This window comes from Pseudophryne corroboree, chromosome 2 (genome assembly GCF_028390025.1).
Source record: "Pseudophryne corroboree isolate aPseCor3 chromosome 2, aPseCor3.hap2, whole genome shotgun sequence".
NCBI lineage: Eukaryota > Metazoa > Chordata > Amphibia > Anura > Myobatrachidae > Pseudophryne > Pseudophryne corroboree.
The window spans coordinates 104129180-104273358 of NC_086445.1; the positions used below are offsets into that span (position 1 = coordinate 104129180).

Below are 144179 nucleotides of genomic sequence, written 5' to 3' on the forward strand. Positions count from 1 at the left end.
AACTGGGGTTGTGGAGACTAACACAGCATCTTTGTAAGCAAGGGGTGGATTGGAGACATCACCAGTGGGCATACCAGTACTATCCTAGTGCCTGCAACATTTGCATATTTTCATAGAACCGCGCCATACAGAATTCCAGTTGTGATGGGATTTGCATTTACAGTACCTCTGTCAGTGGGTGCCATGAACAACTTTGCTTGTGGATAGCAGGGGCGGATTGGCCATAGGGATAACCAGGAAGAGACTGCACCCCTATTAGGCCTGCTTCAATAAATTTCCCAGGCTGGTTTTCCATCCCAATCCACCCGTGATGGATAGCCATCATAATGAATGTCTAAAAGGAGAATTACATCCCCAGTTATGCATACTGTAATTCCCCAGTCTTTTTATCTCTGCATACAACCAATAAAACTAGATCTCTGGAGTATCTAGAATACTGGACTATTATCACACTGTGTAATTTCTGTATTTGGTCAGGTGTAGCCCCACACTGTAGGAGAAATGGAAAAGTGACAAAGCCAGTAGTTTATATACTGTATGTAGTAGAGATGTAAAGGTAGAGTATCCCATATCCAAATATTCCGAAATACAGAATATTCCGAAATTCAGAATTTTATGAGTGAGATAGTGAAACCTTTGTGTTCTGATGGCTCAATGTACACAAACTTTGTTTAATACACAAAGTTATAAAAAATATTGTATTAAATGACATTCAGGTTGTGTGTATAAGGTGTGTATGAAGCATAAATGAATTGTGTGAATGCACACACACTTTGTTTAATGCACAAAGTTATAAAAAATATTGGCTAAAATTACCTTCAGGCTGTGTGTATAAGGTGTATATGTAACATAAATACATTCTGTGCTTAGATTTAGGTCCCATCACCATGATATCTCATTATGGTATGCAATTATTCCAAAATACGGAAAAATCCGATATCCAAAATACTTCTGGTCCCAAGCATTTTGGATAAGGGATACTCAACCTGTATTTGATGCTCCAGATGGTTTACTGGTATGATTAAACTAAAGAGCACCTGTCCATATTCTTCCCCTCAACATATACAAATGTTAATTATTATTAAGAATGGATTTAACAACAGCCTACTGTAATTAATCTTTAATCATGTCACAAATATGTTCTGACAATAGACTTGAAGATACCACTGTATATTGGAATTACCAGATCATACTGTCTTATCTTAACACAATTAGACAAATGGAAAAAAGGTAAGAAATTCAGATTGAATGAGTAGATACAGTATACCACCACTATTATTCTTAGATAATGATACTGTTCTCAATGATTTTCGGGTCCAAGTAGGTATATGGAAAATACATGCTCTTATTTCGGTCAGCAATGGATTTCGAAATCTCCAGCAGCTTTTTTTGGAAATCCTCAATAGACTGTAGTGGGCTCTTCTCTGTAAAACGCACATCAGGGTAATGTCCTAGTCGTCTCTATAGAGGATTGGGAAATCTTGTTATTAGAAGTCTAATAGATGTTATCGTGATTTCGTTTACTAAGTCCATTCACCAGTTACCACATTGCACAAGCCTGTATGTACATGAATGGTGCACCAGAGAGAGCTGTATATACAGGGTCTCTATATTGTGTTCTTGGGGAATATGTAACAATGGGGCAGAGACACTTATTTCTGCAATGTCTATACTGATCCCAGGTACTCACCGAGTCTTCCGAGTCTGTACTGAGCAGCCACACTACGGATATAGCGATGCTTACAACGTTTACATCTGGCAATGCCTCTAGGATATTCTGCATTGTGCTGATGCCCTTAGCTGTTGGAGGGGGACTTTTCATGGATGTGGGACTATTGGGCATCCAAGAGTAGAAGTCAAACTGCAATGGAAGCATGGATCATCTGAAACACGTTCATATATGGAAATACAGTAGTTTACCCAGACTGCTTAATCAACATCTTCAAATGTAACTTTTTATTGCTCACTCTAATGTGTAGATATAATATATTATGTACTTGGGACCTAAGTAAGGCTACATCATCACACATGCAGCTTGATGCAGAATTTTAAATGTCAGCATTAATTGCTAATTAACTAAGGTATGGCCTGTCTCCAAAATGTATGCACTGTGGGAGTGGCACATGCCCCCCTTCCCCTATGATAGCTCCCACTGCAGTGAGTAATGGGACAGACCTTAGCCAGAGAGGGCGGAGGACCTGACAGGAATGGGGTAACTATACAGGTGTGGGAGAGAGGGGTGGATCTGAGGGGGGTGGGGGGGAAGGGCTGAGCAGGAGATGGACTGATGTAGCCCAGCATATGACAGCTCTTATTTGCTCCTCATTGGATATTCCAACTTCCATATTTATTTCACGTTATGTTGCACATGTTTATCTCAAAATATCTCCCAACCAGCCCTCTTTCCCTAATCATTATTCACTCCCATTCACGATTGCAGTACTTTCCTCGGGCTGCAACCGTCATAAGCTTTCCTATCCAATTACATCCCCTCTGTACAGTCCACACATATCCTCACATATTTTCTCTATCTTCACTTTACCATCCTCCTGACTCCAGGCCAACATCACCGTGTAGCCATACCGTGCAGCCCACTAAGAATCTTTGCAATTTAGTGCACAATTATACAATAGATAGTACTCATCCTTGTATATTAATGCCTATTTCCCTATAGACTGTAAGCTTGCGAGCAGGGCCTTCCTACTTCTATGACTGATTACCCAGTTTTGTTTTATCATTGTTGTTTCCAATTGTAAAGTGCAATGGATTTTGCTGCGCTATATAAGAAACTGTTAGGAAAATAAATAAATAAAATGTCAAAGGTTTACCAGGAGTATAAAAAAGGAATAATGCTGTACAATACATAACTCTGTTAACATTGTGTTATCTATGCTTTTGTCAGTGAAGTTTCCTATGGCATCAAGTTGCCCATGGATGAGTGTAGTAAACACTTACTACAGAAAATATTAAGGGCTAGATGCATCATCGCTTGGAAAGTGATAAAATGGAGAATTAAAAAGTGCCACCCAATCAGGTCGTAACTGCCATGTCACAGGCTGTGTTTGAAAAATGGCAGTTAGGAGCTGATTGGCTGATACTTTTTCACTCTCCATTTTATCACTTTCCAAGCGATGATGCATCTAGCCCTAAATCTATCAAGTAATTACTGTAGTATAGTGTGCAGTGTAATGGAATGATCTGTGCCACTTACTTGACCTTTGTTGACAGCTGCGTGCTGAGCAGAACATGTGAAGATCACCATTGTCAGGTACTTGATCAGAGAGGCTTTGGTCTCCAAGAAAGATGGGACCCCTATGACAGGAAGTAGGATGCTCTTCATTAAAGGTCTAGGCCTCTAGTGCACTTATCCATACTATCTAGGCTTGGATACAAACTTCAGGAATACTACATTTAAAATACAAGTGTTATACATAATATATATATATATATATATATATATTGCAGGGTGTAGGATGCTCTTTATTAGAAGTCTAGACCTTTAGTGCACTTATCCATACTATCTAGACTTGGATACAAACTATATATATATATATATATATATATATATATATATACATACATACATACACTCACACATTTATTTATTACACCATAACATACCTAAAAGTTCCGATACTGGTCAAGCAATACACTTGCACCAGATCTGGGGGGTAACCCGCACCGAGATTTGTAAATTATGGTGTCAGTCACACAGTTGGAGTGCCTATTATAATTTCTGATTATACCCTCTTATAGGGATTCACATATATAAATTACATATGAGAAAAACATTTTTTTATATAAAAGGCTCATAAAGGTGCTACCCACTGGTTTAAACAAGGATATAGAGTCAAATCCCCATAAGGAGGGGAAAAGAAAAAGAAACCAGATAAATTTAAGGTGCACTCATCCAACTACTGAATCGTTGATAAGAATATTGTTGTAGACCATATATATCCCTAGCAGCAGTAACCAATAAAGGCTTGAATACTCAATAGCCTAAAATAATATAGAGGTTTATTTTGTTGTTTACTTATATGGGACTCAATTGTCCTTTATTGAAATTAGAGCGAAATAATATTAAAATTTATAGAATAAGAGATAGAGAGTAGAAGGTGACAGAAATAGAATAATCAGTGAATAAAGATTTAAAAACAAAGCTGATGTGTCTTTCCCTGCTTATGTTTTCCTGTGTTGATTTCAATTGTGCATTCACATACCTATATTTATGCAGCACTGTATCAGTGCTATCCTTATATGAGACCTGCAGTTTTCATATTCATTGGAGCCTATTATGTTAAAATAGGGTGAAATATGTTTTCCTAATTCAAGGTTACAAATTGTTACATTAAAATGTAACCAAATTTTATTTCCCCACTCCTGCCCTTAAGGCTGTAATTGTGATAACTTGGTTCCAATTTCATACACGGGGGAGTGAAACAATGTTGCTGATTGTGTAACTTTACACCTGAAATCCTAAGACTGTCACGCAGTGCAGAGAATGCTGATATGCTATTATATAATTAGATTTAATGTTTGAGAGATCTGGTGGGGATGTAACCTCATTTGGGATATATTAAATCCATCCCACCAGCACATTTATTTATGTAATTAGGGAAAGGGATTATCCAGACCTATATAGCAAACAGCCCTTAATATAGGGTTATGAAATTATCCACCCAGTTACATCCCCACAAGATAAAATGTGAATAAAGTTGCAGTACTGTGTGGCATAATTGGAATTGGGGTTACTATTGTGTGGCCATGCCCCTTCCCAGCAAGAAGATGTCCCTTTTTGGGCTGTGCGTCAAATGTACGAACTGTTCCTATTTAAAATATAGGGGGTACAAGGACTGCTATGGGTGAGGGGTGATGGTGCTGGGAAAGAGGTGCAAGGTCAGAGGCAGAACTAGCGGTGGTGCTAGGGGGCACCAGCCAAAATCTTGCCTAGGGCATCATATTGGTTAGGGCCGGCTCTGTGTCCAAGTTGTGTATGTAGGCCCTGACGGATGCAAAAATTGGCGAGATCATTCCCTATAATAGATATGTGTGCATTTCTGAATCATTGATGACCAATCCATTGTTACCTGAAGATTCATTCTCCAAGAAACCTTCTTTAAAGATCTCTGCCACCCAGGCCTGAAGTTCGGGATCCTCACTGACTGCTTCATCATTCTTATAGTAGTAATGAATAATGTCAGACACAAAGCTGTGTGAAGACAGGATGGGATATTGAGATGAAGATGAAATAAGCAGAAATATGAGGTCTATTTACTAAGCCTTGAAGAGAGTGGACAGAAATAAAGTATCAGCTAATCATCTCCTAACTGCCATTTTACATAAATATGGAATAGTCTTGTTAAGGTGTGTGAAGCTGACTTGTATTTGTGCTCATTTGTATGTTAATATTATGTGTACTGTATGCTATATACAGGTGGGTACAAAATATACTGGCCTCTATAGGAGCCCATCTTTCTACCAAGATTTTATGGCATGTCTTCTCCTGGTATTGGACCAATCTTAGCTCTCTGAGCCCCTATGTAGACAATAAGGGGTACCACAATGGTTTTAGGTTGGGAGGAGCCAAGATATACTGTAATTTCATTTTGTAGCCCCTAAATCGCTGAGTGCCGCCCCCTCAGGGGCAACTTTAGTTACCCACAATACCACCTACCTGATTACAAAGATATAACTATCTATATATATATATATATATATATATACAGGTTGAGTCTCCCTTATCCAAAATGCTTGGGACCAGAGGTATTTTGGATATGGGATTTTTCCGTATTTTGGAATAATTGCATACCATAATGAGATATCAAGGTCATGGGACCCAAGTCTAAGCATATAATGCATTTATGTTACATATACACCTTATACACACAGCCTGAAGGTCATTTTAGCCAATATTTTTTATAACTTTGTGCATTAAACAAAGTGTGTATACATTCACACAATTCATTTATGTTTCATATACACCTTATACACACAGCCTGAAGGTCATTTAATACAATATTTTTAATAACTTTGTGTATTAAACAAAGTTTGTGTACATTGAGCCATCAGAAAACAAAGGTTTCACTATCTCAATTGTCAAAGTCAGAAAAATGTCTCAATGCACGTTGCCATATTTGCACCGCACACTGGTCCGTGCTGCGCATGCGTACGCTCTCCCGTGGAAGCGCATACCCGCAATAGCGTGCACTCGCACGCGCAGTATGCGCATTTACGGTAGAGTTTATGTGATCGTAGCGTGCGACTCATTAGTTACAAATGTTCACAATTAATGTAGTTTATAGATCATGATCCCTTTGATAGTTTCTGTAAGTTTGGTTAAAGTATAATGTCCCAGAGCTGAGGAATCCCTCTTTGCATCGTACGAAGGGTTTAACAGGAATCATACAGCAGTGTTTGGTACCCATCGGAAGAGTATTTGATTAGCAATATTCCGGTGTTGGTTTGGAGCGTATTAATCGCTCGTGCGAATAGTTATGGACATAAGAAGTTTATGTCCATTTCTATGATTTGCACATACTCAGGTATGCGGCGGGAAACCCAGTTTCCCACCCACCTGAGCTGTTGGAAATCGTCACAGCCCACCTGTATGAATCACCCTATGACCTTTTGTTATGATGCAGGGCCGAATTCCTTCGGCCAATGGACAATGGGATTGTAGGACCAGGAGATTGCATTGTGTGTGGAGCATAAATAGGCAGGCCGACCACATCCAGCTCTCACTCTCTCATCAACGGTTATCTGCTGATAATCGGGAGCTGGATATCGAGGCGCTGGCGATCATACCCTTTGTGCGTAAGTTCTCTCCATAATCATTGTCTTTCTGCGAGCCAATCTCTCTCTCTCTCTCTCTCTCTATCTCCCTCTCTCCTCTTTTTCTCTTAAATACCTTATAGTATTATAGTATTGTATCGTATTGCATTTAGGTCAGTGTAGTATTGTCTTTTTGTATTTATTGTTTAGTTCTGTGGTTAGGAAGTCTCTGTTATATTGTAGTGTATCATATGTACTGTTATCCCCTTTTACAAGTATATTAGACATAATACAGTTAATAGGCCTTGGAAACCTAAACCAGTATCTGTGTATTTCCTATAGTGATAAGTGTTCATTTGAGCGTCGGTGACGCTCATGCAGCTTTGTAGATAGTCAGGTTCCACAAGGTTGCACTTACACCCTGTACTCACATTAAGGTATTCAGTGTATTTCATCGGTATAAGGTTTAACATAAAGGTATAGTGTTGTGAGCGTCTGCATCGCTGGTGACCTCCTCGTGGTCTCTAGCGTACGCTACGTTACAGCGAATCTTTCCCCTAGACATAACCAATAACGTGTCCTGTGATCACTGGGCCGTGAGCGAACGTGACGCTTGAGCGTCTCGCCTACGGCTGAGCGATCGTTACGCAAATAGCGTATCATTACGGTATTTCTTAAATAAACAGCGTACAGTGTTCTTAGCTTCATAAGGGTTGTTTATACGACAAGGAATTTAGCATTGTCAATTGCGGGCTCGTCCGGTCCTTTTCACATCTGCACTAGGTAGATCAGCAGACGTTATCCCCCAGCAAAAGGGTGGGAGGTTGTCTCGCAGTTGCTGACGGGATAAGCGTCTGCTTCGCTTAGGTAAAGAGTGCTGAAGGAATCCGGTAACCGGAAGTAAGAACAAAACGCTTGTGTCTTTTAAAACTGTTTATTTTTCTTTTGTCTTGCGTACGCATACATTTATCTGCATTTCTGTTTCATTTTCGTATATCACTATTCCTGTTTGCCAATTTTTTATAGTTGATAGAAAGTGCTAAAAAAGAGATTTGCTGTTATTTTAGAGGTAATAGTTAAAGTATAGAACAAACACACGGTTTGTCTGAGATACAAGGCAGGCAGTGTGGATTGCGGTAGATGATCAGGGATCACCTACATTGATAAATAAATATATTGTGTTACGGTGGATCCTTTGCATTGCGTACACGTGTCGCTAACAAAGACTAGCGTACGCAATCCAAAAGGCAGACGCACGCAGCGTTCACTACGCAACGTAGCGTCTGGTTACGCCCACGTAGCCCAAGTCACGAAAAGTTGAATTAGCGCAAAGCGATAATTAGCGCAAAAGCGATAAGTAACGCACAGCGGTAGATAACGCGACGCGGTAAATAACGCAAATCTATTTTTTTGGAAAATCTGAAATTTAGTTTAACAGATCCTGCTCCTAATTGGTAACACTTTTGGCCTGAAGACAATTTCTGCGCAGAAATAGATATAGAAACAAAGTGTACATGTGTTGAGTGAGTGTGTTTTGTATACAAAAGTTTATATAACTTTAAGGTGGAACCAAAAGGAAAGTCGGGTACTCGTCAAGGAACATACGTGTAAGTGACATATACGGTGGCCAGGGAGGCATCCCTGGTTAAATAATATTTGAGCATTAGAGTATAGCGGACCATAAGGTAACAAGACCAGGAGGTCATAAGGAACAAGACCAGGAGGTCGTAAGGTAAAAGGTCCGCTATAAAAGTCCAGTGGCACAACGCCTGGGGTGTTGGTGCAGAACCCATATAGGCCATAAGCTCTTGCTGAAGGAATCGCGGCCGGAAACATCGATTCCATTGGTCTTTCAGTACATGACAAATAGTGCTCGTGTACTGAACGATTGGACCACACGTAATTGTGTGCAGTAGTTAGTAATCTGACCTAAATACCATTAGAGTAAAGTGGTCACAAACGCTATTTGTACATTCTGACGTGATTTGTGTAATTTTTTATTTTTGGAAGGGAAGTTCGCTGGTCACTCAGGAACTATCTAACAACCCCAACTTTACTGGAAAGAGTAAGTGTCCTGCGGGTAACCCTCATATGTTCCAGTAAACTGAAGGTTCCATAGGGGCCCTGTATCGAGTACGCTGGCATCATAACGGTGTTTACAGGTCGTATTGGTCGAGGTGGGCGAGTGAGTGGGGTACTCGGTAAACCGCCACCGCCGGCCTACTGTGGAGTAATTTGGTTGTCTGAAAAGGCTTGCTGAAAACCTTGATACAGAAAATCCAAGGAGGATTAAGCAACACCTACAGACTATGGGGGCCAGTTGCTCAGGTAGGGGGCGATCAACCCTGGTTCAGGTTGATTCTGTGAACCGACCAGTTGGGTCGGCACGATATGTAATGTGTGAAAAATATGGAATTCACACCGAATCTTTATGTGATGAATGGGAGAGAATGACTGTACAAGACAGGGACAAGTTCCCAAGAATAGGTAGCTTCAGTCCAGAGGTGTTACAAAATTTAAGGAGGAGGATATGTCTCGTAAAATCAGCAAAGAGACGAATTCAGCATCATGATTATTTACAGTTATGGCACCAGGAAGGTGAGATACAGAGAGGTTTGGCTCTGGCGGCGGGATCTGGGGCAGTCAGGAAGTTGATTGCCACAGCTCCTCCTCCACCATACATTGCAGGAGAGAAGTTGATTGCGGAGAGAAACGCACTGGGTTGTAAAACACAAACTCTTAGTAACACTGTAAATGTTAATGATGTTAACCAAATAACTCATGCAAGTATTAACCCGTGCAAGATGTACCCTGTTTTGAACCTTCCTCAGGAGTGTGATCAAGAAGACGATTCAGCAACAATTTCAGCTCTCTCTCTTGCAGCCACCATAGCAGAGACCACAGTAGGCACAGCGACACCCACGAGATTAGTGAAAGCCCCTAGCGGAGGGATAGGTGAGGTCGTGTCAACGGGTAAGTACGGCACCATGCACTACACTGAAACAATTGTACCACAACAAGCTGTAGAATCTACACAGGAAGAGGCTGTTAGAATTGCTCCTGTAAGGGTAATAGCAGTTCCCAATGGAAAAACAGATGTGTCTGGAGCCACTCCCATAAGGAACATTGCCATGTACACTCCATTTTCCAGAATGGAATTAAGAACAATAGTGTCCGAATTTCCTGACCCCAGGAAGGATTTAGTTGCTAGCCAAAAATACATCAGGGATTTAGGTAACACGGTAGAACCCAACAACAAGGATTGGCAGATACTGCTAAGAGCTTGTTTACCTTCCAATGTTGGTGCAACTCAGTTTTTAGCTGATTGTGCATTGGATAAAGATGTACCGCTTACAGACGTGTACAACAAGGATAATGTAAAAAGGATAAATTTACAGCTAAAAGAGTATTTCCCAGCCGTTGTTAAATGGAATAAAATATTTTCCATTAAGCAAAAGGAGTCCGAAACGGCAATAGAATATTTTCACCGGGCACTATTAGAAATGGCAAAGTACACTGGTATAGAAGACATTAAGACCAACCCAAACCATCGAGAAGTAGCAGTATCTGTACTGATGGATGGTTTGAAAGAAACATTAAAAGCTAGGGTACAGACCACGCAGCCATGTTGGCGAGGTCTGTCAGTGTCCACCTTGAGAGAGGCTGCTATTGATCACGACAGAAATATCACTAGGCACAGGGAGTCGCAAAGTGATAAGTTGATGTCCGTAAGTATACAGGCGCTGACCACAAGGCAGCCTGCGTATGTACCACCGAATCCTGTGGGTAAGGCAAGTGTAATAACATGTTTTTCTTGTAACAGACCGGGACACTATGCACGAGACTGTAGAGTAAGAAATGTACAAAGATCTTTTCAACCCCCTAGACAACAACACCACACACGACATTGGGAGCAGGGTCCACAGAGGCGGAGTTTTGAGCCACATACAGGGGAAACAAAAAGATATCCCCCACACAGAGATTGGCATGCCTCTGGTAGTTCCCAGCTAACTCCCTCACAAGTAGTTGCTGCCAGCGGGATTCAGGGAGGTCAGCATACCCAATAGGGGTGTGGCCATACCTGTAATCTGCAACCAGTTAAATTGATTGCCAGTCTTGGAAGCGAACCAGAGATTGCAATCAATGTAGCCGGTAAAACTTTAAACTTTCTTGTAGACACAGGGGCGGCCAAGTCAGTGATCAATTCGACAGTGGGCATGAGAACCACTGGTAGGACAGTTCCAGCCATAGGAGTAACAGGAGTAGTCCAGCACTACCCTGTTAGCAAACCAGCCGAGATTACAATAGGGCCTTTGCATACCAAGCATTCCTTTTTGCTGGCTGCATCGGCACCGACCAATCTCCTGGGAAGAGACTTACTATGTAAAATGGGTTGCGTCATTTATTGTACTCCTGAAGGTGTATTCTTGGACATCCCTGAGAATCACGCTCAGGAAGTACGAGACATGTTAGACTCCCCATCAAAATTAATGTCACATTCCATTATGACAAATAGGAATCCATCCCAAGTAGAAGAGATGACATCTCAGATACCAGAGTCGCTTTGGACAAAAGATGGACAGGACACTGGATTAATGGCAAATGTAGCCCCAGTAGTAGTACAAGTAAAAGATGGTAGGATAGCTCCAAAAATCCCACAGTATCCTCTGAAGCCAGAGGTGGAGTTAGGAGTTTTCCCGGTAATAGAGCGCTTGCTACAACAGGGCATTCTAGTAAGAACGTCCAGCACAGCAAATAGTCCCATCTTCCCTGTTAAAAAGAGTGGGGGGAGGCGTTACAGGCTAGTGCAGGATCTAAGGGGGATTAACAAAATAGTTGAGAGTCAGTTCCCCGTAGTGCCTAATCCAGCTGTCATCCTAATGCAAATTCCTCCCACTGCCAAATTTTTCACTGTTATTGACCTCTGCTCCGCTTTCTTTTCGGTACCTCTGCACCCTGACAGCCAATATTTGTTTGCATTCACATACAGAGGAGTCCAATATACGTGGACTCGGTTACCCCAAGGTTTCATAGATAGTCCAAGTATATTTTCTCAGGCTTTGCATGATTGTTTACAGTCTTTCCAACCGGAAAGTGGATCAGTGTTGATACAGTACGTGGATGATCTACTGCTGTGTTCTGATTCATTGGAGGCATCCCTGAAGGATACGAAACAGCTCCTGTTTCATCTTTCAGACACAGGTCACAAGGTCTCCAAAGACAAGTTGCAATTATGCCAAGCTAAGGTAAAATACTTGGGACACTGTCTAACACAAGGACTGAGACACCTGACCGCTGATAGAATCCAAGCCATTAGAGACATGACACTGCCACAAACCCAGCAACAGATCAGGACGTTTTTAGGAATGTGTGGGTATTGCCGTAATTGGATCCCAGGGTTTTCCATATTGGCGCTACCTTTGCAGGAAATGGTCTCTTCAAACAAACCTGATCGGATTTCGCATACAGACGAATCTGAAACAGCATTTGAGAGACTCAAACAGTGCCTAACGCAGGCACCAGCACTAGGTATGCCAGACTATGGGAAACCCTTTGAACTATACGGAACAGAAAGTGCTGGGTGCGCAGCAGGGGTACTAACACAAAAACACGGTGATGCCAGCAGGCCAATTGCATACTACAGCGCGCAGCTAGACACGGTAGCGCGATCCCTCCCCACATGCTTGCGTAGCGTTGCAGCGATAGCATTGCTAGTGACGAAAAGCGAAGATGTCGTGCTAGGCCACAACCTCACAATCCATACACCACATGCGGTATCGGCCTTATTGAATTCTGCCCAAACCAGACATGTCTCATCAGCAAGGTTTACGAGATGGGAATTGGCATTAATGGCCCCAGTAAACATCACCATAAGGAGATGCAGCGCATTAAACCCTGCAACATTTCTCCCAGGTGTGCCTGGACAGGCACAAAGGGTGGGAGGTGAGAGTGATGGGGAAGGAGGATTTAATGCAAAGGAAGATACACATGATTGTATGGAATATTTGACCCAAAATTTTTCCGCAAGGCCTGACATCAGTGACAATCCACTAGAAGATGCAGAACTCACGTTCTACACGGACGGTAGTTGTCACAGACAGTCAGACTCGGGAGACTTGTGTACTGGATACGCAGTCGTAGATGACCAAGACACCATAGAAGCGGAACCGCTAGGCCCACCTCACTCAGCCCAGGTTGCTGAACTGGTCGCCCTAACCAGAGCATGTGAATTGGCTAAGGGTAAGTCTGCCAATATCTACACCGATTCTAGATACGCGTTCGGGGTAGTCCATGATTTCGGAGCGCTATGGCGTCTCAGAAATTTCATGACGGCAGCTGGTACACCGATAGCGCATGCAGCTCACATAAAAAGGCTTCTAACAGCGATACAGGAACCCGACAGAGTGGCTGTTATCAAATGTAAAGCACATACATATAGTCAAGACCCAGTATCCCTTGGTAACAGCCGAGCAGACGAAGCTGCAAAGCTTGCAGCTGCTACCCCCATACGGACAGACACCACACAACTGATGGTATTTAATACCATCAACACACAAAAGTTGTGTGAAATGCAGAATTTGTGTTCCACTCAGGAGAAGGCAGTCTGGAAGGCAAAGGGATATGGCCAGGAGTCCTCAGGGCTCTGGACGGATGGACATGGTAAACCAGTGGCCCCCAGGGCATACCTTCCGTGTCTGGCTGAAGCAGCTCACGGGCTGACTCATCTAGGCAAGGAGGGGATGTGCAAATTGGTAAGAGCATACTGGTGCGCCCCAGGATTCTCCTCTCATGCTAGTAAAAGAGCAATGTCATGCCTTACCTGTCTGAGAAAGAATATTGGAAAGGCAATACCTACAGAACCCTCCCATATCCCACCTGCCGGCGGCCCTTTCCAAGTAATACAAATTGACTTCATTCAATTACCCCCATGTAGAAATTTGAAATATGTACTTGTTTGCATAGATGTTTTCTCGAATTGGGTCGAGGCTTTTCCAGCAGCTACAAATACCGCTATGTTTACAGCTAAGAAAATTGTGCAGGAATTTGTATGTAGATATGGTATCCCTAGAATCATTGAAAGTGATAGGGGTACCCATTTTACAGGTGATGTCTTTCAAGGAATGTGTAAGTTGATGGGAATCGATAGTAAGCTGCACACTCCGTACCGTCCACAGGCGAGTGCGAAGGTCGAAAGAGTGAACAGCACTATTAAAAATAAATTGAGTAAAGTAATGGCAGAGACAGGATTGACGTGGCCAGAAGCTTTACCCATTGTTTTGTATAGTATCAGAACCACTCCCAGGTCCCCTCTTAATCTGTCTCCTTTTGAAATTCTGTTTGGTCGACAACCGCATGTCATAATTAACCCTCAGGATGATTTGAAATGTAACAATGAAGTAACTGTAAAGTACTTAATTAATATGAGTAAGCAGTTGAGGAATCAAAATGATAATCTGAAGTTGGTGATTCCTGATTTACCAGATAGTAATTGTCATGACATTGAACCTGGGGATTATGTAATGATACGAAATTTTCTACGCTCAGGTTGTCTTATTGATAGATGGGAAGGACCATACCAGGTCTTATTGACTAGCACCACAGCATTGAAGGTTGCTGAGAGAGAGACTTGGGTCCATTCATCCCACTGCAAGAAGGTTGCTGATCCAGAGAAGTCCCGTGATAAGGAACAGACGGTAGAGGTTGTATCACTAGAGTGTCTGTTCCAGGAGGACTGAGGCGGCACCTGAGCCTTGAAGACCGAAAGCAGCTGTCGACTCCCCTCTCCCTTTTATTGTTTTCTCCACTTCCCATCCCCTCTCCTTTAAAATTTCTTTTTCCCCCTTCTCATTCTTCTCTATTTCCTCCTCAAAGATGGACTTGCCCCAAGAGACTGTGATCCGGATTTTGATGTTAACCATGATGTTGACCAGAGCAGTCTGTTCCGGCGAGAGTACCATAGAGGTCGAAAGGGGTTCTGGAATGGGTTCCGATTATGATGATGGAGGCGTAGTTTTCCAAGATCAACCAAGCCAACAAGCAAAGGCGAGTATCAGAAAACGATCCGATAGAAGAAATTGTGATGGATTGTTAGCTGAGGAAAATTGTATCTGTAGGCTCTGTGATAATCTGGTTGAAGATGGATGCATAAAGAAATGCCAATCTAGTTTTAATATCCATATAGACCGGCATCCATTGAGTGACTATCACTCCTTAGTGGGTAACGTGTTAAACCAAACAGATTGTTGGGTATGCTCTCAAGTACCTCAGGGTCACAGTAAATCAGGGCTAGTACCATTTCCTTTAACGTTAGGGGAGGTACTTGAGCTAAGTGGTGGGAGACCGGTGGACCGGAGGTTTAACATCTCCAGCCCTCCTAGTTTGAAGCTCCACCAATACCATGTGGATAGGTCCCTCATATGTTTTAACATCTCCAATCCCAGAAAACCGGGAAATTGGGAAGTGTCATGGAGCAACCTTACCATGACCTTTTCACACAGAGCAGATAGAATGCCTACAGATACAGAGCTCGTACGCCACATAGCCAGTAGAGGAAAATCTTTCCGGTATCGATATACCTTAGGAAATAGGATTACTAAAGTTGGAGAGGTATCACCAGGATACTGTGCACATATCGTACAAACCGATACGTGCATTAGGCAGATGGAAGAATTAGGGTCAGGAGATTTCACCTGGAAGGTTTGTAACATGGTCATGTCCTTCTCCGTCCCCTATGTTCTCCCCGATGATGCATATTTCATATGTGGGAGAAAGGCGTACAAGTGGCTTGCCCCAAACTCTGAAGGATTGTGTTATATTGGAAAAGTATTGCCTGAAGTAATGACTGTTACACATGACAAAATGAAGGACATACACCGTGGTGCCCAAACTCCTTATACTCACACTCACTACGAGCACCTTGTTAAAAGACAACTGTCAGAAAGGTTAGAGCATCCGGCCTCTGATCTTATCCATGAATCCACCGGGATTCAGGTTCTGGTAGCGTTAGATTTCACTCGCACCGCTCGAGGTGTGATGAATTATAGATACATTTCCGCACTCGCCAATTTGTTAGATAATATCACTGAAATGTATGATGACACGTTTAGATACACTGGAAGAGAACTTCAAGCTTACAAAACAGAACTAGTTCAGCATAGGATGGTTCTTAATTATCTTACAGCAGTAACAGGCGGATATTGTGTTACATTGGCAACACAGTACGGCATAAAGTGTTGCACGTATATCACAAATAGCACCGAGGATCCGATAGAGGTCATAGACCAAAAGATGGACGATATTCTGCAATTAAAGTGGGAATTTCGTCGAAAACACAATCTCACCCTTGCTGCTGTAGGTAATGAGCTGACTGGTTGGGTGTCATGGTTGAACCCGCGAAATTGGTTCTCCGGTTTAGGAGACTGGGCTCAAGGAGTCATAATGGATGTTGGAAAGTTTCTCCTATGTATTTTGGGTGTCGTTATATCGTTTGGATTGATATTTAGATGCGGGCAGGCTTTAATAAGGTGCAAACAAAGTACAAAAGTGATGAGCTTGAGGAGTGAGGAAACTGTAATTAACCTGGATTTGATTTATGACCCAATGCTAGAAACCATGACGTAATGATGTAATGAGTATACGGTCCGTCTTTCACCCATTTCTATGTTTTCCTCCGAGGTACAAAGACCCACGTAGACGAAGGATTTGATGAGCCAAGGGGCCGACAACGGAAAGATGGAAAGAAGAAGAGCAGACGACCTGATAAACAAGATTTTGATGGACAATGCCATGGGTACCCCAGTTTCCCTAGGAACTTTAAAATCACGCTAGCCCAACATTTTTTGTAAATCCATGGACGTTGTATGCTTTACTCACGATTTATGAGCAAAAGCACAAAGAAGAAGACTCCAATCAACCGACACCAATCAAGACCCCAATCGACGAACGTACATTAACCTGACATAGAATATCATTGCATTTTTCGTAAGTGTTCTTTATCTTCATCTCTGCAACCCTCAGGTAATAACACACATAGTCGATAGGGAATACAGGCACAGATAGCAGCAACCACATACCCCCCCCAATTCATGTATCATCAACTAAAATGTGCATCCCCATTGTGTTACAACCACAGCCGAAATGAGCTCGGTAGAGTTTGACAGCCCATCCACAGACCTGTACCACAGGATAAGAAGGAATTCAAATGTATACTTCGCAATACCTCGAAGCTTGATTTACCACACGTACGGCACGATGATACATGACCCTCCAAACATGGACTCATACACACATGCTTCTACTTTCTCACTAGGTCATACCCTCTTCACACCTACTCCATTCTTCTTCCTTTCCCCACCATGGAAATCAATTAACCCCTGACTTACATTTTTCTCCTTAAATATTTTGTGGCAGTTATTATTGACTGCCAAAGGGTGGACTGTCAAAGTCAGAAAAATGTCTCAATGCACGTTGCCATATTTGCACCGCACACTGGTCCGTGCTGCGCATGCGTACGCTCTCCCGTGGAAGCGCATACCCGCAATAGCGTGCACTCGCACGCGCAGTATGCGCATTTACGGTAGAGTTTATGTGATCGTAGCGTGCGACTCATTAGTTACAAATGTTCACAATTAATGTAGTTTATAGATCATGATCCCTTTGATAGTTTCTGTAAGTTTGGTTAAAGTATAATGTCCCAGAGCTGAGGAATCCCTCTTTGCATCGTACGAAGGGTTTAACAGGAATCATACAGCAGTGTTTGGTACCCATCGGAAGAGTATTTGATTAGCAATATTCCGGTGTTGGTTTGGAGCGTATTAATCGCTCGTGCGAATAGTTATGGACATAAGAAGTTTATGTCCATTTCTATGATTTGCACATACTCAGGTATGCGGCGGGAAACCCAGTTTCCCACCCACCTGAGCTGTTGGAAATCGTCACAGCCCACCTGTATGAATCACCCTATGACCTTTTGTTATGATGCAGGGCCGAATTCCTTCGGCCAATGGACAATGGGATTGTAGGACCAGGAGATTGCATTGTGTGTGGAGCATAAATAGGCAGGCCGACCACATCCAGCTCTCACTCTCTCATCAACGGTTATCTGCTGATAATCGGGAGCTGGATATCGAGGCGCTGGCGATCATACCCTTTGTGCGTAAGTTCTCTCCATAATCATTGTCTTTCTGCGAGCCAATCTCTCTCTCTCTCTCTCTCTCTATCTCCCTCTCTCCTCTTTTTCTCTTAAATACCTTATAGTATTATAGTATTGTATCGTATTGCATTTAGGTCAGTGTAGTATTGTCTTTTTGTATTTATTGTTTAGTTCTGTGGTTAGGAAGTCTCTGTTATATTGTAGTGTATCATATGTACTGTTATCCCCTTTTACAAGTATATTAGACATAATACAGTTAATAGGCCTTGGAAACCTAAACCAGTATCTGTGTATTTCCTATAGTGATAAGTGTTCATTTGAGCGTCGGTGACGCTCATGCAGCTTTGTAGATAGTCAGGTTCCACAAGGTTGCACTTACACCCTGTACTCACATTAAGGTATTCAGTGTATTTCATCGGTATAAGGTTTAACATAAAGGTATAGTGTTGTGAGCGTCTGCATCGCTGGTGACCTCCTCGTGGTCTCTAGCGTACGCTACGTTACAGCGAATCTTTCCCCTAGACATAACCAATAACGTGTCCTGTGATCACTGGGCCGTGAGCGAACGTGACGCTTGAGCGTCTCGCCTACGGCTGAGCGATCGTTACGCAAATAGCGTATCATTACGGTATTTCTTAAATAAACAGCGTACAGTGTTCTTAGCTTCATAAGGGTTGTTTATACGACAAGGAATTTAGCATTGTCACAATCTCACTCAAAAAAGTCCGTATTTCGGAATATTCCGTATTTCGGAATATTTGGATATGGGATACTCAACCTGTAAAAAAAATCTATAGTATCAGTGCCGTAGGGGAGAAGCTGGGAGTGTTTGGGTCCACGGAGGGGTGAAAGGATAAAGGGGGAGCTTATGGGGAAGAGGTGAGGAACATACTGTATGAAGTGGGAGATGAGAAGGGTTCAGGGCTGGTCTCAGAGCAGAGGCGCCAACAGTAACTAGCCAAACACTGCAGGGGCTGGGTGCAGGGGAAGGGGGGAAGGCCCAGATGGTGGGCAGAGAAGGGCTGTGGGGAGGGAGGAGTTGGTGCAGCCAGAAAGTGAGTTATCTTCATCATTTTGACACTGCCCGTGCTAACCCTAGATGGCAGCCACACTGCGCCCTGTGACCCAGTACATTGACTGGTGCCTCTCAAAAGTTTTGGGGGGGTATGTCCCCTTGTCCCCCCAGTTCCGACACCTATGTAAACAATGGAGGTCTCGTTCTGGATGAGCAAAGGCAGCATTGCAATGCTCTGCCATTATAACAGATCTCTACCTTTCCATAGCCAACCAGATCTTCATCCCATCATCCCTATACAGGTAGTTGGGAATGGACTCCATTCCCCTTTCCTGGATGTCATCGGGGAGGCAAAGTCTGCTGTAAGTGACCCCATCCATTGCATTTTTCAGAGCTAACGGAACCCCTCCATTTCCAGTTACTACAGCCTGAATAAAAGAAAAAAGGTGTTAGAGATGTGTCCTGGCACAATGATGCAGCCTGTATTTGGTTGTGATATTAAAAACAGGGGATTTGGACAGGGGGGTTCCGTATTAGTGGGATATATATATATATATATATATAAAACAATTCCTGAGTGCGCTAAAGTTCTTGTATAGATTGAACGGAAGTCCTTCCAAATGGATATATCTTATACTGTAGAAGATGGGGTTTTCTGGATACCTACAGTGGGTAACCCCTCACCAAAAATTCACCCAAACAAACAATTAGAATAAAATTATTTAATAACAAAATGAATTCATAAAAAGCCTTAAACAGAAGGTCTTATGAACTATTGTACATGAAAACAAATTATTTTATGATTCCATAAATATCCAGTAGGTGATATGGATGTACGAACTCCCTCACCTTAACAAGGTGTAAACTTGGTACAAGGGAGCGTTATCCTCAACTGGATTACGGATTTGTAGCTGATAAAACCAACGCGTTTCGTCTATTTGACTTCATCAGGGGTAGCAAAAATGTTAGGATCAAAATTTTACATCAATAGTTCTGCAGTAAAGATGTTTTAAAAACAACCTTTTTATAAAGGCAAGCTCTTCATATATAAAAGGAACATGGACCTTAAAAAGTGGCTTCCCACTTTGACTCTAAACAGAGCCTTTCCATCTTTAGTACTGGATCACCCTAAAACCATGTACTGATTCAGTGCACTGGAAAAAGATTTTTATATATATATATAGATACGGAAGCATCAAAAGGTATATCCAGAGTAAAGATAATTATTAATAAACTGGAACCTCCAAAAGGACCCACAGTTGTATCATAAAGGATCTCCTAACTTGCAACCATGGGTGTGGAAATTTCAGAATTTTTCTGTTTATGTAAGTTTGAGATTTGGCAACGGAGATCTCTTCCTTTAGGCGCAAGATAAGGATAATTTTTTGTGTTGTGTATATATATATATATATATATATATATATATATATACACTCACATACTGTACTATAGATACATGTTAAGACATGTTTACATATATATATATATATATATATATATATATATATATACACACACACACACGCGCGCACACACACACAGATATGTCTGCTTGCAACTTTGCTGCTTTATGCAGCTTATCTTGGCGCTGACGCGATGCATAGCATTACAATAGTCAGTGGGCGTGTGCATACGCACATGCCCGCTGACTCCGATGGCCCTAGCAGTGAAATCTCCGTGGGCAAGCTGTATAAGGACACATCTGTATATATGTGTATATATATATATATGTGTGTGCAAATGGGAGGCACTCCTGGGGACCTTCTACAATCGAAATAATGACAGAGACTGCGCCCTGAATTGCAGGGCGCAGTCTCTGTCATTATTTCGATTGTAGAAGGTCCCCAGGAGTGCCTCCCATTTGCACACATATTTCGGCACACAGCCAGGGAAGGCACCGGGGCAGTTGAATACTCAAGCTGAGTGCCGGTCGTGTGGAGGATTTTATATATATATATATATATATATATATATATATAGAAGCATGTGGCGGCACTCTAGACAACTGAATACAAAATGAAAGACGTCCCGTTGTAATCAACGTTTCAATGCTTCATTTATGCATTTTCATCAGTATCATTGAAAACGCATAGATAAAGCGTTGAAACATCTTTTATTTTGTATCAGGTCTTGATGAAAATGCTGTAACAGAAAACATTGAAACGCTGACGCTGCAGACGTGACTGCTGTCTTTATTTCTACTACCGTGAGTGCCGCCAACTGTCCTCTCTCTCTCTCTCTCTCTCTCTCTCTATATATATATATATACACACACACACACACACACACACACACACACACACACACACACACACACACACACACACTAACAGAATGAAAGTGTCTGACACTCACCCCATTATTGTCAATTTGCCCAGGTGCCGCCCCAAAGTGAGTATGTATCCTGAAAGTAGTAGATGGCACTAGGGTGTGCCTATATTATTGACCTGATGTGACTGTCCCGTAGTGCAATCTACAACTTTCAGAATATATATATATATATATATATATATATATAAATATGACCGAATGAGCCCTCGCAGCATGCCCCAATTGCCCCAAGCAATCACATATAAGGTTTGGGGTCTCGCAGGACCTTTGCCAATAGTGGATTCCGTCTTACCATCAGTAATTACCTGTTACTGACCCCACCCCCTGTGCAGTGGGCAGGTATTTTGCAGCCACGACCAGGCTCCTACCACATGGCAACCAATCACACTATCTCACAAAATATAGATAAATGCAGATTATATTTCAAAACAGTTAAATAACTGGATAATGCAATTTCCTGCTCTCATTCATATGTAAAACAAACCAGTTGACTTTCCCAAACACAGTCTGTTTAACCTATACCTGTCTCTTTCACAAATGTAAATATAACTTGAATTTTAACTGGATTCACCATTTTAATATCTATACTAAAACCTGTTACACCTTTTTGGGAACAATATGAATTTCTGAAAACCAACAATACTGTCTTTTCACCTGTGTGTCTCTGAGACACAAAAATGTTCCCCTGTACTGCATATCAAAGATATTGCATGTCCAGAGATTCCCTTGGTGGTGCTTGGGTCATTCACATATCACTTACTAAGTGAGAATGTCCCAAGGCAGTTTGTTCCCAAATGTCAAAGCCTATTGGAATCAAATACTTTAGACATTTGTTAGAAGTGCATGGTCTATACATTTGAAATATGCAATTCTATAATTGTGCATAGAGCACTAAATATAACACAATGAAATTATATGTTGTCTAGCGCCACTTCATCCATTTAGATAATGTCGCATGCACCACGAGTTTATCATGTGCGATTGGTTTGCGGCCACACGCATATATCTTTCATGTTCCTCACAGCAACCACACTTCACTCACCATCACACAGAGCTGGTGATGGCTGCAGGACACAAGTGGTGGTGAGGAGCCGCTTGCAGCCCCAGTCAGCCATCTGTTTATGGCAGGAAGGAAGCGGGAGCAGCAGGCAAAGACGTGCCCTATTCCTAGACAGGAATTAACCAGTGGACACAAATCCATCACTGTTCTCCTGAATGCTAGGAGTACAGATCCAAGCTTTCGGTCTAAGGAACACTTGTGCAGTGTGGGGCAACTGTGTTCGCAGATGTCCGCGGTAGCCGTCCTTTGCAAGTGTAGCGGCGGAAATCAAGCAGTCTCGGTCTAAAAAGAGATAATTTGGTCCATTGTGTGTGTGTGTGGCGGGGGGTTCTGAGTACTCAGAAAACCCCCCTGTGTGCGCCACTGGTAAATGCTTATTTCTGGGCCAAGTTAAACAGCAAACCAAACCAAAACCTGCTACTGCGGTCTGTAATATAGGGTCTCACCTGGTCAAAGTAACCCCCAGGACCAATGAGCTCCGTTCTGGCATTGACATTGATCTCAAGAGTGTAGAGAAGATGTGGAATAATTAGCTGAGAAAAAGAAAAATTGATTATAGACCTGATCTAGATATTACCATGTAACTGATGAGACACAGTGTAAACCGTTCACTGCTAAAAGGTTCTACTTTTACATGTGTCACATTGGAAACATCAGTATCACTAATACAGTATTCACACAAGTTATACCTTGTTTTTCCCATAATATACCATTAGTATTTTTTGTCCTCTTAACAAATTTTACCCAATTACTGGTCACCAACGCCGGCATTGTGACATGGGTGTATTGCTACTTTATAGAAATTTAACTATGCAGGTTTCATAGCATTAAACATGCAGGTAAGTGCCATATGTGAAGTTACTGTATAACACCAATGGCAAACGCAGGATTTTTAGAGCGGGGTTTCCAAATGTCAGTCCACAATCTCCCGCTCTACAGAACGTTTGAGGAGGTGCGGGAGTCTGGGGAGCGGCAGAAGAACCTAGTACCGACCCTGGACATTAATGTAAACAGTGGTCTTTTTATACAATGGATACTATATGGAATACATTATTATTTATCACTATAGATGGTCTCTAGTATAGACTGTATCAAACAAAGTGGTCAGGAAAAGGTTAAACATATCATAACAAACAAATAAATAAATAAATAAATAAATAAATACACAAACATAATAGAACCAGTACTGCACTTTCTAAGCACACATTCTCCCACCTCGTGGTAAGGCTCCTGTCTCTTCTTCCTGGTAGCTACTCTCTTGTCCAGAGCACTGATGGAGGACTCAGATCCACACACACAGCAAACTTGGTAGAATAAGCTACTACCACGGGGCATGTGCAGTGGTAAACGGGTGATGTGGCGCTCTAGTAATCATATTATATACCATTGCTATTGTTGCCATAATGTGAGCCACTTGCTAAGAAGAGGGGGGTTTCCGTGGAACCGGAAACCCCCCCTGCGTTTGCCTTCGAACACCCCCATGGTTAAAATCCTCTAAATAGCATTACACCTATGTTGAATTTCTAGCACCAGCATTCTTGTGTCAACGTACTCACTGTGGACATAGGGCCTAATTCAGACCTGACCGCAGCAGCAATATTGTTCTCTAATGGGCAAAACCATGAGCATTGCAGGGGGGGCGGGGGGGGGGGGGGGGTGCAGATATAACATATGCAGGGAGAGTTACATTTGGGTGAATTATTTTGTTTATCTGCAGAGTAAATACTGGCTGCTTTATTTTTACATTGCAATTTAGATTTCAGTTTGAACACACCCCACCCAAATCTAAATCTCTCTGCACATGTTACATCTGCCCCACCTGCAGTGCACATAGGGCCTAATTCAGAGTTGATTGCAGCAGCAAATCTGTTAGCAGCTAGGCAAAACCATGTGCATTGCGGGGGGGGGGGGGGGGGGGGGGCAGACATAACATGTGCAGAGAGAGTTAGATTTGGGTGGGGTGTGTTCAAACTGAAATCTAAATTGCAGTGTAAAAATAAAGCAGCCATTATTTACTCTGCACAGAAACAAAATAACCCACCCAAATCTAACTCTCTCTGCACATGTTATATCTGCCCCCCCCCCCCCACTCCGCAGTGCACATGTGGGGTCATTCCGAGTTGTTCGCTCGCTAGCAGTTTTTAGCAGCAGTGCAAACGCATTGTCGCCGCCCACTGTGGAGTGTATTTTTGCTTTGCAGAAGTGCGAATGCTTGTGCAGCAGAGCGCCTGCAAAATCCTTTTGTGCAAAACAGGATCAGCCCTGTAGTTACTCTTCGTGCGCGTTGATTCTAACGATGGAGGGACGGCTTTTGATGTCACACACCCGCCCAGCATTCGCCCAGCCACGCCTGCGTTTTCCCTGGCATGCCTGCGTTTTTGTAAGCACTCCCTGAAAACGATCAGTTGACACCCAGAAATGCCCACTTCATGTCAATCTTCCTGCATTCGGCCATGCGACTGAAAGCTTCGCTAGAACCTGTGCAAAACCACAATGCTGTTTGTACCCGTACATCGCGCGTGCGCATTGCGGTGCATACGCATGCGCAGATTAGCTATTTTTTTCACTAATCGCTATGCAACGAACAACGGCAGCTAGCGATCAACTCGGAATGACCCCCAGGGTTTTGCCCAACTGCTAACAAATTTGCTGCTGCAATCAATTCTGAATTACCCTCATGGGTTTTCCCATTAGAGAACAATTTTGCTGCTGCGATCAGGTCTGAATTAGGCCCATAATTAATGATCGACCTCATGAATGCATCCTGCCCAGTGATCACACTAATAAGACAGTAAATTATGTGGTGTTCCTAGTTGAAAAAGGGGACTCCTTTCTTTCGAACCAACTTCATAGTCACTGTGGTTGTGCAAATGTGCAACAATACTAGTTCCCGATCTGCATTGTTGAACACCCATGCTCCCCAGTAGTCATAAAGACCAACAGTGGAAAGGTCATTTCTTTTTTTTTTAATGCAGAATGTCGTGGTGCAACAAGTATCGCTCGTCTTCTGCAGCCTTAAGGTATACTGTATGTGTAAGATGTTCCTCACTCAACCTCTGAGGTGAGGGTATAAATACAGGAAATGTATAGCTTTCAAGGTCTGCTTAAAATAGTCATTTCTGCCCTAGAATGAGTGGCCACCAGTGGCTGCTCTAGAAGTGAGGCTGCAGCACAGTCCAAAGATCAAATAGGGGAGCCACGCCACCTGGCAGTGAGTCATTTTGGGATGACATTTGGTCGCAGTTGGTGTGGCTCCACTATTTGAACTATGGACTGCTCTGCAGCCCCACTTCTGGAGTCACCATAGGTGGCCACATTGAAGATAGTGAAAATAAGTCCTAATCAAAGTTCTACTTGTGTTTCCACCTCACTAGTACATACTGTACAGTATAGGAGTACATATATAAAAAGAAGGCTTATTCAAGCTGATGTAGCTACAGAGATGCACCATTTACTTTTACCCCATCAGGAGGCAGAATGACTATGTATTACTTACAATGGGCCTAATTGCAAACATACACATCTGATTGTGGGGGAACTGCACACAAGCAGGACCCATCCTGCACATTTGCAGGATAGGTCCTGCATGATTATTCACAGTCCCATCCTGAGGGTGCAGATCGGGGATAGCGCCAAGTTCAGGATCTGATTTGTTGTACACAGACTTCCAGGACCTGGCTGACAAGTACCGGCAGCTAGTCTGAGAAATCTTCACCTTATGCAGATGGCTGAGAGCTGCAACCATCGCAACTTATGGTTGTAATGGTGATGCGATGCTGTGTTTTGGACACAGATCTCAGATCTGCAATGCATACGGTAGGCATTTTTTTTCTATAGACGCCTCCTGCTGTGTTAGCATTTCAGTATGGCATTGCACATCTGCTTCTCTGTGGCTATGCAATACTGTAGGTATCAGAATCAGTCCAAATTTTACCTGACACTAAGCTTTGAAAGGTAATGAAAAGATAGCAATTTGTTTCAGGATGCTACATGCATGTTCCCATGCCCTGACAAGGAGATCTGTACAGTTGACATCCACATTCAGAAGATACTCTTCGTGGCTCCCTGACGCTGGGCGACAATGTGGGTCTTAATGTGGATGGTCTTGTATGGAGAAACTACAATGAGAGTCAAACTATCTCCATGACAATGGCTTAAACATATATCATCTCACCTTGTACACTGGGTGGCTCATTGGAAGTTGTCTGGTGGTTGCAATATTGAAGACCTCAGCAAAGAGATGAGTGCGGAGAAGGTGACTGTCCAGTTCATGCACCTGGAACTCAGAATTGCGCACCCACATCTTGGCCAGTAGCCAGTCAGCCACGGAGTCACTGGGCAGGAAGATTGGAGCATTCTCTCCTGGGGTTTGAGCCAACTGTAATAGAGACAGATGATGTCATTCTGCAGAAACTCCCAAGGGCATATTTATCATAAACAGTAAATCAGTGTACATGCTATTTTATCTGTAAAGCAGCAGAATGAGCAGTTTCACACTGTAGATGTTAGTTAAGGGAAACAGGGGGTCATTCCGAGTTGATCGCTAGCTGCCGTTGTTCGCAGCGCAGCGATCAGGCTAAAAAGTGGCATTTCTGCGCATGCGCATGGACCACAGTGCGCACGCGCGACGTACTTTCACAAAAAACTATGCAGTTTTACACAAGGTCGAGCGACTCTTTTTCATCGCTCTGTTGATCGGTGAGTGATTGACAGGAATGGGGCATTTCTGGGGGGGTAACTGTTTTGTTCATATGTTTGTAAATCCAGTCATAAGGACACAGAGACATGTGAGTTCACTGCTGTGCTGTTTATTCCATCACCAACTCCAGGCACACTGCACACTGGACCACCCACTTCCCTGCATCCCCCTGGTCGTCCTAAGGACCATCACTGAAGATTCAGGCTTACACATATTACTAAGGGAGTGTCTACAAATATTAAGCATTCTAATACACTAACATCACATCCTCTTTTCTTTAAAGATAAGCCCTGTACGCTTTAATGCAACAATTAACAACTTCATATTAAGAACATCATCTAACACGTTTCAATGAGTCTCTCAGGTCTGCATATTTCCCTTTTGGGTCTTTCATACACAGTCTGTGTTTCATCTACCATGTTGGACCTTTCTAGAATCGTGGTTTGTTCACCATTATGAGGATCATCATACATGTCAGATGAAGGGTATTCTTCAGTCATGTTGTCTTCATTATGGTTAGGTTGAGATCTTAAATCCACCCGGTTTCTTCTTACTTCCGTTCCACGCTCTGTACGTATAGTATAAGATCTTGGTGCTACTTGTGCTTGCACAATACCTTTCTGCACCCAAATACCTTTCTCATGATCTCTGAGACGGACTTGGTCACCCGATTTTAGATCAGATAAGCTTTTTGCTCGCCTGTCATGGAACAGTTTCTGTTTTGCCTGTTGACGTTCCTTACTCAGTCTGACCAACGCTGAGTTATGTGTATTAAGCAGTTCATCATGTATCGGGAGATTTGCTCTAATCCTCCTTCCCATCAGCATTTGTGCAGGAGAAAGTCCATTCTGTAAAGGTGTACTGCGGTAGATTAAAGACTTTTGTAGAAATCTTCTTTACCTTCTTGAGCTTTTTTCATGAGGCTCTTTACAGTTTTTACTGAACTTTCCACCAACCCATTTGAGCGTGGATAGTGGGTCTTGACATAGTATGGACAAATTCCCACTCATCAACAAATTGTCTAAATTCAGCACTGGAAAACTGAGGACCATTGTCCGTGAACACTTCCATAGGAACACCATGCCTTGCAAAGATTGACTTCATGCAATTGATTACGGCTTTACTAGTAGTTGTCTTCACCTCAGGGTAGTTAGAGTAATAATCAATCACAACAATGTACGTTTTCCCATTACAATCAAACAAATCTGCGCCAACTTTCTGGTACCGTCTCTCTGGCACTGCGTGAGGACTCAGTGGCTCGACTTGTTGTTTCGGTCTATATGTAAGACATAATTCACATGTAGCTGTAGTCTGTGCTATGTCTTGGTTCATTCTTGGCCAATACATAACTTCACGCGCTCTCCGCTTACATTTTACTTCTCCTAAGTGGCCTTCATGTATCTTGCACAGCATAGTTTTTCTTAGTCGTGCAGGTATGACAAACCTATTGCCTTTGTAAATAATACCATCATGGATAGACAGCAGGCACGCATGTTTTTCTGCTGGCCAACCTTTCAGAGTGATATCTTTCAACACTTTCATTGTGTCATCTGTCTCAGTTTCTTTCCTAATCTGTTCTTGTCTTGCAAGAGACACTGGTAGAGAAGCTACGATCAAATTAACATAGGCTTCTATCTCTTCATCCATCAAACTTTTGGAACCTTCACTTTTGTCCACAGCACGAGAAAGTGTATCAGCAATGTACATGTATTTGCCGGGACAGTACAGCAAGTGTACATCATATTTCTGTAGTCTGATAAGCATTCGTTGAATTCTCATTGGACAGTCATGTAATGATTTAGTCATGATAGCTACCAATGGCTTGTGGTCAGTTTCCACTGTAAATGTTTGACCATACACAAACTGATGAAATCACTCACATGCATATGTGATCGCTAGAAGTTCTTTTTCTATCTAAGCATACCTTGTTTCAGCACTTGTCAGTGCTCTTGATGCATAGATTACTGGTTGCCATGTATCCTCATGTTCTTGTAAGAGCACTGAGCCTAGGCCAAATTGCGATGCATCTGCTGAAATTCTTATTCTTTTCGCAGGATCAAAGAATTTTAGCACTGGTTGCTCTGTATTGATCTGTTTCAAGTTTTGCCAACTTTCTTCTTGTTCATGTGACCACATCCACTCGTTATCTTTGTCCAACAACCATCTAAGAGAGGCTGTTCGTTCAGAGTTGAGAAATAAACTTTCCTAAGTAAGTAATCATCCCTAGGAATTTTCTGACATCGTCTTTGTTGTTAGGATGTTCCATGTTCACTATGGCTGATATTTTCCTTGGGTCTGGTTTTACATCTTGATCCGAGACCACGTCGCCCATAAAGGTAAGTGTATTCACGCCAAATTCACATTTGTCCTTGTTTAGCTTTAGATTCACTTTCTTGACAAGTTCCATTACTTGTCTCAATCTAGAATCATGTTCTTCCTTTGTAGATCCCCAGACAATAATGTCATCCATCATTGTTTCAACACCTGGAATATGTTAAAAAATCATGTGTATCTTTTTGTGATATACTTCTGGAGCAGACAATATTCCATATGGTAGTCAAAGAAATCTGTATCTACCTTCTGGTGTATTAAATGTACAAAGCTTTGAGCTGGCCTCATCGAGCTTCATTTGCCAGAATCCTGAAGATGCGTCCAATTTACTAAACCATTTTGCTCCCGCAAATTGCGACATGATTTCATCTCTGGTTGGTAGTTTGAAATGTTCTCATTTAATAGCTTTGTTTAAGTCTCTGGGGTCTAGACATATTCTGAGTTGTCCATTTTTCTTTTCAACAATTACTAAGGAGCTTACCCATTCAGTAGGCTCATCAACTTTCTGTATCACACCCAAGGCTTCCATGTGATTTTACTCTTGTTTCAGTTTTTCTCTCAGCACAAACAGCACTTTTCTACAGGGGTGTATCACTGAAGAAACTTGCGTGTCTATATTTATTTTATGCTTTCCAGGCAAACAACCTAGACCTTCAAACAAGTGTTTGTATTCTGTAAACTTCGATTTGCAGTCATTTTCTACTTGTGATGTCACCATAAAAACTTTCTTTAGCAAGCTTAGTTTCTCACAGGAACTTAATCCTAGAATCGGTTGCACATTTTTGTCCACAATCAGTAGAGATGTTTTAAACTGTTGTCCCATATATTTCAGTGTCACTAAGCATGTACCTTTCACAGGAATTTCCTCCCCAGTGTACCCTGTAACTTTCACTTTGACTGGATGAATTTTAGGTTTTACTCTAAAAGTCTTATAGTCTTGAAATTATATTAAATTCACCTGCGTGCCAGTATCAAGCTTTAAGGGAATGACAACCTCGTTCACAGTTAAAGGGACAATCCATTCTTTCTTATCTGCACTGCAAAGTTCAATGCAATCCACAAAGAACTCCTCTGTTTGTTTAACAGCATGCACTTTGGTTGTTTTACTTTTCATTTTACAACATTTGGCAAAGTGATTTAGTCTACCACATTTCATGCAGGTTTTACCATAAGCAGGGCACATTTTAGGATTGTGAGCATTTCCACATCTACTACACATTTCCTTATTAGACTGTGGCTTAGATTGCTTCATTCTTGAGAATTGAGGTTTGCTTTGCTCTGTTTTCTGCACTACATATACAGCAGCATCAGCATCCTTGTGTAACTTTTTGGCTTGAAATCTAGTTATTTCTGCAGATCTACACATAGTCACTGCATTTTCTAGTGTTAGGTCTTGCTCTCTCAGCAGTCTCTCTCTGAGTCCATTATCAGGTATTCCACGGACAATACGATCTCTAATCAGTGAATCCTTTAAATCACCAAACTCACAGTTTTACTTAGTGATTGCAGCTCTGTAACATACTGATCAAATCCATCTCCAGACTTCTGATCACATGTGAAAAACTTATATCTTCCATATGTCACATTTTTCCTTGGTACAAAGTAATATTCAAACGTTTGCATTATAGAAGATAGCACCATATTCTGCCCCTCAGCAAACTGAAAACTATTATAAATGTCCAGCACATCCTCTCCTATCACATGGAGGAAAATGGATGCCTTCGTTTTGTCAGCCTCTGAATCAGCTCCACGTGCAGCAAGATATGTATTAAACATTTGCCTAAATCTTTTCCAGTTTTCAGACAAGTTACCAGACATCAGCATGCTGGTTGGAGGAGCTAGTTTATCCATGGTTACTCACTGTTTGAAGATAGGAGCACACGGCAGGTTTTGCAGACACAGAATATCACAGCCACAGACTTCTGCAAAATTCTTTCACACTCTGAGAGCACTAGCAGACCAAGTTAAACTTCTTCTGACACCATGTTTTGTTCATATGTTTGTAAATCCAGTCATCAGGACACAGAGACATGTGAGTTCACTGCTGTGCTGTTTATTCCATCACCAACTCCAGACACACTGCACACTGGACCACCCACTTCCCAGCATCCCCCTGGTCCCAGGGACCATCACTGAAGATTCAAGCTTACACATATTACTGAGGGAGTGTCTACAAATATTAAGCATTCTAATACACTAACATCACAGTAACTGACCGTTTTCCGGGAGTGTGCTAAAAAACGCAGGCGTGTCAGGTAAAAATGCAGGCATGGCGGGGGAAACAGGGGAGTGGCTGGCCGAACACAGGGCGTGTTTGTGACGTCAAAACAGGAACTAAACAGACTTAAGTGATTGCAAGGTAGGAGTAGGTCTGCAGCTACTCTGAAACTGCTTGAAAAAAATTCAACACTGTTCTGTTAACCTTTCGTTTGCACTTCTGCTAAGCTAAGATACACTCCCAGAGGGCAGCGGCCTAGCGTTTGCACTGCTGCTAAAAGCAGCTAGCGAGCGATCAACTCGGAATGAGGAACACAGTTAATCCAAGTAATGCTTTTCTGGCTAACTGGTGCTGCTTAGAGTTTTGTTTTTTGTTTTTTGGTCTGTTTCTCCTTGCCAAAACCACTCTTGCGTGTTTTGGATCTGTATTGGTTTTGCATCTGTATTTTTTTGAACAAATCATAAAAACAGTTAAACTCACAGAATTTTGGCCTGTTTTTGTTCCTACAGTATTATTAACCTCAATAACTTTAATGTTCACTCATTTCCAGTCAATTTTGACCCCCTCACAGCTTACAATATTGATTTCACCAAATTTAGGCGTAACGGTTGCAGCGATGTACTGTAGCTGGATGACTAAGCTAAGCGACAGCAGTGGGCAGCACAAACATGTGATGCTTAAGCTTCCAGTATGGCACATCTAGGAGTGGCACTGCAGTGGCAGACATGGTGGCAGTACAATAAACTATGCAAAAAAAAGTCAGTAATGCTCCAAACAGCGCATAATGCAAAGAAAAGATGTGCAAGATGGAATTGTCATTGGGCCCTCCCACGAACTAGGAACAGTAATTAAACACTGCGGTTTAATTTCACCAACAGTGTTGCACAATACATGTATGAGTATGAAATAAATATATTACTGTGGTGCCACCTTCACCCACAGCGTCACACAATACGTGTGTGCATCAGAAATAGTAATTGAACACTGCGGTTGACCTTCACCAACAGTGTCGCACAATACGTGCATGAGTCAGAGATGGTAGTTGAACACTGCGGTTGACCTTCACCAAAAGCATCGCACAATATGTATATGAGTCAGAAATGGTAGTCGAACACTGCAGTTGACTTTCACCAACAGTGTCGCACAATACGTGCATGAGTCAGAGATGGTAGTTGAACACTGCGGTTTACCTTCACCAAAAGCATTGCACAATATGTATATGAGTCAGAAATGGTAGTCGAACACTGCGGTTGACCTTCACCAACAGTGTCGCACAATACGTGCATAAGTACAAAATAATAATGTACTTCGGTTTGACTGGCAGTGTCACAGTATTTAAAAATATTTAAATAAAAAATTGATAGTACACTGGGGTATAGCACAAACAAAAATAATATTTTTCTTAGAATTATATTTTTATGTTTTTTTGTTTTTAGCATTTATTATTTTAATTTTACACTGGGGCCGAACCCATAGATGGATGGGCAGAGCACTCCCTCTACTGATACAGCAGAGCTGACAGAGCAACCCTGGACTGATACAGCAGAGCTCACAAAGCACCCCTGGACTGATACGGCAGAGCTGAAAGAGCACCCCTGGACTGATACAGCAGAGCTGACAGAGCACCCCGGGACTGATACAGCAGAGCTGAAAAGCACCCCTGGACTGATACAGCAGTGCTCACAGAGTACCCCTGGACTGATACATCCCACGGCAAATATACACAGTACTGACGGACACCTCCGTCCAGTACACTCTACACAGCCGGAGTGAAGATGGCGCTAATCACGGAGATCTTTATAGAATCCAAAACCCGCGAGATTTCGGCAGCAGGAAGATGACATTCGGCCTCTCTTTGGGATCCGAGTCTGGTGGGTAAACCCGAGCCAGACTCGGACCCTGGCTTGGAACTTAATGATCGGGTGGGTCCGGTTCTCGGAGAACGGGACCAGATTATCTTTGCTCTAAAAGACCATAACCTTTTGACATCTAGATAGATAGTACCACTGTGTAAAACAAGCATGATCTTCTTATTTCTAGTGTAATGGTAGGCAGTACTAAGAATAAGGGAGCTAGGGCTTAATGATTATTTACTAAGCCTTGGATGGAGATAAAGTGGACACAGATAAAGTACCAGCCAATCAGCTCCTAACTGTAATTTTTCAAACACAGCCTGTGACATGGCAGTTAGACGCTGATTGGTTGGTACTTTATCTCCGTCCACTTTTTCTCCATCCAAGCCTTAGTAAATAGACCTCTAAAGTGGGTTAATAAAGGGTTTTCTTTCTTATTAGAGTGAATGATGTACAGTAATTAGTTTTAATAGAGAAAGGGGGAGATCCCGCACAGGACATACTGTACATACAGTATATCCTCAAAGGAATTTTTTTTATTTGATTATCAAAAGAATATGTTTAGCAGTGGCGGCCCCAGAGGTGCTGCTGCAGTGCAGGGCAACATTTAAATAAGGGAGCAACACCTACTGCCACTTGAAATGCGTCCAAACATCAAAGGCCGGGACTCACTGACAGTTGGTGTGGCTCTCCTATTTGAATTTTGAACTGTGCTGCAGCCCCTCCTATGAAGCCACCCAGAGGCGTAGCGTGGATCCATGGCACCCGGAGCAAGCTTGTGTCACAGCCGCCCCCCATATATACACAAAAACATCGCCATCACCTTTCTCAGCCCCCAGACCCACCACCATCCTCAGATCCCAGTCCCTCATCTACCTCAGTCACAGTCCCCTCACCTTCCTTAGCCACAGCCCCTTCACCATCCTCAGCCCCCAGCCCCATTACCATTCTCAGCCCCCACCTAACTCAGACCCCAGCTCCATCGCCTTCCCTGCCGCAGCAACCTGAATTATGCCATAGTAGAGCCCCTTACAAACATTACACCTCAGTATAGGCCCTTAAACACATTAGGCCATGTAACTCTTTTTACACATTAGGCCATTATACACAGTGCGCCAGGTAGCCCTTTACACACATTATGAAATGTTACCCTTTATACACATTACGCCAGGTAGCCCCATATACACATTACGGCAGGTAGCCCCAAATACGCATTATGCCAGGTAGCCCCATACACATTACGCCAGGTAGCCTCATATACACATTATGCCAGGTTGCCCCATATACACATAATGTCAGGTAGGCCACTATACACAGTACGCCATGTAGCCCTTTATACACATTATGCCAGGTAGCCCCATATACACATTACACCAGATAGCCCCATATACACATTACGCCAGGTAGCCCAATATACACAGTACGCCAGGTAGCCCAATATACACATTACACCAGGTAGCCCCATATACAGAATACACCAGGTAGCCCTTATATACACATTATGCCAGGTTGCCCCATAAACACATTGCCAGGTAGTCAGAAGACAGTGACAGTGTGTGTATCTCCCACTCCCAGCATCTGCAGGATCTGTCACCCGACACTCTGCTACTCACATTCCAAGCAGCTCCGGGACTCGCTACTCCCCCCCAGCAGCAGACACACCGGCGCCCTTTGAAAATTTCGGCGCCTGGAGCTTGTGCTTCACCAGAACTGCCCTCGCTACACCCCTGGAGCCACCACTGATGTTTAGCCAACAATTGTAAGTTTATAGAGATTATCGGTGTGTTGAGTGTTCATCAGGGTTTATGGTATACTAAATCAATCATTTGCAAAAAAATCATATGTATGTATGTATGTATGTATGTCCACCTGGCTTTCTCAGTAAGCATGCAATTATCAGTTGGGAGCATTCATCTTAAATCACCACTGCATTCTCCGGAAAAAGGATGTGGTAAAAATTTTAATATATTAATTATGGCCATGATTGTGAGTGGGTACTGTGCTGGGGAGGGAATGGAGGATCCTTACCTCCGTTCCCCTCCGGCGAGCGTCGGCTCGCTGAGGGATTCGACGTGGCATCGGGTTTTCAGTACGGAGGGACTTGCATCTGGTAGGATTCAAGTCCCTCTAATCAGATCACGACCGTTTGAATGGCGTGCCAAGCGTAAGCCAATCGGGGCTCGCACCTTGGCAGCCAATAGAGACAGGCCACAACAAGCCAATCAGGGCTCGCTGCGCCATAGCTTCGCCCCCTCCCAGCATCATATAACAGATGCTGCGTAGAGGGAGAGCTCAGTCGGGCGTCGGGCACTGAAGCAAGAAGAGCTCCAGAGGAAGAAGACAGAAGAGGCAGTGACGGCGGGGCGGCGAAGACAGAAGAGGTGGCAGCAGCTGAGAAAACAGAAGAGGTGCTGGCTGAGAAGACAGAAGAGGTGGAGCAAGGAGCTCAGCGGTGGAGGACCGGCGGAGAGTGCTGCTGTGTGTGGAAAGCAAAAGAGCTAACGAAGCTCCCCACTGCAGCCTCTCCCACCGAGTCAGGTAGGTGGCCTTGGGCCCTCACATCTTACATTTAGTCCTCCCTAGGTCACCGGGTCATCAGGCATTAGGCCTGTGGGCACGTGCAGGCATTAGGCCTGAGGGGTAGTTAGGAGTAAAAGGGGCTGTATTTGTATTAGTAATCTTGGCATTAGGCCAAGATTACACTTCCTCTGCTAGGCAGGCACTAGGCCTGTGGGGCAAATACAGGCACTAGGCCTGTGGGTAAGTTAGGTGAAATAATAATAAGTTATCTGGTAGTGATCTTGGCATTAGGCCAAGATCACTGAGAATCTGGTAGGTGGGCACTAGGCCCGTGGGTGATTACAGGCATTAGGACTGAGCCTTCAATAGGGGGCACTAGGCCCTAGAGCATAAAGGGGAAAGGGAGATGGGGTATGCTCTGCACCAGCTAAATAATTGAAAAATTGAAAAAGAAAACCCCGATTAATACCTGTCAAGGAATCAATCCCTTATATCTGGATATTCGGGGGTGCAACCAGAGACAATTGAATTGTACAAAGAAAAAAGGAGAGGAAAGAATGTCTCTTTGTTGGCGCACGAGAAGTAATATTAAAATGTAACTTTTAGTAAATATATTAAGATTGTCCAAACACGAAATAAAACAGTACAGTACACTAACTATTCCAAAGTGATATACATATAACACACAGTGGGGTACATTTACTAAAATTCGTATTTTTCCGAATGAGGTTAAAGTTCAAACACGAATGACATCGAAAGTGTAAATTTGCAACTTTTTGAATTTATTACGACTAATTTACTAAGCTGTCGTATTTTGCATTTTCGTATTTACCGATGTCGATGTCATTCGTATTTTTTGGCAGTGTTTTACGGGAGTGAATTGTAAAACACTGCCGACTTTAACACAATGAATCTCGGCCGGATCTGTGAGATCCGTGCTGGGCTTCATTGTGCACCTTTCGTAAAAAATAAAACATTGTTAAAAAATTAAAAAAAAAATGCGTGGGGTCCCCCTCCTAAGCAAAACCAGCCTCGGGCTCTTTGAGCCGGTCCTGGTTGAAAAAATATGGGGAAAAAAGTGACAGGGGTTCCCCCATATTTAAGCAACCAGCACCGGGCTCTGCGCCTGGTCCTGGTTCCAAAAATACAGGGGACAAAAAGCGTAGGGGTCCCCCGTATTTCTGAAACCAGCACCGGGCTCCACTAGCCAGATACATAATGCCACAGCCGGGGGACACTTTTATATTGGTCCCTGCGGCCCTGGCATTACATACCCAACTAGTCACCCCTGGCCGGGGTACCCTGGAGGAGTGGAGACCCCTTCAATCAAGGGGTCCCCCCCTCCAGCCACCCAAGGGCCAGGGGTGAAGCCCGAGGCTGTCCCCCCCATCCAAGGGCGGCGGATGGGGGGCTGATAGCCTTTTTGTCAAAATTTGAATATTGTTTTTAGTAGCAGTACTACAAGTTCCAGCAAGCCTCCCCCGCAAGCTGGTACTTGGAGAACCACAAGTACCAGCATGCGGAGGAAAACCGGGCCCGCTGGTACCTGCAGTACTACTACTAAAAAAATACCCCAATAAAAACAGGAGACACACACCTTGAAAGTAAAAGATTATTACATACATCCACACCTCCAAACATACACACTTACCTATGTTCACACGAGGGTCGGTCCTCTTCTCCGAAAGTAACCTCACCGCTGACCACAAAGTTCCCACCATTGGTTACAATGGAGCGCATAGGCGCTACATTGTATCACTGCCGTGTGCTGCCTGACAGACACTACAGGAGCACACAACCAATCAGGAGGGTGCCACGACGTGGCGCTCCCTGATTGGCTGAAGGAACCCTCTTAGACAGAAGTCAGGGGGGGTTCCTGGCAGTTGGGGAAAGGGGTCCCATGTGAAAACATGGGGCCCCTTTCAGTGCGTGGTCGGGTGTCCGTTTTTTTATTTTGCAAAGTACGTGGATTACAAATAGAACAGAAGAGGACCGATCTACACTGGATTATGTGAGTATAATTTTTCCAACAGGTACCCCATGGATTCTACATGGAGAAGAGGACCGACCCTCGTGTGAACTTAGGTAAGTGTGTATGTTTGGAGGTGTGGATGTATGTAATAATCTTTTACTTTCAAGGTGTGTGTCTCCTGTTTTTATTGGGGTATTTTTTTAGTAGTAGTACTACAGGTACCAGCGGGCCCGGTTTTCCTCCGCATGCTGGTACTTGTGGTTCTCCAAGTACCAGCTTGCGGGGGAGGCTTGCTGGGACTTGTAGTACTGCTACAAAAAACAATATTAAAGTTTTGACAAAAAGGCTATCAGCCCCCCATCCGCCGCCCTTGGATGGGGGGGACAGCCTCGGGCTTCACCCCTGGCCCTTGGGTGGCTGGAGGGGGGGACCCCTTGATTGAAGGGGTCCCCACTCCTCCAGGGTACCCCGGCCAGGGGTGACTAGTTGGGTATGTAATGCCAGGGCCGCAGGGACCAATATAAAAGTGTCCCCCGGCTGTGGCATTAAGTATCTGGCTAGTGGAGCCCGGTGCTGGTTTCAGAAATACGGGGGACCCCTACGCTTTTTGTCCCCCGTATTTTTGGAACCAGGACCAGGTGCAGAGCCCGGTGCTGGTTGCTTAAATATGGGGGAACCCCTGTCACTTTTTCCCCCATATTTTTTCAACCAGGACCGGCTTAAAGAGCCCGAGGCTGGTTTTGCTTAGGAGGGGGAACCCTATGCATTTTTTTTCAACAAATTTAACACTTTCCCACCCCTTCCCACTGATAAACATGCACGGATCTCATGGATCCGTGCATGCCTATCAGAACACAGTAAAAAAAAAGCAGGTCTGTTTTATTTTAGCACTTTTTTACGATTTGTATTTTTTCACGGCAGTGTTTGGCTATTGCCGGCATTGTTTGTGAATTACACTTTTTAGTAAATGACCGAGTTCTACCAAATTACAGGCGTATTTGACCGATGGTGTATTCATTCGTAATTTTTTTCTTTGAGTTCCAAAAAAATACGAATGCCCTCATCACTGCCGTGATTTGAGTTTAGTAAATTCCCGAGATGACACTTTGAAGAAAAAACACCATCTCGGTCAAAATCGGGACCTTAGTAAATATACCCCAGTGAGTGAATGACTAAATAAAGTGAATTTTAAAACCAAGGCTCACTACCTGTGTTGTATCTTGTATTGAGTCAATTTAATTTTGTTATGAATCTAGATGCATTAAAATAATTATCCAATAATCAAAATATAATATGTTGGAGAGACTATAATAGGTCTATTGGAGAAGGGATATCACACCCAAAATCTCTGAATAGTAACGTATTAGTGTAACTCCATCTGTGAGGGGTTCTCAATACTTATATGGGAACCATTAACAGCATACTTTCACTAGCTATTGTTCAGCTTATAGCACCCCAAATTTTGGGTGCCGACAGGACATTCATCTAGATATTCAATCCAATAGACCTATTATAGTCTCTCCAACATATTATATTTTGATTATTGGATAATTATTTTAATGCATCTAGATTCATAACAAAATTAAATTGACTCAATACAAGATACAACTCAGGTAGCGAGCCTTGGTTTTAAAATTCACTTTATTTAGTCATTCACTCACTGTGTGTTATATGTATATCAATTTGAAATAGTTAGTGTACTGTACTGTTTTATTTCGTGTTTGGACCATCTTAATATATTTACTAAAAGTTAAATTTTAATATTACTTCTCATGCGCCAACAAAGAGACATTCTTTCCTCTCCTTTTTTCTTGGCACTAGGCCCTAGACATTCCAACACACTAGTAGGCAGGCCAATAGGCCTGTGCAACCTACAAAGGATAATCTGTGTGATAAGACCATTTCCACAAGCCCAATACTGCTGCCTGGGTATATTCTGGGCAATAAAGGTACAGCATACTGTGGCGCCCCCTCAAGGTCTGATCCTGTAACCACAAGTCAACTAGGGCCGGTGATTGGGCAGAGTGTGGAGAGTGTTATTCATTGTTAAAGTTTGCTTCAGTTATAGGTCAGCTACTGTCTATTTAATCTCAGGTTACCATAGTTAGGCCGTAGGCAAGCCAGTTAGTTCGGCCACTCAGTTAAGGTAGTTACAGATTAGTGTAGACAGGCTTTTGTGTTCTAACCCACAGAAGCTGTAGAATATCCCCAAGGTGACAAGATTCAAGGAGTGAGTATTCCTCTGAGTGCGTTTGTCCCCTGAGTGCCGATTCCATGGACCTTGCTCGGCCGTGCAAGGTCCAGCACACCTCAGCGCATGTGAGCTGAATAGGTGATAGTTGGGTGGCTGAGGCCTTGTGCCAGTGATGATTTTCACCTAATCGGTGAAACCCTCAGCCACATTGGGGTCCAGTGTTTTTTAAATATATGTGCTAGTTGTTTGCCTTCTAAATTGCACAACTCCGATTTTAAAGAGAACAGTCTATATAAAAACAAAGTATTATAGCTGACCTATGTAATGTATTCTATGTAAATGGCTTTTAACAAAGAAGAAAAAGTTATGTTATAAAGCTTTAAATTGATATTATGGGGTGTATTCTATTGTAGTCGGAACTGCCGTCTTGTTGGAAAGACGGCAGTTTCCGACTTTTTAGGTCATAAACTGGTCCAACCTATTCAATTTGGCTGCTGTTTTTCCAACAAGTCAGCAGTTCCGACTTGTCGGAAAAAACATGGATCGGCAGAATAGCCGCGGATCCACGTGTTTTGTTGGAATCGCAGCCAAATCCAACAGGTTTTAGCCCCGTTTCCGACAATGTCAATCCGACTTTAAAAAAAGTTACAAATTAAGATATTTAATACTGATGCCCTGGAAGCTCTATCCACCCCTGTACCCATATTCCAGTTAACAATTACTAGATTAGAGATATACAAGGTAAAACTGATGCCACAGATATCTTATGCTATTAAGTGACAAGTATATATACAGATGTAGCCATGCTCAACTATCCTTCATGTGGTGTGTAGTCACATTATGTTTGTCTGCATCTTGTCGCAGCATGGTGTATTCAGTCACAATGTAAAGAATTAAGTCTCTATCGGGTGCAATACTGGTGTTCATCCACCAGGAGTTCCTTTTAAAAAAGCACTGTTGCGCATGTGTGAAGTCTCCATTGTAAAGTCAAAAGATGCCTGTAGTTTAAGAATTTTTTTTTAGATGATCTCTACAGATGTATCCACATTTATCTTGACGGATAATAGGATTAACTGTGACTTGCCAGTCAGACTTAATCCCCTGCTGTAATGACTTAATCCCCTGCTGTATTGTTCTCTGTATCGTATTGCAGTTGAGAACAATAGACATTAATTAGAAATGTGAACACAGAAAAAGATTGTCTCAATGTCTCCGATGCACACAAAGAAAAGCACATTTCAGAGTTCTACACAGCTCTCTAAAAGAAGATAAAAACATTACAATCTGCGATAGAGTTAGGACACACAGCACAAAAAAAAATTACAATGAGCAACATCACTGTTACTGCAGGCGTCAGTCACCTGTCTCTCTTGGCATAGTGGTATCGCCAAAGTTACCATGCCCGTGAGCAAGGGTTCAATTCCCACAAAGGACACACTTGTATTGTATGTCTGTGTAAAATGTAGCATCCACAGTTTTTTTTTATTTTCCCAAAACAGGCTCTGTTGTGCTACATATACAGACTCAGACATGAACACAGATATATATTCAAAATTACAAAAAGCTGTATATGCTACTTTTTACGCAGATATACAATACAAGTATGGCTTTTCAAATTACTTAAGACATATCTTTATAAGACTGAGTTTATTGTACTTCTTCCCCGGGCCTCCCCAGTGCTTTAATAGGCAGCCTCCCCCAGCCCCAATCCCACCCCTGTGAGACTTGTGATTTCACAAACTTGGTGTACAGCTTAGTAAATGAAAGCATGAGCAGTTCATTTACATACAGAAGTCTACCGGTCGTGCTGTGTTTTACTAAACTGTACACATAATCCATAAAATCACAAGTCTCACAGGGTGTTGGATAATGCTTGTTTTGCGAAAATTAGAAGAAAAACATGTATGTTAATTTTTACACAGATATAATGCTACTTTTTACAAAAATATACAATACAAGTGTGGCTTTTCAAATTACGAGAGTGTTACCTGTAAGAGACTGAGCTTATTGTACGTCTTTCTCCTCATTGCTTTAAAAGGCAGCCTCCCCCACCACTAATCCCACCCCTTTTTTAGACTTTTGATTTCATGGAGTGGGTTACTGCTCAGTAAATGACAAACACAACACGGCCAGTAGACTACTGTTTGTAAATTAATGGCTCATGCTGGCTTTGGTTGGGGTCAAGGGAACCCAGAAGGCACAATAATTTGTAATGCATGTTAACAAATGCTGCTTGTGCATCTTATTCGCATAACGATTCATATAAGATGCATTTATGGTAAAAAAAAGATGCCCAACGTTAGCAGAGCTGCTTGGCAACTGCCAGCTCATTCATACCAGGTACCTCTCGATCTCTCGGTGCATGCACAATGCTAATATGCCTTACAAATGAACATGCCTTCTGTGTTTCCTTCCCCCAAACATAGCCAGAATGAGCCATTCATTTACATACAGTAGTCTTTCAGCCATGTTGTGTTAGTCATTTATCAAGCAGTACACCCAGGGGATCATTCCTACCCGATCGCACGCTGCACTTCCTTGCAGCGGTGCGATTGGGTCAGAAGGCACGTTGCTGCGCGGCGACCCCTGTTGCCAGGCTACGACACTGGAAAAGAAGAAAGCGGTCACGGCGGCGACCGCAAGAAGATTGACAGAAGGAAGGCGTTACGGGGCGTCACCTGTCCGTTGGCGGCTGTTTTTGGGGAGTGGTAAAAGAAATGCAGGCGTGTCCAGGAGAACAGAGGGTGGATGTCTGACGTCAAAGCCGGCCCCATCATCGCTGAGATCGTCGCACAGGGTAAGTATGTCCAGGGCTGCTCTTATTTAACGTTAAACTTTTTTAGAATAGCAGGGCTGCACAAGCGATCGCAGCCCTGCTTTGCTAAAATGCACTCCCCATAGGCGGGGATTAGATGATCGCACCAGCAGCAAAAAGTTGCTTGGTGTGATCAACTCGGAATGACCCCCCTAGTCTGTAAAAATCACAAGTCTCACAGAGAGAGGAATTAGGGGTTGGGGAGGGTGCATATTAAAGCAGTGGGGAGGCCTGGGAAGAAGTACAGTAAGTACAGTACTGTGGCTTTTCAAACTCTGAACTGTGCTTTTCTTTGTGTGTGTTGGAGACACTGAGCAAATCTTTTTCTGTGTTCAAATTTCTACTTAATGTAGGGGTCACTTTATACAGTGCACCAGGGGAGAGTTCAATTGTAAGGCATGTTTTAACTGGGTGCCTGCCGTTCTGATGATTTCATACTCCACCCTGCAGTATTAATATATTAAAACAAAACTACTATATTTAATGTGCACTGGCCCGCTTTTCAGGGCTTGCTACATTGTTGAGAATTCTGTAGTGCCATATCCATCCGCTGCTATTCAGCACTGTAATTTAATTAGTGGAACAATTGCCAACCAGTGGTAAAGCTGTGTATTGCATGCTGTGGATCTTTTTGTGCATTATCACGCCTTACTTCAGCTACCTGTGCTATTTGTATGGTGCAACTAGGATGCCTGCATGGTGTAGCAGCAGCAACAATGAGCGTAGCTACATCTGTACTTATCAAAGCACACCACATTACATTTCATTTCTTGTAAATTGAGAATAAACCTTTGAAGAAGCAATAAGCTAAAAGGAAGTATTCTTTACAATTGAAAAAGACTTGCCTGGATGGCTATTGGCACAAGTTGATCTTGAGGATTCTCCCACAGTAGACACATAGGGGCAACCATGTATTGTTGCTTTCCATTAATGGATTTATTGGCAGGGACCCCTTGCAGAATCTTGTAATCTGCCAGGAAGATGTTACCATCCTGCAAGACACAAGCACCAGTTTATTGAACTATATATCGGTCCTGATGGATATGTTTTTGATTTAGCTATGTGTTAATATAGAGAAGTAGAATGTTTCATGATCATTACATTACTTTAAAAAAATAGACAAACGTTGGTTAATCCATGTCTTCTATCGCCCTACCTCTAGTTCTTTATGAAGACTGGTGGTGGTCCCAAGAGATGCAGCCACCATACTGTCACCTACTGGGAAGTTCTCAGGGATTTTGGTGCATTGTCTGAGTAGTGTAGGGTTAACTCCAATCAGATATTGACTCCCGAAGAAGTCATCCTCTTTCCATAACTCAGCAACCACATCTGGGGATAAAAGACTCAAGATCCAGGAACATTTTATGCAATCACAGTGTCACAGTGTGAGTGGTGGGGATACATGGATTCTTATATTTTAAGAAAATAGATAATTTCACTAGATTAGAGACATTTAGGGCCTAATTCAGACTGGAACGCTGCTGCGGCACCGTTCGCAGTCTGATGCCCGGTGAAGTGTGCGCACGTATAGAAGCCACACTGCGCGTGCGCACTCAATGAGATGTGACAGGATCTCATGTGTGCGATCACCGATGGAGGCGACGTGTTGGCAGTTTTGCGACGGTGTTGTTGGGGTGCTGTCTGGACAACACAGGTGTGACCGTGACATCACAAGCAGGTGGGTAGGCTGAGCAGGCAGGTTGTTACTCGACAGATGCGAAAGCATCGCTGACGTGCAATGCTTTTGCATGTCTGCGGAGAGGGGAGGGGCTGGATCCAGCATATGAGGCAGACTTGCCCTGTGCGGGGCTTCCCCTGCGGGTCTGGGACTGAGGGTCGACAGCAAAAAGGTCGACACACCTTAGGTCGACACCAATTGGTCGACACACCTTAGGTCGACATGGACAAAAGGTAGACATGGACAAAAGGTCGACAGGAACAAGGTCGACATGGAAAAAGGTCGACATGAGTTTTTTATGTGGTTTTTTTGTGTCGTTTTCTTCGTAGAGTGACCGGGAACCCCAATTAGTGCACCGCGTCCCCTCGCATGGCTCGCTTCGCTCGCCATGCTTCGGGCATGGTGCCTTCGCTCCGCTACCGCTTCGCTCGGCACACTTTACCGTTCCAATCGTAGTCCACATGGATCGTTAAGTATGAAAAGGTTCCAAAAAAGAAAAAAATCGTGAAAAGGTCATGTCGACCTTTTTTCCATGTCGACCTTGTTCCTGTCGACCTTTTGTCCATGTCGACCTTTTGTCCATGTCGACCTAAGGTATGTCGACCAATTGGCGTCGACCTAAGGCGTGTCGACCTTTTTGCTGTCGACCTGGAGTCCGGATACCGTCCCCTGCATGTCAGAGTTATTGATTGTAGTTGTGCATTCAGGATCTATGATCAGGTCTGAATTAGGCCCATTATCTTGAATCAAAATGAACCAGACCAGTTGCTCTCAGTAGTGATTACCAAGTCAAGCTCAACCGTCACAATTTATTTGCCAACTTTACATGTTACACATATTATTCTTGTGTAACCTATTATAGGGATGTACTTTGGGGTTTAAGTAAATAAATAAGAATATTTTGCAGACGATCATCTGGGATTTTAGTTCTACACAGTGTATAGAAGTAGTGATACGAAATTAACAAACCAGCACATACCCGAATGTTCAGTCATATTAAGGGAATATATATATGTGATGTCTTCTATGTCATTCCATGATGCCTTACAGGTGGCAAAACCTTCCATCATCATTTGAAAACCTCTGTAAAAGAAAGTAAGATACTGTCAAATATCCATAAGCACTCATTATGGACAGATGCAGGAAATATATAACAATCTCATGTATTCATCCAATCTATACCAAGTGGGAAGACTGGGAGGGGAGAGTGGGATATCAAGACGAGATTGACAAGTTCGCTTTTATATTAAGTGGATATTAAAATAAAAGTCTTCTTTTCCTGAATGCAAAATCAACTCATTATGGCACACCGTGGCTGACTGCAGCTTACTTTACCCAGCTATTTCTATTAGGTTTGAACCTAAATTAATTTCAAAAATGGCATCCAGCACCCAATTGTAGCTATGGTTGACCCAATAGTTTGTGACTGCTCATCTGGTTAAATAAACAAGGGATAGAGCTCTCAACTGGCATGATTCAGGTACAGTCGCAAATCGGCTATTGCACACAAATTGGTAAAAGTTTTCTTACTGCACAAGCATCTGAGCTGTAGCGTGCATGCGCAGCGAGAGATTTGCGATGGAGCTTGCAATGAGGGATTTGTAACAAAGTGAGTGACAAGAAGACAGCATTTGGGGGTGGTAATGGTGAGTGGTCTGCCAAATGTAGGCGTATCATGGCCGTCCAGATGGCATTTTCTGGGCATGCATAAACTAGCAGTTGTGATTTCACTTGCTACTGGAGAGCCCTCTTCATCCCAGAAGAGTAGCTAAGCCTGCGCATCTACAGAGGCACTAAGACTTTGCAACATGACCCGATTTGCAATGATGGTACCGATGTTTCAGAAATAATACACGTTGGACCGAAATGAAGAGACAGCAGTGGGCATCCCTATGCTCAGGTTAGCCTCTGCCTATATTAGCATATACTCGCAGTTGCGTACGGCATAAGATAGCAACAGCAATCGCTAGAATAACCACATCTGTATCAGGCACAATGTTATTAATAATTGAACATATTGGACAAAACTACAAAGAATATAGGGGGTCATTCCGAGTTGATCGTAGCTGTGCTAGTCCGCCCCGCATGTCAGTGTCGCCCCCTGCAGAAGTGCAAAGGCATTGCACAGCAGCGATGCCTTTCACTTCAAGAGTAGCTCCCGGCCAGCGCAGCTTTAGCGTGCTGGCTGGGAGCTACTTATCGCTCCCCGGCCCGCAGCGGCTGCGTGTGATGTCACGCAGCTGCTGTGGCCTGCCCCCCATTTGGTCCGGCCACGCCTACGTTGGACGGACCACTCCAACAAAATGGCGTCCAGACGCCGCCGTTCTGCCCCCTCCTGCCCAGCGACCGCCTCTGCCTGTCAATCAGGCAGAGGCGATCGCATCCCTACAATGGCCTACGGACATCTGGCATGCGCCGGCGCACTACGGCGCTGGCGCATATGCAGTAGAGACCCGTTCGCTCAGCTGCGACAAACAGCAGCGAGCGAACGGGTCAGAATGACCCCCATAGACTGGTGCTGGTGGAATATAATGGCAAAAGAGGTTTGTGTATGAACAATTGTTCAAAGAGTCAGAATATTCATATAACCAAAAATGGACCTTAGGCGGATATTTGTAATTGTGAAAATTGAGGTAATGTTAATGAAAAAGAAAACAGTGTAATTAGCTTGTGGCAAAGCTTTAGACACTTACTGTGTGGAATAGGTTCGGCCTCCTGTTCCCGATATTATGCCTTGGTGCTTTGACGAGTTGGGTTGACTTGCCTGATGGCAATAGCCCCCCTCTGCAATCCGCCACCAGCCAAGGTAATCCAACTCAGGTATGCACCGAAGCATAACTGCATGCCATGTTTGTGACCATTTGAATATTTTGTCTATATGGACAATCTTCTAAACTGTATCCCTTTTGCCATCAAATTCCACCAGTACTTGTCTATTCTTTGTTTAGTTCTGTCCAGAAGAATAATCCCGCTAATCCCACCGCTTTTACATGTGGTACATTGTGCTACTGTATATTAACCGTGTCTCTTTTTTAATTTTTTTTTCATCTGTGCAACTTTATTTTCATTGTTTCCCAACAAATTCACACAACCAACATCACACACCATTTGTCACACACATTTCTGTGATTATTTACCAGCTAATATTCACTTCTTTTACTTATAGACAGTTATTGAAAAGTCTGCTTTGTTTACTCAATGTATTTTCCATAGTATTGACTGCCCCTTGATTTGATTATATAACACGGGTGTGGTATGGAAGCATAAATGTGCGCAGGGGGGTGCCTGGTGCGCACAGGCACCCCCTAATGTCTGGCACCCTGATCTCAAATGCCTAATGCAGCGATCGCCGAGCAGGTTGATTATTGTCCCCTCTGCGCTGCATCCTGTCAGGACTGCATTACTGACCGGACACCTGGGTTAATCACAGGTGCCACTGCCACCGGCTTTCAAATTCCCGGCTCCACCTCAATATATAAAAACAGCGTGATGTGACGTGATGACGTCATGCTGCTCACACGCCCACCCGTCACACGCCCACATCTCTCCTTCTATGCTATGCCAACGCCAGCCACTGATGTGGAGCAGCATGCAGCCAGCGTTCCTCTTAGGAAGACAAATTCAATACTGGCAGGCGGTCGGCAGCAGCATTGACACGTCACTCGTTTTTTCCAGCAGCAGCAGTACTAGTCTGCGACTGTCAGTGTCAGTGAGTGACTGACTTGTAAGTAAGCTGCTGCAGCTTGCAGGGGAAAGAGAGGGGGAGCCAGACCACGCTGAGGAGGAGCACTGTAATTGCAGTGAGTGCCATCAGGGGTGTTTGTATGATGCACACTACAACATCTGACAATGTATCTGCATTATTAGGATTGGTACAAAGGTGGATATTTTATATGCGTTGACTATCAATAGATGGTGCAAGACATGCCCAAAAGGCGGTGCTAGACACACCCCTCCGACGGTGCACCCCCTAATAAAATGTGCTGCGCACGCCAGTGTATGGAAGGTAGATAGTAACTAGTTCGACAGTGTCTAGGTCGACCACTATTGGTCGACAGTAACTAGGTCGACAGGGTCTTTAGGTCGACATAGTCTAGTTCGACAGGTCAAAAGGCCGACATGAGTTTTTAAAAAAAAAAATGGTGTAATTTTCTTTGTAGAGTGACCAGGAACCCCAATTAGTGCACCGTATTCGCTCACCATGCTTCGGGCAAGGTGCCTCGCTTCGCTCGGCACAGGTTACCGATTCAATCGTAGTCCACGTGGATCGTTAAGTATGAAAAGGTTCAAAAAAAGAAAAAAATTGTGAAAAAAGTCGACCTTTTGACCTATCGACCTACACCATGTCGACCTAGAGACCCTGTCGACCTAGTTACTGTCGACCAATAGTGGTCGACCTAGACACTGTCGACCTAGTTACTGTCGACCTAGAGACCGGATCCCATATAAGACAGCCACCCCCCCCCCAAAAAAAAAAAATGTTTAGTTGCCAAGGATTTTTGATCAAATTTAAGGTATTTCAGGTATGCAGAATTTAAAAATGAACGTTTTTTTTAGTATTGACACTCAATCTTGAGATAATGGATATGCTCAATTAATAGGGAACTTAGCCATAACATGTGCATATGGGTATCTACCAGACCATTCGCGAAGGTGAGACGCGCAAATATTCTAGGTTTTCCCTTTTGCAATCATTCTAGGATATTCCCTCTTTCTGGATACCATTTTCCTTCATTCATGTTACTACTTCAACTGGAATATTGCATACCGTCAACGATATTCAATTACCCCGACAGCAAGTCAGGTGTAATATATCACCGCCGGGGGCTATCTATTTAGCCCCGCTAAGCCGGCATGTGCCGCGGCTTATCAGGGAATTTGTTTCACTTGCCTCTGGCAGGCAAAGCAAAATCCCCAATAACAGCTCCGTTTTTATCAGAAAACGGGGTCATTTCACCTGAAAACACACAGGTTTCACTGAACCTGTGTGTTTACGGGTGTAAATGCACTTGTTACCAGCCAAGCTATTTAAATAGCCCGACCGCAGCACACAAAGAAACATCTGGGGTTTTTACTCCCGATGTCTCTTTGGGGCAAATTGAATATCCCCCTGTATGTGGAAGTCACCCAGAAAAAAACTAAAGGCGCTGGTTAGTTGGGCAATGGTAGTGTATATCTATTCCAAGCTAGAGAGCAGCTTCCAATTAGAGGAAATTGTGAATCTCTAAATAACCTACAGACCAAAAATATGTGTGGAGAGAATCCCCCCCCCCCCCCTACTACATATAGGGAGCGCTAAGTAAAATTCAATTATTTTTATTGCATAAAACAGCTAAAACCCATTAAGCATACATTTTAAAACTGTAACATTTTACACTAAAAATGTGTTGTCCAGACTATGACTGTGAATCGCCACGTTAACACTCCCCCCACCAATGGCCGCTACTGTCAATCACCTTGAGGCACTATGATGGATCTTAAGAAGCCGCCAATACATATACAAGCAGAGAAATGCATTATCAAGCACTGTTTCTAGCACTTTTGTCACAAACCTGACTGAATTTCTCATGTTCTGTGACTTACCTCTGCCATCTTTCCCGCAGTTCAGTTTATCCTCCATGCTGGGTTTTAACCAGCACACCAGATTCAAGTACATCCTGACCTGCTTGCCTTCAGCATACAAACTGCAGTCTGTGTTACTCCTGACTAAGCCACCTTAGAAGGAATTCTTCTGTGTGAGTATGCAGCGGGATCCTGTGTACAGCATCAGATCTCTCTGTTCATTGTGTCCACATGATGTTCCCAGAAGCTGCCGCTGTGTCTGTGAATAGCGCTGCACAGCGATTGCTGCCACTGCTCGCTGTCTCAGCATTGTCCTCCATGATGTTTGCTATCTGGTGTTTGGGCCTAGTTCAGAGTTCCCTCCAAAACTGGACCTGGGCGCTTCCATCTTTGACTTTATCAGTGGGTCCTCCACTGTCCAATCCAGGAGCTCCTTTCACCAGCTGATCATACCATCCAATTGCTGAACACTCTATGCTATAAAGGGAATTTCCTGCTGACATGAAATAGCCAGTACAACAGTCTCTTCTCAGGAAGTACAGCTCTGTGATGAGCTCCCACATTCTAGTGAATTTGCTTTGATTCAGTTCTAGTCTGGTGATTCTCAAGTTACAAGTAAATCTACATTTACATCTGCATCTCTCAGGACTCTCCAGTGTCATCATTCCCGATCCAAAATGGAAAAAAGGTTTTGTCCACTAACCTGAGCACATCCCAGGTATCACACTACATAGCATATTTCAATCATATTGTTAACAAATGAATAAGATAGATGAGATTAATCACCATAGATAGAAGCACAAAGTCCTCAATAGATGCAAATGGTGAATGGATGAATATTCCTGTTCAGGAAACTTCTCTTTAAAAAAACAGGCTTTATTTTCTATATTGATGGACCTGTAAAATATGTGTCTCTCTTCCTCACAATCAATAGAGGAAAGTGAGAGACACTAAAAAACACAGACCATAGTGTAACAGAAATAAAAAAGAAAAAATTTAATGCTACAAAATGCACTCACAAAATAACAGAATAAGAACAGCATATCTCATATATCTCCATAGGACAATACAGCGTATATAACCCAGGGGGATCCTAAATCCACAGATACTGTAACTCTTAGGTGGATGGTTTCAAGGCTATGATTCCATTCAGGATGATATTGCCTCGCCAGAGAGATGTAAAGGTCCTTGAGTCCACAGCACAAAAAACAGGAGCCACACTTAACGCGTTTCAGACATAAAGTCCTTCATCAGCAGGGCCGGCGCCACCATTAGGCAGCTTTAGGCAGCTGCCTATGGGCGCCGGCCACTGGAGGGCGGCACGCTCCCATTGAATCTGTTTTATTATGTTTTACTAAGCTGGTCTTGCAGCGCCCATGGCGCGGGTCCATCCAGCCGCAGCCGCCGCTATTTGTCACCCTCACCACCGGCAGTGCTGACACCCATCAGTTGTGCTGCTGGCTGTCCAGTGGGTTGTTGGGCACAAGGGGGCAGTGTGAGATAGGGGAAGGAAGACAGCAGCGCAGTGGCAGCAGAGAGCCCTGCGTGCAACCCAGTACCAGCAGAAGAGGAGCAGGGTGTTAGGATCTCCTGCTCTGTGCTGCCATGTCGCCATGGCAACCGGGAGGCAAGTGTTAGCGAAGTAACCTGAGCGCAGCTGATACTCCGGTCCGGGTTTTTAATGTGTAGTGGTTACAGGCTCTGTGCACGGCAGGGAATCCGGCGCTGGTTTTGTGCTCACAGTCTGTGAGGTTTGAGTGGGGCGTGGACAGCACCTGCTATATAAACCATCCTTTTAGGCTAGGCAAATGCTGCTGAATCTTTGTTTGTTAGTCAGTTCCAGAGAGTTAGCTAGTACTGTGTGACTTTGTATTTACTTGTTGCTTACTGCGAATAGGCCTTGGGATTCGGTACTTCATTCTGCCAATCCGGACCTAGCAGTAAGACTGGAGTCAGTTGTTTGACCTGCTGGGGTTCTTTTGCTATTCTGTGAACCAAGCAGGTTTGCGGCTGTACTCTCAGACCTGCTTGCTTAATCCTCCCTCACTGTGCAGGGCGTCCAGGTGTCAGTTTAGTGGCAGTAAGCTGAACCTGTGCCCTGCAAGTGGGGGTTAGGATTGTGGATACTCTCCTTGTGTCTATATTTCTATCTCTGACCAAGGAGTTTATTCCCACACCCGTTGGTAACCCTTTGGGGTTTTTTCTGTTGCTCTTAGCAACATCATTTCAGGTGCTCCACATGTTAAATCACTACACATCGCTTCATTGTCCGCTCTATTCCATCTGAGCATTCCTGACACTAGGGAGACACCCAATTCCTGAGCCTTTGGGCTTCTCCGTTCACTTTGTGTTTATTAGTTATTCCATCACCTCCTGTGTATGTTATGTTATACTGTCTGTGAGTTTGTTTGCTTTGCTTCCCTCTCTGTTCATATATCGGTATACTCCTGTTAGCACTGGGGTGCGTAACATATTTAGCAGCCCTACTCCTGTTGAAATTTATGGGAATATGGAGCATACCCCTCAAAATACTTTGCAACAGGTGGTCGATCAGGTGCAGGTCCTGACTCGACAATTTAATGAGATGTCCATTAAAATGAACACCCCGCAGGCCGCTAGCGGAGCTCCCGCAGCAGCAGCGGCAAGTTCAGGGGTTAAGGAGCCGAAAGTAAATCTCCCGGATTGTTTTTCTGGAGATCGCTCGCAGTTCTTTTGTTTTAAGGAGAGCTGTAAGCTATATTTCAGGCTTAGGCCCCAGTCTTCTGGGTCGGAGATTCAGCGGGTGGGCATGGTGATTTCCTTGCTACAAGGAGACCCACAGGTCTGGGCATATGGGTTACAGCCTGACTGTCCGTCGCTTAAAAGTGTTGATGCTTTTTTTACGGCACTGGGCATTTTGTATGATGACCCTGACAAGATGGCTTCAGCCGAGGCTCAGATTACTGTTCTTAAGCAAGGGCGACGGCCAGCTGAGGTTTATAGTACGGATTTTCGGAGGTTGGCTCATGATACCCAGTGGAATGACCCAGCCCTGATAAACCAGTACCGAAGGGGCCTTTCTGACCAGATAAAGGACCAACTGGTACAATATCCCTCGCCTGATAACTTAGATCAGCTCATGCAGTTATCCATCCGGGTGGATAGACGGCTGAGAGAGCGTAGGCTTGAAAGGGAGACCGCAGTTTCCTTTTTTCCCAAGGGAACCTCAGACTCTGAGGAATATTCCGAAGAGCCTATGCAGATTGGGGCTACCCGCCTCTCCTCGCGTGAGAAGACGCGGAGGAGACAGCAGGGTTTGTGTTTGTACTGTGGAAATAAAGGTCATGTTGTAGTATCATGCCCAGAAAAACCGGAAAACTTCAGGGCCTGAGGGTGATGGGAAATATCCTGTCAGGCCAGAAGTCAGAATTTCCTAAAAAGACTTTTCTCATTCCGGTGACTTTGGAGATCCTCGGTCAAACTGTCAAGACTGAGGCCTTTGTTGACAGTGGGGCCGATGGGGTTTTCATGGACCGTCAATTCGCCCTGGAACACTCTGTTCCCTCAGTACCTTTGGCATCAGAGATTGAGATCTGTGGGTTAAACGGGGAACCATTGTCCCAGGGTAAAATTACCTCCTGCACCAGCCAAATTCCTTTGTTTATTGGAGCCATACACTCTGAAAAATTGTCTTTTTATGTGACTGTCTGTTCTTTTGCCCCATTGGTTTTGGGGTTACCCTGGTTAAGGGCCCATAACCCTCAATTTGACTGGGTCTCTGGGGAGATTCTTAGTTGGGGTAGTGATTGTTTCAGGAGTTGCTTGAGCCTTCCAGTCAGGCTCTCGCAGCTAAGTTTGCCAGGATTGCCAGGATGTTATGCAGATTTTTCGGATGTGTTCTCCAAAAAAGTTGCGGAGGTACTACCTCCCCATCGCCCCTATGACTGTGCCATTGATTTGTTGCCGGATGCTAAGCTTCCCAAGAGCAGGTTGTACTCCCTGTCACGTCCTGAGACTCAGGCTATGGCAGAGTACATTCAGGAGAACTTGGCTAAGGGATTTATCAGACCCTCACAGTCCCCAGTTGGGTCGGGGTTCTTTTTCGTGGGTAAAAAGGACAGTTCGTTGCGACCCTGCATTGACTTCAGGGAATTGAACCGTATCACGATTAAAAACTCGTACCCACTGCCTCTCATTTCGGTTTTGTTTGATCAGCTTCGTACTGCCACCATTTTTTCTAAGATTGACCTACGCGGTGCTTACAATCTAATCCGAATAAGAGAGGGGGATGAATGGAAGACTGCCTTTAATACCCACTCAGGGCATTATGAATATTTGGTGATGCCTTTTGGGCTCTCTAATGCCCCGGCAGTCTTCCAGGAATTCATGAACGATGTGCTCAGGGAATATTTGGATAGATTCTTAGTTGTTTATCTAGATGACATCCTAATCTTCTCTCATTCCCTGGAGGAACATCGGAAGCATGTACGCTTAGTCCTCCAGAAACTCAGAGACCACCAGCTTGAGGCGAAGCTGGAGAAGTGCGAGTTTGAAGTCCAGCAAATCGCATTTCTAGGGTATATTATCTCCTCAGAAGGTTTCCAAATGGAGGGTTCTAAGGTACAGGCAGTCCTAGATTGGGTGCAGCCCACTAGTTTGAAGGCGCTTCAGCGTTTTCTGGGCTTTGCGAATTTTTATAGACGGTTTATCGCTGGATTTTCGTCTATAGTGGCCCCCTTGGTGGCACTCACTAAGAAAGGAGCGGATGTTGCTCACTGGTCTTGTGAGGCCAAAGCGGCCTTTGCCCGTCTCAAAAGGGCATTTGTCTCGGCCAAGGTGCTGCGACACCCAGATCCAGAGCGTCCTTTTGTGGTAGAAGTGGATGCCTCTGAGATAGGTATTGGGGCAGTGCTCTCTCAGATGGGGGTGTCTGATAATCGCCTTCATCCCTGTGCTTACTTTTCCCGTAAATTTTCGTCTGCCGAGATGAATTATGATGTGGGTAACCGGGAATTGTTGGCTATAAAGGATGCACTCGGGGAGTGGAGACATTGGCTTGAGGGGGCTAAGTTTGTGGTCTCAATTCTCACCGACCATAAGAATCTGGCATATTTAGAGTCAGCGAAGCGGCTCAATGCCAGGCAGGCACGATGGGCTTTGTTTTTAGCTCGCTTTAATTTTTTGATAACATATCGCCCTGGGTCAAAAAACATCAAGGCTGATGCGCTCTCGCGGAGTTTTGCTCCAGTTCAAGAGACCACCGAGGAGCCATTGCCCATTGTGTCCCCATCATGTATTAAAGTGGGCATTACCCAGGACCTCTTGTCATTAGTCCTTAGAGCACAGGAGCAGGCTCCTACAGACCTTCCGGTAGGTCTCTTGTTTGTGCCTCCTAGGTTAAGACAGCGAGTGTTCCTGGAATTCCATGCCAAGAGGTCGGCAGGGCATCCGGGTATTGCCAGAAATCGGGAGTTGCTGTCTAGGGCGGTGTGGTGGCCCTCGGTGGCTAGGGATGTGGATCAGTGGGTTCGGGCATGTGACGTTTGTGCCCGAAATAAAACTCCTAGAGGGGTTCCTGTTGGCCCATTACATCCACTCTCTATTCCGTCTAAGCCATGGACCCACATTTCCATGGATTTTGTGGTGGACTTGCCCAAATCCTCTGGGATGACAGCCATTTGGGTTGTCGTTGACAGGTTTTCGAAGATGGCGCATTTCGTTCCACTGGTTGGGTTGCCATCGGCCAGACGCCTGTCTGAGTTATTTATGCAGCATGTTGTGCGCCTCCACGGGTTGCCACTTGATGTGGTCTCTGACCGTGGATCCCAGTTTGTGGCCAAATTCTGGAGGGCATTTTGTTCTGATCTCCAGATTTCTGTGAGCTTGTCGTCAGGCTACCATCCACAGTCTAATGGGCAGACTGAGAGGGTGAACCAGTCCTTGGAGCAGTTCCTCAGGTGTTATGTCTCCAAGTGTCATACTGACTGGGTTGCTCATCTGTCCATGGCGGAGTTTGCCTATAACAACGCGGCTCACTCTGCTACAGGGATCTCTCCCTTCCTTTGTGTGTATGGGCATCATCCTAAGGCCAATTCTTTTGACCCCCTGGATTCCACGTCTGGTGGTTCCTCTGTTGTTTCGGTCCTTAGGGGTATTTGGAGGAAAGTGAAGAAAGCCCTTGTGTCTGTGTCATTAGTGACCAAAAGGGTTTTTGATAAGCGGAGAAGACCCTGCAGCTTCAAATTAGGAGACTTCGTCTGGTTGTCCACCAAGAATTTGAAGTTGAGACAGCCATCTCATAAGTTTGGCCCCCGGTTCATCGGCCCTTATAAGATCACCAGGGTTATCAATCCGATGGCATTTCAGTTAGATCTGCCCCGTTCATTTGGTATCAATAAAACATTTCATTGTTCCCTTTTAAAACTGGCGGTTAGTAATCCTTCTTCCAGTGGAAGACCTTCTCCTCTTCTGATACGGGGTCAGAGGGAGTTTGTGGTTGAAAGGGTTCTTGACTCCAAGATGGTTCGGGGTCGGCTGTCATTTTTGGTGCACTGGAAGGGGTATGGCCCTGAGGAGCGGTCGTGGGTGCGCAGTTGTGATCTTCATGCCCCCAGACTGATACGCTCTTTCTTCTCGCAGTTCCCCGATAAACCCGGTGGTAGGGGTTCTTTGACCCCTCGTCAGAGGGGGGGTACTGTTAGGATCTCCTGCTCTGTGCTGCCACGTCACCATGGCAACCAGGAGGCAAGTGTTAGCGAAGTAACCTGAGCGCAGCTGATACTCCGGTCCGGGTTTTTAATGTGTAGTGGTTACAGGCTCTGTGCACGGCAGGGAATCCGGCGCTGGTTTTGTGCTCACAGTCTGTGAGGTCTGAGTGGGGCGTGGACAGCACCTGCTATATAAACCATCCTCTCAGGCTAGGCAAATGCTGCTGAATCTTTGTTTGTTAGTCAGTTCCAGAGAGTTAGCTAGTACTGTGTGACTTTGTATTTACTTGTTGCTTACTGCGAATAGGCCTTGGGATTCGGTACTTCATTCTGCCAATCCGGACCTAGCAGTAAGACTGGAGTCAGTTGTTTGACCTGCTGGGGTTCTTTTGCTATTCTGTGAACCCAGCAGGTTTGCGGCTGTACTCTCAGACCTGCTTGCTTAATCCTCCCTCACTGTGCAGGGCGTCCAGGTGTCAGTTTAGTGGCAGTAAGCTGAACCTGTGCCCTGCAAGTGGGGGTTAGGATTGTGGATACTCTCCTTGTGTCTATATTTCTATCTCTGACCAAGGAGTTTATTCCCACACCCGTTGGTAACCCTTTGGGGTTTTTTCTGTTGCTCTTAGCAACATCATTTCAGGTGCTCCACATGTTAAATCACTACACATCGCTTCATTGTCCGCTCTATTCCATCTGAGCATTCCTGACACTAGGGAGACACCCAATTCCTGAGCCTTTGGGCTTCTCCGTTCACTTTGTGTTTATTAGTTATTCCATCACCTCCTGTGTATGTTATGTTATACTGTCTGTGAGTTCGTTTGCTTCGCTTCCCTCTCTGTTCATACACCGGTATACTCCTGTTAGCACTGGTGTACGTAACACAGGGGAATACTTACCAGGAGCCAGAATAACAGACGCTTATAATAAACACCCCAAAAAATATATATGTATATATATACTCAGCAACACGTCCCTGGGGTGTGTGGAAATGATGGAACTTCAAATCACAATGTGGATGACCTTCTTCCTTTTTCTGAAGAATTTCTCTCCCCTCAGATTGATGTTAACATGGAAAGAGAATGGTATATATATATATGTGTGTAGTAATGTTTCAATAATAAATAAGTCTCTCTCAATGCTATAGGCATTAACACAGCAAGGACAATATTCATCCACCGATGAGGCGTACCCCAACTCACTTTCCAAACGAAAGGAAAAAGCCTATAAAGGTATCTTTTTATCCACCTCTGTGTCAGAAACCATAGATTTAGGTGATGAACCCTCTTCACCAGGAAAGTAAGCGTACCTCACTCACACAAAAAAGGAATAGTTGAAGCACATAAAGGTATCTTTTATGCTTTATAAGTTGAATGTAAGGCGTACCCTACTCACGGCAATAAAGGTTATATTCAGACGCATCTGGGTTTCTTTCGATGGTCAACCGTGTTAATTATTAGCACCGATTTTTCCCATGTGTGAAAGTTCCAGAGAGGGCATCAAAAAGAATATGAATCACGATATGTCCACATGAAAAGGTTATTTTTATAAAAAAAATCGCCCCATACAAATGGGGTAAGCACAACGGAATCAATAAAAAAGGTATGCAAAGTCCATTAGATGTTATAGCAGCATTGGCTTGTGCATCCATAATATACAAAAATAAAATAAAATCCAGGACATATACAGGAAACAAGACAAAAAAAAAAATGATTTTAAAAACAGTAACAATTCATACGTCAGCTGAGAGTGTGGACCTTCTACTATACCACTTAGGTATGAACTGTTACTGTTTTTAAAATCAGTTTTTTTTGTCTTGTTTCCTGTATATGTCCTGGATTTTATTTTATTTTTGTATATTACGGATGCACAAGCCGCGCATCAAATTCGGGAATCAGCAGATTACTTCCTGGAAGGGAGGGTGGGAGGCAGGGTGCAGAGCTACCCTCAATGTGTGACCGGCGCCGCTTGAGAGAACCTAGAAGCATATAGTATCTGCAGTAGCTACAGCACTGCACAGCTGACAGACAGATCGTGTTTAGACAGTGCCCCACAGAATAACTGTTAGTGAGCCCCCCTTTCCCCTACCATCCGTCCCGTCTGTCTGTCTATGCTCCGGTGTTCTGTCTATGCCACCCCATGTCCATCTATCTATAACCCCCCCCACACACACACACTGTCCGTCTATGCCCGGCCTATCATCCATCTATGCCCACATATGGTTCTTTGTCTGTCTATGTCCCCCATGTCCATCTATCCATCTATGCCCCCATATAGTACTGTGTCCATTTATGCTCCCCCACCGTCCATCTATCCATCTATGCCAGCCCCCCCCCCCGTCCGTCTGTTCATCTGTCCATCTATGCCCACCTTTTCCATCTATCCATCTGTGCCCCTATACGGTGCTCTGTCCATCCGTTTATGCCCCCCATTTCCTTCTATGACCCATATGGTGCTCTGTCCGTCCGTCTACACCCCCCATCCGTCTATCCATCTATGCCCCCATATGGTGCTCTGTCCATCCGTCTACACCCCCCATCCGTCTATCCATCTATGCCCCCATATGGTGCTCTGTCCATCCGTCTACACCCCCCATCCGTCTATCCATCTATGCCCCCATATGGTGCTCTGTTCATCCATTCATCTGTCCGTCTATGCCTCCCCCTGTCCATCCGTCTGTCTATGCCCCTGTCTGTTCGTCCATGCCCTATATGGCGCTCTGTCTGTCCATCCATGCCCCTGTCTGTTCATCTGTGCTACACCCCCCCCAGTCCTGTGCTGTAGTCAGGTAGTGTCTCCCCTGCTCGCTCCTTCTCCCTCTCTCTCTCTCCCTGAAACCCTCTCTTGTGCCTCTCTCTCTTTCTGACACTGTCCCTCCCTTACTTTCTTCCTGACTCTCTCTGACACTGGGGGTCATTCCGAGTTGATCGCTACCTGCCGTTGTTCGCAGCGCTGTGATCAGGCTAAAAAACAGCTTTTCTGCCCATGTGTATGCACCGCAATGCGCACGCGCGGCATACAGGTACAAAGGCCTTTGTTGTTTTGCACAGGTTCTAGCAAAGTTTTCAGTCGCACTGACGGCCGCAAGAAGATTGACAGGAAGGGGGCGTTTCTGGGTGTCAACTGACCTTTTTCAGGGAGTGTTTGCAAAAATGCAAATGTGTCTGAAAAAACGCAGGGAGAGAGTTTCAGGGAGAGAAAGAGGTAGAGACAGGGAGTCGGTGAGAGACTGTGTCAGGGAGGGAGGGAGAGAGAGAGAGAGAGAGAGAGAGAGAGAGAGAGAGGAAGAGAGACAGTGTCAGGGAAAGAGACAGTGTCAGAGAGGGAGAGAGTGTGTCAGGGAGAGAGAGACAATGGGAGTCATTCCGAGTTGATCGCTCGCTAGCTAGTTTTAGCAGCCGTGCAAACGCTATGCCGCTGCCCACTGGGGAGTGTATTTTAGCTTAGTAAAAGTGCAAATGCATGTGCAGCCGAGCTCTGCAAAAACAGTTTGTGCAGTTTCAGAGTAGCTCTGAACCTACTCAGCGCTTGCGATCACTTCAGCCTATTCGTGTCTGGATTTGACGTCATACACCCGCCTAGCGAACGCCCAGCCACGCCTGCGATTTTGCAAATACTCCCTGAAAACGGTCAATTGACACCCAGTAACGCCCCCTTCCTGTCAACCTTCTTCCGGCCGCCAGTGCGAAGGAAAACTTTGCTAGAACCTGAGCACAACCACAAAGAGCTTTGTACCCGTACGTTGCGCGTGCGCATTGCGGAGCATAGGCATGTGCAGAAATGCTGTTTTTTCACCTGATCACTGCACTGCAAAAATTGCCAGCAAGCGATCAACTCGGAAAGACCCCCCACATGCGTTCCAAAACCCGGAAGAGTCAGTATTTGCGTTTCACACTCGGGATAAGTTTCTCCAAAGATAATAGATGCCCAGATAGAATGAAATCCAATAAAAAGCGTCCCATATCATAAATGGAGTCAGTTAATAACAATTCTCCAGGATAATATTGCATGTAAAACAAACAAAAAGCTTCAATTACCATAAAAAAACAAGCAGAAATAGAATATATAATTCCATACAAGTTTAATATACCATAAGTATGGAATATCAGTAGGGGCTTCATGCGTTTATATTTACTATGGAGTACAGGACTAAAGATAACCTCATGGCAGAAAACACTTATTTCAAACTCAACATTTAGTCCCTTGGGACCAAGGGTATCCAAATGAGGAATCCACCTAATTTCTGCCTGAGATAATCTCCTCTCGATATCTCTTGATTTCCACTTAGGAACTAGTGCCTAAATGCCCCAAAAGTTACTTAAAAAACATTCATTTGAGTGGTGTATTTTCTTAAAGTGAGATGATACACTTTGCGTCTCTAAACCTTTACGAATATTGTAAATATGTTCCGCCCATCTTATTTTTGTACATCTTCCTGTTTTACCGACATAACATAGGCCGCATACACATTCCAACACATAAATAATGTTATTTGTATGACATATTATAAACTCTTTTATTGGGTGTATGTGGCCATTTACTGTAAACTCGGTGAACTTCCTAATAGGAGATTTCACCATTCTACACATTAGGCAATAACCGCAATGGCGAAAGCCCTTCGTTCTTATACAGTACTTTCTCTTAATTCATTATCCAAACTGCTCTTTACAAGTTGGTTTTTCAAGGACGGGGCCTTCCTGTAGATAAAAACAGGCCACTCAGGCAATAAAGCTTCTATTATTGAATCCTGTTTAAGGATGTTCCAATTTTCCTTGAACACACGTTCAATGCCTTTGAAGGACCTGTTATATTGACTGATAAAGCCCACTTATATTTATCATCAGAGGTTGTGGTTCTCTTTTTAACTGCCAAAAGATTTTCCCTGTCTATATTATTAACCTTATCTCTTGCTGTATTCAAGATGCTGGATTTATAGCCTTTTTTAGAGAAACGATTGGAAAGTTCATCAAGTTGTTGATTGCATATCTCCATATCTGAACAGTTTATTTTAACTCTTACAGACTAACTGAATGGAATCCCATCCAGCCAGTTTGCATGATGTTGACTTGTTCTGTCTATAAAGCTGTTCGAAGCTGTATCTTTTCTATAAGTTTTTGAATTGACTTGTTCGTTTGCAATATAAATATTTAGGTCCAAATATGCCACTTCCCTCTGACTGGTAGTAAACATGAGCTTAATGGACATATCATTATGATTAAGTCCATTACAAAATATCCTTAGAGAATCCTCATCTCCCCTCCTAACGAAAAACACGTTGTCAATGTAGCGCTGCCAGGACACCAGGTTCGCCACCAGACCACCAGTTGTCCAAATTTGGGAGTCGTCCCAGTACACCATAAACAAGTTGGTATAACTGGGGGCAAACCTAGTGCCCATGGCAGTGCCAATGCGCTGTAAGTAAAACATGCCATCAAAATAAAAATTATTATTTAACAAAATAAATTTTATCCCCTCAAGAATGAAGTCCTTCTTCACCTCACTGAGATTACTGATAGTTAAAAAATGGGAGACTGCAGTTAATCCTTTTTCCAAATCTATAATTGGATATAGTGTACAGACATCTGCTGTACACAAAAAGTCGCCTATCTCCCAATGGTAGTCTCAGTTTCATTAGGAAATCACCTGTATCTTTAAAGAAAGATCTAGTTGTTTATACTAAGGGTTGCAGATGGTAGTCAATTATGGCCGAAAGATTACTTGTTAGGCTGTTACAGCCAGATACTATAGGCCTTCCAGGAGGGTGGAGGGGGTCCTTATGAATTTTTGGGAGAACATACACTACAGGAATAGATGGATTTGCTATATTCAGGAATTCAAATTCACTTTTCGTGATGACCTTATTCTCTAAGGCTTTTGTACTCGGATCACAAAGTACCTTAGCAATTCGTACCGTTGGATCTGTTTTCAATTTCTGATACATCACTACATCATTTAGTTGTCTATACACTTCCTGCATTTATACCTCTTTTTTCATAAGGACCACCCCTCCACCCTTATCTGCTGGTTTAATAACCAGGTCCTTATCTTCTTTAAGGGAACGGACCGCTTCAAACTCTTTCCTTGTAAGATTAGGTTTGTCCTTCCTAGGGACCTTTTGGATGACCTTCTGAATTTCATCACAAACCACCTTGTTAAAAACATCCAAACATAGAGGCGGGTTTAAAACAACAAATTTCCATGGTGTTTGCAACTGAGGCATCAACCATTTCCTTATTTTGAAAAAAACGTTTAATGGTAAGTTTACGAATACATTTCTGTACATCCCAAAAAATATCAAAAGAGTTGGGCTTATTAGAAGGGGCAAACTTTAGCCCCTTTTGTAAAACTTTTGTCTCATGAACATTAAGTGATCTATCTGAAAGATTAAAGATCTTCCCCACTATAGAAGTATCAATTACTGAATTAGGGGCAGGTTCCTTTCTCATGGTATTTTTCTTAATCCTATTTTTTATTTTTCTATTTACACCTGCCCTAGTCCCTCTTATTGTCTTCTTCTTATTTTTAATTGAGGGATCTACCTTCTTTTTATTGGGGTACTGGGGCCCAACTCTAAAAAAGAAGAATTTGCATAATTTCTTCCACTTTTCAGTAGAAATATGTTTGTGGCATCAAATCTAGGTGATTTATAGAACTTTCTAGCTCCTTTCTCGGAGAGATCTTCATTTTTCCATCTTACTATCTGCCTAGAATGACCTTCCATTTGAGGATCTTGTTCTCTCCAATGATTCCTATTGGACCTATTAAAATTTCTCCTCCTTGGGGATACGAGAACTCCTCTCTATTAATAGGCTGGAAACTAGTGTTTCCTCTCCACATAGGAGATTTCCTAGTCTTATGCTTCTAGAGTTTCTCATATAATTGGGTTTAGCTTTTTTACTATTATTTCCATGAGAAGTACTATTACCTCCTGTCACCTCTACAAATGGAGGTTCAGGTATTGGATCATCTGGAATTACTGCAGCTGTATCCCTTTTAAATTTCTTTTGTTTTCTTTCCCTCAACTCTCTCATGTTTTTATTAATTTTCTGTAAGAGGGATTTTTCCAAGGCACCAAATTCATCTGAAGCCTGATAAGGATTCCCGATCCAGCTTGGTCAGCACTCCAGTCCATTCCAATTGCATTCCGGCCAGCATTCTGGTTCCATTCATGTCACTATTCCGGTTCCAGTCCAGTCCCAATTCCAGTTCGGCCAACATTACGGTTCCAGTCCGGTCACCTTTCCTTTTCCATTCTGGCCAGCATACCAGTCAACATGCCGGCTCCATTCCAGTCACCACTCTTGTTCCATTCCGGCCAACATTTCAGTAGCATTCTCGTCACCAATCCGGTTCCAGTTAACTGATTATTCAGAACGAGCAGTGATACAAATGTTTAATAAAGTTGTTACTCATGTTTATCATCACTAAAACACCAGCAAATCTTCTAAGTATATATCTTCAATACATGCCAGTTCCAAGTTCCATGCACAAAGCTTGGTTAAAGCCTCCTCACTGTATTCACATTCCCTCTGAGTCAGCTCTGATCAGCGACGGACTGGGGCCTTAATTCGGCCCTGGCATTTGTGCATGCTCGCGCATCACGGGGGAGCACTCATACGTCACAGGGGGCACGCCGCACAATGTATGGGGGCATGCCATGAGTCATGGGGGCGTAGACTCATGGCACGCCCCCATTATCATGGCGACGGAGACCATAGAAGCAGAGAGCCGGAGGCTGCGCTGCGCGCAGCCTTCCCGGCTCTTTTAATGACCGGTTCTGCCCACCTGCCCATCGGCCCTTCTGGCATGTGCCAGAAGTGCCAGATGGCCAGTTCGGCCATGGCTCCGATCACAGACGCTTGTCCAAGCCAAACCCAACCCTCAGATGTGACAACTTTATTGGCAGGACACAGCGCCATTGTACATTTAAAGGCTTGCTATTAATCTGCAAGAAGCTGTAAGACCACTTTAGCTGAAATCCACTAACCAGCTTACCTCAAAAGTGAGTAAAGAGGACTGCATACCTTACAACCCTGGCCTGTGAGTATATAAAAAAACAAGGAGAATTTGTGTGCAGTTGGCCTCAATATTAAAAATCGTCCATGATTTTCTGCCAATTGTTTGCAAGGAGCTGCCAATTATTAGACTGAATAAGTGAACTTATACATTGTCTTTTTCTTACTGAAGTACTGTCTACCTATTTACAGTATAAGGAAATAACTTTTGCTATAGTGTTCCCTATATGAATAAGTGGACCTATATCCTTTTTTTTATTGAGTTTTATTTATTAATTTTCAATTTGCAATACATATAATAGACAAAAAAAGAATAAAAAAACACCCTTATACAGGTTGAGTATCCCTTATCCAAAATACTTGGGACCAGAGGTATTTTGGATATCGGATTTTTCCTTATTTTGGAATAATTAGATACCATAATGAGATATCATGGTGATGGGACCTAAATCTAAGCACAGAATGCATTTATGTTTCATATACACCTTATACACACAGCCTGAAGGTCATTTAATACAATATTTTTTATAACTTTGTGCATTAAACAAAGTGTGTCTACATTCACACAATTCATTTATGTTTCATATACACCTTATATACACAGCCTGAAGGTCATTTAATACAATATTATTAATAACTTTGTGTATTAAACAAAGTTTGTGTACATTGAGCCATCAAAAAACAAAGGTTTCACTATCTCACACTCACTCAAAAAAGTCCGTATTTCGGAATATTCCGTATTTCGGAATATTTGGATATGGGATACTCAACCTGTAGTTACACTTCATACACCTTATATTCATTCATACTATACACTGAATATATACTTCATTTAATAACAACCTGGGCAATTGTTCCCTTCTATTATGCTTAACTACTTTACATACTATTGGTTTCTTGCTGCTTTTCACTGATCAGTTACCATATACACTAATGAAAGAGAATAGCAGTTCCTCTAACATCTACCTTTACCTTACTACCTTATCCCCCTACCTCCCTGTGTACAAATGTAACTTTCCCAATTTTTCTACATACAGTACATACCTATCCTAGGCAATTGTACTCTCTCTAGTGATCTTATGCATTATTCTATACCATCCAAGTATTGCATATATTGTGATTCTGTGTTAATTTTTCAATAATTAATTTGTATATCCTTGTTTTCTCCTTTATTTTACGTAATTTCCCCCCCTTAACCATCCTTTCCCCTTCCCTTCCCCTCCCTTTCTTTTCCCCTCTTACCCTTCCCTCCCCCTTCTTCTCATTATTATAAATTAAAGTGCAATCTTTACTATGTGCAAAAGGAGTGATCATTATTGCATATTCTCTTCTGATCTGTGCATCTTTTTCCATTGAGCTTTTCTTTACTTAATCAGTACCGGTATGCTTCTTATAAACATTTCAGTGTATTTTACATACAAACTAACACTACCCCGATAACAACACACACACAAAAAAAAAAAAAAAACTCACCCCCTCTCATCCCCCTCCTGCTCTTCTCTAACGTAGAGATCACGTCATGCAGTTATTTATCCATATTTTACTCATCTGGTTTTCCAAGCCTTGAGTGTCTCCATCTACCCCATTTATCGTTAAATTTATCCATAGCATTCCTGGATGCAAACATAAACCTCTAGTGCCTAATTGTTTCATTAACCAATGCCCTCCACTTAACTATTTCAGACGGATTGCATGAGAACCACTGGCGCGCTATAATTACTTTTGCCAGTGTGGAGAGACTCATTATATAGCTATAGATTCCATACGAATGAGTATCCACCACACCTATTCCATATAGAGATGAGCGGGTTCGGTTTCTCTGAATCCGAACCCGCCAGAACTTCATGTTTTTTTTCACGGGTCCGAGCGACTCGGATCTTCCCGCCTTGCTCGGTTAACCCGAGCGCGCCCGAACGTCATCATGACGCTGTCGGATTCTCGCGAGGCTCGGATTCTATCGCGAGACTCGGATTCTATATAAGGAGCCGCGCGTCGCCGCCATTTTCACACGTGCATTGAGATTGATAGGGAGAGGACGTGGCTGGCGTCCTCTCCATTTAGATTATAAGAGACTGAGAGAGATTTACTGGAGCTGACTAGGAGGAGTACTGTTACTGTAGAAGTGTAGAGACTGAGTGGAGAGAGTTTACTAGTGAGGACAGTGCAGTTTACTTTATAATCCGTTCTCTGCCTGAAAAAAGCGATACACAGCACACAGTGACTCAGTCACATACCATATCTGTGTGCACTGCTCAGGCTCAGGCCAGTGTGCTGCATCATCTATTATCTATATATAATATTATATATATCTGTCTGACTGCTCAGCTCACACAGCTTATAATTGTGGGGGAGACTGGGGAGCACTACTGCAGTGCCAGTTATAGGTTATAGCAGGAGCCAGGAGTACATAATATATTATATAGTGAGTGACCACCAGACACACAGTGCAGTTTATTTAATATATCCGTTCTCTGCCTGAAAAAAGCGATACACACAGTGACTCAGTCAGTCACATACCATATCTGTGTGCACTGCTCAGGCTCAGGCCAGTGTGCTGCATCATCTATTATCTATATATAATATTATATATATCTGTCTGACTGCTCAGCTCACACAGCTTATAATTGTGGGGGAGACTGGGGAGCACTACTGCAGTGCCAGTTATAGGTTATAGCAGGAGCCAGGAGTACATAATATATTATATAGTGAGTGACCACCAGACACACAGTGCAGTTTATTTAATATATCCGTTCTCTGCCTGAAAAAAGCGATACACACAGTGACTCAGTCAGTCACATACCATATCTGTGTGCACTGCTCAGGCTCAGGCCAGTGTGCTGCATCATCTATATATATTATATATCTGTCTGACTGCTCAGCTCACACAGCTTATAATTGTGGGGGAGACTGGGGAGCACTACTGCAGTGCCAGTTATAGGTTATAGCAGGAGCCAGGAGTACATATTATATTAAAATTAAACAGTGCACACTTTTGCTGCAGGAGTGCCACTGCCAGTGTGACTGACCAGTGACCTGACCACACTGACCACCAGTATAGTTAGTAGTATACTTATATTGTGATTGCCTGAAAAAGTTAAACACTCGTCGTGTGACTTCACTTGTGTGTTTTTTTTTTTTTATTCTATAAAAATAAAACTCATTCTGCTGACAGACAGTGTCCAGCAGGTCCGTCATTATATAATATATAATATATACCTGTCCGGCTGCAGTAGTGATATATATATATTTTTTATATCATTTATCATCCAGTCGCAGCAGACACAGTACGGTAGTTCACGGCTGTGGCTACCTCTGTGTCTCTGCACTCGGCAGGCAGTCCGTCCATAATTGTAATACCACCTAACCGTGGATTTTTTTCATTCTTCTTTATACATACATAGTTACATAGACATCTTCTCTTTATCAACCAGTCTATATTAGCTGCAGACACAGTACAGTACGGTAGTTCACGGCTGTGGCTACCTCTGTGTCTGCACTCGGCAGGCAGTCCGTCCATAATTGTATACCACCTAACCGTGGTTTTTTTTCATTCTTCTTTATACATACATAGTTACATAGACATCTTCTCTTTATCAACCAGTCTATATTAGCTGCAGACACAGTACAGTACGGTAGTTCACGGCTGTGGCTACCTCTGTGTCTGCACTCGGCAGGCAGTCCGTCCATAATTGTATACCACCTAACCGTGGATTTTTTTCAGTCTTCTTTATACATACATAGTTACATAGACATCTTCTCTTTATCAACCAGTCTATATTAGCTGCAGACACAGTACAGTACGGTAGTTCACGGCTGTGGCTACCTCTGTGTCTGCAGTCGGCAGGCAGTCCATAATTGTATACTAGTATCCATCTCCATTGTTTACCTGAGGTGCCTTTTAGTTGTGCCTATTAAAATATGGAGAACAAAAATGTTGAGGTTCCAAAATTAGGGAAAGATCAAGATCCACTTCCACCTCGTGCTGAAGCTGCTGCCACTAGTCATGGCCGAGACGATGAAATGCCAGCAACGTCGTCTGCCAAGGCCGATGCCCAATGTCATAGTACAGAGCATGTCAAATCCAAAACACCAAATATCAGTAAAAAAAGGACTCCAAAACCTAAAATAAAATTGTCGGAGGAGAAGCGTAAACTTGCCAATATGCCATTTACCACACGGAGTGGCAGGGAACGGCTGAGGCCCTGGCCTATGTTCATGGCTAGTGGTTCAGCTTCACATGAGGATGGAAGCACTCAGCCTCTCGCTAGAAAAATGAAAAGACTCAAGCTGGCAAAAGCAGCACAGCAAAGAACTGTGCATTCTTCGAAATCCCAAATCCACAAGGAGAGTCCAATTGTGTCGGTTGCGATGCCTGACCTTCCCAACACTGGACGTGAAGAGCATGCGCCTTCCACCATTTGCACGCCCCCTGCAAGTGCTGGAAGGAGCACCCGCAGTCCAGTTCCTGATAGTCAGATTGAAGATGTCAGTGTTGAAGTACACCAGGATGAGGAGGATATGGGTGTTGCTGGCGCTGGGGAGGAAATTGACCTGGAGGATTCTGATGGTGAGGTGGTTTGTTTAAGTCAGGCACCCGGGGAGACACCTGTTGTCCGTGGGAGGAATATGGCCGTTGACATGCCAGGTGAAAATACCAAAAAAATCAGCTCTTCGGTGTGGAGGTATTTCACCAGAAATGCGGACAACAGGTGTCAAGCCGTGTGTTCCCTTTGTCAAGCTGTAATAAGTAGGGGTAAGGACGTTAACCACCTCGGAACATCCTCCCTTATACGTCACCTGCAGCGCATTCATAATAAGTCAGTGACAAGTTCAAAAACTTTGGGTGACAGCGGAAGCAGTCCACTGACCAGTAAATCCCTTCCTCTTGTAACCAAGCTCACGCAAACCACCCCACCAACTCCCTCAGTGTCAATTTCCTCCTTCCCCAGGAATGCCAATAGTCCTGCAGGCCATGTCACTGGCAATTCTGACGAGTCCTCTCCTGCCTGGGATTCCTCCGATGCATCCTTGCGTGTAACGCCTACTGCTGCTGGCGCTGCTGTTGTTGCCGCTGGGAGTTGATGGTCATCCCAGAGGGGAAGTCGTAAGCCCACTTGTACTACTTCCAGTAAGCAATTGACTGTTCAACAGTCCTTTGCGAGGAAGATGAAATATCACAGCAGTCATCCTACTGCAAAGCGGATAACTGAGGCCTTGACAACTATGTTGGTGTTAGACGTGCGTCCGGTATCGCCGTTAGTTCACAGGGAACTAGACAATTTATTGAGGCAGTGTGCCCCCGTTACCAAATACCATCTAGGTTCCACTTCTCTAGGCAGGCGATACCGAGAATGTACACGGACGTCAGAAAAAGACTCACCAGTGTCCTAAAAAATGCAGTTGTACCCAATGTCCACTTAACCACGGACATGTGGACAAGTGGAGCAGGGCAGGGTCAGGACTATATGACTGTGACAGCCCACTGGGTAGATGTATGGACTCCCGCCGCAAGAACAGCAGCGGCGGCACCAGTAGCAGCATCTCGCAAACGCCAACTCTTTCCTAGGCAGGCTACGCTTTGTATCACCGCTTTCCAGAATACGCACACAGCTGAAAACCTCTTACGGCAACTGAGGAAGATCATCGCGGAATGGCTTACCCCAATTGGACTCTCCTGTGGATTTGTGGCATCGGACAACGCCAGCAATATTGTGTGTGCATTAAATATGGGCAAATTCCAGCACGTCCCATGTTTTGCACATACCTTGAATTTGGTGGTGCAGAATTTTTTAAAAAACGAGAGGGGCGTGCAAGAGATGCTGTCGGTGGCCAGAAGAATTGCGGGACACTTTCGGCGTACAGGCACCACGTACAGAAGACTGGAGCACCACCAAAAACTACTGAACCTGCCCTGCCATCATCTGAAGCAAGAAGTGGTAACGAGGTGGAATTCAACCCTCTATATGCTTCAGAGGTTGGAGGAGCAGCAAAAGGCCATTCAAGCCTATACAATTGAGCACGATATAGGAGGTGGAATGCACCTGTCTCAAGTGCAGTGGAGAATGATTTCAACGTTGTGCAAGGTTCTGATGCCCTTTGAACTTGCCACACGTGAAGTCAGTTCAGACACTGCCAGCCTGAGTCAGGTCATTCCCCTCATCAGGCTTTTGCAGAAGAAGCTGGAGGCATTGAAGAAGGAGCTAAAAGGGAGCGATTCCGCTAGGCATGTGGGACTTGTGGATGCAGCCCTTAATTCGCTTAACAAGGATTCACGGGTGGTCAATCTGTTGAAATCAGAGCACTACATTTTGGCCACCGTGCTCGATCCTAGATTTAAAGCCTACCTTGGATCTCTCTTTCCGGCAGACACAAGTCTGCTGGGGTTGAAAGACCTGCTGGTGACAAAATTGTCAAGTCAAGCGGAACGCGACCTGTCAACATCTCCTCCTTCACATTCTCCCGCAACTGGGGGTGCGAGGAAAAGGCTCAGAATTCCGAGCCCACCCGCTGGCGGTGATGCAGGGCAGTCTGGAGCGACTGCTGATGCTGACATCTGGTCCGGACTGAAGGACCTGACAACGATTACGGACATGTCGTCTACTGTCACTGCATATGATTCTCTCAACATTGATAGAATGGTGGAGGATTATATGAGTGACCGCATCCAAGTAGGCACGTCACACAGTCCGTACTTATACTGGCAGGAAAAAGAGGCAATTTGGAGGCCCTTGCACAAACTGGCTTTATTCTACCTAAGTTGCCCTCCCACAAGTGTGTACTCCGAAAGAGTGTTTAGTGCCGCCGCTCACCTTGTCAGCAATCGGCGTACGAGGTTACATCCAGAAAATGTGGAGAAGATGATGTTCATTAAAATGAATTATAATCAATTCCTCCGCGGAGACATTGACCAGCAGCAATTGCCTCCACAAAGTACACAGGGAGCTGAGATGGTGGATTCCAGTGGGGACGAATTGATAATCTGTGAGGAGGGGGATGTACACGGTGATATATCGGAGGGTGAAGATGAGGTGGACATCTTGCCTCTGTAGAGCCAGTTTGTGCAAGGAGAGATTAATTGCTTCTTTTTTGGGGGGGGTCCAAACCAACCCGTCATATCAGTCACAGTCGTGTGGCAGACCCTGTCACTGAAATGATGGGTTGGTTAAAGTGTGCATGTCCTGTTTTGTTTATACAACATAAGGGTGGGTGGGAGGGCCCAAGGACAATTCCATCTTGCACCTCTTTTTTCTTTTCTTTTTCTTTGCATCATGTGCTGATTGGGGAGGGTTTTTTGGAAGGGACATCCTGCGTGACACTGCAGTGCCACTCCTAGATGGGCCCGGTGTTTGTGTCGGCCACTAGGGTCGCTAATCTTACTCACACAGTCAGCTACCTCATTGCGCCTCTTTTTTTCTTTGCGTCATGTGCTGTTTGGGGAGGGTTTTTTGGAAGGGACATCCTGCGTGACACTGCAGTGCCACTCCTAGATGGGCCCGGTGTTTGTGTCGGCCACTAGGGTCGCTAATCTTACTCACACAGCTACCTCATTGCGCCTCTTTTTTTCTTTGCGTCATGTGCTGTTTGGGGAGGGTTTTTTGGAAGGGACATCCTGCGTGACACTGCAGTGCCACTCCTAGATGGGCCCGGTGTTTGTGTCGGCCACTAGGGTCGCTAATCTTACTCACACAGCTACCTCATTGCGCCTCTTTTTTTCTTTGCGTCATGTGCTGTTTGGGGAGGGTTTTTTGGAAGGGCCATCCTGCGTGACACTGCAGTGCCACTCCTAGATGGGCCCGGTGTTTGTGTCGGCCACTAGGGTCGCTAATCTTACTCACACAGCTACCTCATTGCGCCTCTTTTTTTCTTTGCGTCATGTGCTGTTTGGGGAGGGTTTTTTGGAAGGGACATCCTGCGTGACACTGCAGTGCCACTCCTAGATGGGCCCGGTGTTTGTGTCGGCCACTAGGGTCGCTTATCTTACTCACACAGCGACCTCGGTGCAAATTTTAGGACTAAAAATAATATTGTGAGGTGTGAGGTATTCAGAATAGACTGAAAATGAGTGTAAATTATGGTTTTTGAGGTTAATAATACTTTGGGATCAAAATGACCCCCAAATTCTATGATTTAAGCTGTTTTTTAGTGTTTTTTGAAAAAAACACCCGAATCCAAAACACACCCGAATCCGACAAAAAAAATTCGGTGAGGTTTTGCCAAAACGCGTTCGAACCCAAAACACGGCCGCGGAACCGAACCCAAAACCAAAACACAAAACCCGAAAAATTTCAGGCGCTCATCTCTAATTCCATATAGACATATTTGTGGGTTTATCCCCGGCAATGATGGAGCCGTGTGCTGTATATCCCTCCAAACTAGATCCCAAAAGGAATGGACCAGTGGACATTCCTATAATAAATACCAAAATCCTGCATTATCCGCTTGTCATCTAGGGCACAGAGAGTTGTCCCGCATGCCTGTTCTTTGCATAGTCAATGGAGTATAGTCAACCCTGTGTAGCATGTAGAAATGCACCTGTTGGTACCTCACAGATGTAGAGCTATTTTTGTTGAGCTCAAAACCAGTTCCAATTGTTCATCTGGAATCCAGCCTAAGCCTATGTCCTTCTCCCACTTAATTTTTAGTTGTTCCATTAACTCATGTGACAATCTGTCATTTAAGGCAGCATACACAGCAGACATCCGCTCCTTAGGTTTCAATTTGGCCAATAACGTTTTGATTGGAGAGGCCGATATTACTGGTATTTCTTGAAACTGGGCTTGCACAGCATGGCGCATCTGTAAGTACCTAAAGAATGCATTCCTTGGTACATTAAATTCATTCTGCAGTTGTTGAAACATTTTAAAGATGCCTTCTTCATACAGTTGTCCCACCGTGCATAACCCCCTCAATGACCATATTGTCACATGATATTTTAAATAGTGATGAGCGGGTTTGGTTCCTCGGGATCCGAACCCCCCCGAACTTCACCCATTTTACACGGTTCCGAGGCAGCCTCGGATCTTCCCGCCTTGCTCGGTTAACCCGAGCACGCCCGAACGTCATCATCCCACTGTCGTATTCTATATAAGGAGCCGCACGTCGCCGCCATTTTCACTTGTGCTTTGGAGATGATAGCGAGAGGACATGGCTGCGTTCTCTCAGTTTCTGTGTTCAGTGTGCTGCAAATATCTGTGCTGAGTGTGCTTGCAAATATCTGTGCTCAGTGTGCTGAAAATATCTACGTTCTCTGCCTAAAAAACGCTCCATATCTGTGCTGCATTGTAGTATAGGAGGACAGTGCAGAATTTTGCTGTGACCACCAGTATATATATATAGCAGTACGGTACAGTAGTCCATTGCTCTACCTCTGTGTCGTCAAGTATACTATGCATCCATACCTGTGCTGCATTTTAGTTGTGCGCAGTATATAGTAGGAGGACAGTGTAGAATTTTGCTGACCACCAGTATATATATAGCAGTACGGTACAGTAGTCCGCTGCTCTACCTCTGTGTCGTCAATCATACTATCCATCCATACCTGTGCTGCATTTTAGTTGTGCGCAGTATATAGTAGGAGGACAGTACAGAATTTTGCTGACCACCAGTATATATATAGCAGTACAGTACAGTAGTCCGCTGCTCTACCTCTGTGTCGTCAAGTATACTATCCATCCATACCTGTGCTGCATTTTAGTTGTGCGCAGTATATAGTAGGAGGACAGTGCAGAATTTTGCTGACCACCAGTATATATATAGCAGTATGGTACAGTAGTCCACTGCTCTACCTCTGTGTCGTCAAGTATACTATGCATCCATACCTGTGCTGCATTTTAGTTGTGCGCAGTATATAGTAGGAGGACAGTGCAGAATTTTGCTGACCACCAGTATATATATAGCAGTATGGTACAGTAGTCCACTGCTCTACCTCTGTGTCGTCAAGTATACTATGCATCCATACCTGTGCTGCATTTAGTTGTGCGCAGTATATAGTAGGAGGACAGTGTAGAATTTTGCTGACCACCAGTATATATATAGCAGTATGGTACAGTAGTCCGCTGCTCTACCTCTGTGTCGTCAAGTATACTATCCATCCATACCTGTGCTGCATTTTAGTTGTGCGCAGTATATAGTAGGAGGACAGTGCAGAATTTTGCTGACCACCAGTATATATATAGCAGTACGGTACAGTAGTCCGCTGCTCTACCTCTGTGTCGTCAATCATACTATCCATCCATACCTGTGCTGCATTTTAGTTGTGCGCAGTATATAGTAGGAGGACAGTACAGAATTTTGCTGACCACCAGTATATATATAGCAGTACAGTACAGTAGTCCGCTGCTCTACCTCTGTGTCGTCAAGTATACTATCCATCCATACCTGTGCTGCATTTTAGTTGTTCGCAGTATATAGTAGGAGAACAGTGCAGAATTTTGCTGACCACCAGTGTATATATATAGCAGTATGGTACAGTAGTCCACTGCTCTACCTCTGTGTCGTCAAGTATACTATGCATCCATACCTGTGCTGCATTTTAGTTGTGCGCAGTATATAGTAGGAGGACAGTGCAGAATTTTGCTGACCACCAGTATATAATATATAGCAGTACGGTACAGTAGTCCGCTGCTCTACCTCTGTGTCGTCAAGTATACTATCCATCCATACCTGTGCTGCATTTTAGTTGTGTGCAGTATATAGTAGGAGGACAGCACAGAATTTTGCTGACCACCAGTATATATATACATATAGCAGTACGTTACAGTAGGTCATTGCTATTGATATATATTACTGGCATATAATTGCACACATTAAAAAATGGAGAACAAAAATGTGGAGGGTAAAATAGGGAAAGATCAAGATCCACTTCCACCTCGTGCTGAAGCTGCTGCCACTAGTCATGGCCGAGACGATGAAATGTCATCAACGTCGTCTGCCAAGGCCGATGCCCAATGTCATAGTAGAGAGCATGTAAAATAAAAAAAACAAAAGTTCAATAAAATGACCCAAAAATCAAAATTAAAAGCGTCTGATGAGAAGCGTAAACTTGCCAATATGCCATTTACGACACGGAGTGGCAAGGAACAGCTGAGGCCCTGGTCTATGTTCATGGCTAGTGGTTCAGCTCCACATGAGGATGGAAGTACTCATCCTCCCGATAGAAAAATGAAAAGACTTAAGCTGGCAAAAGCACAGCAAAGAACTGTACGTTCTTCTAAATCACAAATCCCCAAAGAGAGTCCAATTGTGTCGGTTGCGATGCCTGACCTTCCCAACACTGGACGGGAAGAGGTGGCGCCTTCCACCATTTGCATGCCCCCTGCAAGTGCTGGAAGGAGCACCCGCAGTCCAGTTCCTGATAGTCAAATTGAAGATGTCACTGTTGAAGTATACCAGGATGAGGATATGGGTGTTGCTGGTGCTGAGGAGGAAATTGACAAGGAGAATTCTGATGGTGAGGTGGTTTAAGTCTGGCACCCGGGGAGACACCTGTTGTTCGTGGAACGAATATGGCCATTGACATGCCTGGTCAAAATACAAAAAAAAATCACCTCTTCGGTGTGGAATTATTTTAACAGAAATGCGGACAACAGGTGTCAAGCCGTGTGTTGCCTTTGTCAAGCTGTAATAAGTAAGGGTAAGGACGTTAACCACCTAGGAACATCCTCCCTTATACGTCACCTGGAGCGCATTCATCAGAAGTCATTGACAAGTTCAAAAACTTTGGGTGACAGCTAAATCCCTTCCTCTTGTAACCAAGCTCCTGCAATCCACACCACCAACTCCCTCAGTGTCAATTTCCTCCTTAGACAGGAAAGCCAATAGTCCTGCAGGCCATGTCACTGTCAAGTCTGACGAGTCCTCTCCTTCCTGGGATTCATCCGATGCATCCTTGAGTGTAATGCCTACTGCTGCTGGCTCTGCTGTTGTTGCTGCTGGGAGTCGATCGTCATTATTATTTATTATTATTATTATTACATTTTTTTTATAAGGCGCCACATGTGTTTCGCAGCGCCGTACAAAGGACAGTACAGGGGACAAAACATTGCATTACAGTAAATAAATAACAGAAATAGAGTACAGGTAACAGAGCACCACACATTCTCAAGACATAATACAGCTAAGATGTAAGTATTGAGGGAGTGATCATCGTACTACTAGAGGCTGGTGGCCATAGATGGAGATGAGCCTTTACTAGCAGGATAAAGATGGTCGTTGAGTAGGGGAGAGCTGTGAGTGAAATGTGTTGAGACGAGGGCTTAGATAACAAGAGTAAAGAGGGCCCTGCTCTGAAGAGCTAACAATCTTTTGGGGAGGGGCGACAGACAGATGACAAGAGGTGCAGGTAAGTGGGAGGTAGCCTGATGGCAATATGCAAGCAAAGCTGAGATGTTCACGGCATGAGGCAGGGGGGTGGAGGCGCGGCTTAAACACTGGGTTATGCATCGGGAGGGTATGCTTTGATGAATAGGTGGGTTTTTAGTGCCCGTTTGAAGCTTTGCAAGGTTGGGGAGAGTCTAATGGAGCGGGGGAGTGCGTTCCACTGAAGGGGTGCAACACGGGCAAAATCCTGAACTCGTGCATGGGAAGCAGTGACCAGGGTGGTGGATAGGCGACGGTCATTAGTCGACCGTAGGGGGCGGGAGGGAGTATGAAGGGAAAGGAGGTTGGAGATGTAGGGAGCAGTGGAATTAGAGATGGCCTTGTATGTGAGGGTGAGGAGTTTGAAGAGGATTCTGTAGGGGAATGGGAGCCAGTGTAGATTTTGTTGAAGGGGAGTGGCAGATGTGGTGCGGCGGGAGAGGAAGATAAGCCTAGCTGCAGAGTTCAGGACAGATTGGAGGGGAGCAAGATGGGAGCAAGCGAGGCCAGTGAGGAGGACATTGCAGTAGTCAAGTCGTGAGATGACCAGTGAGTGGATGATGAGTTTAGTTGCACTCTGGGAGAGATATGGCCTGATACGAGCAATGTTGCGTAGCTGGAAACGACAGGATTGTGCCAGAGCTTGGATGTGGGGTGCAAAGGAGAGGGAGGAGTCAAGAGTGACGCCCAGGCAGCGGAGTTGGGGAACGGGGGAGATGGTGGTGTTGTCAACAATGATGGAGATATTGGTCGGGGGTGTTGCTCTGGATGGGGGGAAGATGATGAGTTCCGTTTTGTCCATGTTGAGCTTTAGAGAGCGTTCAGACATCCAGGAGGAGATTGCAGAGAGGCAGCTGGAAACCTGAGAGAGGACAGAGGGGGACAGATCAGGAGATGAGAGGTAGTGTTGTGTGTCATCAGCATAGAGGTGGTATTGAAGGCCAAATGAGTTAATGAGCGCACCCAGGGAAGAGGTGTACAGGAAGAACAGAAGGGGTCCAAGGACAGAACCTTGAGGGACACCAACAGGAAGGATGGAAGGGTGTGAGGTGGTGCTTGAGGCAGACACAGAGAAGGAGCGGTTAGTGAGGTAAGAAGAAAACCAGTCAAGGACAGTGCTAGAGAGGCCAGCGTTTTGGAGTGTGCTGAGGAGGAGAGGATGATCTACGGTGTCAAAGGCAGCAGAGAGGTCCAGAAGGATGAGCAGAGAGAAGTGGCCCCTGGATTTGGCCGAAAGCAGGTCATTGGTGACTTTCACCAGGGCAGTCTCAGTTGAGTGGAGTGGGCGAAAGCCAGATTGTAGTGGATCGAGGATGGAGTTGTCAGAGAGGTAGCTTGTGAGACGGCTGTAGACTAGTCGTTCAAGTAATTTGGAGGCGAAAGGGAGAAGAGAGATGGGGCGGTAGTTAGTGGGTGATGAGGGGTCGAGGTTGGGTTTTTTGAGAATAGGCGAGACCAGAGCATGTTTGAATGGTGAGGGGAAGATGCCGGTGGAGAGGGACAGGTTAAAGAGGTGAACAAGGTGGGAGCAGGCAGTGGGGGAGAGGGAGCGGAGAAGACGGGAGGGAAGGGGGTCCAGGGGGCAGGTGGTGGGGGGGGGGGATAAGATGAGGGAGTGGACTTCCTTTTCTGAAGTGGGATGGAAGGAGGACAGGGTGGGATAGATGGAGGGGAGGGATAAAGGGGGCAGGGGGGTAGCAGAGGGGTGATGGCGGGAGATGTCGTGTCGGATATCCTCAATTTTGGAGATGAAGAAGGAGGCAAAGTCAGTGGCAGTGAGGGAGGATGGGAGGGGAGGAGGAGGGGGGCGAAGGAGAGTGTTGAAAGTTTCAAAGAGACGGCGTGGACAGGAGGACTGAGAAGAGATGAGTGCTTGGAAAAAGGATTGCTTGGCGAGGGAAAGAGCAGAGCTGTAGGAGGAGAGAATAAACTTGAAATGGAGGAAGTCCGCCAGAGAGTGAGATTTCCTCCAGGAGCGTTCAGCAGAGCGTGAGCATTTTTGTAAGAAACGTGTTAGTTTGGTGTGCCAGGGTTGGGGTTTGGAGCGGCGGAGGGGGACAGAGGAGAGGGGGGCCACAGATTCGAGAGCAGCGGTTAGGGAAGAGTTATAGAAGGTGGCTGCCTGGTTGGGACAAGTCATAGTGGAAAGAGGAGAGAGGAAAGTCTCGAGGGAGGACATGAAAGTGGGGTTGAGAGACCCGAGATTGCGTCTGGTGGTGGTGGGTCTGGGCGTGGAGAGGAGGAGGGAGGATGAGAGGGTGAAAGAAAGCAGATGGTGGTAAGAGAGAGGGAAGGGAGAGTTTGAGAAATCAGAGAGATCACATCGGTGGGTGAAGACAAGGTCGAGGGAGTGGCCGAGATTGTGAGTAGCGGTGGAGGTCCATTGAGAAAGTCCAAAGGAGGTGGAAAGGGCGAGAAGATTAGTGGAAGCGGCATTAGTGATGTCAATAGGGATGTTAAAGTCTCCGAGGATGACAGAGGGGAGGTCGGAGGAGAGAAAGTGGGGAAGCCAGGCAGCAAAGTTGTCAAGGAAAGGTGAACAGTGGCCAGGGGGGCGGTAGATCACTGCCACAAGAAGGTGAATGGGGTAGAAGAGACGGATAGTGTGGACCTCGAAGGTGGAGAAGGTGAGAGAGGGCTCCGGTGGGATGACACGAAAGGTGCAGTTAGGGGAGAGAAGGATGCCCACGCCTCCACCCTGGCGACCATCAGTTCTGACTGTGTGGGTGAAGGAGAGGCCTCCGTAGGAGAGGGCAGCAGGGGAGGTGGTGTCAGAGGAGGAGAGCCAGGTTTCAGTGATGGCGAGAAGGTGAAAAGAGTGGGAGATGAAGAGGTCGTGGATAGTTGGCAGCTTGTTGCAGATTGATCTAGCATTCCAGAGTGCACAGGAGAAAGGAAGGGAGGGGACAGGGGAGATAGGGATAAGGTTGGCTGGGTTCTGAGTGTTTGTGGGTGATTTTGAATTTGGGGGGTGAGACCTGGCAGTGAGGACTGGTATGTGACAGGATCGAGGAGCCATAATTTGGTACAGTAGTGTCCCAGAGGGGAAGTCGGAAGACCACTTGTACTACTTCCAGTAAGTAATTGACAGCACAACAGTCCTTTGTGAGGAAGATGAAATATCACAGCAGTCATCCTGCTGCAAAGCAGATAACTCAGGCCTTGGCAGCCTGGGTGGTGTTATACGTGTGTCCGGTATCCACCGTTAATTCACAGGGAATTAGACAATTTATTGAGTTAGTGTGTCCCCGGTACCAAATACCATCTAGGTTCCACTTCTCTAGGCAGGCGATACCGAGAATGTACACAGACCTCAGAAAAAGAGTCACCAGTGTCCTAAAAAATGCAGTTGTACCCAATGTCCACTTAACGACGGACATGTGGACAAGTGGAGCAGGGCAGACTCAGGACTATATGACTGTGACAGCCCACTGGGTAGATGTATTGCCTCCCGCAGCAAGAACAGCAGCGGCAGCACTAGTAGCAGCATCTCGCAAACGCTAACTCGGTCCTAGGCAGGCTACGCTTTGTATCACCGCTTTCCATAAGAGGCACACAGCTGACAACCTCTTACGGAAACTGAGGAACATCATTGCAGAATGGCTTACCCCAATTGGACTCTTCTGGGGATTTGTGACATCGGACAACGCCACCAATATTGTGCGTGCATTACATGTGGGCAAATTCCAGCACGTCCCATGTTTTGCACATACAGTACATTGAATTTGGTGGTGCAGAATTATTTAAAAAACGACAGGGGCGTGCAAGAGATGCTGTCGATGGCCCGAAGAATTGCGGGCCACTTTCGGCATTCAGCCACCGTGTGCCGAAGACTGGAGCACCAGCAAACACTCCTGAACCTGCCCCGCCATCATCTGAAGCAAGAGGTGGTAATGAGGTGGAATTCAACCCTCTATATGCTTCAGAGGATGGAGGAGCAGCAAAAGGCCATTCAAGCCTATACATCTGCCTACGATATAGGCAAAGGAGCGGGAATGCACCTGACTCAAGCACAGTGGAGAATGATTTCAACGTTGTGCAAGGTTCTGCAACCCTTTGAACTTGCCACACGTGAAGTCAGTTCAGACACTGCCAGCCTGAGTCAGGTCATTCCCCTCATCAGGCTTTTGCAGAAGAAGCTGTAAAGATTGAAGGAGGAGCTAAAATGGAGCGATTCCGCTAGGCATGTGGGACTTGTGGATGGAGCCCTTAATTCGCTTAACCAGGATTCACGGGTGGTCAATCTGTTGAAATCAGAGCACTACATTTTGGCCACCGTGCTCGATCCTAGGTGTAAAGCCTACGTTGTATCTCTCTTTCCGGCAGACACAAGTCTGCAGAGGTGCAAAGACCTGCTCGTGAGACACTTGTCAAGTCAAGCGGAACGTGACCCGTCAACAGCTCCTCTTTCACATTCTCCCACAACTGGGGCTGCGAGGAAAAGGCTAAGAATTCCGAGCCCACCCGCTGGCGGTGATGCAGGGTAGTCTGGAGCGAGTGTTGACATCTGGTCCGGACTGAAGGACCTGCCAACGATTACTGACATATCGTCTACTGTCACTGCATATGATTCTGTCACCATTGAAAGAATGGTGGAGGATTATATGAGTGACCGCATCCAAGAATCTATGTTTCTATAAAGTTCAGGAGGGAAACATTCTTCAAAGGAAAAGAAGTATTAGAACTCGAGGGCATACATTGAGACTAGAGGGGGGGAGGTTCAGGGGAAATTTAAGGAATAATTACTTCACAGAAAGGGTAGTGGATAAGTGGAATAGCCTCCCATCAGAGGTGGTAGAGGCTAAGACTGTAGGGCAATTTAAACATGCTTGGGACAGGCATATGAATATCCTTACAAAGAATTAAGGTTAAAAAAGGGTTGAGATTGCCTAAAGGATAAAATAAAAAAGGGGCAGACTAGATGGGCCAAGTGGTTCTTATCTGCCGTCAAATTCTATGTTTCTATGTTTCTAAGTAGGCATGTCAGATAGTCCGTACGTATACTGGCAGGAAAAAAAAGCAATTTGGAGGCCCTTGCACAAACTGGCTTTATTTTACCTAAGTTGCCCCCCCTCCAGTGTGTACTCCGAAAGAGTGTTTAGTGCAGCCGCTCACCTTGTCAGCAATCAGCATATGAGGTTACTTCCAGAAAATGTGGAGAAGATGGTGTTCATCAAAATGAATTATAATCAATTCCTCCGTGGAGACATTCACCAGCAATTGCCTCCAGAAAGTACACAGGGACCTGAGATGGTGGATTCCAGTGGGGACGAATTAATACTCTGTGAGGAGGGGGATGTACACAGTGAAAGGGGTGAGGAATCGGACGATGAGGAGGAGGTGGACATCTTGCCTCTGTAGAGCCAGTTTGTGCAAGGAGAGCTTGATTGCTTCTTTTTTGGTGGGGGCCCAAACCAACCAGTCATTTCAGTCACAGTCGTGTGGCAGACCCTGTCGCTGAAATGATGGGTTTGTTAAAGTGTGTATGTCCTGTTTATACAACATAAGGGTGGGTGGGAGGGCCCAAGGACAATTCCATCTTGCACCTCTTTGTTCTTTAATTTATATTTGCATCATGTGCTGTTTGGGGACTATTTTTTGAAGGGCCATCCTGCCTGACACTGCAGTGCCACTCCTAGATGGGCCAGGTGTTTGTGCCGCCCACTTGGGTCGCTTAGCTTAGTCATCCAGCGACCTCGGTGCAAATTTTAGGAGTAAAAATAATATTGTGATGTGTGAGGTGTTCAGAATAGACTGGAAATGAGTGGAAATTATGGTTATTGAGGTAATAATACTATGTGATCAAAATGACCCCCAAATTCTATGATTTTAGCTGTTTTTGAGTTTTTTTTGTAAAAAAACACCCAAATTCAAAACACACCCGAATCCGGCAAAAAAAATTTTAGGGATGTTTTGCCAAAACGCGTCCGAATCCAAAACACGGCCGCTGAACCGAATCCAAAACCAAAACACAATACCCAAAAATTTCCGGTGCACATCACTAATTTTAAACAACTCAGGATAAGCCTTATTAAACCACAGCGGCGACTCTGCATCTGTATCTGACCATTCAAACAACATATGCGCGAATCGCCAAACCAATAGTGCTTGATGGAGTAAATGAGGTAAACTCTTATGAGTCTTATCCCTGACAATGGGAACCTTAATGGCTTGAAAGCAATCTCCATTTGTTCAACCAATAGGCCATGTAGTGCCGATCGTGTTGGATCAGCAATCCATTCCCCTATTTGAGCCAACTGCGTGGCCACATAATACAGCCTCAAGTTAGATAACCCCAACCCTCACATAGTCTTGTCCCTGTACAGTGTTTTTATAGATACTCTAACCGATCTTTCTCCCCATATAAATGATGATACTATACTCTCAATTGTTGTAAACACCTTTTTTGGGACATACACTGGAGAATGCTGTAATGCATAAACATACTTTGGCTGGATACACATTTTGAACAAATTGATGTGCCCCGTCACTGACAACGGTAGCTTTTTCCACACATGAGCCTTTGCTTTAAAATGTGCTGTCACTGGATCAATGGGGGTAATTCCAAGCTGATCGCAGCAGGAAATTTTTTAGCAGTTGGGCAAAACCATGTGCACGGCAGGGGGGGGGGGGGGGGGGGGCGCAGATATAACATTTGCAGAGAGTTAGATTTGGGTGGGTAATTTTTTTTTCTGTGCAGGGTAAATAGTAATACTGGCTGCTTTATTTTTACACTGCAATTTAGATTGCAGATTGAACTCACCACACCCAAATCTAACTCTCTCTGCAAATGTTATATCTGCCTCCCCTGCAGTGTACATGGTTTTGCCCAACTGCTAAAAAATTTCCTGCTGCGATCAACTTGGAATTACCCCCAATGTTTTGTCGCACATATTCCATGGCCTGAGGTGTACTCCATATACCGAAATATTTAAATCTTACTGTCCACCGCAGCAGGCAATGATCCTGCCGTTCCTCCGGTATAGGGCCTGACATAGGGAAAATAATTGACTTTTCCCAATTTATTAATCGGCCAGAAAAAGCCCCAAATGTATTAACCGTTTTTAGCATGTTTTCTAATGAGCTCTCTGAATCTTTCAAAAATAGCAGCATGTCATCCGCATATAATGCTATGACATCCTCCCTCTGTCCCAGCCTAATACCACAAATTCCTGCATTTGCTCTTATAGAGCAGGCAAGGGACTCAATTGCCAAGGCGAATAGTGCAAGTGACAATGGGCACCCTTGACGTGTGCCCCTAAACAAGGGAAAAGGTTCTGACATATATCCATTAACGGATACCCGTGCTGTTGGTAGGGCATACAACATTTGGACCCATTTTATAAACCTGGGCCCAAATGAGAATTTTTCTAATACTGCCCATAAGTATCCCCACTCTACGGAATCAAAGGTCTTGGCTGCATCAAGTGATACGACCACTGCCCCTGCCCCTTCTACATCGCATCCCTGTAAATGACAAAACAGTCTACGCAGGTTCTGTGTTGTAGACTTCCCTGGCATAAAGCCCGTTTAGTCAGGATGAATAATTGACAGTATCACTGAATTTATCCGCATCGCTAATACCTTAGCGATTATCTTAACATCCGTTGTCAAAAGAGAAATGGGCCTGTATGACTCAGGGAGATTGGGGTCCTTTCCTATTTTAGGTAATACAATAATGATTGCCTCTGTCATAGAGGAAGATATAGACCCCCACTCATATAATGAATTGAACAACTCCAGCAGATATGGGAGGGAAAATTTTCTACATTTTTTATACACTTCCACAGGTATTCCATCCAATCCTGGGGCCTTAGACACTGGGAGTGAAGAGATCGCTGCCTCAATCTCCTCCAATGTAAAAGGAGCTTCTAGCATTTCTACCGCTTCCCCTGACAGAGTTGGAAGTCCAATTTATTCCAAATACTCTTGAAGCTGCTTTTTATTATATGAGACCTTGGAGGCATATATTGTTGAGTAATATTTCCCAAACACATCTGCAATGTCTGATCTTAAATAGCAGGCCTGCCCCTGAGAATTCCTAATACATAGGATAGTGCTATCATTATGATCCTCTTTAGCTAGAAAGGCCAAATTTCTTCCCCCTATTTCTGCTTGAAAATATTGTGCATGTCTAGTAAACAATAATCTTCGTCTTGCTTTGTCATATAGGCAATCAGACCATTCTCTCTGTGCCTCCAGCCAGGCTTCCTCATCACTAGATAGTGCATACCTTATATATTGGGCATTGACGCTCAAGGCTAGCCTCTTCTTTCCTTTTTTCCATCTTAATATCTGCTATCTTTTTAATAAATGAACCTCTCATGCATGCCTTAAAGGCATCATGACGAATAGTCGGGTTTAGAATTTAGAGATGTGCGGCGGGCACTTTTCGTGTTTTGTGTTTTGGTTTTGGTTCTAATTCCACTTTCGTGTTTTGGCTTTGGCTTGGTTTTGCCAAAACCACCCTTTCATGTTTTGGTTTTGATTTTAGTTTTGGATCTGGATGATTTTTGAAAAAAACATAAAAACAGCTAAAATCACAGAATTTGGGGGTCATTTTGCTCCTATGGAATTATTAACCTCAATAACAATCATTTCCAGTCTATTCTGAACATCTCACACCTCACAATATTGTTTTTAGGCCAAAAGATTGCACCGAGGTTGTTGGATGACTAAGATAAGCGACACAAGTGGACAACACAAACACCTGGCCCATCTAGGCGTGGCACTGCAGTGGCAGACAGGAGGGCAGATATAAAAAAAATGGCCCCAAACAGCACATCATGCAAAGAAGAAAAAGAATTGCAATGAGGTAGTTGTATGACTAAGCCAAGCGACACAAACAGTTGGTCCATCTAGGCGTGGCACTGCAGTGGCAGACAGGAGGGCAGATATAAAAAAAAAAGGCCCCTAACAGCACATCATGCAAAGAAGAAACAGAATTGCAATGAGGTAGTTGTATGACTAAGCCAAGCGACACAAACAATTGGCCCATGTAGGCGTGGCACTGCAGTGGCAGACAGGAGGGCAGATATCAAAAAAAGCACATGATGCAAAGAAGAAAAAAAGGTGCACCGTGGTTGCTGTAGGCCTAAGCTAAGTGACACAACCACCTGGCCCATCTAGTAGTGTCACGCAGTGGCTGAATGTCGAGAGTGGGCCGCAATTGTTCGGTCCATTGACAGCATTTCCAGCACGCTCCAGTCACATTAAAAAAAATCTGCAATTGGTGGACTTATACGGCAGTACCCCAGGACTAATACAGCAGTACCCCTGGACTCATATGCCAGTGTCACCCAGGATGGCACTTTTCAAAAACTAGGCCCCAAACAGCACCTCATGCAAAGATGTCGAAGAGGTGCAATGAGGTAGCTGTATGACTAAGCCAAGCGACACAAACAATTCCAACTGGAATTATACGTCCAAATCACTGGAATTAATTGGCAAGATCACTGTAATTAATAATTATAAATCTCTTAAATTAATTGGCAAAATCTCTGTAATTATGCATCCAAATCACTGGAATTAAATGTCAAAATCTCGCTATCGCCTGCCTAGTGAAATGGAATCTAGATGGGATTTGTTACCGGGGACACAATACCTCCATCAATTGTCTAAATCCCACTGCACTAATGGCGGATAACGGATGCACGTCTAACACCAACATAAGTGTCAAGGCCTCAGTTATGATGGCTTCCATCGTCATGTGAAGCTGAACCACTAGTCATGAACATAGGCCAGGGCCTCAGCCGTTCCTTGCCACTCCGTGTCATAAATGGCATATTGGCAAGTTTACGTTTCTCCTCAGACGATTTAAATTTCTTTTTTTGGTTCTTTTTACTGAACTTTCGCTGTTTGGATTTTACATGCCCTCTACTATCACATTGGGCATCTGCCTTGGCAGATGACGTTGATGGAATTTCATTGTCTATGTCATGGCTAGTGGCAGCAGCTTCAGCACAAGGAGGAAGTGGTTCTTCTTGACCTTTCCCTATTTTATCCTCAAAATTTTTGTTCTCCATTATTTTTTGGGAGTTATATAAGACAATAGGGGTCATTCCGACCCGTTCGCACGCAACGGTATATCGCTGCAGTGTGAACGGGTACAGAATGCGCGGCGGCCGCAGTGCCGGGTTATGTTACGTCTACCGCGTCTACCGAAGGAAGTGGTCGCAGAGCCGACCGCAAAAAAGATTGACAGGAAGAAGGCGTTCCAGGCCGGATCCGGACCGTTGGCTGCCGTTTTCGGGGAGTGGTAAGGAAAACGCAGGCGTGTCCAGAAGAACGGAGAGCGGATGTCTGACGTCAGAGGCGGCTTCAGCATCGCAGGGATCGTAGCACAGGGTAAGTAGGTATAGGGCTGGTCAACTTCTGCTTGGAAATTTTTTTAGCATTGCAGGGCTGCACAAGCGATCCCAGCCCTGCTAAGCTAAAATACACTCCCCCATAGGCATGTACTAGTTGATCACAGCAGCAGCAGCAAAAAGTTGCTGGCTGCGATCAACTCGAAATTACCACCTATATGTGGCACAGGAATGACTGCAATGACTGATGGACAGGACACTACCACTGGTCTGATGCAGCACAACACAACAACACTGTAAGGGACTTGTGGTTATTGTTATTATTATCATTATTATTATTATATGGCAGCAGTGGACATATAGCAGCAGCGTATATCATCACTGGAATGACTGATGAGACAGGACACTACCACTGGTCTGATGCAGCCCAACACAACAACACTGTAAAGGACTTGTTGTTATTATTATTATTATACGGCAGCAGTGGACATATAGCAGCAGCAGCGTATACCACTGTGACTGCCTCGTCACTGGAATGACTGATGAGACAGGACACTACCACTGGTCTGATGCAGCACAAACACAGCAACACTGTAAGGGACTTGTGGTTGTTGTAATTATTATTATACGGCAACAGTAGACATATAGCAGCAGCGTATATCGTCACTGGAATGACTGATGAGACAGGACACTACCACTGGTCTGATGCAGCACAAAACAACAACACTATAAGGGACTTGTGGTTGTTGTTATAATTATTATACTGCAGCAGTGGACATATAGCAGCAGCGTATATTGTCACTGCAATGACTGATGGACAGGACACTACCAGTGGTCTGATGCAGCACAAAACAACAACACTTTATACAGCTACACTGGATATATGGCAGCAGAGAACACCAACACTGTGACTGGCTGGACTGATGCAGCAGAATACACTGACTACACTGGACTGGACAGCACAACACAGCACCACTTTATACAGCTACACTGGATATATAGCAGCAGAGAACACCAACACTGTGACTGGCTGGACTGATGCAGCACAATACACTGACTACACTGGACTGGACAGCACAACACAGCACCACTTTATACAGCTACAATGGCAGGAGAGGACACCAACACTGTGACTGGCTGGACTGATGCAGCACAATACACTGACTACACTGGACTGGACAGCACAACACAGGCTACACAGCACCACTTTATACAGCTACACTGGATATATGGCAGCAGAGAACACCAACACTGTGACTGGCTGGACTGATGCAGCACAATACACTGACTACACTGGACTGGACAGCACAACACAGCACCACTTTATACAGCTACAATGGCAGGAGAGGACACCAACACTGTGACTGGCTGGACTGATGCAGCACAATACACTGACTACACTGGACTGGACTGAGCAGCAAAATACAGCACAAGACTCGCCACTCCACTTTCCCACCCCACACAGACACTGAACACTGAGGACACGTCCTCTCAATACACTCTCTGAGAATGGAGTGAAAATGTTGCGACGCGTGGCTCCTTATATGGAATCCAAATCCCGCGAGAATCCGACAGCGGGATGATGATGTTTTGCCGCGTTCAGGTTTCTGAGTCAGGTGGGAAAACCCGAGCCGGGCTCGGAACCAAACTCGGAAGGCAAAGTCCGGTAGGGTTCGGTTCTCTGAGAACCGAACCCGCTCATCTGTAGTTTAGATATGAAATATTATCAGCCCCAAAGCTCTCCCATTCAGAAATCAGATACAAACCTTCGCCCATCTGGGATACCCAGTATGTGTTCAGTTTCCAAAACGTAGCACCATTATCGTTCCCCAGATTTACAGTTAGAAGCACAGGAGAATGATTCGATATGCACTTAGGCAAATACTCAATTTCAACAACCAAAGGAATCAAACAAGTTGAATCCAAGGCCAGGTCTATCCGTGACAACGTGTGGTATGATGTAGACTGGCATGAGTATTCTAAATGTGTAGGATTGCGCATCCTCCATATATCCTTCCAGCCCATTTCAGCAATCAATCTAGAAAATGGTGTACCAGATGGTATTGCTATATCTACATCCTGGCCTTGTAGCCATCTATCTAACCTAAAATCCATGATGTTATTAAAGTTCCCTATGCTTATCACAGGGGTGTCTGGTGATTGATCCACGAACCGAGCCGCCTGTTTCAGCACTTCGTTATTATATGGGGAAGGAATATATATGGCCAATATATGCAGTAATTTTTGGTTGACCACTGCTCGTAGAAAAACAAACCTCCCAGCCTGATCTATCCGGCTGGATTCCAGATGAAACTTCACAGATTTCTTTACAAGAACTGCAACTCCTCTAGCATTATGTGAGAAACTGAATGTAACATATAACCTATCCATGCTTTTTTTAAGGATAGTACCTTGTTACCATACAGGTGCGTTTCCGTGAGACATATTATGTCTGCTTTATACTTCTTAAGTTGGGTCATAACCAATGATCTTTTTATCTTGTCATTAAACCCTCGCACATTCCCTTCCAACACTTTTACATTTCCAGTTTTCCCACTCATTTAACTATCCTTTTAATATGAGCTATCATTTCACCCTTGCTTCTCTTTTGACAGTCGTAGGGTACATTTTTCCGTGCCCCATGTTCTTGTACAATTTTAGGAGGAGGAGAAAGGAGAGCAGAAAACAAAGAACCAAAAAAAAAAACCCCACAAAAAAACCCCTATTTGCATTCCCCTCCCCCCTCCCTGTATATCTACCACATCCTATGATATACCTATTCCCCATCAGCTCTCAATCTTTACAAAACACCCCACCCTTTCACATGGAGGTTGTAGGGAATTAACCCTACATCCGTAATCAGCATTAAGTAAAAACTCCCTATTTTTAGGAAATTGGTTCCCTGATTTAACAGTTTTCATATATTCAGCAGCATAATTCTATTGTCTTACTGCCCTTTAGTTTCAATTTGTTCACACAGCTCTATGCTGTCCTTTACTAAAACAGTTACTCCGCACTTAAGGCAGCAATGCACCACACTTGGAATTTTTCAGGTGCTGACCCCTCTGCTCTCTCGGGGAGTCCAACAATTTGTATATTATTGCGTCTAAGCCGCCCCTCCAAATCTGATAATGTTGCCTGTATGGCTGTTACCTGGGATGCCAGACCCTCAACTTTGCTTTTTAAGGGTACGGAACCATCCTCCAGATTGGAGATGCACCCTTCCATTTCACCCACTCTCTCCCTTATATTTTGTATGGCTTGGTGCAGCAGGGAGACATCTGCCTGTACCTGGCCAATTTTATCTGTAACCCTTTGTTCAAATGCCAAAATAGCTTGAAGGATTTGTTGAGTAAAGATATGGTTATTATTACCACTTTCTGATGTTAATTCCGGTTTTAAAGGAGAAGAGGGGTTTTGATGCACCTCGTGAAGGAGACTGTGATGATCTTCCATATTTCTCCAACTTTGCGGCTGCAGCAGCTGCTTTTCCTGTTTTCCCCATTTTAATATTGATACATTATTAACATGTGAGAGCGCTTTAGTGATATTAAGTAGTAATCTCTTGAGGCAATTTTGGCGTAATACTACAATATCTGGTTCAAGCTAAATCTTTACACATAGCACTGTCAATGGCCAAAATAGCCATCTCTCTTCTTTTCAAGCCACAATTTTTCACTGCAACTATAAACAAGGGGAAAAAAACGTAGAAAATCAAAATAAAGTCACATTGGAGACCAAGTCCCTGCACTCACAGAATATACACTGTTGCCAGCTCTCCCCATACCGGTCTGCTATATTATAGTGCTGTTTGATCAAAAGTGGTAGAGAATCTCGTTAGGCCTGAAAGCCAAAAACGTACTAGGTGCTGAGTGCTTCAGAAACAAAATACATGTTGTACTTGGCTGACCTTATGCCAACTGATATTTCAATGCGCAGGTAACTGAGAGGATTTCAGTGCATGCCCAGCATCTATGTCCCAGACAAACAGGATTATACCCCAATGTCTGAACCTGTACTTTTGAAGCTCGTGCAAAATCAGCTGCAATGCAGAGCAATATTCATTCCAGCTCTCAGACAGCCTAGTCACCAGGGAGCACTCCCTCTCCCTCCCAGCACAGCAAACCTGCGTCTGGCGTCCTCCAGTCAGTTGTGCACCAACCGCGGCTTCAGGACCCTCCACAGTGCCGCAGCCTTCAGAGTACGGCAATTGCTACACGCTGCTACTCCATGCTGCACCAGGTTCCACCCCAAGTGGACCTATATACTTACCTTTTTTTCCCTGACATTATATAAACATTAATTATGTCCATCACTGTGAAGTAAAACTATATATTTCTTGTGGTTACATTTTTGCTTACATTTTTAGTGTAAAATGTTATACAGTTTTAAAATTTATGTTTTATGGGTTTTAAATGTTTTTGCAATAAAAAGCATTGAGGGGTCATTCCGACCTGATCGCACACTACTGTTTTTCGCAGCGGTGCGATCTGGTCTGATCTGTGCATGCGTGCAGGCCGACAGATTGAAGGACTAAAGCGTGTGCACCGGCGAACACAAGAAGATTGACAGGAAGAGGCCGGCCGGGGGTGTCAACTCACCGTTTTCTGGGAGTGTCGAAGAAAACGCAGGCGTGCCCGGCCGTTTGCAGGGAGGGATCCTGACATCAGCTCCAGGAAGGATCATCGCAGCGGGTGAGAAAGTCTTGAGCTGTGCAGAGACTGCACAAACGTTTTAATTGTGCAGCTCTCTGCACAGCCAATTGCACACCTGCACAGCTCTAACCCCCTCCCCTGTAGGCGGCGATTACCTGGTCGCAGCAGTGCAAAAAATAGACTGCGTGCGACCAGGTGGGAATGACGCCATGAGTACTTTATCCAATTGTACTTAGCGCTTCCTATATGTATTGGTGGTGGGGGGGGGGGGGGGGGGGGTTCTCCACAAAATTTTTGGTCTGTATGTGGAAGTAGTTTTTCTCCCTGTGTGTTTGTGCTGAACCCCCCCTAGATGCCACCTTGTACAGTTCCTGCATTGGTGAACTGTTCACCAGACTCTTGTATACAAGTTTAGTTATTTCTTTGCAATTGCTAGATATGAAGATAGATCAGATCTTTGCAGGAAGATAGATTAAATCCTTGATGCACTCCAACTAATACATAGAGAGGTGCACACAGTAGATACAGCCAGGTTGTGAATTTATGGGCCATTAATGATTTCTGATGATTTATGACCATGCTGTATTGTATTCTATTCAGGATAGAAACGTACTGGGCCTTCTTAGCTGAGGAAAAGCCAAACTGATTCCGGAAGGTGTACTGGTCATTAGGAGGCAGATCCTGCACCGAGGCTGCATCAATGCAGTGAGGGACGCCTTCTGCATAAACTTTCCACCTGCAGGAGACAAACTAAGTTATTGCTAAAGAAAATATTCAGACCTGCATAGACATTGCCTTGCTCAATATCTGGACATTTCTAAACTGGTTGCTTCCATTATATAAGCAGCACTTGATAAATGAAAATCAGTTTATTCAAGATGACATATGGAACCTTTCACTTATGAACTAGAAATATCCTCATATGTGTCAGCTAAAGAGAATTTCAGTCATGGGAATCTTCTGTCACCCAGGAAGAAGCCCCAGAGATAGGACAGTCACTGCATGTACATTGGTCACTCACCTGTGGGTTGCTCTCTGCTTCTCCAGTTCCGCTCTCCGTTGCTGCTGGAGAACAGGGTGAGTGTTCCCAGATAAAATGATGCCTGAAACAGAAGAGATCCCAAGAGCACTGTGTTGCAATTATCCTGGTGATTATGGATGGTTATTGTCCTTGCATGCAGATTAATCATGTGACTACGTAAGGAGAATCTTCATCCATGGAAGTAGGGGCGTTTTTAGAGAGGAGGGGACCCCACATGCAGCCTCCGTTGTGGGCCCCTTCCTCTCCAGCAGCTAGTAGACTCTGGCATAATGTCTACTAAGTGTGCACAGGTCTCCAGGAACATGGTGCCCGCACCTTGTTCCCAGGGAGACATCTCCAGTGTGCTTCCGCAAATCATGCACAAATCACGCGGCGGCCATTTTCCGAGTGATTTGTGCCCGCACTACAAGTCCGCCGCCGCGGGACTCCGGAGGGGTAAATATACTATATGGGTGCAGTGTGGGATGTTTCCCCTGGACCTAGGGGCCCGTGTGCACTGCATACACTGCCCCCATTACAGAAACACCTATGCATGGAAGCCATCCCATCTGTAGAGTAACATGTACTCCGGTACTGCACAGCCATTCTACATTGGCCCATAGAGCTTCATAATTTATAGCTATGTACATCAAAGGTTATTCATACAGTATAATAAATAATTTTATTTATATAGCACGCTTTCTCCAATAGGACTCAAGGTACTAGCGGTTGGAATTGCTGTTCATGCAGCAAAGTGCCAATTATCTGTACTTTGTGCACGGGCAGGACCACTTTCTGCGCATGTGCGAAAGGATCCTGTGATGATCGATGCATACGGCAACAGACTGTCAGTGATTGACAGTCTGATGCCGTTTAGGGGCGGGCCGGGAAAAGGGTGGTGATAGCCTTCATTTCTTCAAATGGAGCCATGTCAATGCATGTCAAATGGAGCCATGTCAATGCAGTTTAGAGGGAGGGAAGAGGCCAGGGATCTCCGTGGTTGCTCAGAGATTTCCTGGCCTCTGCAACGGGTGGCTTGCACGTCCCCATGGGTGCTTCAAGCCACCCGATGGTGACTGAGTGATCTGATGCTGCGTCCTAGGATGCAGGTTGGATCACTACTGCAGCAGGAGGTGTCTGCTTGTGATAGATGCGTCCTGCTGCATCACCATGCAGAGCTATCGCTGCTCACAAGGAAGCAGCAGTCATAGCAACTCCTCCCACATCGGAGTCAGGCTCATTAATATTAATTTGGAAAAAATTATATAGAGTTTATAAGTAATTTATGATGTGTTGAGTACCAATTTATCAATCAGCTCCTAGCTGTATCCAAGCCCAACAATATAAAAACTCATAATGTACCACCAACATTGGCCACATCATGATAACCCAGACAGCACTAGCCAAAACTTCATGAGTAGAATATAGTTATAAGAGCTACATCTTACCCTTCCCATCTGGGATCTCCACAGTCATTGGACCACATATCCACTGATAGAAAGGGAACTGGTAGAGTTGACCACTGGGACTTGTCACATCAACATAGCGGCAGTACCAAGCATCCATATTAAAGGTTTTGTATTGCTCTGTAGAGATCCGGACCAGCAGGAGGTCTCCCAGATCTTTCTCCATGATAACGTCAAAGTCAGTCACCTGGAAAAGCAGAGCGGTATCTGAGAAACATGCATGAAGGAACCTTGGACTTCAACGAGCTCTGACATTGTGGGATTCATGTAGAGTTGGATATACTGTACTGTACTGTATATGCACCTCAAACATACAGAAAGTGCCCAGTGGGATACAGTAGCTTATGATGGCCTGTGTGGAAGAAGTTTTGAGCCATCAGTTTGGAGGAGACATTTTTTGATACTTACAAATACTCCCTGCATGCACTACTGATATACTCAGATGAACGCATCTCAAGATTTACCTCCTTCACCTCTCGCATGTGTAGTGTACATAAAAGAGTAGGGATGTGGCCCGACCATGTTTCCAGTACGTGCAAATGTTGCATTATTTCTACTACATACTGTATACTAATACATTTTCCATGAAAAATATATTAAAATACAAAAGCAAACACATTAAGAAAACTAAGTAAAATAAAATTAAGTGAAATACATACAGGCATTGGTTATCTTTGTAAATACTAAGTTGTGTGAATAGGCAGCTACAGATGGAGCCGTGCTCATCTGATGTGGCTCCATCGCATAGCAGCGTTCCGTCCGCCTAGTCACGCCGGGAGCACACAGAAACACTCCCATTCAAGTGAACTGGGCGCGTGCGCATCAGGGGATGCGCAGGTAGGCCACCCCTGGCGGGCGTGCCCTGGCACAGATGGAGCCACGATTAGCGTGGCTCCATCTGTACAATTACATTAAATATGGCAGGGACACTAATGGAGGAATTCAATTAGCCTTAGTAATTTGATCCCCTGGGAGCTATTCAATTAGCCCTGATGCTGGCACTTATCAAGGATTGTTTTTCAACAGCCTCCAGATGGTGAAAGAAAATCCCAGATTACTTGCGAGTTATTGTGTCCCGTCACCAATGGCATTTATATAATAGGCACAATGTATGTGGTGCACACAGGTCCCTGGGTGGGCCACACCGCACACACTGCACCCATGTTTAATTACTTACCTTTCCGGAGCCCCAAGTCAGCGCTACAGCTGCATAAGAAATCCCGGTAAAATGGCTGCCACACACACACACGCTGTAGTGGTTAGTCTCTAGAACAGGCCTGGCCAACCTTTGGCTCTCTAGCTGTTGTGAAACTACAGGTCCCAGCATGCCCTGCCACAGTTTTAGCATTCCCCAATAAAAAAACTGTGACAGGGCATGCTGGAATTTGTAGTTTCACAACAGCTGGAGAGTCACAAGTTGGCCAGGCATATTCCAGTGGTAGCCAACCCTGGTCCTCGAGAGCTACCAACAGTTCACGTTTTCCAGCTCACCTAGTGCAGTTATTACTCAGTGATACATTTTAAAAATTCCACAGATGGAGCTAATTACTTAACTTGCGTTTCTGTGAGGAGACCTGGAAAACGTTAAATGTTGGTAGCTCTCGAGGACCAGGATTGGCTACCCCTGCTCCAGAACATGGCTTGCAGATGGCATATTTCTGGAGTGTCATCCGCTCCCTAAGTTTCCTGTCCGCTTTCCCCACATAACTTAGGCCACATGGGCAAGTAACTAAATAAATCACATGTTGTAAGATGATATCCTTTCTTTGGTGTAAGAAAATGAGATGGTTTGTCCAGTGGCTTCAGAAGGCAGGTGCGGGGAGAGCGGCCTGCACCTGGGTGTCCCCCTCAGAAGGGGTGACACAGCTCTTCTGTAGTGACAGGAGCCGAGTGCTGCAGTGAGATAAACTCCTGCAGCACTCTGCTCCTGTCACAGATAAGAGCCGGCACTGCGAGCTGAGCAGTCTCCGGGGGCAGCCAGCATCTTTGGAGAAGCTGGACATGCCCCCGGAGCGAAGGAGAAAAGATCTGTGAGGCCATGCCCCCACTTACATTTTGCCACTTCCCCTTTTTGGACGCCCTCTGCTCCGGCGGGGGGGGGGAAGGGGGGGGTGGGGTTTGATAATACAGAGTGCATTCCGGGAAAACATGTGGATGACAAGAGTGTGACAAGAGTGCAATAATAGTGTGCAACACATTAGTACTGGAGTTTGCAAGAGAGAATACAAGTGGTAGACGTTGGATAAACTCTCACCGTTGTCTTTTACATGGTTGCATGAACAATGTAGATTTTGCCTACAACTGTTTGTAGGTTTTTTCTATCTTCCAGGGTTTCTGAGAAAAGAGAAGTAAAGTGCCAACATAGGGGCTAATTCAGGTTGGAAAATGCACATACGCAGAACCCATTCTGCATATGTGCAGAGAGGATCCTGCGGTCGTCTTCCAGGATTGACAGACAGAGGCATCCAGGGGGAGAGCTGGGGGGTCTGGGAGGCCAGCGTTTTCCTGGAGTGATGAGGCCAAGGACTATGTCACGTGTGCAGTTTCCTCAGGCTTACTCAGCATGCCGTGGCTGATGAACATTGCAGCTGTGATTGCATTGATTGCAATATTGCTATCGCAAATGCAGGAAGGAGGTGCTCTGCATGAGCAATGTAGATTTTGCATTGCTAAGGATTGCATTTGCAAAGTTTAAGGCCCACAGTGTAAATCAATGTATCCATTAGTACTGTGATGTAGAACTTAGTGAAAAGTGGATAGAGATATGAACCCGGAAGTGCTGTCGTGATTTCAAAGAGATATGCAGACGGTTTATACAGGGGAGTAGCTAGGGGTCCGAGCACCCCTGGTAAGTAAGGGACTGGTGCCCCCCCCCCCCAATATTTGAAATAGGGGCGTGGTCACACAATACTTACTGTTGTCAGATATATATATATATATTAGAGATGAGCGGGTTTGATTCTCAGAGAACCGAACCCTACCGGTCTTTGCCTTCCGAGTTCGGTTCCGAGCCAGGCTCGGATTTTTCCCGCCTGACTCGGAAACCCGAACGCAGCAAAACGTCATCATCCCGGATTCTCGCGGGATTTGGATTCCATATAAGGAGCCTCTCGTCGCGGCAATTTTCACTCCGGTCTTGGAGAGTGTATTGAGAGGACGTGTCCTCAGTGTTCAGTGTCTGTGTGGGGGTGGGAAAGTGTGTTGTGCTGCTCAGTCCAGTCCAGTGTAGTCAGTGTATTGTGCTGCATCAGTCCAGCCAGTCACAGTGTTGGTGTTCTCTGCTGCCATATATCCAGTGTAGCTGTATAAAGTGGTGTTGTGTTGTGCTGCATCAGACCAGTGGTAGCGTCCTGTCCATCAGTCATTCCAGTGATGAGGCAGTCACAGTGGTATACGCTGCTGCTATGTGTCCACTGCTACAGTATTATAATAATAACAACAAGTCCCTTAGAGTGTTGTTGTGTTGTGCTGCATCAGACCAGTGGTAGTGTCCTGTCCATCAGTCATTCCAGCGACGATATACGCTGCTGCTTTATGTCCACTGCTACAGTATTATAAAAATTATAACAACAACCACATGTCCCTTACAGTGTTGGTTGTGTTGTGCTGCATCAGACCAGTGGTAATGTCCTGTCCATCAGTCATTCCAGTGACGATATACACTGCTGCTATATGTCCACTGCCAGGGTTGTATCTACCTATTGGCCAGGATGGCACTCGCCAGGGGCACCAGGCAAGGAGGGGGCGCTGCCTGGCTGTGCCACCCGCGGCCAAAGGTTAGAAAAGTAGTACTGTCAGACTGTACCTGGTGAGAGTCTGTCACTGCTGGAGTGGCACTGGTGTCCGGCAGCACAGCACTTGTACTCAGACTCAAAATAAACTACAGCTCCCAGCAGCCCTTGTTGCTGGGAGCTCCCGGCAGCAAGGGCTGCTGGGAACTGTAGTTTATTGTGAGTCTGATTACAAGTGCGGTGCTGCCGGACACTAGTCTGATCACTAGGCAGTGCGGTGCTGACGGACACCGGCGCCGCGCCGGCAGTAACAGACTCTCACCAGGTACACAGCAATTATTATACAGCACAGTGCTATAGATCTATTTGTTGTTGAAGATAATAAAAAAGTGTCAGTGTTTGGGAGAAGGGACTGTAGTACCTGGAAAACTACACGATTTTCATGCATGTTAGATGTAAGTACGTAGTGAGTAAGCGAAAACTTTAACTTGTTGAGTGTAATAAAGAAAATACATATCTTACCTATTTCAAGGCCAGGTTCAAGGAAATGTATATCAGTTAATTGTATAATTGATCATTTTATCTTGGAAGTGATGGCACCCTGATGTTTTTTTCTAACAGGAAGCACTTCTACCATCCAACTAATGGTGTTTGGTTAATGGCTGGGTCCATTTGAGGCTCATCTCACAGCAGCTCATTAGCATTTCATTCAGGATGCAGTCAAGATGCCGGCGTTTGGCATCCCGAAACTGCTCGGAATGCTGATGCTGGCATCCCAACATAGATAACGATGCAGAATGCCAAAATCCGGATCGAGTTGGTGCCAAAGTCTCCACTGGCAAGCCACGTGGGAGGGTTAGGGTTAGGCTGTGAGGGCGGGAGGGCTAGGGTTAGGCTGCAGTGAGGGAGATTAGGAAGGGTGAGTTAGGGTTAGGCACCAGTGAAGAGGCTTTTGGGGGTGGGGCTTAAGGTCAGGCTGTGGGAAAGGTGGGTTAGGGGGGAGGGATGGTGTAACGTGAATACGAGACACTGCTGTGTGGTGTAATGTGAATGAGGAGCACTACTGTGTGGCATAATTTGAATTAAAAGAACTATTGTGTCCACGCCCTTCCCCCACAAGACCATGCCCTATTTCCATTCCATACTCACACCTTATTCCAAATGTGTGTAGGGGGGGAAAGCCAGCCCCTTACTTTGCCAGGGGCACTCGGACCCCTAGATACACCCCTGTCCACTGCTACAGTATTATAATAATTATAACAACAACCACAAGTCCCTAACAGTGTTGTTGTGCTGCCTCAGACCAGTGGTAGTGTCCTGTCCATCAGTCATTCCAGTTACGAGGCAGTCACAGTGGTATACGCTGCTGCTATACGTCCACTGCTGCCGTATTATAATAATAATAATAATAACAACAACAATAACAAGTCCCTTGCAGTGTTGCTGTATTGTGCTGCATCAGACCAGTGGTAGTGTCCTGGCCATTAGTCATTCCAGTCATGCCTGTGCTGCATATTGTCTTATATAACTCCCAAAAAATAATGGAGAACAAAAATTTGGAGGATAAAATAGGGAAAGATCAAGAACCACTTCCTCCTAGAGCTGAAGCTGCTGCCACTATCTATGACATAGACGATGAAATGCCTTCAACGTCGTCTGCCAAGGCCGATGCCCAATGTGATAGTAGAGGGCATGTAAAATCCAAAAAGCCAAAGTGCAGTAAAAAGACCCCCCCAAATTTTTTTTTTAAATCGTCTGAGGAGAAACGTAAACTTGCCAATATGCCATTTACGACACGGAGTGGCAAGGAACGGCTGAGGCCCTGGCCTATGTTCATTGCTAGTGGTTTAGCTTCACATGACGATGGAAGCCCTCATCCTCCCGCTAGAAAAATTAAAACAGTTAAGCTGGAAAGAGCCCAGAAAAGAACTGTGCGTTCTGAGATGGTATCACAAATCCCCAAGGAGAGTCCAAGTGTGTCGGCGGTTGCGATGCCTGACCTTCCCAACACTGGATGGAAAGAGGTGGCTCCTTCCACCATTTGCACACCCTCTGCAAGTGCTGGAAAGAGCACCCACAGTCCAGTTGCTGATATTCAAATTGAAGATGTCACTGTTGAAGTACACCAGGATGAGAATATGGGTGTTGCTGGCACTGAGGAGGAAGTTGACGATGAGGATTCTGATGGTGATGTGGTTTGTTTAAGTCAGGCACCGGGGGAGACACCTGTTGTCCGTTGGATGAAGAAGCCCATTGTGATGCCTGGGCAAACTACCAAAAAAGTCACCTCTTCAGTGTGGAATTATTTTTCCACATATCCGGACAACAGGTGTCAAGACATCTGTTGCCTCTGTCAATCTGTAATAAGTAGGGGTCAGGATGTTAACCACCTAGGAACATCCTCCCTTATATGTCACCTGCTGCACATTCATCAGAAGTCAGTGTCAATTTGTAAAACTTTGGGTAAGAGTGTAAGCAGTCCACTGACACCTAAATCCCTTCTTCCTCCTGTACCCAACCTCCTGCAAGCCACACCACCAACTCCCTCAACGTCAACTTCCTCCTCAGTCAGGAACGTCAGTAGTCCTGCAGGCCATGTCACTGTCAAGACTGAGGAGTTCTCTCCTAACCGGGATTCCTCCAGAGGGTCCTTGAGTGGTACGCCTACTGTTGCTGCTGCTGCTATTGTTGCTGCTGGCAGTCGATCGTCATCCCAGAGGGGAAGTCGGAAGACCACTTGTACTACTTATAGTAAGCAATTGACTGTCCAACAGTCCTTTGTGAGGAAGATGAAATATGACAGCAGTCATCCTTTTGCAAAGCGGATAACTGAGGCCTTGACAGCTATGTTGGTGTTAGACGTGCGTCCGGTATACGCCATTAGTTCAGTGGGACTTAGAGAATTGTTTGAGGTACTGTGTCCTCGGTATCAAATCCCATCTAGGTTCCACTTTTCTAGGCAGGTGATACTGTGAATGTACACAGACGTCAGAAAAAGACTCACCAGTGTCCTAAAAATAGTGGTTGTATCCAGTGTCCACTTAACCACGTACATGTGGACAAGTGGAACAGGGCAGACTAAGGACTATATGACTGTAACATCCCACTGGGTAGATGTATGGCCTCCCGCAGCAACAACAGCAGCAGCACCAGTAGCAGCATCTCGCAAACGCCAACTCATTCCTAGGCAGGCTACGCTTTGTATCACCGCTTTCTAGAAGAGGCACACCACTGACAACCTCTTAAGGAAACTAAGGAACATCATCGCAGAATGGCTTACCCCAATTTGACTCTCCTGGGGATTTGTGATATCGGACAACGCCACCAATATTGTGTGTGCATTATATCTGGGCAAATTCCAGCATGTCCCATGTTTTGCACATACAATTAATTTGGTGCTGCAGAATTTTTTGAAAAATGACAGGGGTGTGTGTGCAGAAGATGCTGTCGGTGGCCCGAAAACTTGCGGGCCATTTTCGGCATTCTGCCACTGCGTGCCGAAGACTGGAGCACCAGCAAACACTCCTGAACCTGCCCTGCCATCAACTGAAGCAAGAGGTGGTAACAAGGTGGAATTCAACACTCTATATGCTTCAGAGGATGGCGGAGCAGCAAAAGGCCATTCAAGCCTATACATCCACCTTCGATATAGGCAAAGGCGGGGTAATGCACCTGACTCAAGCGCAGTGGAGAATGATTTCAGTCTTGTGCAAGGTTCTCCAACCTTTCTAACTTGCCACACGTGAAGTCAGTTCAGACACTGCCAGCTTGAGTCAGGTCATTCCCCTCATCAGGCTTTTGCAGAAGCAGCTGGAGAAATTGAAGGAGGAGCTAAGACGGAGTGATTCCGCAAAGTATGTGGGACTTGTGGATGGAGCACTTCATTCGCTGTGATCCTATAGCCGGAGGACACACATTTATTCTTTCATTACGGGCTACACAATATGGATTTAGGTGTCAGAGACTGACTGAACTATTCTGAGAGTCTCTACCTAATACCAGCAATAGTAGTAACTATAATAAATATATGTACTTATTGCTTAACCCTTTGGTACTTCAAAGGAATCCCTAATTTTATGCAATCTGTTTTTTTATAGAGCTATTATACACTTCTGTCATACAGTTCATATGAGATTCGTTTTAACCTTTTTTCATTGTTGTTACTATATTATATGATAGTATATGCTATTAAAAATCTGTGTTTTTATTAAGGTTGTCTCTCTGGTTCTGAGCGCCTACCTGGTATTTATTAATTCATTAGTGGGGGTTTTTGAGGAGGTTGGCTGCCCCCTCACCAGGTGGCTACTGATCCACAGGTGTCAATCTACACCGCCCTGCACAGCGCCAACAAACCTTTTAGTTTCTTTTGTGTTTGCAACAGTATTAGTAAGACTCGTACCATGAATACCCACACTGTGGGCTGGTTACCACATGATAAAATACAATACAAAAGGCAAGATTTTATCATGTGGTAACCAGGCCACAGTGTGGGTATTCATGGTACGAGTCTTACTAATACTGTTGGCCTGTCCTGAAATATTGTTTTTATAATAATAAAAATAATCTGCACTATGGGGGTAATTCTGAGTTGATCGCAGCATCAAATTTGTTAGCAGTTGGGCAAAACCATGTGCACTGCAGGGGGGGCAGATATAACATGTGCAGAGAGAGTTAGATTTGGGTGGGGTGTATTCAAACTGAAATCTAAACTGCAGTGTAAAAATAAAGCAGCCAATATTTACCCTGCACAGTTCATATAGTTCATATATTGCGTGTAAATCTGGCTCTGGTGCTACCAATGCCTCCTGAGCCATTTACCTGACCGCACGTCCCTGGCTAACTCTTACCACTTTTTGAAACAAAGTAAGTTTGTATGTTCTCTCTTGCAAACTGAAGTACTAGTTTAACACACTCATTGCACTTTTGTTATCCACATATTTTCTGGATATTTGATCACTTTTCTGGACCCTGTATCAGAAGGAATATAAACACTTATTCATCAATGGCAGCGCAGGAACCATCCCGTTCTCCACACAATGCTCCTGAGGGGTCCTGTTGGAAGGCTCCTGCTGTTCCTGGCTTCACATCTTTGATTTCAATATTCGTTTTCCAGATGAATCTGCTGCCAGACATCCATATCTCCATTTCCTAAATTAGTAATATCTGACTTTATTAGAAATTCTCCTAGGGTGCAACCAGTGACGGCTCCAGAGGATTGGCTGCAGCGCAGTGCAAAATTCACATAGAGGACCACACCAGCCGCCAGTGAGTCCCATCCACTGATGTTTGGCAGCATATGGGGTGGCTGTTGGTGTGGCTTCCCTACTGGAATTTTGATCTGCACTGCAGCCAATCCTCTGGAACCACCACTGCTTGTGACCTCTTGAATAGTAGGACATGATTTTAATCTATAGATTTTGGTCTGTATCAGGCTTAACAATGGGCCAAAGTTTTTTGGAAATAGCATTTATGTGCCTACTTGATGTACTTTTTTTTAATCAAGGTATCACAGTTATAATCTTTAGGAAGAACTTTATTAAGCATTGCATCAATATGCAATTGGGCTGTAGTCTGATCACTATATATCCCCCTAGCTCTAATAAACTGAGATTAACGTAATCCTATTTATTTTGTCCTCTTTAGTGCCAGACCAGATGATACCCAGTTTGTCACAGTAAAGAATATAGAACCAGATACAATACATTGGGATCTGTGCAGAAAATATCCGGTTCATCTTGAAGCCGGGTAGTGCTACTGCACATACGTCATATTGGCTCCTTTAGGGAGGCTTGAATCCCTAACCAAGATGGCCTCCAGCTGTTCTTCTGAGCATGTCACTATGTAAGGGCACCACAGTAGGACATGGATACGTTCCAATTATTTCCAGAGAGACCATTCTAGTACCACTTGCTCCCTCTTGCTACAACCGCTGGTAACACTTACAGTACATGTTGCACCTCTACCCATTTACAATCAATGGGTGGTGCCTGTATGTTCCACTCAAGCTATGCTCCACATGCTGAGAGATTGTATATGCATAACTGTGAGTACAGCTGTACAAATCACTTTATTGCTTAATAAATCACACCACTGGTTAAGTTAATTAACTCCGCTGGGGTGTACCATCATTCTGCTATATGATCACCATTAGTACACACATATTTATGGTACACATCAGTGTACACTCTGAGTTAATGAACTTAGCTACACAGACTTCCTCACCTCACAGCCCCTGCTTTCATTGGTCAGCTCAGTAAGCTGGAGCTTACTCAGCTGGCCATCTGCATGGAACATCTGCAGTCGAAAACCGATGGTCACAATGTTGGATCCCAGCTTGCGGCGTCAGTCACAGTGCTGGGATCGCAGCCACATGCAGGAGGTGTCTCTGCTACAGAGACGTCTCCTGCATGCCGCTCCTGGAGATCAGACAGAAATACAATGCTGATCTTTGATTCAGGCCCCAGTCTCTCCAAGGACAATAATGGGCTACATTCAATAAGAGCCGAAAACTGCCATCTTGTCGGAAAGACGTCAGTTTCCGACTGGAATAGGTCAGAAGGGGTTCCGACCTATTCAATAGGGGCACATTTTTTCCGACAAGTCGGGAAACCCAACTTGTCGGAATGCTGTCGGAAAGCAGGTGGATCTGCGGAATACCCGCCGATCCACCTGCTGCTGTCGGAAACGGGGCCAAATCCGACAGGTACTTTTGGCCCCCTTTTTCGACAAACTCAATCCGACTCGAAAACAAGTCTGACTGAGGTGAGGAGACAGGGAGCGGTGCGGCGGGCAACGGGGATGATAGTACCTGCAATGCCTCCTCCACCGCCGCACAGATCACTCCCGCTGCCAGCTCCGGCCGCCGCTGGAAGCTCCCCCGCCGGCTGCTGCACACTGCTCCCCCGCCAGCCGCCGCACACTGCTCCCCCCGCCGGCCACCACACACTGCTTTCCCCGCCAGCCGCCGCGCACTGCTACGCCCATCGCTGCTGTCAGTGCACCCGGCAGCCGCTGGAAGCTCCGGCCGCCGCTGGAAACTCCCCCGCCGGCCGCTGCACACTGCTCCCCCGCCAGCCGCCGCACACTGCTCCCCCCGCCGGCCACCGCACACTGCTTTCCCCACCAGCCGCGCGCACTGCTCCGCCCGCCGCTGCTGTCAGCGCACCCGGCAGCCGCTGACAGCAGCAGCAGGACAGGACACAGGGAACGGCCAAATACGACAGTCGGATTTGGCCGCTCTTTGAATAGGGGTTGTCGGGTCCATTCCGTCAACTGCATGTCGGAATGAACCCGACTTTTATTGAATATACCCCAATGTGTGGGTATAGATTTATGCATATAAATATATTATCTGAAGTACCCCATGTTGCCTTGGTTTAATTTTCCAGTTAAGTTCTCAATGAGTTGGATGAAGCTGTCATCATATTAAAAATAATTAGTAGCTTAGTAGCTCTTCCACCACACCCATAAGTTGGCTGCCCAGTGTTGTTTCTGTTTTTGGGGTGTTGTCAGTAGCCCTGATCCCTATCTTTTCTGTATGTTCTGTTTTATAATCACTTTTCCATTGCAAAAATAGGTTTAAAGTTTTCCTTCTGTTATCAATGTTGCTATTCCAAGGCTTTTGGAACACAAAAATTTTTGTCTTCTCACCAGTGACGTGCGGTGCGGTCAGTGGAAGGGGAGGCACTGGCAGCTAAACACCCTCTCCCCCATTGAGGGGGAAAAAAAAAGTGTAGTCCCCCCACACATCACTAAAACCAGCTCCAGGCAGAACCAGCCAGAGGGGATAATGCCATAGCAGGGGAGACACTTAGTGTGGGGTCCCCCTACCATGCCATTAAAGTGCCCCCAAGCCAGTCAGCCCAGGACTGGAATTCCTCGGAAAGCAGGGCCCCCAAAAAATTAAAATGGGGTCCCCACTCCCTAGCAACAATCAGCACTGTGCTGATAGCACAGTGCTATGCCCCGCACCCCTGGTGGCGGTGGGTGCGGGGTTCATTGTATGTTAATATTGTTCTTTACAGGTGGCCTACAGGTCCCAGCAAGCCTGCCCCAGCATGCTGGCACTTGGAGAACCACAAGTGCCAGCATGCCTGGACATAATGGGCCCGCTGGCACCTGTAGTACACCTGTAAAGAAAATATAAAAAAAACCACAACACTGTCTTTAAAAAAAGTTTTATTACTCAGGTTCTTCACCTGGGGGCGGCGGCCTTTAAGCTCTTTTGCATGGCCACTGCCTTCCCAGGGCTTCCGGGATCTTCACCTGGGAGGCGGTGGCCTTTAAGCTCTTTTGCATGGCCACCACCTTCCCAGGGCTTCCGGCGTCTTCACCTGGTGGGCTGCGGCTGTTAAGCTCTTTTGCATAACCGCCGCCCATCCAGGACTTCCACGGCATCTTCTTTCTTCAGGAGCTCTTCACTGCTCCTCCTCCGCCGTCGGACTGATGCCACTGTCTTGCGCTGACTTATATAAGTCAGTGGGAGGGGGCGTGGCGATGATGTGGTGAGCCGTGATTGGCTCACGGCGGCCATCTTGAATTTCAAAAATGACGCTGAGGCGCCATTTTTTAAACTGGTGCCGCTCCGCTACCAAACTCTGCAGAATCCAGGTAATTCTATGGCGTCCCGCCTGCACCTCCGCCGCATCCTGCCGCCTGCACCACTGCCGCCCGCATCTCCGCCGCAGAGCCCACCAAGTGATGACAGCGGATCCAGTGACGGATCTGCTGGCCAATCACTGTGGCCTCACTCACAGGGGCGTGCTTTCATGGGTTGAAAGCATGTCCCTGTATGAAAGCGGCACCTCTAATGGTGCTGCTTTCCTATGTAATTTCAATGGGCTTTTACTTCCCATGGCTAGGCCCCGCCCGCACCCGACCCCCGCTCCCACACCTTTCCCCATTCACAACAGGAGGCCTCCCAAACACATTTTACACTGTGATAATGATTAGAATAATAAAGAAGATAGTTATGACACAGAATTAGAGATGAGCGCCTGAAATTTTTCGGGTTTTGTGTTTTGGTTTTGGGTTCGGTTCCGCGGCCGTGTTTTGGGTTCGAACGCGTTTTGGCAAAACCTCACCGAATTATTTTTGTCGGATTCGGGTGTGTTTTGGATTCGGGTGTTTTTTTCCAAAAACACTAAAAAACAGCTTAAATCATAGAATTTGGGGGTCATTTTGATCCCAAAGTATTATTAACCTCAAAAACCATAATTTACACTCATTTTCAGTCTATTCTGAATACCTCACACCTCACAATATTATTTTTAGTCCTAAAATTTGCACCGAGGTCGCTGTGTGAGTAAGATAAGCGACCCTAGTGGCCGACACAAACACCGGGCCCATCTAGGAGTGGCACTGCAGTGTCACGCAGGATGTCCCTTCCAAAAAACCCTCCCCAAACAGCACATGACGCAAAGAAAAAAAGAGGCGCAATGAGGTAGCTGTGTGAGTAAGATTAGCGACCCTAGTGGCCGACACAAACACCGGGCCCATCTAGGAGTGGCACTGCAGTGTCACGCAGGATGGCCCTTCCAAAAAACCCTCCCCAAACAGCACATGACGCAAAGAAAAAAAGAGGCGCAATGAGGTAGCTGACTGTGTGAGTAAGATTAGCGACCCTAGTGGCCGACACAAACACCGGGCCCATCTAGGAGTGGCACTGCAGTGTCACGCAGGATGGCCCTTCCAAAAAACCCTCCCCAAACAGCACATGACGCAAAGAAAAAAAGAGGCGCAATGAGGTAGCTGACTGTGTGAGTAAGATTAGCGACCCTAGTGGCCGACACAAACACCGGGCCCATCTAGGAGTGGCACTGCAGTGTCACGCAGGATGTCCCTTCCAAAAAACCCTCCCCAAACAGCACATGACGCAAAGAAAAAAAGAGGCGCAATGAGGTAGCTGTGTGAGTAAGATTAGCGACCCTAGTGGCCGACACAAACACCGGGCCCATCTAGGAGTGGCACTGCAGTGTCACGCAGGATGTCCCTTCCAAAAAACCCTCCCCAAACAGCACATGACGCAAAGAAAAAAAGAAGCGCAATGAGGTAGCTGTGTGAGTAAGATTAGCGACCCTAGTGGCCGACACAAACACCGGGCCCATCTAGGAGTGGCACTGCAGTGTCACGCAGGATGTCCCTTCCAAAAAACCCTCCCCAAACAGCACATGACGCAAAGAAAAAAAGAGGCGCAATGAGGTAGCTGACTGTGTGAGTAAGATTAGCGACCCTAGTGGCCGACACAAACACCGGGCCCATCTAGGAGTGGCACTGCAGTGTCACGCAGGATGTCCCTTCCAAAAAACCCTCCCCAAACAGCACATGACGCAAAGAAAAAAAGAGGCGCAATGAGGTAGCTGTGTGAGTAAGATTAGCGACCCTAGTGGCCGACACAAACACCGGGCCCATCTAGGAGTGGCACTGCAGTGTCACGCAGGATGTCCCTTCCAAAAAACCCTCCCCAAACAGCACATGACGCAAAGAAAAAAAGAAGCGCAATGAGGTAGCTGTGTGAGTAAGATTAGCGACCCTAGTGGCCGACACAAACACCGGGCCCATCTAGGAGTGGCACTGCAGTGTCACGCAGGATGTCCCTTCCAAAAAACCCTCCCCAAACAGCACATGACGCAAAGAAAAAAAGAGGCGCAATGAGGTAGCTGACTGTGTGAGTAAGATTAGCGACCCTAGTGGCCGACACAAACACCGGGCCCATTTAGGAGTGGCACTGCAGTGTCACGCAGGATGTCCCTTCCAAAAAACCCTCCCCAATCAGCACATGATGCAAAGAAAAAGAAAAGAAAAAAGAGGTGCAAGATGGAATTATCCTTGGGCCCTCCCACCCACCCTTATGTTGTATAAACAAAACAGGACATGCACACTTTAACCAACCCATCATTTCAGTGACAGGGTCTGCCACACGACTGTGACTGATATGACGGGTTGGTTTGGACCCCCCCCAAAAAAGAAGCAATTAATCTCTCCTTGCACAAACTGGCTCTACAGAGGCAAGATGTCCACCTCATCTTCACCCTCCGATATATCACCGTGTACATCCCCCTCCTCACAGATTATCAATTCGTCCCCACTGGAATCCACCATCTCAGCTCCCTGTGTACTTTGTGGAGGCAATTGCTGCTGGTCAATGTCTCAGCGGAGGAATTGATTATAATTCATTTTAATGAACATCATCTTCTCCACATTTTCTGGATGTAACCTCGTACGCCGATTGCTGACAAGGTGAGCGGCGGCACTAAACACTCTTTCGGAGTACACACTTGTGGGAGGGCAACTTAGGTAGAATAAAGCCAGTTTGTGCAAGGGCCTCCAAATTGCCTCTTTTTCCTGCCAGTATAAGTACGGACTGTGTGACGTGCCTACTTGGATGCGGTCACTCATATAATCCTCCACCATTCTATCAATGTTGAGAGAATCATATGCAGTGACAGTAGACGACATGTCCGTAATCGTTGTCAGGTCCTTCAGTCCGGACCAGATGTCAGCATCAGCAGTCGCTCCAGACTGCCCTGCATCACCGCCAGCGGGTGGGCTCGGAATTCTGAGCCTTTTCCTCGCACCCCCAGTTGCGGGAGAATGTGAAGGAGGAGATGTTGACAGGTCGCGTTCCGCTTGACTTGACAATTTTGTCACCAGCAGGTCTTTCAACCCCAGCAGACCTGTGTCTGCCGGAAAGAGAGATCCAAGGTAGGCTTTAAATCTAGGATCGAGCACGGTGGCCAAAATGTAGTGCTCTGATTTCAACAGATTGACCACCCGTGAATCCTTGTTAAGCGAATTAAGGGCTGCATCCACAAGTCCCACATGCCTAGCGGAATCGCTCCCTTTTAGCTCCTTCTTCAATGCCTCCAGCTTCTTCTGCAAAAGCCTGATGAGGGGAATGACCTGACTCAGGCTGGCAGTGTCTGAACTGACTTCACGTGTGGCAAGTTCAAAGGGCATCAGAACCTTGCACAACGTTGAAATCATTCTCCACTGCACTTGAGACAGGTGCATTCCATCTCCTATATCGTGCTCAATTGTATAGGCTTGAATGGCCTTTTGCTGCTCCTCCAACCTCTGAAGCATATAGAGGGTTGAATTCCACCTCGTTACCACTTCTTGCTTCAGATGATGGCAGGGCAGGTTCAGTAGTTTTTGGTGGTGCTCCAGTCTTCTGTACGTGGTGCCTGTACGCCGAAAGTGTCCCGCAATTTTTCTGGCCACCGACAGCATCTCTTGCACGCCCCTGTCGTTTTTAAAAAAATTCTGCACCACCAAATTCAAGGTATGTGCAAAACATGGGACGTGCTGGAATTTGCCCATATTTAATGCACACACAATATTGCTGGCGTTGTCCGATGCCACAAATCCACAGGAGAGTCCAATTGGGGTAAGCCATTCCGCGATGATCTTCCTCAGTTGCCGTAAGAGGTTTTCAGCTGTGTGCGTATTCTGGAAAGCGGTGATACAAAGCGTAGCCTGCCTAGGAAAGAGTTGGCGTTTGCGAGATGCTGCTACTGGTGCCACCGCTGCTGTTCTTGCGGCGGGAGTCCATACATCTACCCAGTGGGCTGTCACAGTCATATAGTCCTGACCCTGCCCTGCTCCACTTGTCCACATGTCCGTGGTTAAGTGGACATTGGGTACAACTGCATTTTTTAGGAGACTGGTGAGTCTTTTTCTGACGTCCGTGTACATTCTCGGTATCGCCTGCCTAGAGAAGTGGAACCTAGATGGTATTTGGTAACGGGGGCACACTGCCTCAATAAATTGTCTAGTTCCCTGTGAACTAACGGCGGATACCGGACGCACGTCTAACACCAACATAGTTGTCAAGGACTCAGTTATCCGCTTTGCAGTAGGATGACTGCTGTGATATTTCATCTTCCTCGCAAAGGACTGTTGAACAGTCAATTGCTTACTGGAAGTAGTACAAGTGGGCTTACGACTTCCCCTCTGGGATGACCATCGACTCCCAGCGGCAACAACAGCAGCGCCAGCAGCAGTAGGCGTTACACGCAAGGATGCATCGGAGGAATCCCAGGCAGGAGAGGACTCGTCAGACTTGCCAGTGACATGGCCTGCAGGACTATTGGCATTCCTGGGGAAGGAGGAAATTGACACTGAGGGAGTTGGTGGGGTGGTTTGCGTGAGCTTGGTTACAAGAGGAAGGGATTTACTGGTCAGTGGACTGCTTCCGCTGTCACCCAAAGTTTTTGAACTTGTCACTGACTTATTATGAATGCGCTGCAGGTGACGTATAAGGGAGGATGTTCCGAGGTGGTTAACGTCCTTACCCCTACTTATTACAGCTTGACAAAGGGAACACACGGCTTGACACCTGTTGTCCGCATTTCTGGTGAAATACCTCCACACCGAAGAGCTGATTTTTTGGGTATTTTCACCTGGCATGTCAACGGCCATATTCCTCCCACGGACAACAGGTGTCTCCCCGGGTGCCTGACTTAAACAAACCACCTCACCATCAGAATCCTCCTGGTCAATTTCCTCCCCAGCGCCAGCAACACCCATATCCTCCTCATCCTGGTGTACTTCAACACTGACATCTTCAATCTGACTATCAGGAACTGGACTGCGGGTGCTCCTTCCAGCACTTGCAGGGGGCGTGCAAATGGTGGAAGGCGCATGCTCTTCACGTCCAGTGTTGGGAAGGTCAGGCATCGCAACCGACACAATTGGACTCTCCTTGTGGATTTGGGATTTCAAAGAACGCACAGTTCTTTGCGGTGCTTTTGCCAGCTTGAGTCTTTTCAGTTTTCTAGCGAGAGGCTGAGTGCTTCCATCCTCATGTGAAGCTGAACCACTAGCCATGAACATAGGCCAGGGCCTCAGCCGTTCCTTGCCACTCCGTGTGGTAAATGGCATATTGGCAAGTTTACGCTTCTCCTCCGACAATTTTATTTTAGGTTTTGGAGTCCTTTTTTTACTGATATTTGGTGTTTTGGTTTTGACATGCTCTGTACTATGCCATTGGGCATCGGCCTTGGCAGACGACGTTGCTGGCATTTCATCGTCTCGGCCATGACTAGTGGCAGCAGCTTCAGCACGAGGTGGAAGTGGATCTTGATCTTTCCCTAATTTTGGAACCTCAACATTTTTGTTCTCCATATTTTAATAGGCACAACTAAAAGGCACCTCAGGTAAACAATGCAGATGGATGGATTGGATACTAGTATACAATTATGGACGGGCTGCCGAGTGCCGACACAGAGGTAGCCACAGCCGTGAACTACCGCACTGTACTGTGTCTGCTGCTAATATATAGACTGGTTGATAAAGAGATAGTATACTCGTAACTAGTATGTATGTATAAAGAAAGAAAAAAAAACCACGGTTAGGTCACTGGTATATACAATTATGGACGGGCTGCCGAGTGCCGACACAGAGGTAGCCACAGCCGTGAACTACCGCACTGTACTGTGTCTGCTGCTAATATATAGACTGGTTGATAAAGAGATAGTATACTCGTAACTAGTATGTATGTATAAAGAAAGAAAAAAAAACCACGGTTAGGTGGTATATACAATTATGGACGGGCTGCCGAGTGCCGACACAGAGGTAGCCACAGCCGTGAACTACCGCACTGTACTGTGTCTGCTGCTAATATATAGACTGGTTGATAAAGAGATAGTATACTCGTAACTAGTATGTATGTATAAAGAAAGAAAAAAAAACCACGGTTAGGTCACTGGTATATACAATTATGGACGGGCTGCCGAGTGCCGACACAGAGGTAGCCACAGCCGTGAACTACCGCACTGTACTGTGTCTGCTGCTAATATATAGACTGGTTGATAAAGAGATAGTATACTCGTAACTAGTATGTATGTATAAAGAAAGAAAAAAAAACCACGGTTAGGTCACTGGTATATACAATTATGGACGGGCTGCCGAGTGCCGACACAGAGGTAGCCACAGCCGTGAACTACCGCACTGTACTGTGTCTGCTGCTAATATATAGACTGGTTGATAAAGAGATAGTATACTCGTAACTAGTATGTATGTATAAAGAAAGAAAAAAAAACCACGGTTAGGTCACTGGTATATACAATTATGGACGGGCTGCCGAGTGCCGACACAGAGGTAGCCACAGCCGTGAACTACCGCACTGTACTGTGTCTGCTGCTAATATATAGACTGGTTGATAAAGAGATAGTATACTCGTAACTAGTATGTATGTATAAAGAAAGAAAAAAAAACCACGGTTAGGTGGTATATACAATTATGGACGGGCTGCCGAGTGCCGACACAGAGGTAGCCACAGCCGTGAACTACCGCACTGTACTGTGTCTGCTGCTAATATATAGACTGGTTGATAAAGAGATAGTATACTCGTAACTAGTATGTATGTATAAAGAAAGAAAAAAAAACCACGGTTAGGTCACTGGTATATACAATTATGGACGGGCTGCCGAGTGCCGACACAGAGGTAGCCACAGCCGTGAACTACCGCACTGTACACTGGTTGATAAAGAGATAGTAGTATACTCGTAACAACTAGTATGACGACGGTATAAAGAATGAAAAAAAAACCACGGTTAGGTGGTATATAATACAATTATGGTTGGACGGACTGCCTGCCGAGTGCCGACACAGAGGTAGCCACAGCCGTGAACTACCGCACTGTACACTGGTTGATAAAGAGATAGTAGTATACTCGTAACAACTAGTATGACGACGGTATAAAGAATGAAAAAAAAACCACGGTTAGGTGGTATATAATACAATTATGGTTGGACGGACTGCCTGCCGAGTGCCGACACAGAGGTAGCCACAGCCGTGAACTACCGCACTGTACACTGGTTGATAAAGAGATAGTAGTATACTCGTAACAACTAGTATGACGACGGTATAAAGAACGAAAAAAAAACCACGGTTAGGTGGTATATATTATAATACAATTATGGATGGACGGACTGCCTGCCGAGTTCCGACACAGAGGTAGCCACAGCCGTGAACTACCGCACTGTACACTGGTTGATAAAGAGATAGTAGTATACTCGTAACAACTAGTATGACGACGGTATAAAGAACGAAAAAAAAACCACGGTTAGGTGGTATATATTATAATACAATTATGGATGGACGGACTGCCTGCCGAGTGCCGACACAGAGGTAGCCACAGCCGTGAACTACCGCACTGTACTGTGTCTGCTGCTAATATAGACTGGTTGATAAAGAGATAGTATACAATACTACTAATATACTGGTGGTCAGGCACTGGTCACCACTAGTCACACTGGCAGTGGCACTCCTGCAGCAAAAGTGTGCACTGTTTAATTTTAATATAATATTATTTATCATGTACTCCTGGCTCCTGCTATAACAACCTGCAGTGCTCCCCAGTCTCCCCCACAATTATAAGCTTTATATATACAATACATTGATGTGCAGCACACTGGGCTGAGCAGTGCACACAGACTGAGTCACTGTGTGACTGTGTATCGTTTTTTTCAGGCAGAGAACGGATATATTAAATAAAACAAACAACTGCACTGTCTCTGGTGGTCACTGGTCACTGTGGTCGTCAGTCACTAAACTCTGTCTGCACTCTGCACTCTCTTCTAATCTACAGTATCACAGCAATCTCTCTCTCTCTCTCTCTTCTAAATCTAATCTAAATGGAGAGGACGCCAGCCACGTCCTCTCCCTATCAATCTCAATGCACGTGTGAAAATGGCGGCGACGCGCGGCTCCTTATATAGAATCCGAGTCTCGCGAGAATCCGACAGCGTCATGATGACGTTCGGGCGCGCTCGGGTTAACCGAGCAAGGTGGGAAGATCCGAGTCGCTCGGACCCGTGAAAAAAAAAGTGAAGTTCGTGCGGGTTCGGATTCAAAGAAACCGAACCCGCTCATCTCTATACAGAATATGTGTCATACAGTAAGTATCTTCTTAGTATTATTTTAATCATTAATGACAGGGGAGGCACTGCTTCCCACCTCAACTTCTATCAGTTATTTTAGTTAATTGATTTATGTTTATTTCAGTCAGTTATTTCAGGTCATTGAATTATGGCAATTTCTGTCAATAATTACATTTCATTAAAGTTTTCATCTAAATCCATACAGTGGAAGACACAGAACAGGATCCCTGTGCCAAAGTTCTGCATAGCATACATCAACGGGATGTCGGATCAGGACCCCAACCAGCTAGTATGTCTTCTAGGATCCCATGTTACCACTCTGTATAGTTTTCTTTCCAAATCCATCCAGTGGCAGGCCCAGAACAGGCTCCCTGGGGCAGCATTTTGGCCAGCATACACCAACGGGAGGTCCGACTGGGATCCCAACACTCTGGGGGTAATTCTGAATTGATTGCAGCAGCAAGTTTGTTAGCAATTGGGCAAAACCATATGCACTGCAGGGGGGGCAGATATAACCTTTGCAGAGAGAGTTAGATTTGGGTGGGTTATTTCGTTTCTGTGCAGGGTAAATACTGGCTGCTTTATTTTTACACTGCAATTTAGATTTCAGTTTGAATACACCCCACCCAAATCTAACTCTCTCTGCCCCCTCTGCAGTGCACATGGTTTGCCCAACTGCTAACAAATTTGCTGCTGCAATCAATTCAGAATTAGGCCTTCTATTATGTCTTCTTGGATGCAGTGTTTCCACTCTGTGAAGTTTCCTTCAAATCCATCCAGTGGAAGGCCAAGAACAGGCTCACTGAGTTACATTCTGTCGTAAAATGTGACCAAACCCAACCTCCTAGTATGTCTTCTGGGATGCAATGTTTCCACTCTTAAGTTTTCATCACTTAAGCAAAAACAGATAGTATCCTGTGGAAACTGCTACATATTATAAACTCATTTATACTGCCATCTATTGGTCAGTATCAAGTTAGTTGTAGTTAGTTGAAGGTGTTCCTATGCAGAAGAACATTGAGAGGGAAGTCTATGAAGAGTTAAATGTTAGAAACTTACCCTTATTCTGTATACAGTATGTATAGTTTCCTGATACGGGTATGGGACTCAGGGTCGACAGTGTCTAGGTCGACACCTATTGGTTGACAGTGAGTAGGTCGACACAGGAAATAGTCCGACATCCATTATGTTGACATGAACAAAGTCGACAAGGAAAAAGGTCGACAAGAGTTTTTTTTTTGGTGTCAATAGTGGTTTCTTAGTTTATTATTTTTAATAAATATGCAAAAATCTCAAAAAAACTTTTTTCACATTGTCATTATGGGGTATTGTGTGTAGAATTTTGAGGGAAAAATTTATTTATTACATTTTGGAATAAGGCTGTAACATAACAAAATGTGGAAAAACTGAAGCACTGTGAATACTTTCCTGATGCACTGTGTTAGTGATCATCCTCTTTATTGTGGTCCTGGAAAAACTTTTTCTGCAGCCTCTAGAAATGGTTCTGCACAATGGGGACCCCATTGTTCGCCAATGCCTAGATGTTTTCCTTTGAGCAAGATATGTTTTCCCAGATGTACAGTATCTGGTGCTATAATTTTTTTAGACTAGTTACATTGATGACCTGTTTATCATTTGGTTTGTTTCTAAAGAGGCATCCAATAATGAATCCAGCCCTATTGAGTTTTCTTTTTGAATTGTTGACAAATCAGTTAACCTTGTGAATGTTTAAATTTCTTTGGAGTGATCTAGGATAGTAACATTTCTACACTCTAAAGATAGTTACCAAATTACAAATTTTTCATACTAAAATTTTCCATTCGAGTCCATTAAAATGAGTATTACCTTATTCAAAGTTTACTACGGTTTCCTCTCACAATCCCAAAATATATTGGTAGGTCAATTGGATCCCCCCCAAAAAATTAACCCTAGTATGAATGTGTGTGCATGTACATGTGGTAGGGAATATAGATTGTAAGCTCCACTGGGGCAGGGACCGATGTGAATTGCCAAATATCCTCTGTAAAGCTCTGTGGAATATGGGTGCGCTATATAAATAACTGGTAATAAATAATAAATAGGATCCCTGGGAGGGAACTGGGTCAAATATTGAGCCACTGGGTTAACTGTGACTGCTATCAACCTTTATCTTTGTATATATGATGAGTGAGGAGAAATCCATCAGAATAGAATTTTGGGGTACTGAGTCAAGCCGAGTTAAGGCTCAATTCCTCCTTCCAAATCCGGTTCTCAAAAAGAGGCAAAACTTTATTTTCCTTAAAATGTACAGTAGAGTGCATGGGGATGATGGTTGGCTGTAATGTGCTGCATTAGTGGCCATGGGAGTGTTTGCAGAAACAATTCTAGGGAAATTACCATGTTTCAGTGTTGTCTATGGAAATTACTGTAGATCCGAGTTTGGCCGACGGTGCATTTGATCTTATGTCCCTGTACACCCGTGCTTTGTACTTCTACAGTATTTTATCTAACACTCCCGATGGTTTGGTGGTTTTTTTTTTTTTGGGGGGGGGGAATTTCCGTGATTGTAAAAATGGCCAATCACTCCTGTGTTATACAATTGGGGCAAACAAGGAGCGTAGTAAATTTACCCATCAGAATAAAAGGAGATGTGACATTTGTTGTATGGATGTGTACATTACACTATCAACTCCTAAATACATAAAAGCAAAGTTGCATAATTTTGGGAGGAAAATATAAACACAGGTTTAATAGTGGGGGTCTGATTCGTGCAAACCACATGCAACGCTGATGAGTGCTTATCTGTTAATGAGCTTGAGCCAAATATCCTGAAAACACCATATTTTTGCATTCTTTGGGTTTAGGTGGAGACTTTTGTCATCTGGGACCCTTAATTGTAGAAAGGCATCTCCTTGCAGGACTCACTTTGCTTGCTATACTTTGGGCTCAGTGGTTCGCTGTGCTTGCCACAAGGTTTATAACCAACTCTATGCCGACATGGATAGAGAAGGTATGAAAAAGTCTAAAAACATGTAAACATTTTTTTTTAAAAATCTGTGTCTACCTTTTTTATGTTAACCATTTTTTAAGGTCAACCTTTTGACCCTGTCTATCTCTTAACCCTGTCGACCTTTTGTACTGTCTACTTTTTTCAACCAATCTGTCAAGGAACACTACAGTATATAAAGTACCAGCCAATCAGCTCCTAACTGCCATGTCACAGGCTGTGTTTGAAAAATGACAGGAGCTGACTGGCTGGTACTTTATCTACGTCCACTTTATCTCTCTCCAAGGCTTATGTGCCCTACACACTGGGCGATAACACTGCAAGATATGAACGATCTCGTTCATTAATGATCGAGATACCGTTCATATCTGTCAGTGTGGAGGCACCAGCGATGACTGATGCGCGGCCCCGCGCTCGTTCATCGTTGGTGTCCCGTCGCCTGTGCATGCAGGCCAATATGGACGATCTCGTCCATATTTGCCTGCATTGCTATGGAGCCGAGTGACGGGAGAAGTGAAGAAACTTCACTACCCCCGTCACTACCCCTACCCCCCCCCCCCCCCCCGCCGCCGGGTCGCCCGTCTGCCGTATTGGCGGTCGGGCAGCTCGGCAGCGTATCGCCGTGTCTGTAAAGCCCATTAAACTAGGTACACACTATACAATTATCTGGCAGATAATCTGCCAGATCTAGCTGGTTGGAATGAAAATCTGGTAATGGATGAGAGAAAATGACAATCGGCCATTTGCTCCCAAACACTGGAAAACTAACAAAACCTGTCGGTCATCCAAGTTGGTTAAATTTGTGTTTTAACTAATTTGTACGAACGACAGGTTTTGTTCGTTTTCCAGTGTTTAGGAGCAAATGGTCGATTGTCATTTTCTCTCATCCATTACCAGATTTTCATTCCAACCAGCTAGATCTGGCAGATTATCTGCCAGATAATTGTATAGTGTGTACCTAGTTTTATTTAGTACTTAACCTCTTATTTCTCTTAAGCAATTTGATACAAATAGTAACAGTAATATATTGACACTATATTGCACAAACATTTTATTGTGAGTAGCGTGTGATTTGTTTATGTACTCTGTAATTGGGCGCTGCGGAACCCTTGTGGCGCCATATAAATAAATAAAGGATAATAATAATAAATAATAATAATTGTTGCTTTCTATATTGCTATGCATGTGTTACTTTTTTATGTGACTATCAGTAAACTTTGTATCTTTTACTACAGTATCCATAACCCTCATATTCTTTTTATGTAACAGTTATTTACATCAGTGACTACCGATATTTATGCATTGATTATCATATTCAGCGCAGTAATTCTTTATGTTTTTGACATGTAATGGGATGTTTCCAGAAACAGAGTTGCTTCCACGTTCAGGCAGAGGCACTGTGTCTCCCATAGGCAGGTGCAAGTGTCGATGCTGAATGCAATAGTGCGCCAGTGGTGAACCACCGGAGGTGCAACTGAGTACAGGGGTGCAGAATATGGGAGTCTCAGTGCTCGCACATTCCTGCACAGGTGATGGTTGAACATAGCATATTATTATTGCACCCATGAATATGGGAACTGGGACTACAGTGGATGCATCAGTCTCCATCTCTAAATTAGGCCCTGATTATGTCCCATCTACCCCATTAATTTGTCCCTATACTCATGTCCCAAGTCAGATCCTGCACCAGTATCTAAAGACTGACTGAAAGAATTTGCAACACCATTAGGGACAATAAAAACAATCTATTAACCTAAAGTAATTCAAAATGGCTGTTTCCACTTGATCGAGGCAGATTTTTAGTATCCGGGATTGTTTACAAAGCTGAATTCTGCACATGCTAGAGATGTTCTATGTTCAACTAAGTACTACAGTCCCCCTAATTCTAAATGGGCCCTCTCATCTTTACCAATTTATCAAGCCCCAAGGAGGAGATTGATCGCACCTTTATATACCGTCAGCCATTGTAGCCTGTAGGCTTAGTTTCTATAATTGTTTGCCAAATATGATTCTTTGGATCCCTCTACAGCAGCCTATACTGTACTTAGGCAGCCTCATATTGACAGGGCTATGTCACACATCGGGGTTAAAATCCGGCGGTGTCATCTCATAACCCTCTGTGTCCCTGTTGGTTGTGGCTGGCATTCCTTAAGCCTAAGTCTGTCCATGTGGGTCTGGTATTCTCTCCTGGCAGTTGCAATGATTGCGGACCATGGGCATTGCTATCTTAGATGCACTCACATGGCTATATCGTCCAACTGGGTTCCTGCAGTCTATGTGCCACTGAGTCTGTATTCTAAGCGCAACAGAATTTAAGGAATAAAGGCTGTGTTGGCTGCATTGTTTCATTTCGTATGTAGATTTAGAGACTCAGTCACACACAGATGTACAAGTGTAGCATATCAAATTAATCGACACAGCCTCCTGGTGCGCCCCTAGTGGCATTGCGCTGAGACTGAGACATATTTATTTTCAGTAAAAACTGCCCGACAGTAGCGGAATCTCATGGGACCTGATGTGACAAGAAGGGCTGTTTGGCTTGACAGCAGCAAAGATAAGATACATGAGAACACATCTGTATATTTTATGTCTATTGTACATTGTCAGTGTCCCTAGCGCCGCAAATTTTTTAAAAAACTATTACTGTGTAGTGGATTTCAGATAGTGTGTTTTTACCTTTATTTTTTATTTATAAAAAAATAGCAATTTTGATGTGTAATCATCTCATGCAATGTGCACAATGCAATAATTTTGTAGCTCTCCCACCAGTGAGTATCCACTTTCTATAATTCTTAAATAATAACTTTATGTATTGCTAGTATTATTGGGACTCTCCTAAGATACTTACTGCACCACGTATGAAGTTGCTCCACTTATGGGGCAGTTGGTGTTTAGCACTTTCCCCCTCGTCTCCCACAAGAACAATGGAGACTTGTACACAGGTCCCAGCACTCAGGTCAGTCCCGGTTGCAATTTTAATCTTGTAGGTCACCATGTCTTTTGACAATAATCCTCGCGAAAGCAGCTGTGGAAGAAACAAGACCAGTCAAGAATGTTTCAGAGTAGGATGTGCATTTCACTTTTAAGTGACTGTTTGACGTTATTTATATATATTTTCTATTATACTTTGCATTAGCTTAATACCTGAGCATATTGCCTACCTGTGAGTTTTATTGTGCAAGTCACCAGGAGTGTCACGTCGGCTGGCTGTGTATGTGATTAATCACGGAGGCACTCGGTGCAGTAAACATTTCAATGGAGAGACGGATTACATGGACTAATATATATATATATATATATATATATAGTAACTGGCACTCACAAGATCCGATTAAACTGTCCTACTGCCCTCACAATCTGAAGCACAGCTATGTATGTATATGCAAGCAGTAGGTGCGGCACTCACAGATTGAACATTGAACAGAGCTTTCTGCCTGGTGGCTGACGCCGGCACCCGCCAGTTGGAGCGTTCATTTCACTGGGTGATGTATGAATAAAAGGTAAGATGTTCTTAATTGTTATATCCTGAAGACGGTAAAGAACTAAATGTTGATATTACACCTTTGTGTCTGTCGTTCACTCTGTGAGTACCACACCTACTGCATGTATGTATGTATGTATGTATGTATGTATGTATATATATATATATATATATTAGTGATGTGCACCGGCAATTTTTCGGGTTTTGTGTTTTGGGTTCGGTTCCGCTGCAGTGTTTTGGGTTCGAACGCGTTTTGGCAAAACCTCACCGAAATTTTTTTGTCGGATTCGGGTGTGTTTTGGATTCGGGTGTTTTTTTTTTTTAAAAACCTAAAAAACAGCTTAAATCATAGAATTTGGTGGTCATTTTGATCCCATAGTATTATTAACCTCAATAACCATAATTTACACTCATTTTCAGTATATTCTGAACACCTCACACCTCACAATATTATTTTTAGTCCTAAAATTTGCACCGAGTTCGCTCTATGACTAAGCTAAGCGACCCAAGTGGCCGACACAAACACCTGGCCCATCTAGGAGTGGCACTGCAGTGTCACGCAGGATGGCCCTTCCAAAAAATACTCCCCAAACAGCACATGACGCAAAGAAAAAAAGAGGCGCAATGAGGTAGCTGTGTGACTAAGATAAGCGACCCAAGTGGCCGACACAAACACCTGGCCCATCTAGGAGTGGCACTGCAGTGTCACGCAGGATGGCCCTTCAAAAAAATACTCCCCAAACAGCACATGACGCAAAGAAAAAAAGAGGCGCAATGAGGTAGCTGTGTGACTAAGCTAAGCGACCCTAGTGGCCGACACAAACACCTGGCCCATCTAGGAGTGGCACTGCAGTGTCACGCAGGATGGCCCTTCAAAAAAATACTCCCCAAACAGCACATGATGCAAAGAAAAAAAGAGGCGCAATGAGGTAGCTGTGTGACTAAGCTAAGAGACCCTAGTGGCCGACACAAACACCTGGCCCATCTAGGAGTGGCACTGCAGTGTCACGCAGGATGGCCCTTCAAAAAAATACTCCCCAAACAGCACATGACGCAAAGAAAAAAAGAGGCGCAATGAGGTAGCTGTGTGACTAAGCTAAGCGACCCTAGTGGCCGACACAAACACCTGGCCCATCTAGGAGTGGCACTGCAGTGTCACGCAGGATGGCCCTTCAAAAAAATACTCCCCAAACAGCACATGACGCAAAGAAAAAAAGAGGCGCAATGAGGTAGCTGTGTGACTAAGCTAAGCGACCCTAGTGGCCGACACAAACACCTGGCCCATCTAGGAGTGGCACTGCAGTGTCACGCAGGATGGCCCTTCAAAAAAATAGTCCCCAAACAGCACACGACGCAAAGAAAAAAAGAGGCGCAATGAGGTAGCTGTGTGACTAAGCTAAGCGACCCTAGTGGCCGACACAAACACCTGGCCCATCTAGGAGTGGCACTGCAGTGTCACGCAGGATGGCCCTTCAAAAAAATACTCCCCAAACAGCACATGACGCAAAGAAAAATGAAAGAAAAAAGAGATGCAAGATGGAATTGTCCTTGGGCCCTCCCACCCAACCTTATGTTGTATAAACAGGACATGCACACTTTAACCAACCCATCATTTCAGCGACAGGGTCTGCCACACGACTGTGACTGAAATGACTGGTTGGTTTGGGCCCCCACCAAAAAAGAAGCAGTCAATCTCTCCTTGCACAAACTGGCTCTACGGAGGCAAGATGTCCACCTCATCATCATCGTCCGATTCATCACCCCTTTCACTGTGTACATCCCCCTCCTCACAGATTATTAATTCGTCCCCACTGGAATCCACCATCTCAGGTCCCCGTGTACTTTCTGGAGGCAATTGCTGCTGGTGAATGTCTCCACGGAGGAATTGATTATAATTCATTTTAATGAACATCATCTTCTCCACATTTTCTGGAAGTAACCTCGTACGCCGATTGCTGACAAGGTGAGCGGCGGCACTAAACACTCTTTCGGAGTACACACTGGAGGGAGGGCAACTTAGGTAGAATAAAGCCAGTTTCTGCAAGGGCCTCCAAATTGCCTCTTTTTCCTGCCAGTATACGTACGGACTGTCTGACGTGCCTACTTGGATGTGGTCACTCATATAATCCTCCACCATTCTTTCAATGGTGACAGAATCATATGCAGTGACAGTAGACGAAATGTCAGTAATCGTTGGCAGGTCCTTCAGTCCGGACCAGATGTCAGCACTCGCTCCAGACTGCCCTGCATCACCGCCAGCGGGTGGGCTCGGAATTCTGAGCCTTTTCCTCGCACCCCCAGTTGCGGGAGAATGTGAAGGTGTTCTCATCTAGTAGTCTCTGCTGTTTCTGTATTCTTGAGAATTTAAAATTCTGATGCCTGATCTTAATTAATTATCTATGCTAATTGACTGATGACATAATTTCCCCTATAAAAAGGGGTAAATTCTGACCATCACATTACCCTTTGAGAAAGCTGCCTGGAGCGGCGAAACGCGTAAGTGAACACTGCTCCTGACCATTGGACGTGACTCAAGACAGCTCCATCAGGCTCTCAACCCAGGACCACCCATCTTCATGCTATTTGTGAACCAGGATCCCGAATCCAACTTGGTCTAAGTAAGGAAAATTTTCCAGGATTCATTTACAAACGGAACACAGTGTGCTGGACATTAAAGTGTCAAATAAAAACGAACTGTGAACCAGAATCCATTCTACAGATAAAGACCTTGATCCGGATCCATGCATTGGAACACCTGATGGGTAACTAATCAAACTGGTCTTGGTGAAAATTAGACCTGCTGTCCAAACATTATCATATGTACTTTTGCCTAGATAAGGTCATTGCTGAGGAGTCTAATATATGTCCATAAATTGGTCTATGAGCAATTTTTATAATTTTATATACATTTGATTATCAGTCTGTTTTAATGAATACATTTATATATCATTAGCATCAGTTGTATTAGCGCTGTAATTCACTTTTATTGTTTTCTTTTGTTCCGGAGATTTACTTTCTCCATTTATAGCGGCTAGGAAAAACCACTCATTTTGGCGCCTGTTTATTATATACTTGATATATAATTTTTTGCATCTACACAAGTCCCACATGCCTAGCGGAATCGCTCTGTTTTAGCTCCTCCTTCAATGCCTCCAGCTTCTTCTGCAAAAGCCTGATGAGGGGAATGACCTGACTCAGGCTGGCAGTGTCTGAACTGACTTCACGTGTGGCAAGTTCAAAAGGTTGCAGAACCTTGCACAACGTTGAAATCATTCTCCACTGCGCTTGAGACAGGTGCATTCCACCTCCTTTGCCTATATCGTGGCCAGATGTATAGGCTTGAATGGCCTTTTGCTGCTCCTCCATCCTCTGAAGCATATAGAGGGTTGAATTCCACCTCGTTACCACCTCTTGCTTCAGATGATGGCAGGGCAGGTTCAGGTGTTTTTGGTGGTGCTCCAGTCTTCTGTACGCGGTGCCTGTACGCCGAAAGTGGCCCGCAATTCTTCTGGCCACCGACAGCATCTCTTGCACGCCCCTGTCGTTTTTTAAATAATTCTGCACCACCAAATTCAAGGTATGTGCAAAACATGGGACGTGCTGGAATTTGCCCAGATGTAATGCACGCACAATATTGCTGGCGTTGTCCGATGCCACAAATCCCCAGGAGAGTCCAATTGGGGTAAGCCATTCTGCGATGATCTTCCTCAGTTGCTGTAAGAGGTTTTCAGCTGTGTGCATATTCTGGAAAGCGGTGATACAAAGCGTAGCCTGCCTAGGAACGAGTTGGCGTTTGCGAGATGCTGCTACTGGTGCCGCCGCTGCTGTTCTTGCAGCGGGAGGCAATACATCTACCCAGTGGGCTGTCACAGTCATGTAGTCCTGAGTCTGCCCTGCTCCACTTGTCCACATGTCCGTGGTTAAGTGGACATTGGGTACAACTGCATTTTTTAGGACACTGGTGACTCTTTTTCTGACATCTGTGTACATTCTCGGTATCGCCTGCCTAGAGAAATGGAACCTAGATGGTATTTGGTACCAGGGACACAGTACCTCAATCAAGTCTATAGTTGGCTCTGAAGTAACGATGGATACCGGAACCACGTTTCTCACCGCCCAGGCTGCCAAGGCCTCAGTTATCCGCTTTGCAGCAGGATGACTGCTGTGATATTTCATCTTCCTCGCAAAGGACTGTTGGACAGTCAATTGCTTACTGGAAGTAGTACAAGTGGTCTTCCGACTTCCCCTCTGGGATGACCATCGACTCCCAGCAGCAACAACAGCAGCGCCAGCAGCAGTAGGCGTTACACTCAAGGATGCATCGGAGGAATCCCAGGCAGGAGAGGACTCGTCAGACTTGCCAGTGACATGGCCTGCAGGACTATTGGCTTTCCTGGGTAAGGAGGAAATTGACACTGAGGGAGTTGGTGGTGTGGTTTGCATGAGCTTGGTTACAAGAGGAAGGGATTTACTGGTCAGTGGACTGCTTCCGCCCAAAATTTTTGAACTTGTCACTGACTTATGATGAATGCGCTGCAGGTGACGTATAAGGGAGGATGTTCCGAGGTGGTTAACGTCCTTACCCCTACTTATTACAGCTTGACAAAGGCAACATACGGCTTGACACCTGTTGTCCGCATTTGTGTTGAAAAATTCCACACCGAAGAGCTGATTTTTTTTCTATTTTGACCAGGCATGTCAATAGCCATATTCCTCCCACGAACAACAGGTGTCTCCCCGGGTGCCTGACTTAAACAAACCACCTCACCATCAGAATCCTCCTTGTCAATTTCCTCCCCAGCGCCAGCAACACCCATATCCTCATCCTGGTGTACTTCAACACTGACATCTTCAATTTGACTATCAGGAACTGGACTGCGGGTGCTCCTTCCAGCACTTGCAGGGGGCGTGCAAATGGTGGAAGGCGCAAGCTCTTCCCGTCCAGTGTTGGGAAGGTCAGGCATCGCAACCGACACAATTGGACTCTCCTTGGGAATTTGTGATTTCGAAGAACGCACAGTTCTTTGCTGTGCTTTTGCCAGCTTAAGTCTTTTCATTTTTCTAGCGAGAGGCTGAGTGCTTCCATCCTCATGTGAAGCTGAACCACTAGCCATGAACATAGGCCAGGGCCTCAGCCGTTCCTTGCCACTCCGTGTGGTAAATGGCATATTGGCAAGTTTACGCTTCTCCTCAGACGCTTTTAATTTTGATTTTTGGGTCATTTTGTGTTTTGGATTTTACATGCTCTGTACTATGACATTGGGCATCGGCCTTGGCAGACGACGTTGATGGCATTTCATCGTCTCGGCCATGACTAGTGGCAGCAGCTTCAGCACGAGGTGGAAGTGGATCTTGATCTTTCCCTATTTTTTTAACCTCCACATTTTTGTTCTCCATATTTTGCGCACAACTAAAAGCCACCACAGGTATACAATGTAGATGGATGGATAGTAAAGTATTATTACTTATGGATGACGAGTGACGACACAGAGGTAGGTACAGCCGTGGCCTACCGTACTGCTATATATATAATATATACAGAATAATACTAACGGACCTGGTGGACACTGTCAGCAGACTGCTAAACTAGTATGAAGAAAAAAAAGCCACCACAGGTATACAATGTAGATGGATGGATAGTATACTATTATTACTTATGGACGACGAGTGACGACACAGAGGTAGGTACAGCCGTGGCCTACCGTACTGCTATATATATATATATATATATATATATTATATACAGAATAATAATAACGGACCTGGTGGACACTGTCAGCAGACTGCTAAACTAGTATGAAGAAAAAAAAGCCACCACAGGTATACAATGTAGATGGATGGATAGTATACTATTATTACTTATGGACGACGAGTGACAACACAGAGGTAGGTACAGCCGTGGCCTACCGTACTGCTATATATATAATATATACAGAATAATAATAACGGACCTGGTGGACACTGTCAGCAGACTGCTAAACTAGTATGAAGAAAAAAAAGCCACCACAGGTATACAATGTAGATGGATGGATAGTATACTATTAATACTTATGGACGACGAGTGACAACACAGAGGTAGGTACAGCCGTGGCCTACCGTACTGCTATATATATATATATATATATATATATATATAATATATACAGAATAATAATAACGGACCTGGTGGACACTGTCAGCAGACTGCTAAACTAGTATGAAGAAAAAAAAGCCACCACAGGTATACAATGTAGATGGATGGATAGTATACTATTATTACTTATGGACGACGAGTGACGACACAGAGGTAGGTACAGCCGTGGCCTACCGTACTGCTATATATATAATATATACAGAATAATAATAACGGACCTGGTGGACACTGTCAGCAGACTGCTAAACTAGTATGAAGAAAAAAAAGCCACCACAGGTATACAATGTAGATGGATGGATAGTTTACTATTATTACTTATGGACGACGAGTGACGACACAGAGGTAGGTACAGCCGTGGCCTACCGTACTGCTATATATATATAATATATACAGAATAATAATAACGGACCTGGTGGACACTGTCAGCAGACTGCTAAACTAGTATGAAGAAAAAAAAGCCACCACAGGTATACAATGTAGATGGATGGATAGTATACTATTATTACTTATGGACGACGAGTGACGACACAGAGGTAGGTACAGCCGTGGCCTACCGTACTGCTATATATATAATATACTGTATAATAAATGGACCTGGTGGACACCGTCAGCAGACTGCTAAACTACTAGTATAAAGAAAAAAAGCCACCACAGGAGTGTTTTTCAGGCAGACAAACGTATACTGGACTGGTGGTCACTGTCAGCAAAACTGTGCACTGTACTCCTGCTATAACTGCTCCCCAGTCCCCACAATTAGGCAGTGTGAGCAGTGCACTCAGCACAGATATATCATGCAGCACACTGAGCACAGATATGGTATGGAGCGTTTTTTTCAGGCAGAGAACGGATTAAACTGGTGGTCACACTCACTACTATCAGCAAAACCCTGCACTGTACTCCTAACAGCTGCTCCCCGTCCCCAATCCTCCCCACAATTATAACAATGTCACTCTTAGTTTTTTCTATTATGACTATAACGGAGAGGACGCCAGCCACGTCCTCTCCCTATCAATCTCAATGCACGTGTGAGAAAATGGCGGCGACGCGCGGCTGCTTAGATAGAATCCGAATCTCGCGAGAATCCGACAGCGGGATGATGACGTTCGGGCGCGATCGGTTTACCCGAGCCAAACGGGAGAATCCGAGCACGGCTCGGACCCGTGTAAAAAGGCTGAAGTTCGGGGGGGTTCGGTTTCCGAGAAACCGAACCAGCTCATCACTAATATATATATATATATATATATATATACATACATACATACATACATACATACATACACCAGCTGTTTATGATTTTCACGGTTGTAAATATAAATGTGTGTGTTAAAAATTTGGTAAATCTATAGAGATATAAATTTGAGATCGCTTAATGTGTCTCCCACCTAATGAATACCTATGCTAAATTTCAGCTTCCTAACATATCGGTAAGAGAAGAGAATAAGTGATGAGTCATTGAGTGAGTGAGTGAGTGCTTTTGCTTATATATATATACACACACACACACCGATAGACTAGATTTCGGTGGTCATAATACCGACAGCTGAATCCCGTCATCCCCCATAAAGTACCCTAACCCTCCCCTGCCCCCAACCCTGACCCTCCCTTGTGGGTGCCTAACCTTAACCCAACCAGGTGGTGATTAACCCTGAATTTCCTGTCCCTGCTGCCTTAACCTAACCCTCCCCGCTTGGTGCCTAACCTCCCCTTGTAGGTGCCTAACCCTAACCCCATCCCTTCCCGGTACCTAACCATCCCTTTCCAATCCCTGCATCCTAACCCCTCTTCTAATGCCTAAACCTAACCTCCCACCCCCCCACGGCAGGACGCGAGCTCGTCCCGCTAACGGAACATTTGGTATTCCAGGTGTCGGTATATTGATACCAGGATTCTGAGCTCTGTCGGGATTGTGATGCCGGCATTATGCCGCCATTCGGGATTCCAATGTCGGCATTTCGACCACCGAGATCCCGTCTGGCAGCATTTTAACTACATCCCGTGTACACCTCGGAAGGGAGTTTGTTGCAAACATCTTGGAGAACTAACCACAGATCTTCTGTGGATGTAGGCTTGCTCAAACCGTTCTGTCTCTTCATATAATCCCAGACAGACTTGATGATGTTGAGATCAGGGCTCTGTGGGGCCCATATCATCACTTCCAGGACTCCTTGTTTTTTATGCTGAAGATAATTCTTAATGACATTGGTTGTATGTTTGGGGTCGTTGTCCTGCTGGAGAATAAATTTGGAGCCAATCACATGCTTCCTATGATACACAAGTACCTGCATTTAGTTCTCAGAATTCAGGACACCACTAATTCAGACCAAATCTCTAACTCCATGTCACAAGCCTACGCTATGGCTCGCATCCTCCGACAGTCCCAGTCATTGCCAGGCAACCGGGACGTCACTCTTCTTCCAACGTCCGGCCACCACCTCCTTGGCAACTAGGACGCCGGGTCTGGATTATGTCACTGGTTGCTGGGAAATGGGGACGCCGGGCAGCCTCGGAGGTTGAAGGGAGCCTCCCTGGCTGACAGCCAGGATGTGCAGCTACACTATACAGCTGCTGTTCATTTTTAGTTAGTTACTTACTGCCTGCCCTGAATGCTCTGATTGGTGGAATCTCAGTTAAAAAGGTCCATCTGACCAGTTCCTCCCCGCCAGTTATACTTACACCAACGTGAAACTGCTGGTCCGTGTCCTTCTGTGTATCCTGGATAATAGTTCCAGGGAGTTTTCTTCATTCTACCTCACCATCACCATATTGTTTGGATTACAAATTCTGTCATCATTTCAACATGGCTAAGTACATTCTCTGCAGTGAATTATCTCACCACAATCAAGTCTCATCTCTGCAGTGAATTCCCTCACCATCACCATATCGTTTGCATTACAAATTCTGTCATCATATAATTACAGCTAAGTTTCATCTCTATGATGAAATTATTTTGCCACGACCAATTCACTGTGGTTATTAGTTCTCTTCAATTAATTGCTTAACCAATAGGATATTAAACTTCAGTGAATTGTCTCGCTGCTCTAATGTCTTTCTTCAAGATGCATCTCCATGTCTTTTCTGAGATTCCTGGTCTTCTTCATGAATCTTCCATTGTAAGTCCAAGAATCGTAACACTCCATTTTCTAAAGTGCAGCCCCAAACTTACAATGAACCTCTACCATGCTTCACTGTTGCCTGCAGACACTCATTATTGTACTGCTCTCCAGCACTTTGGCTAACAAACTGCCTTCTGTTACAGCCAATTTAAAATTTTCACTCATCAGTACCTGCTGCCATTTTTCAGGATCCCAGTTCCTATGTTTTCATGTATAATTGCATTGCTTGGCCTCATTTCCTTGACAAAGGTACGGCTTTTTGACAATTCTTCCATGAAGACAACTCCTGGCCAGACTTCTCCGAACAGTAGATGGGTGTACTGTACATTGGTCCCACTGGTTTCTGTCAGTTCTGAGCTCATGGCACTGCTGGACATCTCTCAGTTTCGAAGAGAAGAAAGCATGATGTGTCTTTCATCTGCACTAATTTTCCTTGGCTAACCACTGCATGTATGGTCCCCAACGTTGCCCATTTCTTTGTTCTTCAATGCTGAGAAATACAGGCAGGTACTTATCCATCATGCATTACCATCAGGGAGGCATTTGAGTAGCTCAAAATTCTTTCTGCAGCAGAACAACAACCCCAAACAAACAGCTAATGTCAGTAAGAACTATCTTCAGCGTAAAGAAGAGCAATAAGTCCTGGAAGTGAAGATATGGCCCCCACAGAGCCCTGATCTCAACATCATCGAGTCTGTCTGGTAATATATGAAGAGACAGAAGGATTTGAGCAAGCCTACATCCACAGAAGATCTGTGGTTAGTTCTCCAAGATGTTTGGAACAACCTCCCTTTAGAGTGCCTTCAAAAACACATATAACTAGAAGAATTGATGCTGTTTTGAAGGCAAAGGGTAATCACACCAAATATTGATTTGATGTAGACTTCTCTTTGTTCGTTCACTTTGAGTTTGTTAAGTGATAAAATAAACTGTTAACATTTTTATTTTTGAAAGCATTCTTACGTTGCAGCATTTTTTCCATACCTGCCTAACAATAAAGCTGCTTTAAATTAGAGATGAGCGGGTTCGGTTCCTCGGAATCCGAACCCGCCCGAACTTCAGTTTTTTTTACACGGGTCCGAGCGACTCGGATCTTCCCGCCTTGCTCGGTTAACCCGAGCGCGCCCGAACGTCATCATCACGCTGTCGGATTCTCGCGAGGCTCGGATTCTATCGCGAGACTCGGATTCTATATAAGGAGCCGCGCGTCGCCGCCATTTTTCACACGTGCATTGAGATTCATAGGGAGAGGACGTGGCTGGCGTCCTCTCCGTTTATAGAGATTCGAGAAGAGAGTGAGACAGAGAGAGACACAGTAGTAATTTGGGGAGCATTAGGAGGAGTACTACTACTACTAGTACTTGCTGAAGTGATAGAGAGAGATAGTGTGACTGTATTATCTGACTTGTGGGGGAGACACTGACAGTGGGGAGCAGTTAGAGTCTGAGAGCAGGACTCAGGACTCAGGAGTACATATAACGTACAGTGCACACTTTTGCTGCCAGAGTGCCAGCCACACTGCCATTGTTTGTGACCACACTGACCACCAGTATAATATATATTGTGATTGTCTGCTTAGGACTCAGGAGTACTACTTGCAAGTTGCTGATAGTGTGACCAGTGACCTGACCACCAGTTTAATAATCACCACCAGTTTATGAGTTTAATATATATTATATATATATATATAATTGTATATAATATATATATAATATTGTATACCACCTAGCACCTACCCGTGTTTTTTTTTTTCTTTCTTCTTTATACATACTACTATAGTAGCTTACTGTAGCAGTCTGCGGTGCTGCTGAGCTGACAGTGTCCAGCAGGTCCGTCATCAGTCATTACATAATAAATATATAATATATACCTGTCCGGCTGCAGTACTAGTGATATTATATATACATATATATTGATTTCATCTCATTATCATCCAGTCTATATTATCAGCAGACACAGTACGTTAGTCCACGGCTGTAGCTACCTCTGTGTCGGCACTCGGCAGTCCATCCATAATTGTATACCACCTACCCGTGGTTGTTTTTTTTTTCTTTCTTCTTTATACATACTACTATAGTAGCTTACTGTAGCAGTCTGCGGTGCTGCTGAGCTGACAGTGTCCAGCAGGTCCGTCATCAGTCATTACATAATAAATATATAATATATACCTGTCCGGCTGCAGTACTAGTGATATTATATATACATATATATTGATTTCATCTCATTATCATCCAGTCTATATTATCAGCAGACACAGCACGTTAGTCCACGGCTGTAGCTACCTCTGTGTCGGCACTCGGCAGTCCATCCATAATTGTATACCACCTACCCGTGGTTGTTTTTTTTTTCTTTCTTCTTTATACATACTACTATAGTAGCTTACTGTAGCAGTCTGCGGTGCTGCTGAGCTGACAGTGTCCAGCAGGTCCGTCATCAGTCATTACATAATAAATATATAATATATACCTGTCCGGCTGCAGTACTAGTGATATTATATATACATATATATTGATTTCATCTCATTATCATCCAGTCTATATTATCAGCAGACACAGTACGTTAGTCCACGGCTGTAGCTACCTCTGTGTCGGCACTCGGCAGTCCATCCATAATTGTATACCACCTACCCGTGGTTGTTTTTTTTTTTCTTTCTTCTTTATACATACTACTATAGTAGCTTACTGTAGCAGTCTGCGGTGCTGCTGAGCTGACAGTGTCCAGCAGGTCCGTCATCAGTCATTACATAATAAATATATAATATATACCTGTCCGGCTGCAGTACTAGTGATATTATATATACATATATATTGATTTCATCTCATTATCATCCAGTCTATATTATCAGCAGACACAGTACGGTAGTCCACGGCTGTAGCTACCTCTGTGTCGGCACTCGGCAGTCCATCCATAATTGTATACCACCTACCCGTGGTTGTTTTTTTTTTTTCTTTCTTCTTTATACATACTACTATAGTAGCTTACTGTAGCAGTCTGCGGTGCTGCTGAGCTGACAGTGTCCAGCAGGTCCGTCATCAGTCATTACATAATAAATATATAATATATACCTGTCCGGCTGCAGTACTAGTGATATTATATATACATATATATTGATTTCATCTCATTATCATCCAGTCTATATTAGCAGCAGACACAGTACGGTAGTCCACGGCTGTAGCTACCTCTGTGTCGGCACTCGGCAGTCCATCCATAAGTATACTAGTATCCATCCATCTCCATTGTTTACCTGAGGTGCCTTTAGTTGTGCCTATTAAAATATGGAGAACAAAAATGTTGAGGTTCCAAAATTAGGGAAAGATCAAGATCCACTTCCACCTCGTGCTGAAGCTGCTGCCACTAGTCATGGCCGAGACGATGAAATGCCAGCAATGTCGTCTGCCAAGGCCGATGCCCAATGTCATAGTACAGAGCATGTAAAATCCAAAACACCAAATATCAGTAAAAAAAGGACTCCAAAACCTAAAATAAAATTGTCGGAGGAGAAGCGTAAACTTGCCAATATGCCATTTACCACACGGAGTGGCAAGGAACGGCTGAGGCCCTGGACTATGTTCATGGCTAGTGGTTCAGCTTCACATGAGGATGGAAGCACTCAGCCTCTCGCTAGAAAAATGAAAAGACTCAAGCTGGCAAAAGCACCGCAAAGAACTGTGCGTTCTTCGAAATCCCAAATCCACAAGGAGAGTCCAATTGTGTCGGTTGCGATGCCTGACCTTCCCAACACTGGACGTGAAGAGCATGCGCCTTCCACCATTTGCACGCCCCCTGCAAGTGCTGGAAGGAGCACCCGCAGTCCAGTTCCTGATAGTCAGATTGAAGATGTCAGTGTTGAAGTACACCAGGATGAGGAGGATATGGGTGTTGCTGGCGCTGGGGAGGAAATTGACCAGGAGGATTCTGATGGTGAGGTGGTTTGTTTAAGTCAGGCACCCGGGGAGACACCTGTTGTCCGTGGGAGGAATATGGCCATTGACATGCCAGGTGAAAATACCAAAAAAATCAGCTCTTTGGTGTGGAAGTATTTCAACAGAAATGCGGACAACAGGTGTCAAGCCGTGTGTTGCCTTTGTCAAGCTGTAATAAGTAGGGGTAAGGACGTTAACCACCTCGGAACATCCTCCCTTATACGTCACCTGCAGCGCATTCATAATAAGTCAGTGACAAGTTCAAAAACTTTGGGTGACAGCGGAAGCAGTCCACTGACCAGTAAATCCCTTCCTCTTGTAACCAAGCTCACGCAAACCACCCCACCAACTCCCTCAGTGTCAATTTCCTCCTTACCCAGGAATGCCAATAGTCCTGCAGGCCATGTCACTGGCAATTCTGACGAGTCCTCTCCTGCCTGGGATTCCTCCGATGCATCCTTGAGTGTAATGCCTACTGCTGCTGGCGCTGCTGTTGTTGCTGCTGGGAGTCGATCGTCATCCCAGAGGGGAAGTCGTAAGCCCACTTGTACTACTTCCAGTAAGCAATTGAATGTCCAACAGTCCTTTGCGAGGAAGATGAAATATCACAGCAGTCATCCTGCTGCAAAGCGGATAACTGAGGCCTTGACAACTATGTTGGTGTTAGACGTGCGTCCGGTATCCGCCGTTTGTTCACAGGGAACTAGACAATTTATTGAGGCAGTGTGCCCCCGTTACCAAATACCATCTAGGTTCCACTTCTCTAGGCAGGCGATACCGAGAATGTACACGGACGTCAGAAAAAGACTCACCAGTGTCCTAAAAAATGCAGTTGTACCCAATGTCCACTTAACCACGGACATGTGGACAAGTGGAGCAGGGCAGGGTCAGGACTATATGACTGTGACAGCCCACTGGGTAGATGTATGGACTCCCGGCGCAAGAACAGCAGCGGCGGCACCAGTAGCAGCATCTCGCAAACGCCAACTCTTTCCTAGGCAGGCTACGCTTTGTATCACCGCTTTCCAGAATACGCACACAGCTGAAAACCTCTTACGGCAACTGAGGAAGATCATCGCGGAATGGCTTACCCCAATTGGACTCTCCTGTGGATTTGTGGCATCGGACAATGCCAGCAATATTGTGTGTGCATTAAATATGGGCAAATTCCAGCACGTCCCATGTTTTGCACATACCTTGAATTTGGTGGTGCAGAATTTTTTTTAAAACGACAGGGGTGTGCAAGAGATGCTGTCGGTGGCCAGAAGAATTGCGGGACACTTTCGGCGTACAGGCACCACGTACAGAAGACTGGAGCACCACCAAAAACAACTGAACCTGCCCTGCCATCATCTGAAGCAAGAAGTGGTAACGAGGTGGAATTCAACCCTCTATATGCTTCAGAGGTTGGAGGAGCAGCAAAAGGCCATTCAAGCCTATACAATTCAGCACGATATAGGAGGTGGAATGCACCTGTCTCAAGCGCAGTGGAGAATGATTTCAACATTGTGCAAGGTTCTGATGCCCTTTGAACTTGCCACACGTGAAGTCAGTTCAGACACTGCCAGCCTGAGTCAGGTCATTCCCCTCATCAGGCTTTTGCAGAAGAAGCTGGAGACATTGAAGGAGGAGCTAACACAGAGCGATTCCGCTAGGCATGTGGGACTTGTGGATGGAGCCCTTAATTCGCTTAACAAGGATTCACGGGTGGTCAATCTGTTGAAATCAGAGCACTACATTTTGGCCACCATGCTCGATCCTAGATTTAAAGCCTACCTTGGATCTCTCTTTCCGGCAGACACAAGTCTGCTGGGGTTCAAAGACCTGCTGGTGAGAAAATTGTCAAGTCAAGCGGAACGCGACCTGTCAACATCTCCTCCTTCACATTCTCCCGCAACTGGGGGTGCGAAGAAAAGGCTCAGAATTCCGAGCCCACCCGCTGGCGGTGATGCAGGGCAGTCTGGAGCGACTGCTGATGCTGACATCTGGTCCGGACTGAAGGACCTGACAACGATTACGGACATGTCGTCTACTGTCACTGCATATGATTCTCTCACCATTGAAAGAATGGTGGAGGATTATATGAGTGACCGCATCCAAGTAGGCACGTCACACAGTCCGTACTTATACTGGCAGGAAAAAGAGGCAATTTGGAGGCCCTTGCACAAACTGGCTTTATTCTACCTAAGTTGCCCTCCCACAAGTGTGTACTCCGAAAGAGTGTTTAGTGCCGCCGCTCACCTTGTCAGCAATCGGCGTACGAGGTTACATCCAGAAAATGTGGAGAAGATGATGTTCATTAAAATTAATTATAATCAATTCCTCCGTGGAGACATTGACCAGCAGCAATTGCCTCCACAAAGTACACAGGGAGCTGAGATGGTGGATTCCAGTGGGGACGAATTGATAATCTGCGAGGAGGGGGATGTACACGGTGATATATCGGAGGATGATGATGAGGTGGACATCTTGCCTCTGTAGAGCCAGTTTGTGCAAGGAGAGATTAATTGCTTCTTTTTAGGTGGGGGTCCAAACCAACCCGTCATTTCAGTCACAGTTGTGTGGCAGACCCTGTCACTGAAATGATGGGTTGGTTAAAGTGTGCATGTCCTGTTTATACAACATAAGGGTGGGTGGGAGGGCCCAAGGACAATTCCATCTTGCACCTCTTTTTTCTTTCATTTTTCTTTGCGTCATGTGCTGTTTGGGGAGTATTTTTTGGAAGGGCCATCCTGCGTGACACTGCAGTGCCACTCCTAGATGGGCCCGGTGTTTGTGTCGGCCACTAGGGTCGCTTATCTTACTCACACAGCTACCTCATTGCACCTCTTTTTTTCTTTGCGTCATGTGCTGTTTGGGGAGGGTTTTTTGGAAGGGCCATCCTGCGTGACACTGCAGTGCCACTCCTAGATGGGCCCGGTGTTTGTGTCGGCCACTAGGGTCGCTTATCTTACTCACACAGCTACCTCATTGCGCCTCTTTTTTTCTTTGCGTCATGTGCTGTTTGGGGAGGGTTTTTTGGAAGGGCCATCCTGCGTGACACTGCAGTGCCACTCCTAGATGGGCCAGGTGTTTGTGTCGGCCACTAGGATCGCTTATCTTACTCACACAGCTACCTCATTGCGCCTCTTTTTTTCTTTGCGTCATGTTCTGTTTGGGGAGGGTTTTTTGGAAGGGCCATCCTGCGTGACACTGCAGTGCCACTCCTAGATGGGCCAGGTGTTTGTTTCGGCCACTAGGGTCGCTTATCTTACTCACACAGCTACCTCATTGCGCCTCTTTTTTTCTTTGCGTCATGTGCTGTTTGGGGAGGGTTTTTTGGAAGGGACATCCTGCGTGACACTGCAGTGCCACTCCTAGATGGGCCCGGTGTTTGTGTCGGCCACTAGGGTCGCTTATCTTACTCACACAGCTACCTCATTGCGCCTCTTTTTTTCTTTGCGTCATGTGCTGTTTGGGGAGGGTTTTTTGGAAGGGCCATCCTGCGTGACACTGCAGTGCCACTCCTAGATGGGCCAGGTGTTTGTGTCGGCCACTAGGGTCGCTTATCTTACTCACACAGCTACCTCATTGCGCCTCTTTTTTTCTTTGCGTCATGTGCTGTTTGGGGAGTGTTTTTTGGAAGGGCCATCCTGCATGACACTGCAGTGCCACTCCTAGATGGGCCAGGTGTTTGTGTCGGCCACTAGGGTCGCTTAGCTTAGTCATCCAGCGACCTCGGTGCAAATTTTAGGACTAAAAATAATATTGTGAGGTGTGAGGTATTCAGAATAGACTGAAAATGAGTGGAAATTATGGTTTTTGAGGTTAATAATACTTTGGGATCAAAATGACCCCCAAATTCTATGATTTAAGCTGTTTTTTAGTGTTTTTTGAAAAGAACACCCGAATCCAAAACACACCCGAATCCGACAAAAAAAATTCGGTGAGGTTTTGCCAAAACGCGGTCGAACCCAAAACACGGCTGCGGAACCGAACCCAAAACCAAAACACAAAACCCGAAAAATTTCAAGTGCACATCTCTACTTTAAATGTGAGTGCTGTTTTTTGTGCTTTTTTTCTTTTAAAAAAAGTGAGTGGTTCTACTTATGGAATTTTGGAACCGTGCACCACCATTACAATTGATCACTAAATGAGTACTGTCTCTTTTTTATTTTATTTTATCAATATACTAGCTGAATACCCGTGCTTCGCTACGGAATTTCAAGTATAATCACAAAGATTTTATTGTAAGCATTTTATTGTGTCTCATTTTCACAACAGGCTATACCTAAAGTTAACTGGTTAGTTTATCACAGAAGATCAGCAATTAGACTTAAACAGGACATGCTCTGCCTGCCGCTGCCAATCTGTCAAAAGGCTGGTGCTGAGGAGAATAATCCGCTTCCTTCTCGGCCCTGTCCCGCCTCTGATGCTGCCATGCTCAGTGCTGTAAATGCTGGGATGACAGGCCAAGCTTCGCCCACTGTATATTAAATATGTAAGGTCTCTTTGCTTAGCTTCTCACTCTCCTTATGGCTCGTCACTATTCATCTCAGTGACCCTGACAACTATAGATTTTTACATGTCACCCCCTTCCCACCCCCACTCCTAGGGGTGTCTTACCCCCACAGTATTTGTTTCCAGATTGTAAGTCATATGTGTACCAAGTTTGGTGTAAATTGCTCCAGGCATTCCATAGTTAAGCTCAAAAACTATGGATTTTTACATGTCCCTCCTTCCCATCCTAACCCCTAGTGGTGCTAGGGGTGTCTGACACCCACAGCATTTGTTTCCAGATTGTAAGTCATATGTATACCAAGTTTTGTGTAAATTGCTCCAGGTATTCCAGAGTTATGCTGGAACATACATACACACATACACGTTTTTATATATCTATATCTATATCTAGCAGATGCGGAACTACCGCCAGTGCAACCAGTGCATTGCACTGGGGCCCGCCACTGTCCAGGGGCCCAAAGCATGTAATGAGTCAAACTGACTCATTACATGCCGCTGTGTGCTGCGGGCAACCGCTGCCCGCAGCACACACCCACCCAGAGAGAGAGGAGAGGAGCGCAGTGGTATGGGGGGAAGGAGAAGGGAGGTGGAGGAGGGAGCCACAGCAGCGCTGTGTTATTGGTTGAGGCACTGCTGCTGCTGTCCCTCTGCTTCACTATAGGCTGTCTTCCGCCACTGTAAAGCGCATCCCAGCATTCACAGCGGCGGGGAACAGCCTATAGTGAAGCAGAGGGACAGCATCAGCAGCGCCTCCACCAATAACATAGCGCTGCTGCGGCTCCCTCCTCCACCTCCTTCTCTCCTGCCCGGGATCTCTGTCAGAAGCTGCACCGAGGAGCCTGAGCCAGCGGAGAGGGTAAGTATAATTCTTTCTTTCTGTGCAAAAAGGGGTAATATGCCTGCCGTTATGTGTAAAAAGGGTGAATCTGCCTGCCGTAATATGTAAAAAGGGGAATCTGCCTGCCGTAATGTGTAAAAAGGGGGACACTGCCTGCCGTAATGTGTAAAAAGGGGGACGCTGCCTGCCGTAATGTGTAAAAAGGGGGACGCTGCCTGCCGTAATGTGTAAAAAGGGGGACGCTGCCTGCCGTAATGTGTAAAAAGGGGGACGCAGTCTGCCGTAATGTGTAAAAGGGTCTCTACCTGGTGCAGTGGTGCTACTGTGCGGCGTCATTTGAATAATGGAGACTACTGTGCACCGTTTTATGAATTGGTATTATTTTGTGGCCACACCCCTTCCCAGCGAAAGCCACGCCCCTATGTATTTTTGCCCATGGCGCGCACTGCCCCTGTTTTGCATGCAGGGGTGGGGCTACGATGCCGTTTCCTGCACACAGTGCTAAAATGTCTAGTTACGGCACTGTTGCAAGGTATCCATTTCTCTGGCCCTGAGCAGGTCCCCTCACCAGATCCTCTCCAGGGGTGAGGGGGTGGACTTGGATGGGATGGGGGGGTGGCCCAAAGCATTTTGTCGCACCTGGGCCCACTGCTCGCTAGTTCCGCCACTGATATATAGATATACAGTGTGTGTATGTGTATATATATATATATATATATTTATATTTATTAACAGTTTCTTATATACACAGCAAATTCCGTTGTGCTTTACAACTGGAACAGCAGTAATGGCACAAAACTGGGTAAAAACAGACAGACATAGAGGTGGGAAGGCCCTGCCCACAAGCTTACAATCTATAGGGAAATAGGCATTAATACACAAGGATAGATGCTACCTATTGCATATTGGGGGTAATTCCAAGTTGATGGCAGCAGGAATTTTGTTAGCAGTTGGGCAAAACCATGGGGGTAATTCCAAGTTGACCGCAGCAGGAAATTTTTTAGCAGTTGGGCAAAACCATGAGCACTGCAGGGGGGGGGGGGGTGGGGGGGGGCAGATATAACATTTGCAGAGAGAATTAGATTTGGGTGGGTTATTTTATTTTTGTGCAGGGTAAATACTGGCTGCTTTATTTTTACACTGCAATTTAGATTGCAGATTTAACTCACCACACCCAAATCTAACTCTCTCTGCACATGTTATTTCTGCCTCCCCTGCAGTGCACATGGTTTTGCCCAACTGCTAAAAAATTTCCTGCTGCGATCAACTTGGAATTACCCCCCATGTGCACTGCAGGTGTGGCAAATATAACATTTGCAGAGAGAGTTAGATTTGGATGGGTTATTTTATTTCTGTGCAGGGTAAATAATACTGGCTGCTTTATTTTTACACTGCAAATTAGATTGCAGATTGAACACACCACACCCAAATCTAACTCTCTCTGCACATGTTAAATCTGCCTCCCCTGCAGTGCACATGGTTTTGCCCAACTGCTAACAAAATTCCTGCTGCGATCAACTTGGAATTACCCCCATTGGTCCACCAGATTGCAAAGGTTCTTAATGGGCTATATAATATGGTCACTCAGCTATGTTGGCCAGGGACCAGGAGGGTATAAAAGTGAAGAAAGACAAAATATGTGAGGTTATGTGTGGACTGTAAAGAGGGGATGTAATTAGATAGGGAAGCATTGAAGGTTATGTGGGTGGGTCCGGAATTTGCTAAGCTTGCCTGAAGAGGTGAGTTTTCAGGGAAAGTTTGAAGGTTTGGAGACTAGGGATGTGCGCCGGGCCATTTTTGCTGGATTTGGATTTGTTTCTGATTTGTCGGCCGGCTTTAGATTTTTAAAAATTTACAAAAAAACCTGAAATCACTTAATGTGGGCCTTTTTTTGTTCCTAGCATATTATTAACCTCAATAACATTAATTCCATTCATTTCCAATAAATTTTGACCACCTCACCAGTACCTGGCTGGCTAAACTGCGGTTTACAGTGTGGTTTGAATACAGTGCGAGTTAGATACAGTGTGGGTAGGATCAGGGCCGGTGCTAGGGTGTTCGGCGCCCCCCTGCAAACTATAAATTTGCGCCCTCCCATATTCGCACCGGGAAAAGGGGTGTGGGCTCACAAGTAAGGGGCATGGCCACACAATAGTACCCCCATTTAAAATTACGCCACAATGTAGCACAATCTTATTCCTCTTATACATAATGCCCCACCCGTAGTAGTAGCGTCATATGTAATGCACCCCAGTAGTAGTAGTATCCTTATACATAATGCCCCCCCAGTAGTAGTAGTATCCTTATACATAATGCCCCCCAGTAGTAGTAGTATCCTTATACATAATGCCCCCCCCAGTAGTAGTAGCATCCTTATATGTAGTGCGCCCCCAGTAGTAGACGCATCCTTATACGTAATGCTCCCCCAGTTGTAGAAGCATCCTTATACATAATGCCCCCCCAGTAGTAGTAGCATCCTTATATGTAATGCTCCCCCAGTAGTAGACGCGTCCTTATACGTAGTGCACCCCCAGTAGTAGATGCGTCCTTATACGTAATTCCCCCCTAGTAGTAGTATCGTCCTTATACGTAATGCCCCCCCCCAGTAGTAGTAGCGTCATTATGCGTAATGCTCCCCTGTAGTAGTAGCGTCCTTATACGTAGTGCACCCCCAGTAGTAGAAGCGTCCTTATACGTAATTCCCCCCTAGTAGTAGTATCGTCCTTATACGTAATGCCCCCCCACCAGTAGTAGTAGCGTCATTATGCGTAATGCCCCCCCCCCAGTAGTAGTAGCGTCATTATGCGTAATGCTCCCCTGTAGTAGTAGCGTCCTTATACGTAGTGCACCCCCAGTAGTAGAAGCGTCCTTATACGTAATTCCCCCCTAGTAGTAGTATCGTCCTTATACGTAATGCCCCCCCCCCAGTAGTAGTAGCGTCATTATACGTAATGCCCCCCCCAGTAGTAGTAGCGTCATTATGCGTAATGCTCCCCTGTAGTAGTAGCGTCCTTATACGTAGTGCACCCCCAGTAGTAGAAGCGTCCTTATACGTAATTCCCCCCTAGTAGTAGTATCGTCCTTATACGTAATGGCCCCCCCAGTAGTAGCGTTGTTTCACAAAATGCCCCCCCAGTAGTAGTAGCGTCCTTACATGTAATGCCCCCCCCCCAGTAATAGCGTCATTATACGTAATGCCCCCCCAGTACTACCATCCATAAAGTGCGCGTACACAGACATACCTCACACACACACAATTCACACATATATACACACACACATACACACCCACACCGTATGCACACACACACACACACACACACACACACACACACACACGCACACACACACACAATATACACACACACACACACACACACACACCCCATATATACAAACACACACTTCTCTCTCACCCTCTACTTACCTAAGCCAGTCTCCCTCGGTACAGCAGCCTGGTCCGTGTAGCCCCGCCCCCTTCTGGACCATTTAGCTCCGCCCACTTCCGTCCCGTTTAGCTCCGCCCCCTTCCGTCCCGTACACAGCCGCTGCCACACAGGTGAGGGGAGGGGAGGGAGGAGGCTTTTCACGCTGCAGGCTCCGCTGCCAGTGACTGTCACAGTCATACAGTGACAGACACAGCAGCAGCAGGGGGGCCAGGACGGCGCAGCAGGGAAGGAATGCAGAGCAGGGGGAGCGCCTCTCCGTCCCAGCGCCTCCCTGCACTGCATCCCTTCGCTGAGCGGGTAGCGCCGGGCCTGGGTAGGATACAGTGCAGGATACAGGACAGGTTGGATACAGTGTGGATTGGATACAGTGCAGGTTGGATACAGTACAGGATACAGTGTCGGCAGTGCGGGTGGTGGTGTAATTTGCATGTTGTGGGCAGAGGTGTAGCTAGGTGCCATGGTGC

General features: G+C 44.9%; 1 protein-coding gene across 1 annotated transcript; it reads right to left on the minus strand.

Moving 5' to 3' along the window:
• Nucleotides 1–1173: 1173 nt before the first annotated feature.
• On the minus strand, nucleotides 1174–121285 carry LOC134990348 (arachidonate 12-lipoxygenase, 12R-type-like). The gene is made up of 17 exons (XM_063950679.1): nucleotides 121127–121285; nucleotides 94658–94862; nucleotides 93210–93291; nucleotides 92622–92924; nucleotides 89809–89898; nucleotides 73417–73674; nucleotides 62838–63084; nucleotides 61882–62047; nucleotides 44088–44260; nucleotides 43777–43923; nucleotides 26504–26707; nucleotides 22776–22862; nucleotides 19197–19366; nucleotides 5088–5209; nucleotides 3212–3312; nucleotides 1691–1861; nucleotides 1174–1461 (listed from the first exon to the last, which is right to left on the minus strand). Exons 1-17 carry the CDS (start codon nucleotides 121271–121273, stop codon nucleotides 1282–1284), a joined length of 2853 nt encoding a protein of 950 aa, XP_063806749.1. The 5' UTR covers nucleotides 121274–121285; the 3' UTR covers nucleotides 1174–1281.
• Between the last annotated feature and the right edge of the window lie 22894 nt (nucleotides 121286–144179).

What these genes read in the sequence shown, in the direction of transcription:
- LOC134990348 (XM_063950679.1), bottom strand. Translation starts at nt 121,273, where the DNA reads ATGGTGACCTACAAGATTAAAATTGCAACCGGGACTGACCTGAGTGCT. An exon ending in GCAACTTCATACGTGGTGCA is followed by an intron (nt 94,863 to 121,126) that starts GTAAGTATCTTA and finishes CTGCTTTTCCAG; the next exon opens with GTGACTGACTTTGACGTTAT. An exon ending in TTGTGCCAATAGCCATCCAG is followed by an intron (nt 26,708 to 43,776) that starts GCAAGTCTTTTT and finishes TCTCTATTACAG; the next exon opens with TTGGCTCAAACCCCAGGAGA.